Consider the following 102,799-nt stretch of genomic DNA (forward strand, 5'->3'; position numbering starts at 1 on the left):
GAATCCACCAGATGCTCTGCTGGAGAAGGAGGGACAATTTCCTCCTGTACCAGTCAGATCTGATTTGACGGTACATGCACAAAAAATAATAAAATAAAAAAAATTTTAAAGAATGTTAAATGGCTAGGTTTACTAATCTGATACAAATGGGTGGAACCCCTAAGAGATGGTTCTTAGTTATCCTTTAAGCCTGGACCAAAATTCCCTCTCGTGGACCAATCTTCAGTAAAACAATAAACAGACCTATAATGTGATCAGTAACACTGGAGGGGTACTCATGCCTTAAAAGAACCAACTGTATATAATACACAAGTCCTCATTTGCCCAAGGACAAGGCCCAAAAGGCAGAAAGGGTAGAAGGATTAGTGGAAACAAGAATCACAGGGTTGAAGTGGGTAGAGTGTGGTTACATTGTCGGTATTATCATTAATTTAATGAAACAAAACATGTATAAATTGTAAACCAATTCACTTCTAAACTTTCACTCAAATCACAATTTCTCAAGAGTCTCAGCTAATCCTTCTGCCAATTCATGTCCCACACTCAATGGACCAGTATTGGACAAAGACGTTGGGGAGATGGAGTAACACCTCTCTCAAGTGTGGATACACCTGTGAATTCAAACATAAGCTCTCTGCAGCTACAAAAATTGACTAGAAAAGAGCCCAGCACATCTAGTAGGTGCTGAACAAAGAAAGGTATCGACCACACAGAGGAGGACCTTGTTATATGTATGTTGCATAAACAAATGATCACAGATCAGATCATTTAAATTCACTCATAGGTCTACAGCTCAATCCTCTACCATAATTTCTGCCTCAGGGTCTTCAAACATTCTGTTCTCTATTCCTGGAATGTTTTTCCTCCCAGCTTTTCACTTGGCTAATTCCTACTAGTTATTCGAGGCTCAGTTCAAAAGATCCCTCCCAGACCAGTTTTGAACCTTGTCTTTTTTCTTGATGTCACACTCCATGCTTCCTACATAGTTCTTATTACTGCAATCAGTGATTATTTAGCCGGTGACATAAAGGGACCTGGGTGATGCAAATGCCTATAACCAAAAGGTTAGTTGTTCAAACCTACCCAGAAGTTCCATGGAAGACGGTTTAGAAATTGGCTTCCATAGAGATTACAATCATGACAATTTAAGGAACTCAATTCTACTCTCATACAGGCTCAGTATTATTCGGAAGAGACGAGATGACAAACAATTTGACTTTTTTGTTGTTTGTTTGTTTCGCTAAACTGTGAGATGCGAAGGCTGCCTCAAAACAAAATAAAACAAAAAACAAAACCCCTGTCATTGAATTGATTCCAACTCATCGGATTTGAACCATTGACCTTCTGGCCAGCAGCCCAACATAGAACGTGCCGCAGTACCAGAGCGCAGCCCCCGTGAACATGTTCACACGTGTCGGAATCAGAACAAGCACTCCCCAGAGAGCCGACAAGAATGCAGTCAATTCACGGGCGTTTCCTGGCGTCTACGCATGCGCAAACTACTTCAGCATTTGACTATTCCGCCCTTAAATTCACCGACGTGGGAAAATTATGTAGTAAAATCATTGTTTGCCATCCAAAGATGTTAACCTGCATCTGTTCATAGGATGAGAGTGGACCTTTTCCAATTCATGCAACTTGCTCTGAATATGGTTTGTTTGGGGGTTGTTTGTGAGTGTGTGTGTGTGTGTGTGTGTGTGTGTGTGTATGAACCGTCAAATCAGATCTGACTGGTACAGAAGGAGGTTGTGCCTCCTTCTCCAGCAGAGCATCTGGTGGATTCCAACCGTGTACCTCTGGGATTGCAGTGCAGCTTCTTGCCACTAGGCCACCAGAGCGTCATTCTGAATACGTTTTTTATCATTTCCCCAACCTAACCTTTAGGCCTGCGGTGGTTATTGTTGTTAGGTGCTGTTGAGTATGACTCACAGTGACCCTCTAAACAACAGGTCTGAACCCTGTCCTATCCTGTACGATCCTCATAATCTCCAACATATTTAAGCCCCCTGCTGCAATCACTGGCTCAATCCATCTCATGAGAATCTGAGTGTGGAGGAGTGGGTACCAATTTGGTATTTGGATGATGTTTTTATGAAATAAACAATACTAACAACTGTCTGTATAGGTGGGGTTCATGGGTTGAATTGTGTGTCCTCCAAAACAGGTGAAGGCACTGACCTCTCTAGAGTTCTAAAGAGCAATGATATTGGTCTAGAGACTAAGGTGCACCTGATCCAGGCTACAATATTTGCAACTGCTTGCTATGCAGCAGAAAGCTGGACAATGACTAAGAAGAAGATGATAACAGGAGAAGAATTGATGTCTTTGAGTTGTGGTGCTGAACAAGATTATTGAACATACCATGAGCTGCCAAGAGAACAAACAGGTTTTGAAGGTGAGATCAAGTTGCTCCTTGGAGGCAAGGATTTTGAAGCTCTGTCTGACATACTTTGGGCGTGGTGCCAGGAGGGATCAGTCCTTGGAGAAGGACATCATGCTTGGAAGGATGGAGGGACAGCGCAAGAAAGGAAGACCCTGGAAGAGATGGATTGACACAGTAAGTGGGGTAACAGGGACAGGTGTATCAAAGACTGGCTCAGAATAGGGCAAAGTCCAGAGCTATTGAGCATAGGGTCACTATGAGTCATATTCAACTCCATGGCACCTAACAGCAGCAATGATGTAGAATGTATACGCTCTATAATGATCCTTCATGATCTGATAAATGAAAATAGTTGTAGAAGGACTAAGGGTAGACTACAACACTCCTTAATTCCAACCCAGTCCTAATACAAACAAAGAAGAGTTTCCTTCAGGTGTAACCTGTCATAAATAACTCTCTCACTAAAGAGGGAAGGGGAGGAGAGGGGAGGGGAAGGAAAGGATGGGAAGCGAATGGAGAGGTGAGGACTCGTAGCCCTCTTGAGGAAGAATCAGCAAAAGTCTTGCTGGAATAACTTTGTAAATTATTACTGAACTTGGGAGCATTATGCTGAGTGAACTAACTCAGTCTCGTAAGGATAAATATTGTATAAAACCATTATTGGAGAATGAGTATAAGGATCCAGGAGGGGTGGGAGAGGCTGGAAGCAGAGGGATGTGGATGTGCAGGGGGAAGAGAGGATTAATTATTGGATTGTACAATTTGATGAGTTGGGGGAAGGGTGAGGGAAATGGAAAGAATTTGTTCAAATTTGTATTTGAATTTTGCAAATAAACTAGTAGAAAAAAAATTTTATTAAAGATACAAAAGAAAAAAAAAAAGTCTTGCCTGGAAGCCGGTTTCTGCTCAAGAATGCTTTCCAGACCCCATGGAAGGCCAGAACAATTGAGAATCTCTGCTGAATGCTTGCCCTGCAGGTGCTGAAGAAAACAAGAACTTTCCTCTGTAAGTGACACAGGATAAGCTGGCATTCCGCTAAGCTGCTTTCCTGAATCTGGACTTCTAGACACCTGATTGAGGTGGACAAGTGCTAAGGAGGAGTTGCGCTGCCAACCCAAAGGCTTGCAGTTCAAATCCACCAGCTGCTCCATCTCCTCTTGTGCAATTTACTGCCTCTGAAAACCCAGGTCAGCTGTGGGTTGGTTCCGATGGTACATGTTAACCCAATGGTACATGACAACAGTCTTCTAAAACTATAAGAGAATTCATCTGTTTTTGAAGTATCACTGTTATAGCTACACTAGCAAATTAAGACAGGTGGTAAGTTAATTCAGAAGGCAATTTCTTTAAAGGCTGTTTTTGAGTGTGATTCAACCCATAAGAACAAATGTGTATTTCGAGTACAGTCAGCCCTCGTTCAGTGAAACCTAATTCAGTCTCTCAGGGGACACAGAAAGACCACTGACCTAGTTTCTCCGTTGTTCTTGAAAGACGCGGCATTGTCATTTCTTTATAATTAATTCACTCACACAGGGATGTTCTTTGCCGAGGAAAAGTCCCAGGAGGATCTGATGAAATGAAGAATTTGTCCTCAATAAACCAACTGCTCCTGTTTCAAGGGAATAGGACGGAGCTGACGGCTCTTGAGCGCTTAAGGGTGTGAAAATCTAATCAATTTCCAGGGCTACTCCACACGTGTTATTGATGTCAGACTCTCAAATCTTAGGTTTGGGGGTTTTAAAGGAATATCTGGTTCACTGGTGATCCATCCCATCGCTTGCCTTGGGGGCCCTGAGACACTCGCTTCCAGCAGTCGATGCAGAGAAAGAGGCTCCTTGGAAAATCAGGAGGGAAGTGTTATAAACAACATGACCAGTACTATCTTTCCCATCAGTAGCAGCTCCTGATGCTTCCCCCCCCAACCCCTTTTCAAATGCCAACGGAATAACAATTAAAACAAATCACTTCTTTCTGGGGCACATAACCCACTGGGTAACTCTCTTCAGCTCTCTCGTGCCCAACTACAGTGGAGTCTAGACACTGCTGAGAGCAGTAGGAGGAAGCAAACAGGATGAAGAATTCATGGACCTCATCTCATTTTCTCCCTCGCCTGGTACCAGCTGCTGCCAAGTAGACGTCCACTTAGAGACCTCCTGTGCGTCAGAGGAGAACTGTGCAGCTCGGGGGTTTCAATGGCTAATTTTGCAGGAGTTCAGCAGGTCTTTCTTTCGCGGCATCCCGAGGTGCGCTGGACCCAGCACCCTTTTTGGTTCACAGCAGAATGCATTGAGTTTTGCACCCCCTCCCCCTGACTACCTGTCACAACAGCCCCGAGCCTTTCCTAGTCCTATGCCGTTCTCATTGGCTCTGCTATTACGTCTGACGTGACAGTCACTGTGTCTGTCCATCTCATTTTAAGCAGCCTCCTCTCAGTGACCCTCCACCTTGCCAAACAGGATGTCTTTTTTCCAAAGACTGACCACTTTCCCTGACCCCTTCCCTATTCGGTCAGTAGAAAGAAGGAAAAAGAAATGGGGAAAAGGTACCTTTTTAAGCACATGGTCTTTATTAGGCATTAATTGGCACACAAATATACGGAACGATTACTTACTTCTCACCCTCCCCACCCCACCCCCAGCAACAAACGAGGACAAAATCGCATACAAGACACTCACGTACAAACATGCATTCTCTCACATACTTGAACATACTCAGCCTCACATATTACCCTGTTCTCTTTATTAGGGTGAGTTTAAAATTAAAAAGGGGGGGGGAAACACCAAAAAAGCAAAGCACATTTGAAAGAGGGGAGGGGGGAGAAATGCAAACTGGGATTTGAGTATCAATAAAATTAAAAGCTCTTGGTCAGCCCCCTTGCTGGATCTCATCTCGTGTTATTACTTAATTAGAACTCCTATTTATAAATAAATAGTACCAGTAAAATATCACATCTGAAGAACCCTGCAATAACGTTTTACACTTTTTATTTATTTATTTATTTTTTAATACTGATTGCTGTTCTCAATCAGCACAGTTTTATGTCGCCATTTGGTGTCCATGTGATTTTTTTTTTCCGGAGAAAAGTTGTTGGTCAGCGCATCTCACCTCTTCCTTGTGGGCCACGGAGTTTGCCATCGCGTCCAGTTTTGGGTTGTCGGCGATGGGAAGCTTGGGGCTGGCTTTGTCTTTTATCAGGAAGCCTATTTATCTTGGCTTTGTCACAACTCTTGTCAGCGCGGCGTTTGCTCCCCAGCTTATCACAGTTCAGCCTGCGTGCAAACTGGGGAGGACTTGGTAAGGTTTTCAAAGCAAGCTTTCCGGTCGGTCGGGGAGCTGTAGGCCATGTTTTTTTTTTTCAGCGGCAGACAGGAGGGAAGACGCAGAGCTGGGAAGACGGTGATGTTAAATAAGATATGGTGCCAGATGGAGCCCAATGTTATCCTGGCTCCACCAGGGAGTTGAAGGCCAAACACAGAGTCGTGTGGATGATGAAGGCAGGACACAAACAAAGAGAAGCCAGGGCACAGGGGACCTTTACAGAAACATCCCACAAGCAGAGGTAGGTACTTACTTCTCTTAGTCAAGGGAAGACCAGTTGCCATCCAGTCAACGCCAACACGTTGACTCATGGCCACCCCACGTGTGCCAGAATAGAGCTGTGCTCCGCGTAGGGTTTTCAATGGCTGCGTTTGAGGAAGTAGATCACCAGGCCTTTCTTCCAAGGCACCTCTGGGTAAGACTCTAACCTCTAACCTTGCAATTAGCAGTTATGAGTGCTAAATATTAGCACCACCCAGACACTCTAACTCAAGGGGAAGGGGGCCAATTTAGGCTACGGAGATATAAGGTAGTGGGGAGGAGCAAACCCCACAAGTCCATACTGTAAAATACACTTGCCTCTCGGACTTCCACCAAAATAAAGGACTAGGTCCCACTAAAATAATTGAAGGGGGGGAATATATTATTATTATTTATTATATAACACTGTCAACAGTAACAATCAAAGATAGGCAAAAGAAGCCAATGATGCCTAAGGAGGCAGATCCTTAAGTGAGGCAAGACTTTCTGGAGACCCAAGGGTAGAACTGGGAAGAATAACACTGGAACACTGGACAGGGGGAATGTGGCTGGTTATGAGAGTGGTGTTGGTCATGGGGGTAGGAGATGGGGCCCTTCTCTCTTTTTTAAAAATTATGGGGGTTTTTAGATCTTGAAACAAAAATGGCAAGGTCACATTTTTTTTTGAGTCGTGGTTTCAAGAGACTGATTAGATCAGTGTCCCCGTGTGGGGGCCTCTTGAGTGCAGACAGACACAGGGTGAAGTGGAAAATCTTGTCCGTAGGGTTCTCTGTGCTACTGTCTCTGTCTCTCTCCAGCGAATGTCCGTGGCCACGCCAAGTCACACTCTAGCTATTGTCGCTCCACTCTGGCACCATGCCAACCCCATGCACAGAGTGGTACTGGTGTGGTGAGAGTGTCCTGGGCACGCCATGAGAGTAAAGGAACTCGGGGGGCTGGAGGCCACCAGGCGACTGGAGGCCAGTCTGTGGTCCACATTGTCTCACCACAGGCTGGTGGGCCACGGAGGTCTGGTGCTGGAACATGCCCTCTCCGAGCTGTGGGGAGCCATGGTTGGCCACTCCAGCCAGCCGGGGGACCAGGGGCCCGGAGGTGAAGTGAGCCGAGAAGTGCTGGTACGGCAGCCTGTCCATGGGCTGCACAGTGGTGACCGTGCAGCTGCTGTAGGAAGGCACGCCGGGCCATGTGTTACAGCTGATGTCCTCCAGGCTGGGCACCGGCTCGCTGGGCGGCGCCGAGCTGGCGTACATGCAGGCCTGTCGCTGGGCAGACTCAGTTCTGTAGGAGGCACTCAGACTCTGCTGCTGGGGGTAGCTGGGCCGGTAGAAGGGGTCTTCATCACTCGGTGATGTCTCCATGTAGGGCTTCTTGTAGGGGTGATCGGCAGTGGAGCACTCTTCATCTGCTAAGACAGGAAGAGAGAGACCAATGAGGTCAGGCTCAGCCACTAGACAATGGAGATGGCTGTTTGACCAGAGAACCAGAGAGGGAAGTCTGTAAAAACAGCTCGAATCAAGCCAAAAGGGGTGGACTGCCATGGTTACAGTGCTGCGCTATGAAGTTTTAGACAATCTGACCTTCTGAATTCTACCTCTTCATGCACGAAATGGAAAGTATATCAACATTCTAGGTTCTGGGAACACAAAAACATTCAGTAACTATTTTATTATTCTTATTCTTTATTATTATTATGCTGTATGCTAAGCAAATAACATGAGAAACTGGGCAATATGAAGAAGAATGTGGCATCAGTATTAGAAGCAGCCTCATCAATAGCCCGTGTTATAAAGCTGACACAACTGCGCTTGTAGAAAGCAAACAGGGCTTGAAATACTTACCGAATAAGATCAAAGACTACACCTTTCAATAGGGATTCTCAATATCAAGAAAACAAAAATTCTCACCATGAAACAAATAGCCAACATCATGACAGATGGAGGAAAGATTGGCGTTGTTAGTGATTTTATTTTGTTTGGATCCATGATCAATACTCATCATAACAGCAGTCAAGAAACCAAAAGCCATGTTGCACTGGGAAAATTGCTATCAAGGATCTCTCCAAAGTACTAAAGAGCAATGATATCCATTTAAAGATTAAGAGGTATCTGATTGAAGACAGAATATTTTCAATTGTTTCTTATGCATATGAAAGCTGGACATTGAATAAGGAAGACCGGAGAATTGATGCCTTTGAACTGTGGTGCCGGTAAGAACACCAAGTATCCTGTAGACTGTCAAAAGAATAAACAATTCTATCTTGGGAGCAAGTGCAACCAGGAGACAAGGACAGTAAAAATTCTGTTTCACATATTTGGGACATATTGCCCAAAGAGGTCAGTCATCAGAAAAAGACTTCTGACCAAGAATGGTAGAAGGTCAAAGAAAAAGAGGAAAAAGACCTTTGGCAAGATGGCTTGACCTTGTGACTATAACAGTAAACTTGAACAAGTTGAATAAACTTGGACATCATGACAGTGGCACAAGATCAGGAAAGCTAATCGGTTGTTCATAGGACCATCTTGAGTTGTAGCTGGCATGACAGCACATAACACCACCACCACCATTCTTTCTCCTCCTCAGAATGTAAATCCCATAAAGGCAGCTACTTTCCCCCCCAATTCCAGCTACAGCAGAGTTGACTATGATTCGTGTGGCTCCATCATGCTTTCAGCAACTGATTACTGACCATCGGTCACGTTTTTAATCTGAGACATCATTGGGTGGATTTGAACCTCCAGCCTTTCTGTTCGTGGGCAGCCAAAGACATTAACCCTGTATTGCACAAGGATTCCTTCTCTGTCTTATCCATCATTATATTTCCCAAACCCTGTGCACAGGAGTAGGGACAATAGCTACAATAATAACAGCAGGAACAGTATGAGCAAATCCTTACATGATGTTGACTCTGCCAAGCACTAACTCCTTTCATTCTCACAACAACCCTATGAAATACAATCAAGGCGCTCCTAAGAGGCTAGGATGATGACACTTAAGGGAAAAGCCTCAGCAAGCTGCATTAAGCCCAGAGCCTGCAACAACGAGCAAGGTAGCTGGTGCTGGAGAGGGCACGTAATCCATCTGATGTTCGCGGGGTCACTGTGAATTATAGTTGACTTGATGGCACCCAACAATAATAACACAACCCTATGTTGTTAATGTCATCTGCGACTCATAGCAACCCTATGATCAAGAACTCTGAACCTAGCCCTGTCCTGAGCCAACGTCTCCATCTCTGACACACCTGAAACCATTGCCAGAGTCACTGTCCATCCACCTCATTCAGGAGCTTCCTCTCCTGTGCTGACCTTATGCCTTTTCCAAGCACGATGTCCTTCTCTAAGGACTGGCCCCTCCTGACACTGTGCCCAAATACAGGACGCAGAGTTTCAAAATTCTTGCTTCTAAGGAGCAACCTGGTTTCACTCTTTCCAGGGAGACCTGTTTGTTCTCCTGGCAGTGCATGGACTGTTCAGTATGCTTCTCCAGTACCACAACTCAAAGGTATCTGTTCTTCTCTTGTCATCTTTAGTCATTGTCTGTCTCTCAGATGCGCAGCAAGCAATTGAGAAGGCCAAGGCCTGGATCAGGTGCACCTCAGTCTCTAGACTGACACTGTTGCTCTTTTGCACTCTGGAGAGGTCTTTGAAAGCAGATGTCCCCTATGCAACTCATATTTTGATTTTCTGACCGCTGGGGCCAAAGGTATTGATTGTGAGTGCGAGCAAGATAAAATTGTTAACAACATCAACCTTTTCTCCATCCATCATGACGTTGCCTATTGGTCCAGTGGTGGGATTTTTATTTTCTTGATGTTTGCAGGAAAAATCCTATGAAGAACCCTATAAGGTGGGGCCTATTATTACCCCCATTTCTTAGACGTAAGAAGCGAGGCATAGAAAGTTTAGAAAACTTGCCCAAGCCCTTTCTTTTACAGGGCTGATAAACCATTGAGCCAGGAGTAGAACATAAACGCCTGGCTCTAAAATCAGCTCCTCAGAGGAGACATTCTTCCTAGAAAGATAAGAAATGTAGTAAATATTTGTGGGATGGATAGATGAGTGCTTAAATGAATTCACAAAGCCCTTCTTAATGCCTTGTGTAAGCAAGTACCCAGTTAATGTTTTGTTGAGCTGGTACAAATTAATGTGTTGCAGCTTCATGGCTGAGTAAATGTCTTCTTTTTCCTATGCGAAGCACTAGTTAATCCCTGTCCAAACAGCACCATAGAACCTTGAAGACACGTCTATGTCTGAAAGCGGATCTTCTTAACCACTGTGGGGTCAGTGTCTGCCTTTTGAACCTATAAAAGTTCCAGGATTTCGCCTAGCGGAGAAAGAAAAGATTTTGGAACACAAATTTTTGAGAACCACATGTGCAAACAAAGCTTTGCACGAGACTCAAGGACCTTCATGAGCCCAGGGCCCAGGGGGAAACGCCTACCTACACACGTCTGAGTTTGGATATCATTATCCTATTTCTCATTTACAAGACACAAGTGAGCTATCTGGCCTCTCTGGGATTCACCTTCCTCATCGCTGCCTCAGTGTTGAAATGCTTCCCTCCACTGAGGGACTGAGAATGAAATAAGACTGGCAAGAAGCTGCAATTCAATCCCAAAGGCGTGCGGTTTGAGGCCACCCGCTGCTCTGCCAGAGAAGGGTGGAAAATCTCCTCCCCTGCCCTTACCTGCCCGTGAAAATCTGCCAGGGGGTCAGCTATGGCTTGGTTCTGACTTGATGGTACAGAACAACACAAGTCATGGCTGACTCAACAGCACTTAACAACAATAACAACAACATATGCATTGGGAGGAAGAGGAAAGGATGAAAGGAGGAGATAGTGAGGGTGAAAACAGTGTGACAACGTCTCCAAGATCCCCCAGACGTGGCCACCAATGACGACATCTCTTAAGACAAGAGTAACACCACCCAACATCTCCTAGCAAACTTCATCTACAATGATCCCACCTTCAGAAGAAGCAATACTTGGGAATCTTGGCCAAGATGTACTCATCAACATATTGATTATCCATTCCTTGGCTGGGTGTCTTTCTTCATCTTCCAATCTCCTTTCTAATCATTACGTGTTAAGAAAGGCTGTCTGTCATTGGACAGCATCTCTCCACCCCATCATGCTGAGCCATGGCCGTGAGGCCAGAATGCTGCACTAGATGAGGGAAGGGTATCATTGTTGGTATTTATTGAGCACCTACTAAGTGGCAAGTATCTTTTTTTTAGGTCAGCTTTCTTCTCCGTGGCAATTCCTTTTGAGAGAGCTGCTCTCATTCAGTTCCATTTCCCACAGGCGTGGCTTGCCCAAGGTTAGAGAGCTGGGAAGGAGCAGAGGCTGCAGAGAGAGCCAGGTCTGGCTGACGTTTGCACCTCGGTCTATAAACCCCTACTATCTCGCCCCACTCACCCCACCATCCAGCTGTTACTGACCATCGTGCTAGGTCCTGGTGGGAGGGGGCACTAAAGTGTTGAACAAGGAGGTCGTGCTCTTGACTTCAGTGGGTCCCTGTCTCACTCCATCACTGCAACTTGACTCATTCTGGCATTTAGGGGGGGTTGGGGTGGTGTTGTGGATTAAGCATTAGGAAGCGAGGCAAAAGGTCAACAGTTTTAATTCACCAGCTGCTCCTCAGAGGAAACACCAATGTGGTGCTCTGTTCCTGTAAAGACGTCCCCTGTGGGAACCTGACGGGGGCAGTTCGACTCTGGCCTGCAGAATCGCTGAGAGTGCGAGTCGACTCTATGGCATCGGGTTTGGTGTTGGTTCATCTGGCTTTTTTTAATGGCTTCTGAGGGCTAAGCAAGCAAAGATGCTGTTCTGCGACTACAGGAAGGTCCTGAGGCGTGTCATCTTCTTAAACAAGTACTATGTACATTATAGGTAATTACATCTGCTGTCCAGCACCCTCGGCACTACTTGCATAAGCACGCACATTATACGTGTGGATGCATGATGTTTTTTAAAAGAACGCAGCAGAGCTAAGAAGTCACGGTGAATCCTATAGCTTTGGGCTGGCTTGTAAAACAGAGCTCCTCAGCCCAATGCTGGAAGCCTGGGTTTGAAGGCCACTGGACCCCTCCACGTGCGTCGTTTAACCCGACACAGGTAAGTCAGAAATCTGCTCACACGAGACACGTAGCAGAAAGCAAATCTGTTTCCAGCTAGGCTCTTTCTGGGACACATCTGGGACCCATAGTATGCCCAAACATCTGAAAGGGGGGGGTGAGGCCAAAAAAAAAAATGCAGTCGCTCTTCCAAGTGTTTTATCTGCTTCATGCCAACCATCCAGATGTTTGAAAACAGCCAGATGAGTGAGTAGTCACATTTTCCACCTTTCGGGGTGGGGGGGTGGCATTCGGGGGATACTGGAGCCATTGCCACACTGGACTTGTTTTCCTCTGCTCCATCTCCTCCCTCGAGTCTCCTCCTCCCACTCAGCCTCTTACTCCTCAGATCAGATCCATAAATTTGACTTTTTCCATTGTTGCTGGAATCATAACCTTTGGGTTTGCTATTTAATCAGGGCGTTCCCCTTTTCAAGAACAGAAAATACAGCTGCAGGGTACCCTTAGCAAGAGGAAAGGGGGAAAAAAAGTTGGGGGGGAATGGAGGGGAGTACACTAATCATTCTGGAGTTTCTGATCCCTTTCCAGGTTTGTTATAAGAAAAGAAAAGAATAATATGAGAAAGGCCAGAGCACATTTTGGAAAATCGTAAAGTTATACATTCCAGTCTTTTAATACCCCAACAAACTGATGTAAGGCCCTGAGAGGAACTGGAGGCTGGCTCGTTGATGAAAGCAGATTCAGAACGTGGGCAAATTCCTCTTTGGGCCTCATCACACTGCAAAGAAATTCCAAAGCAAGGAGGCGGGCTCCAGGTTGGTCCAGACACAGGCGCTGGGCGTCCTTGATCTGTGTTGCCGGTGGCTGTGTTTGGGCTTCAATGGTGGGAGAACAGGTCAAGCACTAAGTCTTCTAATGATGGCGCTATCAATATATGAATGTTTGGAGATGTTAAAATGTCTAGGAAGAGCGTTTCAGTACATCCCAAGGATCCTGAACCCCATGACAGCCGAGCACGTCCCTATAGGGATAAATGGATGGGGCCAAACTTACACTGAAGTCACACCCATTGACCTTGAGTCCAATCGAATGTACAGTGACCCACTAATGTGGTTCTGAGGTTATACATCCCACACGCCTGTGTGTGTCATCCTAAGAGGTCAGTCTTGGGGGGGGGGGGAAGACATCATGCTTGGAAAGGGGGAGGGTCTTAGAAAGAGAGGAAAAACTTCAACAAGCCAGACAGACATAGTGATTAGACATAGTGATTGTAACAATGGGATCAAGTCAATCAGAAATGGTGAGCAGGGCGCAGAATAGGGTAAAGGTTCAGATCTGTTATTCATAGGGTTGCTACGAGTCAAGGTCAAGTCAATGGCACCCAGCAACAACACTCTCTGTCTTTCTCAGAGAGGATGATGGATTCGAACCTCTAACCTCTATATTAGCAATCCAATAGGTTACATGCTCCTTAAACCAAACACTAGTTGCCAACTAGTCAACTCTGACTAATGACAACCCCCGGTGTGTCAAAGATTTGTGCTCCAAAAGTGGATCTTTTCAGAAGCTGGCATTCAAGGCATCTCTGGGTGGACTTGAACCTCCAGCCTTTGTGTTAGCAGCTCAGCATGCTAACCATCTGCACCACCCAAAGATTCTGATGTTGCAAATAAAAACATCCGCTACCAACAAGTCAGTGCCAACCCATAGAGACCCTGTAGGAAGGGGTCCTGTGAAAACTGGTCCCTTGTATTTTATTTTTTTTTAAATTCTGGTTAAAATTACTTTGGTGATGCATTAAGAACAGCTTTTAGGGGACAGAGTAACAGCTTTGATGCCCACTGATGTTGGGTTAATCACTGGACCCTCTAACTGCAGTCAGTGTTCTTGGCTGTTAAATGGAGAGGATGCCTGAATATTTTTTAAGAATGAGGGACTTTGCAAAGACATTTGACCGGGTGGATCATAACAGATTACGGCTCACATTGAGAAGACTGGGAGTCTTGAAACACTTAATGGTGTTCACAGACCAGAAGCAGTTGTCCAAACACAACAAGGAAATACTGCATGATTTAAAATCAGAAAAGATGAGGAATTGGAAAGCATGGATGTGGCGACATAAATGAGGCTGGAGATAGAATGACAGAATTCTGTACAATCAATGACATATTCATTGAAAACACCTTTTATAAGAAACCTAAATGCCAGCTATACACATAAACTTGACCTGATGGTCTATATAGGAATCAGATTGACTACATCTGCAGAAGAATTCGTTGGAGACCGCAATATCAGCTGCGAAAACAAGGCCAGATGCTGATTGTGGAACAGACCATCAAAAGACATCAATACGTAAGTTCAAACTGAAGCTAAAGAAAATCCAATCCAATCCACAGGAACCAAAGTTTGACCTCAAATCTATCCCACCAGAATTTAAAGACCATCTCAGGAACAAGTTTGAGGTCTTAGACACTAATGAGTGAAGACCAGACGAGCTGTGGGAGGATATCAAGAATATATCATTCATGAAAAATACAAAAAGTCATTACAAAGACAGAAGAGGAAGGAAAAAAACCAGATGGATGTCAGAAGAGACTCTGAATATTGCACTAAAGCACCAAGAAGCCAAAGCAAAGAGAAGAAATCAAGAAGTGAAAGAGCTGAACAGAGATTTCAAAAGGCCGTTCAGGAAGACAAAGCAAAGTATTATAATGAAATGTGTAAAGAGCTGAAGTCAGATAATCCAAAGGGCCGAACTCACTCAGCATTTCTTATGCTGAAGGAACTGAAAAACAAGCTTAAGCCTCAAGTTTCCAATTACTGATCCTTCTTCCCTTTTCCTTACTTTTGCATTCCAGTCACCACAATTATCAAAGTATCTTGGTAGCATGTTCTATTGATTTCTGACTGCAAAAGAAGTCATCTCTTTCCTCCTCTTTGGCCCTGGTTGTTGGTGCACATATTTGAATGGTAGTGATATGAACAGGTCTTCCTTGTATGTGTATGAATATTATCCTGTCACTCACAACATTCCAAGTTGGATCTAGAAATGGTCTTTTTTTAAAAAAATTTTTTTTAATTATTATTTTATTTGTGTGTGTGTGTGTGTGCCGTCAAATCAGATCTGACTGGTACAGGAGGAGATTGTCCCTCCTTTCCCGGCAGAGCATCTGGTGGATTCGAACCGTGCGTTTATGGGATTGCAGTGCAGCTTCTTGCCACTAGGCCACAAGAGCTCCCCTAGAAATGGTCTTTTTTTTTTTAGAAATGGTCTTTTTAACTATCATCGTGACCCCATTTTCCTTCACCTTTTCATAGGGGGCCCAGCTATTGCACAGTAGAATATACCCCAAGGAAATTAGAACTGAGACACAAATGGAGATTGCCTATCCTTCTCCCCTAGAACAGCTGTTGGATTTGAACTGTGTGCCTTTGGGAGTGGAGTGCTGCTTTTTTACCACTAGGCCACTTAATAATAACACTTACCAGAGTTCATTTAATAATAGGCGTAGATCAATGGTAATTAATTATATAAAAGCAATGTGTTTGAATGGTTGTATGAAACATAATGTGAATGCAATAGTAAATAAAAGATAATAAAATATTATATTTTATTACATAAAATTATGTATTATATAAAATATTATGTGTAATATTATATAAATTATATATAAAATGAAACACAGTGTAAATGATTGTATGAGAACTAATAAAAATATTATAAAATAAAATCAGAAAAAATGTGTGTCAGGGTATTCTTTGTTCATAACAAATCAGTGTGTATGCTGAACAAATCATCCCAGAAGCTGGACTCCATGAAGAAGAACGTGGCAAAAGATTAGAAGGATACTCCTCAAAAACCTGCATTATGCAGATGACGGAAACTTGCTTGCAGAAAATGAAAATGATGTGAATCACTTACTGCAGAAGATCAAAGATTATGTTTGTTATAAGCAAACTAAAATGAAATTTAAAATCTTTTTAAGATTACGATTGTAATATGGATTACATCCCAAAAAATCAACAATTCTCACCACAGGAGCAATAGAAAACATGATATATGGAGAAAAGATTGATATTATCAAGGATTTTATTTTACTTACATCCACAATCAATATTCATGGTAGCACCTATCAAGAAACGAAAAGACATCTTGCACTAGAAAAATCTGCTATCAAGGACCTCTGTAAGATTCTAAAAGAACAACACTGCAGGTTTAAAGACAGATGTGCCTAATTCAAGCCACGGTGTTTTCAATTGCTTCCTAAACATCGGAAAGCTGGACATTGCATTAAGGTCACCAGTGAAGAATCAATGCCTTTGAGTTGTGGTGTTGGAGATGAGAACCCAGTACGCCACGGATTGCCAAAGGCACGTTCATTTTGGTGGAGATGCAGCCAGTCAGCTTGCACCTTAGAGTCAAGGATGGTGAAATTTGGGCTCGCATACTTTGGGCATGGTGTTAGGAGAGGCCAAGGTCTTGGAAAAACGGATGGGGAAGATAAAGGGTGAGAGGAAGACCTTTGACCAGATGGAGTGACAACACTCAAACAATGGGCTCGCACATGGGAGAGACTGTGAGGACAGCACAGGACAGAGCAAGGTACAGGCTCACACACATCACAGCCCACTCAGTAGCACCTAATACATTTCCTTCCCTCGCTCTTTCATATAGTGTGACTGTTCAAGTCTTCTGAAACCAAACAGCCAGCTCTCCTCTTCTCTCCCCTCCACTCCTCCTTTTTCCTCTCGGATGGCTTGACCAATTGCTCCGCAAAGCCTATCCAGGATGTGAGGGTATTTGGGCCGATTCCAGGACTGGAAGAACTAGGAACTGCTGTCAAATCACTCAGCCCATTGAGCAAGCATTTTCACAATTCCAGAATGGGTCACTTCCCTCGCTGGTTGAGTTCCTTCGGAACAGACACTCCTGTTCCGTGGAGAAAGAGAAGGCGGAGCCCAGGCTGGTGAGGGACCAATCCCAGTGACCCCCAGCCAGTCAGAATTCAGGTCTCCTGACTCTGAAATCAGTGCTAGGTCGGTCGGGAGGGGCAGGCCTGAGCTGATTGTCCAGAGGCTGCTCTGACCCTCCCTGCCGTGCAAAGCACAGAGGTGGTCACCCAGGGACAGCCACGGACCTGCCTGCTTCTCGAACTCTGCCCAGGAACTGCCTGTGTCCTTGTAACTCCCCTGTCTTCATTCAACCTCCCAGATCTGTTTGAAGCTGTGCACCCAGCACTTTTGTCCTCTTGGTATTCATGACAGGCAGGGGTTTGAGCTGATATATTTTAAACCACATTAAATAAAAAGTCTATTGCCTTAAAAAACAACAACAAACCAACAGTGCTCTTCCTATAGATGCCCCACCTTCAAGTCACCCATTGTGTTCAGGGAACATGAAAAGGTGGTGATCCTTGACATTTCTCATTCATTGACTGTGTGAATCTCCTTCTTAATTTATATGGACATGGGAAAGACCATGGTAGTACTGTAAAAAGACTCTTGGCTCGAACTCAAACAATATTGGCTCAAATCTTATTTACCACTCTCTGAAATCACTTCCCTTATTTATTTGCTTCTCATCTGTCTCTCTAGGTTCAAATACAGGTTTCAAAAGAACCTCTTCCATCCCAGCTGACACTGTATTCCAAGCACCCGTCACAGCATCCTGTGATAAGTACACCATCGTCGCTGCAGGTCACCACCAACTGCTGGCAGCGCACGTGTGTCGGAGGAGAACTGAGCTCCACAATGTTTTCACTGGCCAGGGTTTGGAGAGTAAGATTACCAGCCTTTTATTCCAAGGTCCCTTTGAGCGGACTCAAACTTGCAACCCTGCAGCTAGCAGCAGCTGAGCCTGGCAACCGTCATCCGTATCATGACTCCAGCACCAAGCCTGTACTCAACACACACTTCCTTGAGGAATGACTCCTGCACTGCAGGCCTGCCACTCAGCACCACAGCCCCTCAGGCATCTCCCTCAGTCCTTCAGTCCCCTATTTACTTCTTACAATAGGGTAGTGATGGCCACGCTCCCAGCACAAAGACTACAGAGAAGGTAACAGACGACCTCATTTTTCTCCTGCTGGTGGTGGGTTCAAAACGCTCATCTTTTGCTTCACAACTAAACACTTTAACCACTATGTCACCAAGACTCCAATAATCATAATGCACTCAAACCAAATCAAAGTCTCTGCCATTAAGTCGATTCCAGCTCACAGCAAACCCACAGGGTTTTCACAGCTGTCAATCTTTACAGGGGCAGACAGCTCCCCCTTTCTCCCACAGAGCACCCCAATGCTTAGTCCATGGCGTCATGGGCCCCTCCAAAGACACACAGCATGGAGACTATGCACCCTGCAAAATCCCTGACAATATCCAGTTCCCTTCTACCCTCCCTGTCTGTCTCTAACTTTTCCTTGGAATACCCAGCTCAGTAAGTGGCTTTGGCCCACTGCAATCCTGCCCCGGGCTGCCTTGGGTTTCAGCAGCCCACAGACTGTCTGGGAGGGCAGATAGACAGACAAGTATGCTCCCAGGACCCTGGGTCCGGCCTTGATTGAGTGGCATTGATAAAAGACCTTCCCAGCTTTGGGGGCTCCATCCATCGGCTGAGATAGTTGGGAGGCAGACAGCTGCAAACACAAAGCTCGCCGGGCCCTCTGACAATGCAGTGGGGCTGACTCCTAGACCCGCTGGACAGGAGACAGACAATGAGGGGAAGTCAGATAATGGGGTGGGCAGGGGCCCCGGGAAAGCCACCCAAGGAGTTATCACTTAGCGGGAATCCCAAACTGGAAGGAAACCTCTGCTGATTTCTTATCACTTTACAATGTGGAGGCTGATGATGAATTGCTTTTCCTTGTCTCCCTGGCAGGCGGCACAGACAGGACTTGGCTGGAATGTTCCCTGTCCCCTGCTCCCTATTTTTTTTGGGGGGTAGGGGGAGAGATGAGAAAGGCAGGGGCTTGAGGAAGGGTGGGATGAGTTCTGGTGGGTGCACTCTGGAGCTGATGAGTTGGGCACATGAAGCCATCTCTCCAAACTTGGTTTCTGCATCTGTGAAAATGATCTTCACCGCGTTATCTCCACTCAGACACAGAGTCCTGATTCCGTCCACACCCCTGTCTCCTCTCACACGCTGGTCTCCACCACCATCAGCTCACACCTCGGCCTCCCCAGCGGCCTGCCCAGCATCATCCAGGCTCTGGCTTGCATTCCCGGCTCCTCCAATCACAGCATAAAAACAGACACTGAGTCACATCACTCGTGCATTAGAAAACCACCAGTGGCCATATGTCTGTGTTTGGATATGTTCTGAAGTCCTCTGCTGTCCTATTCTGTACCATCTCCATGACTGGTTCAGATTGGACCACTGTGATCCACGGGGTTTACATTGGATTTTTTTTTAATTGATCACCAGGCCTTTCTTCCTGTTGTTGTTGTTCTGTGTCATTGAGTTGCTTGCGACTCATAGCGACCCTATGTACAACAGCCCTAAACCCTGCTCTGTCCTGTGCCAATCGCACTGCCTCTGACACAGCCATCCCAATTAACCCAGTTACTGAATCAATCCACCTCATAGAGGGCCTTCCCCTCCTGCGCTGTCCCTCCAACTTTCCAAGCATGATGTCCCCCTCCAAGGACCTGTCCCTCCTTACAACATGTCTAAAGTATGTCAGATAAAACCCCAGAATCCTTGCCTCCAAGGAGCAGGCTGGTTTAACCCTCTCCAGGATGAATCTGTTTGTTTTCCTAGCAGTCCATGGTACCCTCAATACTCTTCTCCAGCATCACAGCTCAAAAGCATCAATTCTCCTTCTATCCTCCCTAGTCATTATCCAACTCTGATGCATAATAAGTGATAGCAAAGACCATGGCCTGTATCAGACACACCTTTGTCTCCAGAGTGACATCATTGCTCTTCAGTACTTTGGAGAGGTCCCTAACAGCAGACTTTTCCCATGGCAATATGTTTTTTTTATTTCCTACTACTGGTGCCAAGAGTGTTGACTGTGGAGCCAAGCAGACTAAAGTTGTTAACAATCTCAATCTCTTCACCATCCATCCTGATGCTGCCAATTGGCCCAGTGGTGAGAATCTTTGTCATCTTGACATTGAGCCTCAATCCATATTGGAGTCTGCAGTCCTTTATCCTCTGCAGCACACGCTTCAGGTCCTCCTCAGTTTCAGCAAGCAGGGTTGTGTCATCTGCACAACGCAGATTGTTAATAGATCTTCCACCAATCCTGATGCCACATTTCTCCTCATAGAGCCCGGCCTCCCGGATAATCTGCTCTGCATACAGGTTGAAAAGATATGGAGATAGGACACATCCCTGGCGTATGCCCTTCCCAATTTTGAACCATGCAGTGTTTCCTTGCTTTGTTCTGACAACTGCCTCTTGGTCCAAGTATACATTTTGCATTAGCACGATCAAGTGTTCTGGGAATCCCATTCTTCTCAGAGTCAGCCACAGTTTGTTATGGTCCACACAGTCAAACTGAAAGCTTAAATGAAACTCATTCAGCATCACAGCCACATGCAAGCCTTCAATGACAGATGGATAATGACTAGGCCTGAGATATCTCCCTTTCCAGTATCTCTTCCAGCACTTACTTCGTTCCCCAAAGACAGAAAGTTCCCCTTCCCCCAGGGTGTGTAGGGGGGGTGCTTTCTTCCAGCACTTACTTCGTTCCCCAAAGACAGAAAGTTCCCCTTCCCCCAGGGTGTGTAGGGGGCGGTGCTTTCTTCTATCCCTGGAATCTCACTCACCTCCACTCCTTCCCATCCAGCTTCAACACTTTTCCACCTCAACTTAAACTCTCACCTGATCCCCAAGTGCCAATCTGAGGCTCATTAGGAATATTCATCAGCTCTTTGAACATCTCCTCTAAAATATTCAACCACAATTTTAATTCAATGATTGTATCACTAGGGTGCACTGGTGGCCTGGTTTGTAGGGTGTTACAATACTAATGTAAGGGGCAGCGAGTTCAAATCCACCTGCAGCTCCATCAGAGAAAGATGAACAATCTCTCAGGTGATTTACAGTCTCTGAAAAGCCACTGGAGGAGGGAGCTCTGATGGCCTAGTGGCAAGAAGCTGCACTGCAATCCTGGAGGTACACGGTTTGAATCCATCAGATGCTCTGCTGGAGAAGGAGGGACAATCTCCTCGTGTACCAGCCAGATCCGATTTGACTGTACACACACACACACACCACTGGAGGGTCCGCAATGAAGTGAGTTTATAGTTAGTTTAAGGAGCCTTGATGGCATAGTGTTAACCTAAAGTTCAGTGGTTCAAACCCACCAACTACTCCAAGTAGAAATGCAATGGAAGATGATCATGAATTGGAATTGACCCAATGGCAGTGGGATTTGTGTTTCTAGTAAGTTGAGAGGCAGTGGTAGTTAAGGCATAGGATTCCCACCTTCCACACTGGAGACCCAGGTTCGATTCCCAGCCAATACTTCCCATGTATAGATACCACTCATCTGTCAAGAAGCATTATGTGTCACTACATGTCATAAACAAGTTTCAGTGGTGCTTCCAGACTAAGACAGACTTGGAAGAAAGTCCTGGTGACCTGCTGTGTTTTTTAAAAGAAAAATCAATGCAAATCCTATTGATTACAATGGGCCGACCCACAACAGATCATGAGGCTGGTGCAGATCAATCAGTATTTGGCCCACTTTGTGTAGAGTTGCCATAACAACTCGCCAGCTAACAGCAACCGCCACAGCCTGTTGTGTCATACTTAACCTGCTCGCTACTGTGGACATGGCAGCAGCTGGCTAACGTCAGGCACCGTTCAAGGTTTTAACACAGGTGATCTCATGCTCCCTCTTAACAGCTTCATAGGTTTAGGTGTTACAGTTACGCCCATTTTGCAGCAAATAACACTGAGGCTCAGAAAGGCAAAGCAATGCATCCACAGTCACACAGCTGGAAAGGGTCCGCCGCTGGAATTATCACTGCACTAGACGCGTCCTCCTCTACGCCCAAGTCCAGCCTCCCTGGTGGCCAAGAGGCATCAGTGTTGGGTTCCCCTAGTGCCTCTGCTGAGAGATGCATGGGAGTCAACACCTCCAAGACACGAGAGTTCTCCAGCCTGGCACCCAAAGGGAAGGCTTCTTCCTGAAGAATCCTCAGGAAACCATCTTCAAACTGCCGCTACCACCACTGAACCGGAAAAGGGTCTTGATGCTCTTTAATGCCTGCTTTTCCCTGACACGGGTTTCGTGGGCAGAGGTCCCTAAGGGCAACCTCGTGCACCTTGGCCTGGCCTCCAAGGCAAACCCGCTGGGGTGGGGGGGGGGGAGACGTTAAGAAGGCAGCGAGCACACCGCAGCATATGGTGGCGATTAAGGGTTCAGGCTGTGGAGTCCACAGACCCAGCTCACATCTCACCGTCAAGGTCTACTACAAAAGCTTATTTCATCCTCCTCAGCTTCCCCACTGGTGGACTGGGTGAATGCAGTCTTAGAAGACATACAGTCAGAATGTTCCTTAGACGCAGAGATGGTGAAGTTTTATCCTGTTTGCTTCAGACACGGCATTGGGAAAGGTCACTGGCTAGAAAAGGACAGGGTGTGTGGGAGAGCAAGGTCCACAAAGTGAAGGAAATCTATGAGACGGATGGACAACGGCCTTAACAATAGACACTAAGGTACCAACATTCATAGCAATGGCACATGGCTGGGCAACACTTCACCCTGTTGGACCAAGAGCGCTCTAGCAGCCTAGCTGTTAAAAGAGCTCTGGGGGCCTCGTGGTGAGGCATTGCGATGCCAACTCAAAGGCTTTCTGAGTCTGCTGTGCTGTCTGTTCTGTGCAAGAAAGCAGGGCACACTGCTCCTGGGTGACTTACTGCCTTGGAAAAGCTGCTGGAGGGTTAGCTGTCAGTGGGTTCTGTCAGGGGCACATGGCAACAGACAAGGTCTCCACAAGCTCAAAGGACCTGGCAGCAGCGATAGGAGTGTTACAAACAATGTGGTTGCAAAGGTGCTTGTCTGGAACCTAGAAAGCATCCCTTAAATATAATCTAAAGCAGAATCTGCATGCAGACACCCACAGCCCCATCTTCACCACTGACCCGAGTCCAAAGAAGCAACCGTGTTTACAGATATTTGGTCCCCAGGTCAACCAGCAGCCAACAATATGTAAGTCAGATCACGAGGTTTGTTCAAGAGACCTTGTTCAGATCTCTTGAGGTCCAGGGAGTTTGGACAATAAGTCTGGAAATTTCCAAGTTCCCAGAACCATTCTGAGACCAATAACAGTGCTTCATTCCTCCCAAAGCACAAGATTGGTTAATGTCTGTTTGACAAGTGGGGGCTTTGCCTGAGGAATCCCGCCGCATCGGGACACAGCCACCAAGCAGCCTCTTTTCTTAGTTCTTGTTGGTGACTTGTGTTTGTGTGTCTAAGGATGGTCCAAATTCTGGACACTGGACTCCCAAAGATGTCATGGCTGCTAAGGCAACGAGATACAAGAATAAACCAAGAGTCAAACTTCCTACCACCAGCTTGATTCCAATTTACGCTGACCCTGCGCTGGGCTCCGAGGCTGCCGATCTTAATGAGGGCAAATAACATCACCTTTCTCCTGCCGAGCAGCTGGAGGCCTTGAACCTCCAACCTTTAGCTTCGGAGAAAAACACAGAATGGTTTTCTTCTCACGATGCTTCTAGAGCTCCTCACTTGACTGAGTCAGTCTCATGCTAAATGCACAAAAACCAGTTGTCACTGGTTGAATCCGACCCACGCTGACCTCACATGTATCAGAGCAGAAGTGTACTCCAGAGAGTCTGCAGTGGCTGAAGGTGGGTGATTTGCATCTGCGGCCCTCGCTCAGGTTCAAATTGTCTTCCTGTCAAACATTCTTCTAGGTGGTATAGCACTGGTCTGTGCGTTGCTGTACAGAGGTAACTCGTGGTTGCTGTGATGCTGAAGCCTGTGACAGTGATGTGCCAATCGTGGTAATGGGCACCCATGGTGGACAGTGTTGGCTGGAGCTTCCTGACTAAATCAAGCCTGGAAGCAGGAGCGGCATCCACTTCCGAAATGGCTTGCCTCCGGAGACTCTATGTAAGAACAGTGCTCAGGCCATTCATTCATAGGGTCGCTATGAGTTGTCTACGACTCGACAGCATCAAACGACAACAACAACAACATATTTTTGCCAGACCTTTCTTCCAAGGTGCTTGTGGATGGTCTTGAACCTTCTACTTTCTAGTTAGCTGTACCTCTCAAAGGTCCCACCCTGGACAGATGGCAAGAACAATTTCCTGGCACCTCACACCAAGACTATGAAGCAAACTCTTTCATAAGCCTAAATGCACGGATTGAAACAGACATGCACACACAAACGGAGGTTTGGTGACACTAAGTAACTTGCTCTTGGTCATAGAAATCTGCAAACAGTGAAGACAGGATTCAACCCGTCTGACTGTGGAGATCATGGATGGTGACCTCGGCTGCCCACTCCCCAGGTGTCTGTCTTGTCAAGCCTGAATGAGCAGCCTCCTCCTGTCCCCTGCAGGCATTTGCTTTCTGGATCCAGAGCTGTCATTTCCCCATCAGTCCACTGAGTCAACTGTAACCCAAAGCTGCCCGCGTGTGCCAAGCTAGAACTATGCTCCACTGGCCTACCAATGACTGACCTTTTGGAAACAGGTGGCCAGGCCTTTCTTCTAGGGCGCTTCAAGGAGGGCTCAGACCTCTAACTTCTCGGTTAGCAACCAAGCCCACCAATCATTTGCACCACCCCTTATCCAATCACAGCTCCTGCTTTCTGAGGGCTAATCAATATTAGGAGCTCTAGGAAACTCGTACCCATTTACAGAGGAGAAGATTGAGGCTTAGGGAAGCTAAGACCCTTTCCTGAGGTCATACAGGAGTCAGCAAGAGAGTCCAGATCATGCCCAGGTCTGCCTGGCCATCACTGTCCTCATTCTCCCCAGTGTGTCCATCTCCAGCTCTTGCCAAGTGACAGCTCTGCACGCTGAACTCAAGCGCACAACTCCACCAAGCACTTCCATTCCAGCTCACAGGACAGTCCTCCAGACATGGCCTTTCACACTCAAGGAGGGGCAAGGGAAGTCTTAGAAAATCCCAGAGACACCCAGAGTCTATTTAAAGAGAGGATGAGGAGGGATGATTCCAGTTGCAATTAATTTTGTGGGGGACGAGGGAAAGAAGAATTCAAACCACAAGATAAAGATAAATAATCCAATTGAAAATTGGGCACAGGATATGAACAGACACTTCACCAAAGAAGACATTCAGATGGCCAACAAGCACATGAAGAAATGTTCAAAATCCCTAGCTCTAAGAGAGATGCAAATCAAAACAACTATGAGATATCATCTCACCCCAGTAAGAATAGCAAAACTTAACAGAACAGCAAGCAAAAAATGCTAGTGAGGTTGCAGAGAGACTGGAATTCTTATTCACTGTTGGTGGGAGTGTAAAATGGTGCAACCACTGTGGAAGACGGTGTGGCGCTTTCTCAAAAAATTGCAAATAGAGATAGCATTTGACCCAGCAATTCCACTACTGGGAATATACCCTAAAGAGACCATAACTGCCATACAAGCACATACATGCACACTCATTTTTATCTCAGCTTTGTTCACAATAGCAAGGAGTTGGAAACAACCTAAGTGCCCATCAACAAACAAATGGATAGAGAAGCTGTGGTATCTTCACACAATGGAATACTACGCTGCATTGAAAAACAAATAAGTCATGAAATATTATATCAAAATGGGTGAGCCTGGAGGACATTATGCTGAGTGAAATATCTCAGTCACAAAAGGACAAATACTGCATAGTGCCACTATGGTAAAACAGGACTGACCTCGGGGTTGGGGGGAGACTGAGAAAGATGGGATAAATAATGTATACTGCAATGAAACAGATGAAGGAGAGAACTGTTTAAAAGGGATATGTGATTAGATATTTTTGTCATGACAGGAGTCCAGAATGAAGGCTGCATAGTGGAGCGGACCTGGGGGGAGGGACTGTAAAACAATGAAAGACTTTTTCTTTTACTTTTCAAACAGAAGAGTGAACTGGAGGCTGAAGGTTGGGCAGGGAGAAAAGCGCAACAATGAATTAATGGAAATCCAAAGTCTCTGTAAATGTTCATTAAAATTAATAATAATTTTCTTAAAAAGAACTCAAATTCACCCAGCAGAAACAACTGGGCACATGTGAAGGAAGGCTCCACCCTGGCACGACGGCTCCTCAACCTACGTCTCGGGAGAGTCTGATGCCACCTCCCTGCACGCTAGTGAACAAGGCAGCCCCATTGCAGCCTTCCCAGGCAACATCCATTCTTTTGCAGTTAAGAAGAATGAGATGAGGCTGGGTCCAATAAAAGATACCCAAGAACTATCCTCAAGTGGGGAGCTGGAGAAGATAAGTCACAAAGCACATACAGTATGCCAAGATGTTAAAGAAGAACAAAACTATTTGTGCCAGCGGGTGCATGCACACACGTGAGAACGCATCTGTAAGTGAGTAAGATGGGTCTGCACTTTCCAAATGCATTTCCTCTAAGGAAGATACTGCATTTAGGGGATTGCAAATCAGACACTGCAAATGACCCTGCACAGTTTGCATTTCTTATATGGTCTCTACGTATATTTGCATGGCTTTGATTTTTAAATAAATTAGGGTATTTTTGCATGCCTTTTTTTTTCTAAAAGGAAAAGAAGAAAAGAGATAGGAAGGAGGCGAAATTGGGGCTGTCGCACCCACCTTTCCTCTTGGTGCAATGGTAAATTTGGCTGTGCTCCTGGGACAGAGGGTACGGGTTGGGCGGGGGCAGAAGGTCCTGGGACGTGCCGGAGACTCCATTCTCACACTGATACTGGGTCCCCAAGTTGGACGAGGTGGAGAGAGCCCGGGTCTCGCTGCTGAAAGGACTATGGTTGGAGGCCACTTTTTGCCTCACTGTGCTCCTGGGAACCACTGGGTATTCTTTACTGAAAGAGAGAAGACGGGAAAGAAAGCTGATCAGTGCACAGACCCATCCACTCGGCAAACCTCGGAGACAAGAGTCCACTAGAAAAATCACAGACTAAAAAAACAAAGAGATAATTAGTGAGCAATTCAATTCTGCTATAGTCATGCACACAAAATGCCATGGGCATATATTGAGGCACTAATTTTTCATGTCTTATCCACTAGACAAGTAAGTTTATTAAATGTGTAAAAGTGACTGAGTGATCCCAGGTAAACATTTCTCTTACGTTGGAGAAACATATACAACATTTTGGATTAATATTTCAACTTGTTGTTGTCATTTGTCGTCAAGTTTGGAACCAACTCATAGCTGACCCTCCAGCGAGTTCTCAGAAGAAGTTAATTGCACAGAAGGAGACTGTCCACCCTTCTTGCACGAAACAGCTGGTGGGTTCAAACTGCATGCCTTTGGGACTGCAGCACAGCTTCTTACCACCAGGCCACCGGAGCTCCCTATTTCAACTTATTCCCTAGGTGCCTGGATCCCTTATAATTCTATAGAAGAAAAAGAAAAACCCAAATCTGTCAACAATTCATTCTACTTGCATCAGCAACAAATATTCCAAAAAGAAGTCAAGAAATCAATGAATGAGCCCCTGGTAGTTAAAATAATTCAGCTGAAAGACAGGAGAATGGACAATTTTATAATACTCAGTTTGTAATACCCAACAATTCGGACCCAGCAAAGCTGTTTACTATGAATTTGCCTCAGATGTTGTTCTAGACTGTACATAAAGAAATATATGTGAGGGCTTTTGCCATGACCCAGACTAACTATTCATTAACATGATATGCTTTGTTTTAATTTTTTTTTTCTTATTGTGTACTGTCAAGTCAGATCCGATTGGCACAGGAGGATATTGCCCCTCCTTCTCCAGCAGAACATCTGGTAAATTCAAACTGTACGCCTTTGGGATTGCAGCACAGCTTCCTGCTACTAGGCCAAAAGAGCTCCCATAATGTGTTTTTAAATTCAACTTTTTATCCACATATATTTAGTCTCATTCTATACAATAATATCTCTGCAATTCTGGACTTGTACTGTTAATTAAAGTGATTTCAATGTGGATGAGATAAATACTTACCTGGTAAAATTACAGAGCACACCTCAAACCATTTCAAAGGCAAAAAGCACTGCTTATCACTCACTGTGAAGGATCATTAATTAGCCTAGTTTGTCCTGCCAGTGGCCCTTTGAAACAGGTACTGTTACGTCTATTTTACAGGTTTGGAAACTGAGGCTCAAGGAACTTTCCCAAGGTCACAGAGGTGGCAAGAAGCACAACCAGAATTCTCATCCAACAATCTCATAACTGTTTCCATAATTTCCTAATTTAAGTTCATAAGTGGCCTCCTAGGATACAATTATTGATCTCTTTTTGTTCTAAAACGTAAGAGAAAGGAGAAAAATCCAAGAATCAGAAAAAGAACCAGACTGTAGAGTCAACAGTCTCCACAAACTGCTGTCTCCTCTGTCTTGAGACTAGAACTAGTCTGTACCCAGCTATTACTATAGAATGGGGCACAACAGATGCAGATGGATAGAAAGAGGGGGAAGGTGAAACAGGTTTTCAAATTCTTGAAGAATTCAGACCTACTTGATCTGCAGAGGCTGGAGGAATCCCTGAGAAATAAGTCCACACACTACTACTCCCTGTAGACACCTTTAAATGAAATAATGGTTTGACTCAAAAGAGTGAGGATCTATCATTGGTGACTAATGGGTTCTTTTTAAAAAATTTTTTTCTAACTTACAGCATTCTAGGAAGTACAGTGGTGATTTGTGTGCAAAGATCTGAAATTTTAACAGAAAAAGTACCAAGTTCCTGAAATTCAATAAAATATTTTTATTGATTTTTTTAAAAGTTTTTTCTATAACGTCTAAATGCAATTAATCATCAAGAAAACAAAATAGACATAGATAGATATAGATAGAAGATATAGATATGGAAGATAGATAGATAGAGATAGAGATGATATAGATAGATACAGATAGATGATATAGATATATAGCTATAGATATAGCTATAGATAGATCTAGATCTAGATAGATATAGAGATAGAGATATAGAGACAGATACAGATATAGATGATATAGATATATAGATATAGATAGATATAGAGATAGAGATAATCACTAAAAGGAAAACTAATTTGCTCTGTAAACCTTCTCCCAAATCACATTTTGAGAGAAAGTTTATCTGTCAAGTTGACAAAGATTTTAAAAGCAGATGACACTTTGCATTGCCAATCTATCCAGGAAGCAGGTAATCTTAGCTTTCGTGGGCACGAACATAAATTAGTACAAACTTTCTGAAGGGCAATTTGGCAATCCTTAGAAAAAGCTATGAAAGTTATACAGCTTTTGACTCAGTATATCCAAATATAAGAATTTCTTTTAAGTAAAAAAATAAACGTGTTCATAAAGATTTCACCTCAAAGACAGTTGCGGCTTTTTCATTACTAACAAGACAAAACGGCATATAGTTTAAAAACAAAATTAGGGTGGTTGTTGTTATGTGTTGATTGTGTTAGGGTACTTATAGGTAAAATAATGCTGGGCTGTCAGTAGACATGGTGTGGATGTTGGTTATTGATGTTACTAATAAGTATTAAAGGGAGCTCTGGTGGCTTACTGGTAAGGTGTTGCACTGCCAACCCAAAGGTGCGTGGTTCAAATCCACCAACTATACTACAGAAGGTAAGTGGGCAGTCTCCTCCAGTGTGATTTTCTGCCTCTGGAAACCTGCTGGAGGGTCAGCTCTGGATTGGTTTTGACTCAACATAACAAAAACAATAATAATAAATACTGAACGAAAGTCAAGCAGCATATATAAAATTATCAATATAGTTCCACTTTTGCTTAAAATCACATAAAGACAAAAACAGGTATTAAAATTCTAACAATTATCTGTAAGTATTCGAGTGTGATCAGCTTTTGCATTTTTAGACTCATTTTTATTCTTCCCTTTTTAATCAAAGTGGTGTTCGTGTATGCATTGACCTGTAATAAACGTTTAAAAATAAAAAAAGGCCTTCTACTTCATTACCATGCTATCTAAATGATAAGCCACCTTTCCCTTTAGAAGGCCCCCTGGTAGTACACTGGATAAAGCACTGGGCTGCGAACCCACAGGTCTTTGCATCTATAGCGCAGAGGAAAGGTGAAGGCCTTCACTCCTGCTTACGGTTTCCAGCCTTGTACACCCAACAGGAAGTTACTGTGAGTTGGAACTGACCCAACAGCCGTGGACTGGGGGGCTTCTCTCCTCGCCCTTACATAATTTCTATTTGAGGATTTTCATGTTTTTTCTTGCACCTTTGCTCCCCACGTCATGTGTCATGTGTTGCTATTGCTGTTGGTGTGTGTTGTACAGTCAGGACCGACCCATAGCTGACTCTGCAACGGGTTTTCAGAGACAGTTAATCACACAGGAGGAGCTCAACCTTCTCCCACAGAGCAGCTGGTGGCCTTGAACTGCGTGCCTTCGGGATTGCAGCCCAGGCATGCCATTGGAAACACTCTCTAGCACTTCCTCCTCCGACTTAATTTTAATTCTCCATTTTCATTCCTGAGTGTTGATGTTTGAACCTCGTCTTAATAAACATCTGCTGTTGAAGAAGTGATTTTGGACTTTGCACGTAGGATGTTTCACAAAACACCAGATGCTCCTACCAGCTTACGGAGACGGGAAAATTCAGGGAAAGATGATTAAAGGGACAAGAAGAAAACAAGTGCCGAATGCCATCTTGATTAATATCTTCAAGACACTAATATAGAAATAATTCAAGATAGAAATATCTTCAGATTAAGCGTGCTCTGGCGGCCTTGTGGCAAGAAGCTGCACTGCAATCCCAGAGGCACAAGGTTCGAATCCACCAGATGCTTTGCTGGAAAAGGAGGGACAATCTCCTCCTGTACCGGTCAGATCCAATTTTATGGTACACACACACCCACGCACAAACACACACACAGAAAAGCAAACAACAATTTTAAAAAAAAATATCTTCAAATTAATAATATGTTAGCACTTAGAAGAGTATGGAGAAATTATAAAGAAGGGCAATTTAAAAATTAACCTTCTTCCCAATATCTTTGATTGCTGGGGGCTCAGTAAGTTAGGTATTGAGCTACTAGCCTACAGGTCAGTGGTTCAAACCCACCAATCACATCATAGAGAAGACAAGGCAGTCTGTCCCCATAAAGATTTACAGCCTTGGTAGCCCATTGAGAAGGTTCTCCTCTAGTGTGAGTGAAATTAACTTGATGGCACCCAACAACAGTAAACTCAGAATTCACTGCCTTTAGCTGCCTCTGACTCATGGGCCACCCTCCAGCTGGTTTCCAAAAGTAGATACATAGTCATACAGATAAGAGATCTGTCTCCTGAGGAGCAGAAGGTGGGTTTGAACCTGCAGAGCCATGAGCCTGTGGCTTAGCAACGCAAACGGTCACCAGAGCTTCTCAACAGCGTTGTTGTTGTTGTTAGGTGCTGATGAGTCAAGGATGACTCATAGCAACATTATGAACAATGGATTTGAACCCCGTCCTCACCTGCACCATCCTCACACTTCCTGACACACTAGAGCCCACTGCAGCAGTCACCGTATCAATCCACCTGGTTGAGGGTCTTCCTCTCCTTTACTGGCCTTCCACTCTTCCCAGCAGCATGTCACTCTCCAAGGAACAGCCCCTCCTAGCAACATGCCCAAAGTATGTGAGCTGAAGCCTCATCATTCTTGCCTCCAGACAGCACTCTGGCTGCACCCTCTCCAGGATCTATCTGTTCATTCTCTTGGCCGTCCATGGGATATTCAGCGCTCTCCAACCCCACAGCTCAAAGGCATCAATTCTTCTTCTGTCATCCCTGTTAATTATCCCAACAACAATACTCGCCTGGAATTACTATTGAGAGGATAGGGACTCTGAAAGAGCAGATGGTGTAGAGTTCAAGGGAGCTCTGGCAGAATCCTCTGGAAGGAGTTGCACAGCGAATCCAAAAGCCACACGTCTCTGATTGTTTGAATTTATCAGCAGCTCAAAAACAAGATGATCTCCTCCCAGACCATTTACAGCCTCCAAGCCCACTGGAGGGCCAACTGTGAGTCAGTTCAGCAATGAGATTGAGTGAGAACGGCAGAGCTCAAGGGAACCCTGATGGTTCAGTGGCTAGACCATTTGGCTACTAACCTCAAGGTTAGCAGTTCAAGCCCACCAGTGTGCTGAAAAAAGTGAGGCTGTCTGCTGCAGCAACAGGCTTGAGTATATGATGATTATGGCACCGAAAAGACCAGGGCTCAGATCTGTCGTTCATAGGGTCACTATGAATAGTACTCAACTCGTCAGCACATAACAACAACAGTAACAACTTCTGTGATGATTTCGAGCCTCTGAGACGCAGGGGTCAGTCCTACTCTGTCCTATAGGGATATGACGATGCACAATTGCTTTGAGGGCAGTGGCTTCCAGTTTAATACGCTGGTGTTAGACACTGGACAATAGCTTCCTTCTATTGTACTTCAGATGACTATGAGCTGACTACAAGATGCTGAACAACTGACACTTACTTTAATTTTCAAATCCTCCTGGGAGCTGTTCGCTGCACTATACCTTCAAAGTCAACTGGGTGGTACATCCCCCTAGGCTGTGAAGCAGCTTCAATTGTGCCCTGGTGTTGGCAGTGAATTAAGAGGTTGAATGTTAACCGAAAGGTCACGGTTCGAACCTACCAGCCACTCTATGAAGGGGGAAAAAAAGATGAGGCCGTCAAATCCTGTAAAGATTTATCGCCTTGGACACCCTGTGGGACAGTTCTGCTCTGTCCTGCAGGTTTTCCAGGAGTCAGAATAGCAGGGGCTGGGTATTCTGTTATTAATTGATGTCTATCCTTCCACAGAAACCAATAACACAGTTATTACATTGTTCTTCAATGTGTATCAACAGAGGAACCACGCGAAGCTTTCAAGGATCTGAATTATCGGTCACTTCTTCCCAAATATCTTTAAACGTAGTGCAACTGTTTGCTGTTTAGTGCAACTGTTTGCTGTTTAGTGCAACTGTTTGCTGTTTAGGGGGTGGGGAGGAAAACAGCCAAGGAGCAATAGCTATTTTAAAAGCAAAGCCAAGAAGGCAGAAAGGCAGGGACTTTAAGTAGATTCAGGCAAGAGGACAGAAATAGGCAGGAGGGTGTCACAGGGTGAAGATTGTCATCAATGGCATTCATGACCGCATGGGGAAACTGCGAAGTGGGAGCGAGGCTTGCTGTGTATGTTTTCACCAAAAATACAAAGCTAATGAAAAAAAGTGACAATAACATGCTCTCAGGGAGGCAGGAGGAAGGGAATTAGGGTCTCCAAGGTCCCCTTCCCACCTGTCCTGCTCCCACCCCTAGAGTATAATGAGTTCCACTGCATCCCTGTCTTTGTGGGTCATGCAGAATCGCGTCACAGCGGTCAGGCAGGGGACATGGTGTCTGCCAAGTTTCCATGAGGCCACAGGCATTCTCACGACACCCAGAGGTCTCCTCGTGGAGTTCTCCCGTGGCATGTGGCACCCCAGGTCATAGAGCGGAGCCGCTCGGAGCAGCCACGCCGGTTAGCACATCCCCTGGGGCGAGGAGGCGAGCAGAGTGAAATTACCCTCACAGCTCCCACTCTGTGGCCCAGGCTGTGTAATGGAAAAGAACAAGGAACACCAAGAAACGCAATCATAACAACCGTAAAACGTCTCAGACGCTGTCAGATCACGCTGGCACTTCTGGTGAGGTCTGCTCCTTGTAAGGGCTGGGCTGTCAGAGAGCCAGAGGGAAGGGGAATCTCTTTTCGTTTTATAATTTCGATCAGGATGGTTTTTGGAGGATTTTTTTTTAATTAAAGAAAAATAAGCTCTGGGGGGAAAAATGTTGGCAGGAGGAATTTACAAGAGAATGTATCAATGGACTCTGTGGAATTCTCCGCTCCAGGGCTCTGAACTGCCAAATTGCAAAAGAACTCTCAAGCCAAGCCAAATGCTGCTTTTGATCACTGACACCCACAGAAAGGAGACCACGATCATGTCCCAGTAACCACATGCCCCATGGAGCTTGCCCTTCTCCAAGGAACCTAAACCATCAAAAGGCGTCAACATCTCTCACCAGAACTACCACAGTTCGATTCCAACTCGCAGCCTCGCTGTAGACCCCAGCAGAGCTAAACACCCACAGAATTTCCAAGGCTGACACAATTACGATGGGAGCTCTAGTGACCAAGCCACAGGAGTTGCACCACCAACCCAAAGGCAGGCAGTTCGAGCCCACTGGTGGCTCTATGGGAGAAAGACAGGCAATTTCCTCCCGTGATTTACACCCTCCAAAAACCCACTGGAGGGTCAGCTATGAGTCAGGTCTGATTTCATGCCATACCACAAAAACAACAACAATCTTTATGGGAGCAGATTTCCTGATCTTCCTCCCATGAAGGGGCTAAGGGATCTGAACCACTGACCTTCGGGTTAGCAGCCAATTGTTTAACCCCTGCACCACAGGTACTGTGGGGTTGTTTTGTTTTGTTTTTTACTTTTTACTATAGTTTGGGTGAAAACATGCAGAGTGAGTTCATTTTCCATTAAATAATTTATACACACTCTGCTTCGTGACATTAGTTACAAATCCTTCATTGTGACAGCACACCTCCCACTCCCTCCATGTGTTACCTGTTTCCATTCTTCCACCACTGCTGCCCCTTCCTACCTCCTGAGCTTTGTTTTTGGAACAAACGCTGCCCCTTGTGGTCTGTCTGACTGTACTCAGGAATGCATTCCTCCAGGATGTTATTATCCACTTCATAGGCCTGTCTGTAGCTTGACTGAAAGTTGCTGGCTGAGGGTGGGTGCATTTCCAGGCCTGAGGAGTGTCTTCTAAAGGCTTTTTTTAAACATCTCTCTTAGGAATTGAAATCTCATGCCGATGAGCCCATTTGAAAGGTATGAGAACAGAGGCACCGGGAGCCTGATGTCGGCTGGCGTGGAATTACAGAAGCAAAAGGAAGGAATGCGAAAAGCCAAGCAAACAGTGGGGACGTTTCCACTGATGTCATCAAAGGTGCAACAGCGCTGCCTGAACGCGGCACACATCACTAGAGGCTTTGGGATGAGAAGATAAAAGACGCAACTCCGCAGCTTTAAATGCGCCAGTGAGGAAGGCTGGGCACGAGAGAATGGAAGTGGATGGAAAGTCCTTGTGAGTCTGAGGGCCTGCAACAGAGGAGTGTTGGATCTTCCTTTTCATCATCCCCACCCCCAGCGTCCACCACCATCGTCCATATTTCCTTTCACTATCTCCTGATGCTCCAGTCAAGAAGCCCTGGTGGCACAATCATTAAGCGTGCTGATGCCAGCCTGAAAGGTTTGCGGTTTAAACCTACCAAGAAGCTCCACACAGCAAAGACGTGACTGTCTGTGCCCATAAAGACAGCGGCCTAGGCAACCCAAGGGGACGGCTCTGCTCTGTCACATGAGGTCACTATAGGTTGAAATCAGCTCCAAGGCATTGTTGTTGTGTACCTTAGACTCAGAACTGACCCACAGCTGACCCTCCAGTGGGTCAGAGGCAGTTAACTGCGAAGGAGATTCCCCATCTTTCTCCTGCAGAGCAACTGGTGGCCTCGAACCACATGCCTTTGGGATTGCAGTGCAGCTTCTTGCCACTAAGCCACCAGAGCTCCAAGGCACTGTACTCCTTATAATCTTCTCTTCATTCTAGCCTTCCAAGAGCCACATTGTACTGGGATGATTAAACTTAGATGGGAGGAAATTGAGGCTCAGAGAGGTTCATTAACATGCACTACATCACACAGACAAGAAGAAGTAAAACTGAGCTTGAAATTCTGTCAACACCGCCCTAAAGCTCCTTGCCTGCTCACTTCTCTTTGTCAACAGACAACTATCGCCACCAACTGTTTGGGCAACTCAACGGACCTGTTTCATAGAAAACACCCAGGTGACAAGAGTTTGGAACATTTCCCGGGCAATGTCAAGATCAACCCATCAGCAGAGTGTGTACATGGAATTCAATTGCTTTCTGTAGAACCAATCAGGCTTCCCAGTTCCCAGCTATTGTTGTTCGGGATGGTTGAACCAGGTCCAACCAATACCGACCCTGTGCCCTAGAGAGCAAAACTCTGCCTGCTCCTAGCCACCCTCACATCCTCACTGCTGCACTGCGCCCACCAGTATAATCACTATACTAATCCATCTTATCAAGGGTCTCCCTCTCTTTCACTGACCCTCTATTTACCAAGCATAGCACCCTTCTCCAGGCACAGACTCCTTTTGACCACGCGTGCGAAGGAGGTGGGACCAAGTCTCACCATCCTTGTTCCTATAGCTGCACTCTGGCTCTTGAAAAGCCCCCAGTGGGCATGCTCAATTGTGAGGACAGCCTCTCCCCCCAGACCCAAGTGGGGTTCCCTGCTCCTTCTAGATGTGGGACCCCTTAAACAGCTTCTCTTCGGCTGAATGCCCACCCCTAACTCACATTCCCATCCACGTGAGCTAATGCAATGAATGACACCATTGTCCCGGGGCTAGTTGTAAAACATTATAAGGGAAGATTAAGGACCATAGCCAGCCTGCACCGTCAGCCGTTAACGAACACCCCCGAGGATACACAGCCTGAATCGGCCTTTTCACGGGAGCAGGTGGCAGAGGTGCTGGTGGGCTGGGGATTTTGTTTTGTTTCCCCCAATACCTGGCCATCTTTCTCAGACAACGAAGGCGGCTTATAGGGCAAGTCTAGTCACCGTAAATGCCCTATTCTCCAGGCACAAATGTCTTCTCCCACCAGCATTTTGATCTCTGTGATTAAAATTTGAAAAGCAGCACTTTCAAAGACCCTCAGGCACGACATTCTGATTGGATGCGTGGGGACTGCACGGCGCATGCGCCAGGGGGCTCCGGTATTCGGCCCAGTGCAAAGACTAACTAACCGTTTCCTCTTTCTTGTCTGCAAAGAGCTTTAACACCATTAAAAGCTGACAGCATGCTGGCCAGCTGGGCAGGGCGTGGTGGACACTGTCCCTCCCATCTGAGAACACAGGGGCACAGTGAGGTTATGTAAATTTCCCACCATTGATTCTGCCACATCTGTCGGATTGGAAGGACCCAGAAGCATCCCCCTCTCTGGCCATCCAGTACTTATGATAAACATCTCCCTCTCTGAGCTTCCAGTACTTGTGATAAACTGGTTTGACACGGGGGGATTCTTTGATGAACCACGTGTTATTAGTAGCTATGAAAAACATACTGGATGAAGGCATCTCTGGTCCCGTGCCATCCCCGAGATCCGCTGTGGATTGGACCGTTGTGATGCAAGGCTTTTCACTAACTGGTTCTTTCGGAAGTAAATCACCAGCCCTTGCTTCCTAGTCTCTCTTGGTCTGGAAAGCTTCATTGAAACTTCTTCAGCATCACAGAGACACAAACTTCCACAGACAGATGGGTGGTGGCTGAGCAAAGAGGTGTGTTAGCCAGGAATTGAACCCAGGTTTCCAGCAGGCAAGGCAAGAATTCTACCCCTCAGCCACTGTTGAGTAGGTCTCAAATTGCCTATATCTAAGGAACTTTAATGGAACTCTGGTAACATAGTACATACTGCATCAGACTGCTCACCCAAAGGTCAGTGGTTCAAATTCACCAGCACTTCCCTGGGGGGAATAAACAGGTCATCTCCCCTTATTACCTTGGAAACCCAATGGAAAGTCAATATACCACAGGATTCTATTTCTATAAAATTCTATAATGGATAAAATAAACCTATAGTGAAAAATATCAAAACACTGGTCACTGCAGATGGGAAGGAAGAGGCAGGGATTAACTAAGCAAAGGTATTTTCACAGTGGAAATGTTCTGTATTTCCACAGAGGTTTGATTTTGATGATGGTGTTCTCGTGGCTGAGTCCACAGGGAGTGTCACTGTTTACCCAAAGGTGGTGCTACTCTGGCAGTTCGAATCCCCAGTGGCTCCTTCTGAGAAAGAGGGACAATTCCCCCCTATACAGTTCACAGCCTCAGAAACATACGAGTCGGTTCTGACTTGATGGCAATGACTTTTGAGTTGAGTGGAGCATATGAGTTTATGCATTTGTCAGAAAGAGGATGGAACATTTGATAGTTGTATGCTATACTGTGCATAAATTTTACCTAAAATACCCCTTCACTCAACTTGCAACCAAATACCCTATCAGGATGATAAAGCGAGCGTGAGAACCATGGAGACAGCCACTCCTCAGAATATTAGCCATAGAAGATGAAAAGGACAGCATGTGCCCAGGGATGAAACTCAGAAGGCAGGAAGGAGTAGAATGGAAGGAGGAATGAAAACGAGTCACAGGGAGGAAGCAGGAAGAGTGAGGTTACCTGAGGGGTGTTGACATTAATGTCATAAAACAAAATAAACATGAACGGGTAAATGGAATACCCATTTGATTCACTCAATCAAATTACACACAAAAATCTTTTACAAAACTGAAATCATCATAACAAAAAAATGGAATTAAGTTCATTATATGTTTGTTAGGGTGTTTAGCTAGTGAAGTATTCATGTCTGCAACTTACTTTAAAATAGATTTTTTAAAGTTGGATGGATAGATAGAAGGTATGAAGGGTGGATGGATGAATGGATATAGATGGATGGGTGAATAGATGGATAGAAGGTATAATGGATGGATGGATGGATGGGCACAAGGGTGGTTATATATATGATGAAGAAATACGTAACAAAAAAAATTTTTTTTCCTGTTGTGCACCATCAAATTGGATCCGACTGGCACAGGAAGAAAGTGTCCCTCCTTCTCCAGTGGAGTATCTGGTGGATTCGAACCATGTGCTTTCAGGATTGCAGCCCAGCTTCTTGCCACTAGGCCACCAGGGCTCCCTACATAACAAAATAGTAATTGTAGATTTTAAGCAATAATTATATGCATTTCACTTTATAATTCTTCCAAGTTTTCTATGTTTAACATTTCATAAAATAATATTGAAAAACATTTTTCCAGATAATTCTAATATTCAGCCAAAGTGGGTATTAATCAAACAGCTGCCGTTTTACTCAAACAGCTCAGAAGAGGAGCTGTATTTGCACAGATTAAGGCCATGGGCTGGCATGCATATCTTTGCTCCCTCTCTCGGGCCTCCCAGGACTATCTAATTGTGACCAGGAGACACCTCTAAAAAATCATCTAAAACCAGTTCTGATTCTAACCCACAGTGACCCTATAAAACAGAGTAGAACTGCTATAGGATTTCCAAGTCCGTAAATATTTAAGGAAGTAAAATACCACCTCTTCTCCTATGCAGATGGATTCGAACTGCCAGCTTTCCAGTTAGAAGCCAAATTCTCTAGCCAATGCTCCGTTAGGGCTCCAGAATCACCAAAAAGGACTTGTAAACACACAGCTCCTGATACCTCCCTAGAGCCACTGACTTTGACACACACACACACACCCCACCTCTCTCAAATCTGCCTTTTAAACAGCTCCTCCCGGTAATTGTGAGGTCTACTCACTCAAAGACTGAGACTTGTGTCCAAACCTGATGAAAGAGTTGTTGGCTTGCAGGCAAGTCCCGTCAGAGCAGGTGTCCAGGGAACAGTGAAGGGAGGAAAGGAATAAGGAGGTGTTGTGGGTGAGTGGAAAAGAGGGGGGACAGTGCTAAACACTGTCTTTGTAGACATCCATGATCCAGGTTGGAAGGGAGAGGCATCCCTTTTATTCTACACCTGTGTGAACCCCATCAACTATATGGGATCTCCCCCGACCCCAAGACTGTTGTTTTAGAAATCATTCATTGGACTTTCCTACTTCCTGCAACCAAGCCCACCTTACTAACAAACCTTCGACTTAAGAAAACAAAACGGTCCCATGCCATTCTGAGCCAAAAATCATTTTAAAGTCAAGAAGGAATGGATAGAGAAAGAGAAGAGACTCGAGCTGAAGGATTTCAACCTCTTAAGGCACCACAAGAAGGAAGCCCTGATGGTGCATAGGTTAAGCACATGGCTGTTACTCCAAATGTTGGTGGTTTGAACCCATCAGTAACTCTATGGGAGTGATCTGTTCCTACCTGTAATATTTTCATTTGCGTTTAACAGGAAATGTATTAATGTGGTGGTGGTGGTGGTGGTGTTACTGTTGTGTGTCATACAGTCGGAACTGACCCATAGCTGACCTTCAGAGGGTTTCAGAGGCAGTAAATCTCATGGGAAGAGACTGCCCTTCCTTCTCGCTCAAAGCAGCTGATGGATTTGAACCACATGCATTTGGGATTGCAAAGCAGCTTCTTACCACTAGGTCACCAGGGCTCCCTATTCATGTATTGTTTATATAATTTTTTTTAAAAAGATAATTCCTTATTTTTGCTATTTTGTTCTACAGCATTCCATTTCCCCCCCCAAAATGCAGAATCCAAATCCATCTTCTCAACATGTACCTACAATGAGCTTTAGAGAACATTAGCTCAAAGGTAGTTATCCAGTTACTGTGTGAGTCATTAGTCATGCCCCTTCATGTGAAGGTGTGTGTTATGTGTAGGAAATAAAAGAAATCAAAAGATGTAATAAGAAGATATGCTGTTAAGGACTTTTTAAAAAGTACTTCAGAACAAAGGCGTCCATTTAAAGACTAAGGTGCACCTGACCCCAGCCATGGCATTTGGCAATTGCTTCCTGTGTATGTGTGAAAGTTGGACAATAAATAGGAAAGACTGAAGATTGATGACTTTCTTTGAATTGTGATGTGGAGAGTATCAAGTATACTGATTGCCAAATGAGCAAACAGATCTGTACTGAAGGATGTGCAGCAGAATGCCTCTTGGAAGCAGAGAGGAGCAAAACTTTATTTTATATGTTTTGTATTTGTCTATCATTTGGAGTTGAAGAACAATGGTGTCACTCTGAAGACTAAGGTGCACCTGGTAGAGGCCACAGTCTTTGCAATCATTTGCTATGCGTCAGAGAGCTGGACAATGACTTCGGAGGATAGAAGGAGAATTGATGCCTTTGAGCTGTGGTGCTGGAGAAGAGTATTGACTATACCACGGACTGCTAAGAAAACAAACAGATTCAACCTGGAGAGGGTGAAGCCAGGCTGCTCCTTGGAGGCAAGGATTCTGAAGCTTTGTCTGACATACTTTGGACATGGTGCAAGGAGGGACCAGTCCTTGGACTGGACATCATGCTTGGGAGGGTGGAGGGTCAGGGTAGGAGAAGACGACCCTCTATGAGGTAGATTGATTCAATGACTGGGGCAATGGGGGTAGGTGTGTCGGAGACAGTGAGATTGGCACAGGACAGACAGAGCAAGGTTTAGGGCTGTTGTACATAGGGTTACTATGAGTCACAGGAGGCTTAACAGCACATTAACAACTTCATTAGGAGAGGTCAGTTGTTGTTTTTGTTATGTGCAGTCAAGTTGCTTGCAGTCCAATGTGCAACAGATGTCCTTTGTTACATTATGAGTATTACATTTTCATATCTGAATTCTTGTATTTGTAAACTGCACATAAATATGTTGTTGTTGTTGATTGCTGTCGAGTCGAGCACGACTCATAGCGACTCTATGAACCCAAGACCTAAAGGCTTTCCATAACTATCATCATTTCTTCAAGTTCATAGAGTTTCCAGAGGCATGTGGTTTCCAAACCTGTTTTACAACTTGGAGCTCCACCAAACACTGTTAACACTGGATACTGGGTATTTGATACGCCAATGGCACAAGGTTCAGCATCACAGCAACCCAGGTTAGTACATACTGCATATTGACAAAGAGTGATGTACAAAGTGGAAGAATGTTCCTCCAGATAAAACAACACTAGTCTCATTTAGCAGTGGTTAAGTGTTATCAAGTCGAATACGACTGAGAGTAAGTTATGCACAAATGACCTGAACTCTGTTCTATAACTAACATCATTTCTGTCTATTTAGAGTGTTTGTAGAGTTTCCAGAGGCTAGTTTAGGAAGTGGATGTCACTCCTGCTTCCCAGTATAAATTAATCTGGAAGCTCATCCAGACGTTGTACATAATGGGTAACCATTATGGTATCTGACAAGATATGAACCGTCGTTAAATAGATTACTCATCTGAAAAAAGATCACTTTAGGAAACCCTATGAGGAGTTGTACTCTTTCCTCTAGGGTCACCATGGGTTGGAGTCAAGTAGGAGACAGTGGGTTTGGGCTTTTGACCTTTCCAGAGGATAGGGCCTTGTCGCTTCCCTCTGAACCCGGGCATCTAGTTAAAAATCAGCCAGTGAAAGCCTCGTGGATGACAACCACCTGGTCCATCACCCATCATGGCGATGGTGAAAGAACCAGAAGCACTTCTCCCATTGTGCATGGAGCTGTCCTGAGGCTGGGGCTGACAACACCAATGTGTTCTCTGTGACAGACACAGGTCGACCAGCCTTTCTCCCGTGGAGCTTCAGGGTGGTCGGAACAGCAGCCTTCAGTCAAGTACAAACAGTTCACACTACAAGACAGAACTTTTACAAACCATTTCCTCTGTGTTTGTTTCTAGCTCCCTCTATTTTAGGACACACCGTTCTCTGCTTTTCTGTCATTGGTATTGTTAGGTGTCATGGAGTCATAGCGACCCTAAGAACAAAAGATTGAAACCTTGTCATGCCCTGCCACGTTCAAGGCCATCACTGCAGTCACTGGGTCAATCCACCTCTTGCTTTTCTAACGCAAGTCATCGTTGTCTGTTCAGAAGTGAGTCAGAGCTGATACTTCAGTGGGTTTCCAAAGCTGTAAATCACATGGGAGGAGACTGCCCATCTTTCGCTCTCAGCATCACTGGAGGATTCAAACCTAGAGAGACATCACCTTTGGGCCAGCAGTACAACTGACTCCCAACTAGGTGAGCAGAACTTCCACTGTTGTAACCAGAAAGCAGAAACAAATGGTCCTAAGTCACTAATGCATCATCGACCTTTTCCAGACACTGAGACCTGGGTGCACTGAGATTTCGGGAGAACACCAGACATTCACCAAGCAAATGCATGAGTTCCTTATGTGGCTTGACGGGGAGTTAAAGCCCTGTGTGACCCCCTCACCCCCTCTCCTTCCAATTGTTGGAATCACAGGAAACCTCACCCCCTCACTCTTCTCCCCAAGTCGGCAGCCACAGGATATGTGCAGGACAGGAAATGGGACCACAAGATTGACAGTGACGCTGTCACTGCTGTGTCAGGCTGGCTGTTGGTACAGCAGCTTCCAAGAGCTGTGGTCCCCACTTGCCACTACCTACTACATCCAAGGGTCTGGGGACCTAAGCAAAGGCAGCTTCTGGGAATAACAGAGAGTTTCCCCCCAAATCGAGCCCATTTTATCACCTCTGGTGGCCTAGTGGTAAGAAGTTGCAGGGTAATCCCAAAGGCACACGGGTTGAATCCACCAGCACGAGATGTTCCACAGGAGAATGATGGGCAATCTGCTCCCGTGTGATTTACTGCCTCTGAAAACCTGCTGGAGGGTCAGACTCCACCGCTCACAAGAGCATGTACTCGGAACCACGCCCTCTGCAGATACTTGTTCAAGCAATACTCGCGAGAACCCTAGGAAGTGAAGTCGACCTCTGCACCCATTCTACAGATGAGCAGACTGAGTATCCAAGCGAGTTAGCCGCTTGCCCATGATCATACAGTGGTCAGCGACAGGAAGAGGATGGAAACCTGGGTTTCTCGGATTCCAGAGCCTTCAAGCTGAGTCACTCAGCTTCATTTCCACTATTGCTCAGATGTCACTTCTAAAATATTTGGCTTGACGATCTTGTCCACTTGCCCAACCTGACCAGTCCTGACAGTGCAACCTCCAGTTATGTCAGAGGCACAAGGAGCTCATCAGATGAGTGTTTCGACCCAATAAATGGATTCCTGAGCCATTACTGATTGCGCTCCCTGAGGGATAGCAGAAATAGTTAAGTACTTAAGTATTAGCCTAAAGGTTGGTGGTTCGAATCCACTCAGAGGGATCTCAGAAGACAGGCCTGGTGATCCATTTCCAAAAGATCATCACCTTAAAAACCTTATGGGCAACAGTTCTTGGCACACCTGGGGGGAAAGCAGACTGCCATGAGTTAGAATGAACTCAAGGACGACAAACACCCCTGATTATCCGCTGAGCCTTCCTTGCTTTCACGCAGTTCCCAGCCGGGAATGGAATCTGGTGGTGTGCTCAGATCATCTATAACTGGGGTGGTGGGTAAGCCCACAGCCATCAAGTCAACTGCCCACGTGGCGAGGCTATAAGATAGAGCAGAACTAACTGGCCCGCAGGGTCAGGGTATCCAAGGCTATAATGTGGTAAGAAGCTGCACTGAGATCCTGAAGGCATATGGTTCGAATCCACCAGCAGGTCCGCGAGAGAAGGATGAGCAGTCTCCTCCTGTGTGATTAACTGCCTCTGAAAGATCACTGGAGGATCAGCTATGGGTCGGTTCCGACTCGATGTTACTCAACATCAACAATCTTGATGGAAGCAGACCACCACATCTTCCTCCCGTGGTGGAACTGATGGATCCGAACCTCCAAACTTCTAGTTAGCAGTCAAGCACTTAACCACTGTGTCAGGACTCCTGGAGGGGAGATGGTTAGAGCTTCCAACTCAGAGCAAAGCAGAGGCATCTTCCTGGAGCACAAGGCAGCTGTGCTGTGTCGGAGGACCTGGGAGGGGCTTCTCACATCACTAACACACGAGCTCACCAACATCTGCACCTCCCCACCTTCCTCTCCCCTGATGTCTACCATCTGTCCAACTGCCTTCCCAAGCACAGGCTCACGGCAGTGAATGGGAAGGGGGTGGGGCTGGCGTCTTCACACACACCCCAACCACTGCTCCTGCACATTTTGCTGTGTGCACATTGCTGGGTGACTGGAAGATGGGGTGCTTGGTGCCAATCTGAGGCCAGGAGATGCTTCCTGGAGGGAGGAACATCACCAAGCAGTCTTCGATAATGGCCGAGAGAAGACGGGATCCTTCCAAAGCAGACTGAAGGCCAAATGCAAAGTATCAAGAGGAATGGGAAGAAATAGGAGATTTGGAACACAGCATCTCCTCTGAAACATAGAAGGGGGTCACTGGCGAGGGATAAAGCTAGAGGGCATGGTCAATAATGCCAAACACTGACATCACACTGGGGACAGCCAGAAGAAGCAGGGAGGTGCTTTAGCTGTGGAGTCACCTTGTCGGAGGAGCATTCTGTAAAGACCTCTTTGGAAATGTACCAGAGAATGCCCTGGAAGAGAACAGGACTGAAGCCAAGGGTTAGACAAGCTGGTGGCAGGCCAGTATGGCAGAAGCTGGACACGCGGTCCAGAGGAGAAAGGGGGGAGCTTCTGACATAGGTTAGGAAACAGAATCAATAAGGCATGGAGGTTACGTTTAAGAAAGTGAGAGATACAAGACACTTGAACACCATTATCTCACCTGCCCTTGACCTTGTGAAGGAGAAGCAGGGCACAAATAGACTCCTGGGCAACAGGTTGTGGAGGGCACAGTTTGTATCCTGCTCTTGTTATCTCTGAAAAGACCAGACTGCCTACAAACGCCCATGACCTTGGTTAGCAATGACCTGGCTGCTGCCCAGCCAAAGAGCAAACACGTCTCTCTTGGAGGAAGGGAAGCCAGAGTGGACCTTCAAAGCAAGGATGGAGAGACTTCGCCTCACCTACTGTGGGCTTGTTCTCAAAAGGGGCCAGTCCCTGGAGAAGGAGGTCAGACTTGGTTCTGAAAGAAAGGCAGTGACAAAGACGGCCCTCAGCAAGGTGGGGTGACACAGTGACCACCACAAGGAACTTCATGAAACACAACAAGGCTGATGAGACTGGCGCAGGATCTGGCGGTGTTTTGTCGTATTGTACATGGGGTTGCGATGAGCTCTGACTTATCTGCCCCTACCAGCAAGAAGAGGTTATAAGCAATTGTTATGTGAATGGGATGGAGCTTTCACCATTACAGGAAGAAAACCTGGCCCCCTGCGCCTTGGGCCACAAATAATGTTACCCCTTTTGGCTCCCGGCTGATATTTGCTGTAAGCTCTCCCACTGACTATAGGCTGAAATCAAATTTCAATTTCAATAACCTTAAAAAGTCAATTTATTTTATTGTATTTTATTATTTTTGTGTGTACTGTCAAATCGGATCTGACAGGTACAGGAGGAGATTGTCCCTCCTTCTCCAGGAGAACATCTGGTGGATTCGAACCATGTACATCTATGATTGCGGTGCAGCTTCTTGCCACTAGGCCACTAGAGCTTCCTAAAAGCCAAAATTTTTAAAATAATTTAAGAGCCTATATATTTCAGCCACAAAAGCACCTTAATAACTATTATTAATTGAATTGTGTGCTCCCAAAATCGGTGTTGGAATCCTTATTTGTATATTGTTGTTGTGCTATCAAGGTGACTATGACCCATAGTGACCCTTGTGAATGATGACTAAACCTTGTGCTATCCTGAGTCAACCCCACTGTCTCTGATATAGGTGACCACAATGCCAATCACCATGTCAATTCATCTCATCCAGGTTGTCGTCCTCTTCTATACTGACCCTCTACCCTTCCAAACATGATGTCCTTCTCCAAGGACTGGTCCCTCCTGGTGACATGCCCACAGCATGTGAGGCAGAGTTTCAAAATCCTTGCCTCCAAACAGCTACCTGGTTTCACCCTCTCTGGGGCAGACTTGTTTATTCTCTTGGCAGTTAACAGTATGTTCAATATTTTTCTCCAGCACGACAATTCAAAGGCATCAATTCTTCTGTCATCTTTATTCACTGTCTAGCTCTCAGAAGCATAACAAGCAAGTGAGGCGGCCATGGCCTGAATCGGGCACACCTTAGTCTCTAGAGTGACACTGTTGCTCTTTAGTAATTCTGGAGAGATCCTTGACAGCAGATTTTCCTATACCCCTTATACCTGTGAGTATATCCTAATCCAATGAGCTATATAATCGCTTTCCATAATGTAATGTGATTAGTCAGTCGAGATCATAAAAGTTTAGGGTGGATCCTAAAGCCAATCATTTCTGTAATATAAAAGGAACAGCAAAGACAGAGAGATGCACATCAAGACAGGGTAGACAGATCCGATCTGAGGACACACTGTTGCTCTTATATTTTGCAACTGACCCTACAGTAGGTTTTCAGGAGAAAAGTCACGGGAAGCGACTGTGTATCCTTCTCCCAGAGAGCAACTGGTGGATTCAAACCACATGCTTTGGAGACAGCAGCAAAACTCCTTACCATGAGGCCACCAGAATTCCCTTCCGAGGGCAGGGAACAACTAAATCTACAAGTTTAGGAACATCAAGGATTGCTGGCAGCTAGTCAGTCCTAGAAAAACAATATCATGATATGTGGCAAAAGGATTTAAATTGTCAAGGATTTTCATTTTACATGAATCCATAATAAAGCCTTTGAAAACAATAGTCTAAAAATCAAAGGGTATGGTACAAGGGGCATCTTTAATGTGCTCAAGAGCAAAAACATCACTTAGAAGACTAAGGTGTGCCTGACTTAAACCATGGCGTTTTCAATCATCTCATATGCATGTGTGGACTTTTTTTTTTGTTTTATTGATGTTGAGATGTAATCCATATTGCAGACTGTAGTCTTTGATCTTCTTTGGGAAATGCTTTACGTCTTCTTAACTTTCTGCAAGCAAGGTTTTGCTTAAAACTCTTATTGAAGAAGATCAAAGACTACAGCCTTCAAATATGGATTACATCTCAACAGCAATAAAAACCCTAACAACTGGACCTGTAGGCAACATCAGAATCGATGGAGAAAAGATTGAAGTTGTCGATGAGTTCATTTGAATCCACAATCGACACTCCTGGTACCAGCAACCAAGAAATCAAAGGAAGAGTTGCAGGGGGGAAATCAGATGTCAAGGACCGCTTTCCTTGACATTCTATTTATGCAAAAGAGTAATGATGTTGGTTTAAAAGACCAAGGTGTAACTGACTCAGCCATGATGTATTTAAATTGCTTCATATTCCTATGAGAGTTGCACAATGACTAAGGAAGCCCAAAGAAGAGGTGATTTATTTGAATTGGGGTGTTGGGAGAGAGTGTTGAATATATCATGGACTAACACAGACATATCTGTCTTGGAGGAAATGCAAACAGGGTGCTTCTGAGAGATAAAGATAGTAAAAGTGTATCTCAAATACTTTGGGCATGTTGTCGAGAGAGGTTATTCCTTAGAATTTCTGGGAAAAGAAGTGATGCTAGGAGAACCGGAAGATCAGAGGATGAAAGACCTTCCATGAGATGGACTGACAGCATACCTGCAATAATAGGCCAGAACATGGTCATACGAGATGATGAGAAATAGCACAAGGTTTTGATCTGTTATTCACAAGGTTGCTATGAATTCACAGCAGCAAACAACACATGTATGTGAAAGCTGGACACTGAGTGAGGAAGAATAGATGCCTTTGAAATGTGAAGAATATTGAACTGTCAAAAGGTCAACTAGACCTGCCTTGGTACAAGCCCAGGCAGAAGGGAACACTGGTAGCCTAGTGGTCAGAAGCTGCACTGCAATCCCAAAGGGACAGGCAGAGTGCTCTCTGGGGGCGCTGGGAGTACAGGCAGCAAGAGTTTTGGCCATCTCCCCCCACTGTGACCATGTCATCAGGATAGATCAGCCCCTGGAGGAAGAAACCACATCACGCTTGGTGAAGTAGCCAGTGGACAAGAGGAAGACTCTCAACAACGAATGACAACAGTGGCTGCCCCGCTGGGCTTAAGCACAGCAGTTATTTTGAGCGTTTGCAACACTGAGCAGGGTCTTGTTCAGGTGTCCACAGACAGGGTCGCCCTGTAAATCAGAATTGATTCACGGCATCTCCCAACAACAGCACATCAACTAGACGCTGAACCTGGAGGACGCCCAGCCGGAGCCACACTCTGAACTGGGGCTTTTGGCCTTCTGGACCATGAGGAAATAGCCTCTGCTCTTCAAAGCCACCCACTCGTGGCATCTCTGGACAGCACCCAGAGGTAAGTCGGGCAGCCAGGATGGCGAAGGGACGCAATTACAAACCCTTAGTTACCCAGCACAGGTATGGTGGTGCTTGTGCGCATGCGCACACAGCTGCAGCCAACTTCATGATTCTTGGTTGGTTGGTTGTTTTGCGGTTTGTTTTTTTAATTCTTCGTTCTTTGCCAGCGTGCAAACTCGGGTCTGGAAAACCGGTGTTTTGCCAACAGCTTCCACCACATGTGTTCCTGAGCCCATTTGCATTCAAACCCCACGTGGCTGCCTTCCTCGCTTCCTTTCCCCCATCACTTGTCGTTCTTAGCATGAGTATGTCCAGCTGCCTGATCCTCCTTTTCATGTCTTCCAGAAAGGATAATGGGAAACATCCTAAATGACTTAGCTTTTGATTGAAACACTAAATTTATGCAGCGCAGGTCAGCACGGCAGAGCCGGAGGGTGGGGTGGGGTGGGACCAGGAAGATACTGTGGTGGTATTATTGTACCATGGTGTCGGAACTGACTCCGCAGTGCTTGAAGACAGTCGTTGTGTACAGTCGAGTTGCTGACCCTCCAGTGGATTTTCAGAGGCAATAAACTGCAGAAGAGGAGACACCCCATCTTCCTCCTGCAGAGCAGCTGGTGGATTTGAACAGAGTATCTTTGACCTGGTATCGCAATTCCTTATGACTAAGCCACCAGACACTCTTAGTACCAGCATCCAGGAAATTAAAAGACGAATTGCACTGGGGAAAGTCTGCTGTCAGAAACCTCTCCAAAGTACTGAAGAGCAACGACGTCAGTGTGGAGACTAAGGTGTGCCTGATACAGGTCATGGTCTCTGCAATCAATTGCTGTGCATCAGAGAGCTGGGTAATGACTAGGGAGGAGAGAAGGAGAATCGATGCCTTTGAGCTGTGGTGCTAGAGAAGAGTATTGAATATACCATGGACTGTTAGGAGAACAAACAAATTTGCCCTGGAGAGGGTGAAGCCAGGCTTCTCCTTAGAGGCAAGGATTCGTCTGACATACTTTGGACAAGTTGCAAGGAGGGGTCGGTCCTTGGAGAGGGACGTCATGCTTGGGAGAGTGGAGGAACAGCGCAGGAGAGGAAGACCCTCGAAGAGATGGACTGATTCAGTGACTGGGGTAATGGGGGTAGGTGTGTAGGAGACAGTTAAGATTGGCAAGGGCTAGAGCAGGGTTTAGGGCTGTTGTACATAGGGTTGCTATGAGTCGCAGGCAACTCAATGACACATAACAACAACAACAAGCCACCAGAGCTCCCTGGCAACAACTGCACCCACCACATGGAGCCCTAGTAGCACAGTGGTTAAATGTTCAGCTGCTAACAGAAAGATCTGAAGTTCAAACCCACCAGCCATTCCTCTAAAGAACAATGTGACAGTTAGCTTCTGTAAAGAATGGCACCTTTGAACATCCCGCAGAAGCTCGACTCTGCCTTAGAAGATCACTATGAGCTGGGATCGACTCAGTGGAAACGACGTGGGTTTTGTTTTTCTGGTTTAAACTCATCAAAAGAGGAGGGGAGGAATCAAGATGTATTTCGAATTCTCCTGCCATCTGCTAAGTCGTTCTGGAAGCCTATCAAGAGGCAGAGACAAAATTGGCAATGCTCGTTCAACCCTTTCCAATCAGACGCAACTCCCACTACGTGCACTTGATATTGTTAGTCCCGTCCGATCCATCATCTCAGCGACTCTGACCACAGGATATGTAAAAATACCGAGCGGTTTTTAGCACCCACTTCCAACCTCCCCGTGCCCCCGACGACACATGGTGTCAAGTCTGTCTGTATTTCACCCCCAGGAAATCAAGTCATCAACTTCGCTTTCATTTACCAAGAGTGGTTGCCAAATAGAAAACCATTCATCGGTTGTGACGGATGGGAAGAGAGAAGGGGAGGGGCCGGGGAAGCCAGAGGAACTAACAGGAGGCTTTCTGGAGGCAAAGGAGGGGAGAGAGGCCAAGAAGGGGGCAAAGAAGACAGGAAGCCAAACAGAGAAGGAGAAGGGGAGCTTTTGTTCCTTGGACAGGTGGGAATGGCCAGACTCCTTGTTCATTCTCTTTTCTTAAAGACATGCTCTCTGGCTTTCTGCTTAGGACAAAGCTCCGCTGAAGACGATCAGAAAGTGGCATTGGAGCATAAGGCCCTCTTGAGCGGCAGAACCCCAGACTCTGGTGCCTGGCACTCTACAGACAGGAAGCTCTGGCAAAAGGTAGTCAATTGCTACCTCTCCACCTGGCCTCTTTGGACAGAGGTAGGGGGATGAGAAGGACCCTTGGTGGTGAACCAGTTGACTTGGTGGTGAAACTCTGACTGCTAACTAAAAGGCTGGCAGTTCAAAGTCACCCAATTGCTCTGTTGGGGGGGTGTGGATAATTGAGGATCTGTTTCTGTAAAGATTACCTGAGGGACAGTTAGCCTCTGCCCCAAGGAGTCATCATGAGTCAGAAATCGACTCAATGCCACCTAAAACAAGCATGCTCCAGGCATGAGGCGCTGTCTATGGGTTCTCTCACTTAATCCAGGTAAGAGGCCCCTGCTGCATTGGAACGATGCCATTTAAAAGGGAAGAAATTGAGGCTCAGAGAGGTGAATCAACTTACCCACATCACACAGCCAAGAGGAAGTCAGACTGAGCTTGAAACTCAGGGCAGTCCTGCCCTAAAGTGCTTGCCAGCTAACCTGAAGAAGTGATATCAAGGGGGCCAGGGGACCCCAATCTCCTACCTCTGCATCCGTGACATCCTGTGCAGCTCCATGTCATCACTCCCCCGGAAACCTTTGGCGAAGGGATTATTCTCGATCTTTAACTGAGTGATCTGAAGGAAGAGAGAACACTGCTTTCACAATTGATTGCTACAAGGCAACACGGGATGTGGGTCACAGTGCTCCTAAATGTCACAGAAACCCAGCCTCGGGCAACTTGAGAAGCAAATTAAGCCAGTCACGTCAAGGGGACCCACCACGTGAGGGGAGTGGAGGCTTTGAAAAATGCCCTTCATCAGTCCGCTTGTAAAAGGGGGGAAAACCTGGATTTGCTTTGCCCATTAATTGGATGCATGCACTTGACCTCATTCCAGCTGTTTTAGTTGGGGTGGTTTCCCCCTCCCTTTCTTCTCCCCTAATCCTGGAATTCTCTGTTTCAAGGATAGCCAAAGCCTCAACACTTGGGCCCCCTTCTCCTCTGGAAAGTTGTGCATGGTGGCGAGGTGGCCCCAGGTCGAGAGTGTGGCAATTGCCATGTGAAAGTGGTCAGTCCAGCCATGTGTTTCTGGCAAAAACAAGCAGCAGTGACTGTTTCTAACACCTCCCCCGGGGCCTCGTGGTTCAGACCCGCAGGATTGCTGGTCAGCTCAGGTGGACAGTCCCGATTCTGACTCAGAGCAACTGCGTGGAACAGAGTGGAACTGCCTTGTAAGGTCGCTAAGGATGTAATCTTTGGTTAGTGGTTCAAAACCACCAGCTGCTCCTCAGAAGGACAGTTTCCTTCTACAAAGATTTATACCCTTGAAATCTGATGGAGGGCTGCTGTTATGGGATATGACTCAATGACGGTGGGTTTTATTGTTGTTGTTCTAGTTGTTAAGTGTCATCAAGTTGTACGTAGACGACTCACAGCGACTCTATGAACAAAAGACCTAAACACTTGTATAACTTTCATCGTTTCTCCAAGTTCATAGGGTTTCTGGAGGCAAGTCATTTTGAAAGTGGATGCCACTTCTGCTTCCAAGCTTGTTTTAATTGGGGAGCTTCACCAAACACTGTCCACCATGGGTAACCATTATTTCATTTGACATATCAGTGTCATAGTGTTTAGCATCATAGCAACCATGAGTTCAAATCCACCACCAGCTCCTCAGAAACCCATTGGATTGTCAGCTAGGAGTCAGTTTCAACTCAATGGCCGTGACTATTTGACATATATATTACATATATGCATCTATGTATAGCTATATTATTCCTAAACCCATATTTAAAAGCAAGGCATCACAGAGGGAAAAAAATTATAGTACTAATTTAAGGACGGCATTATTTTAACTTCAAAAGGGCCTTCCTGCAGATCATATGCTGAGCGAAATATCTCAGTCAGAAAGGACAAATACTGCATAGTGCCACTGTTGTAAAGCAGGACTGACATTGGGGTTGGGGGGGAATCTAAGAGGAGATAAATAATGTATACTGCATTGAAACAGATGAGGGAGAGAACTGTTGAGGAATATATGATTAGGTATTACTGTCATGACAGGAGTTCAGAATGAAAGCTGCATAGTGGAGTGGATGGGGGCAGTGCGATTGTATAAAATGAAAGAATTTTTATTTTTTTTTATTTTTTTACCTTTCAAAGAGAAAAGCAAACTGGGGGTTGGGGTGGGCAGGGAGAAAAGTATGCCACAATGAATGAATGGAAGTCCAAGTTCTCTGTAAACTTCCATCAAAATAAATAAAATAAAATAAAAAGCCGCTTCCTAGCTCGCTGTTCCAGACTTGATTGTGTCTGCAGAGGTGCAGCAGTTAAGAGTTTGGCTCCTGAGGGAAAGGCTGATAGTTCAAACTCACCCACTGCTTCATGAAAGACTTTGTAATCTGTACCCATAAAGATTATCACCTAGAAAAAACCCTATGGGTCAGTTTTCCTCTCAACATGGGATGTCTATAAAAGAAACATTCACTCGACGGCACCTAACAACTACATACACACACACACACACTGGCGCCAAGTGGATTCTCCACGTGGCAAACTAAAACTGCTTGCTATTCAGGAGAAAGAAAGCAATCCCAAGTTTTCAAACCTGGACGTTGTTGACATTTCAAATTGACTGCATTTTCTCTACCGTTACCTGGAGACATCTCTACGCCCCAAGTCTATTTCTGTGGCAAAAGGAAATGAGAAATGTCTTGAAAGGTCCAGTCCACCCAGAGGCACCCTGGAAGACAGGCTTGTGGACCTAGTGCCAAAAGGTGAGCCCTCAGAACACAGCTCTACACCAACACACACGAGGTTCCCATACTGGAACTGACTTGATGACAACTGCTTTTAGAACTTAGCCTTTCTCCTGATGGAGAGTGCCGATGGCCTCGAGGTAAGACGCTGGGCTGCAATCCCAAAGGCATGTGGTTCAAATCCACCAGATACTGCTTGGAAGAAAAAGGAGCAATCTCCTCCTATGTGACTTACTGCCTCTGAAACCCCACTGGAGGGTCAGCTATGAGTCGGTTCTGTTTCGACAGCACACAACAACCACAACTCTCCTACCAGAATAACAAAAAGGATAATACAAAGGGAAATAACTTTCTGTGTGTGATTAAACCATAAACTCAAAACTCACGAACCCACTGCCATCAAGGCGAGGCTGACTCACAGCGACCCACCATAGATTTCCCAGGCTGTGTGTGGATCCTAACGGGAAGAAATTGCCCATCTTTCTCCCACGGAGCCGCTGGTGGATTTGAACTGCTGGAGACATGAGGCCCAAGGGTAAGCAGTGCAACTCGCTACAGCCCACACCACCAGAACTGCCACAATCATCGCCTATCCCACCAGCAGTTACAGTTCTAAACTTGGGGGAGGTTAAATGCGTACACCCTATAAACTTGTCTTTCTGTGAGGGAGCCAATCTGATAAAGTATTCTGTTTTCTGGAAGCAATTAGCAATAAGATTTCCTTATAAAAGTATTATATGCATGCACATGTGTATGTATTCACAATAAAAATATATGCATAATTAACTTTCTTAAAATAGGAGTGTGGGAATGTGTGTGTGTATCTACCCCACTTGTCAATTCATTTGACTTTACTGTACTTTTTCCTGAATATCGAGGTTGTAGTAGACTTCTCAGAAGGATCCCTGAAGGCATAGTGTTAGGTGTTTCCTTGCTAACCAAAAGATGAGTGGTTCAAATCCCCTAGCTGCCCCTGGGGAGAGAGATGGGCAATTTCTTCCCATAAAGACACAATACCTGATAGCCTGATAGAATTGATTCCACAGAAGTGGAATTCTCATAGTGAACAGAAAATTCTTTCAAGTTCTTTTGGGAAACAATCTTATGACTAACATGTACTCGAATCCAGTTCTGTTTTGAGATTGAAAAGCCAGTATCGCCTGCTTTCTCCATTCAAATTTGTCACAATAAAATACAACCCAAGTAACCATAAGTCTCTTACTCCTTCCTAAATCAGAAGGGTCCTCCAGCCATAATAATGGTGGGGGGGTGGCTCTTGGAAACATAATGCTAATTGAAATTGGTCAGGCATAAAAGGGCAGACATTATATGATTCCACTTCCACAAAATATCTAGAATGGTCGAGTGTATAATTAACGTCCCCAAACTGGATGCATAAAAAGGGTTGGAATGGCAAACAGTTTCTTATATCTATTTCACTGACAAAAAGGATGGGTTCAAGGAGTTCTCAAAAGCTTCAGTAAAATAACAACAATCTGGAACAAGGGGTGCATTGCACAGAGGGCTGAGGGAGGGGGAAGGAGAGCGTAGGAAGGAAATACGCAACAATCGGGGGGGGAATAAAAAATAATAAAATATGTAAACATTTAAAAAAGATTCAGTAAAAACTGGATCATTTGCAAAGGAGTGGATGTTCCTCAGTCACAAAGAGAAATGACTTTCTGACACGTGCAACTAGGTGGATGAAACTTGGAAATGTTCGATGTTGACGGAATAAAATATGTCAGGCCCAAAGAGACAAATATTGGCAATGCCACTTACATGAAGCAGACGACTGTAGAGAGACTGTTCAGTTTCCATCATGTGTGGAAAAGCAGACGGTCAGTGAAAGGGAGGAAGGCCCTTAACAAGAAGTGCATGAAAAACTGAGCTTACACACAGCAAAAAATCACGGGCATGGCCCAGGGTCAGAGGGGGTTTCCTTCTAGAAGGCAACTGGACATCACCTAGCAACAGCCACTGAGTTCCTGAGCGAATCATCATGGCTCCCAAAAATGGGAGTGCGAAGATAAGCACCTGACCCCACAAAACCACAGCCGTCTAATTCATTCCAGCTAATAGGGACCCTCCACTGTAATTCCAAGACTGTAAATCTTAACAGAAGAAGACTGCCTATGCTGCTTCTCCCTTGGAGGACATGGAAAATTGGAACCACCAACTTTTCAGTTGTTGTTGTTATGTGCTGTTCTTGAGTCTCCTGTGACTCACAGCGACTCTATGTACAAGAGCCCTGAACCCTGCTCTATCTTGAGCCAACCTCATTGTCTCTGACACATCTACCTCCATTACCCCCGTCACCGGCTCAATCCATCTCATCCTTTCTTGCACTGCCCTCCAGCTTTTCAAGCATGATGTCCCTTCTCCAAGGACTGGTCCCTCCTTGCAACATGCCCAAAGTCTGTCAGACAGAGCTTCAAAATTTTTCACCTCCAAGGAGCAACCTGGTTTCACCCTCTCTAGGACAAAGCTGTTTGTTCTCCTAGTTGTCCGTGGTATTTAACAACACGTTTCAGTTAGTAACTGACAAGCACCATTTCATATAGACATACTTTTGCTGTGTTGGTCTTCCATATGAGTTTATATTATGATACATGATTCTTATATAAATCTCTATATTGTGTAGACTCAGCATATATGTCTATGCCCAAAACCCACTACTTGTCATGGAGTTAACACACCTTGGGGCAACTTCAGGTGCATCACAGTGCAGTTGTGCCCCAAGGGGTTTCCAGTGGCAGATTCGTTCAGAAGCTGATCATTAAGCTTGTCTTCCAAAATTGTCTCTGGGTAGACTTGAACTGCCAACCTTTGGTTTAGCAGCCCAACATATACCATATAGACTCCATTTATGTCTTTAGGGTGTAAGAATCACCCTTGAATGTACACCCATGTTCATTGCGGCTTTGTTCACAATAGCAAAGAGTTGGAAACAACCTAAGTGCCCATCAACAAATGGATGGATAGAGAAGCTCTGTATATTCACACAATGGAATACTACGCTGCACTGAAAAACAAGGAACTCATGAAATATTACTCAGAATGGATGACCCTGGAGGACATTATGCTGAGGGAAAAATCTCAGTCACAAAAGGACAAATATTGCACAGTGCCAGTGTTGTAAAACAGGACTGACATTGGGGTTGAGGGAAGACTGAGTAAGAGGGGATAAATAATGTATACTGCATTGAAACAGATGAGAGAGAGAGAACTGTTTAAAAGCGATATATGATTAGGTATTATTGTCATGGCAGGAGTCCAGAATGAAGGCTGCATAGTGGAGTGGGGGAGGAATTGTATAACAGTGAAAGAATTTTTCTTTTACTTTTCAAAGAGAAGAGCAGATTGGGGGTGGGGGCAGGGAGAAAAATGCAATAATGAAAGAATGGAGGGGGGAAGAATCACCCTTGAGAAACAGTATGGTAGGAGCTTATCTGCAGGTAAAAAACGCTGCTCTAATTTTACAACAACCCTGCCTATGAAATTCTCTTCCTAACATGCTGAGGGGTGGGTCACAGGTAGACGGACACATCAAGGTGTCAAATTCCAACCGATGAGAAGTCACTTCTACTCACCCTGCAAACATCTTACCGTTCTCAAGGCACCAGCTCATAGGCACCCCCACAAAAAAAAAAAAAAAAGAAATCATATTCATTGCCCAAGTCAAACTACAACTCACAGACACCTGGTCCAGGTGTGTGAGTTCCAAGCTGTAATCTTTACAGAAGCCAAATACCACATTCTCCTCTCACGGACGGGCCCGGCAGGTTTGAACTGCTCACCTCTTGGTTGGTAGCCCAGCACTTAACCGCTGGTCCACCAGAACTTAACCGCTGGTCCACCAGAACTCCTTCACGCAAATACACTCATCCCCCTCCCCAGTCAGCACAAAACCGGATATCCTGAAGTGGGAGGGGGAGAGGTAAGGGTGGGAGGAGGGGAAAAAAATACCAGTTCCAACTGGTGAGACAGAGGTTGTAAAAATTAATGAGAATAATTGTTGTGAATTCTTGCTTTTTTTGGGGGGTGGGGAGAGAGGAGGAAAGTTCTCTCACGAGAGCCAAAAATCTTAATTATTTCTCTCTATTAAGGTTCATTTCCTGATCCCAACCAGAAAGCTCATACCTCATAAATACAGGCCCCCTTCCACAATGATTTAAGCAGAAGAAAACTGTCTTTTAATGGCAAAGTCAGCTCGTACCAGTGGGAACAGGCGTCCCTGCATACACAGCCATTGTTGCCAGTGCCAGGGAATGCAGCGTCCACGTGACCTGTTTTTTAACACCTAAATATTTCTAGGGATTTCTCAGGGAGCTGCTGACAAGCGTCTCGAAAACCTCACAAAAACGTGTTTCACAGAGAGGGTCGTCGCCGGGGAAGATTCGAGCGGTTAAATATCTTTTTCAAGCTGTCAGCCATCTGGGGAAATAAGTCCCAAATCCAACTCCGGCTCGCAGCTGGGCTGAGGAAATAGGCCGAGTGTTAGGAGCCCCGAGGTCTGAGGGCTTGGGGCTGACTGCGAGGGAAGCAGGGAAGCGGTAAATCCTGCAGTTACCTGATTCCACCTGGCATCTACAGCCCCTTCCAGGAAAGATAACCCTGAAGGCATGAGCCCTTTCCACTCCAAAACGTTCATTTGCATTTTCCCAAACTGCCCTGGCCAGTTTACCCTATCAACTGCTTTTTTTTCTCCCTAGTCTCCTATGTGTCCACAGACGCATAGGAACCTTCTAGAATTGGCAAATTGAGCAGAGAGCAGAGCGAGCTAGCTAAACCACTACAACCGGCATTTGCAGCTGTGTTTCAACCACGGGTAAGGAGAGTTTCTTTAAAATTCATCCTTCATCCTTCTCCCACAGAGCTGCAGCTGGATTCAAACTGCATGCCTTTGGGGTTACAGTGCAGCTTCTTGCCACTAGGCCACCAGAGTTCCCTGCTAAAAATCCATCTTTCAGATTCTAAAATAGTCAGGGAGTTCCGTTTAATAGGCAAAGAGGTTGTGGTTATCTGGGTTTGCTTTCTTAAGGAGTTTTCCTATTAACAATCTTAATAGGTTAAGTAGTTAATAATTTACCAACAGGCTCCACTCAGGCTTATGTATGCTAGGGGATAGCACATTTTCCATAAACTTTCTCATTGGGTCCTTAGAGTGACCTCTTCCAACACGCCCTGATGCTGTTATTGCCTGGGAAGTGATGCCAACTCATAGCAAGCCCACATCCAACAAATTGCACCTGCCTGGTCCTGCCCCATCCTTGCAACCTCTGCCGGTGCTCAAGCTCACTGCCGCAAGTCCTGTGTCAGCCCACCTGTCTGAGAGTCTTCCTCTTTCTCGCTGACTCTCTGCTTTACCCAGCATGCTTTCTTTCTCTGGAGACTACCCACACACACCGAGAACATGGCCAAAGCAGGTGAGACGAAGCCTCAGCCTCTAAGGAGCGTGCTGGCCGCATTCGATGCCAGAATTGTTGGGTCCCCTGGCAGTCCACATTCCTCACCAGCACCACAATCCAGAGGCTCCCATTCTTCTTCCGTCTGCCCCAGGAAGATGCCCCTCTAGGCTGTAGTTTCTAGAACAGTAAATGGTTTCTGATTTGAAAGATGAGGAAACAAAATCATTCGCCCCAGATCAAATGGGTTTGAACCCAGACACTTCTGCCTCCAGTGTCTGGGAGCTCCTAACCCCACGCTGGGGTGCGAAAGAGCTTGGCTGACTTCCCCACATGAAGTCATGCGTCGAAACATCAGACCAGGTGTGACAATAAAATGAGGAAAATGACTCCACAAATCACATACAACCGCGGCCACTGGGTTCAGTCACACGTCATATATCCACCCGGGGAACATTTGCAGGGACCTTGCTGCGCTTAACTGCTCCGTGCTTTCTCTTGACAAAGAAGAAAAGGTGCTTTTTGCCACACCCGCCTCGCTGTCCTCTCTGGCCACGACGCCTGTGTGACAAAATGGGTCGTCCGAGCCTGTACGGGGTCTCTGACCTCAAGGATAGCATAAGAGGGAACCTTGCAAGCCCTGTGCTTGTGAGTGGGCTGATGCCTGGATATTTGTTACAGATGGGTCTTCGTAATCCTGGGAAACCTCTGGAAATTAAGTTGCTTCTAGGATAAGAATGGGAGTTTCTGGGGAATAATCAGGGGAACTTCACCAGAACTGGGATAAAGATTTAATTAAAGTTTTTAATCAGGAACCATTTGATGTTCCTGGAAATGATAACAAACAAGATGAAAATATAAAAGAAATTGAGATTGTTCTTAAAAGTATAATTTTGAATATGATCTTTGAGTATGTATCTAATTCTTCTTTTGTGATACTTGCAACTCATATTCAGCAATGTAATTGTATATTAGGAGAAAGTTTAGACTAGTTTTAACAGCAGAAAGTCATAGTTAATGAGAATAAAACAGAGAGGTTTAAGAAAAGACTCAAAAGACAAACTTCTCTAAAAGTAAAGGTCTCTTTAAGAAATAGGAAACATTACCAGATAATAACAGGTGGTGGGAAGAAAGTACTTATAAAGGACCATATGTCCTGCCAACTCCAACACCAGTACCTCTTCCTTATACAGACGTTTTGTATTCCAAGGAAAAAGAATTGAATATTACAAATTAACTTGGTAAAAACAAGTTAAAGGAAGTCATCCACCTTAGTGCACATTGCCAAACAAAAAACAAATTAAAATCTTATGATAAGTTGCAAAAGCTATTGTTAAACATAGGAATGGTCCAGAGTGTAAGAAAATAGATGTTAAGATTCGTTAGGTACAGTACAAATATGAGTACAAAGGCAAAAACAAAGGTGGCTAAAATACAGTGACACAAAGTAAGAGAGGAAAGGAAGTGAAATGTAAACCATTAACCATTGTCGAGCAGATGACCAACATAAGGTCATTGTGTTTCTTGTTTAAAGAATGTTTAATAGCCGATGCTATTATTTAGTAATAGAAAATACTTTTTTTTTGTTAAAATCTTATGTGAGTTTTGTAATCACAAAATGTTGGCTATAAGTCAAGTTTAAACAAGTTTAAATGTATAAAAAGCAAGCTTTTAGCATAATAAATCAGAGCTCTCTACATCATCCTGGTGTGCAGACTCTCATTTTCGCCGACTTCGTCCCTCACCTGCTCTTCACCAAGAAACCCCTTGAGTTTCTTGTCACGACCGTAGTCGGGTGGTCGGTGACAGCTTTTTGGTTCTTTACACATAAGAGGTGGAGTCAACCACACATTGGGCGGTGGTGACAGATGGCTGTCTCTTCTTTCTATCTCTTGTAGCTTTCAAGGATGCTGTTAGGATGGCTGGAAAGACCTTTTCGGACAGACCAGCTGGAGCCAACTGAGGAAAATAAACCAGTTTCTGTGTGTAGACCAGTTAAGGGCTCCCACATACACCCAAATGCAGATTTGGAGACTCACATTTTTAGCCCAAGGAACATGTGACTATATAATTCCCATGATGTTCTCAACACTTCCACAAAGACCATATGAAACAGTCATTCTTGTACAATTATCATGAAACAGACTAAGTAGGGGAGTTTGGGGGTGTTTGGGTTTTTTTAAAAATAGCAATCTGAAGGCAGCCCAGACCCTCAACAACTAAGATACCAGAAAACAAAGACAACAGATACGGATGATAATCCTGAGTTTCAAAGGAAAGGATAAAGAGATAGTTCAAACATCAGCTGAAGGAAGAAACCGAATGAAAATATCAGATAAGGGGACCGATGGAGCAGTGACTTGGGACCAAGAACCAACATTTACAGACAACGCTACAGATTAACACACCTGAGAGGACTGGATAAGATCCTAAGGAGTTCAAGAGTTTGGCTTCCAACCAAAAGGTCAGCAGTTCAAACCCACCAGCTGCTCCTTTGGGAGAAAGATGTAGAAGCCTGCCTCTGGCAACATTTACAGACTTGGAAATATAGTGCTTCCTACAGAGTCAATGAAAGGTGTCAGAACAGCCTCCACGGCAGTGAGTGGGGCCGGATTTGGGTGGGGATATGATCGTAAGTGACTGTGATGATAGTTGTACAGGTTTATAACATGCGCGAGGCTTATATGCTTCAAATATGTTTTCTGTTGTCTTGTGTTGTGTTGTTAGATGCCATCAAAACTATTACAACTCCTACAACCCTAAACGACAGAGAATAACTGCCTCACAGGGTTCCTGAGGCTGTTGTGTACCATCGAGTCACAGCTCACCCAGAGCCGACCCTCCAGGGAGCTTTTCAGAGGGAGTTTCCCCTGTGGAGCTCCTGGTGGATTTGAACCACATGTCTCTGAGTTGACAGTCCAACTCCTTACCACGAGGGCATGAGAGCTCCCTTGGTTAGCAGCCAAGCGCTTATCCATTGTAGCCCCAGGACTCCTTCAAACATGTGCAGTGTGTTTTATTATCAATTATGCCTCAGTAAAGCTATGCAGCAGGGGTGGGAGAAGAAAGAGGGAGAGGTGGGGAGAGAGAAATAGAAAGGAAGACAGGGAGGAGAGGAGAAAAAACAGAAGAGGAGAGTTCAAGATAAAAAGAGAGAGAAGGGATGGGAGAGAGAAAGGAGAGAAAGGAAAGAGGGAATGGTAGCAAAAGAGAAGAAAAAAGAGGGGGAAAGACAGCATCTCAGAGTGTGCTCCTCAAAATCTTGTTGTTACTGTTGTATGAGCTGACCCTCCAACTGGCCCTCAGCGGCAATAAATCACATGAAAAGAGATTTTCCATCCTTTTCTAACAGAGCTGTTGGTGGATTTGAACTGTGTGCCTTTGGGGTTGTAGTGCAACTTCTTACTCCTAGGCCACTGGAGCTCATCAATGGTCCCTGCCTAAGACGATGGCTTTCCAGAGCTCAGGGTTCCCTCATCCTAAGGTTCTAAGCACCCAAAAATTTCTTGGGAGCACACAATCACATTTCGAGCCCTTCTTGTCCTTCTTGGATAAACCTGGGCCTCCCTGAGGGGAAGAAGGAAAGAAGTTGCTGTATTTTGGGCCCCTCTATCAGGTCTGAGAGAGTCTAAACTTATATATATGAAGCCCTGAGCTTCCTTATGGCTATTTTTTCCTTTTTCTCCTCCTCCCGCTCCATGGCTGTCACCACAAAGTTAAACATAGGTTTCCAGCAGACACAGGGGAAGCAGGTTTCCAGCAGCCAGACTCAAATTGGTCTGGAATATTTTTGCAACTTGCAAGGCATTTGACCTTAGCTGCTCAACAAGTGAGGGGGAACTCAGAAAATTCCTCCTTGCCCTTTTAAAAAAGGAATTGTGCAGGTCAGTAAGGAAACAAGAGGACCTGATTGACAATATAAGTCAAGGAGACTGTGCAGATATACGTGGGACACACCACCCCAAAACAGCACAGCATACATTCTATTCCATGTACCGGACAGACCATATTGCATATCACAAAACAAATCCCGATGGAGTGTAAAACATTGAAATCCTACAAAGAATTTTCTCTGACTATAGACACATAAAGTCAGAAACCAATAAAAGCTGGGCGGTGTGCAGATTCTAAAAAAAAAAAATACACAAGCATATGGAAATTAAATAAAACATTATTAAACCACCAAAGGGTCAAAACATAAAATTTTTAGAGTTAAATTAAAATGAAAGCACAACATACCAAAACGTATGGGACGCAGCAAAGGCAGTACAAAAAAGACTTATGCAGGTAATAAATACCTACATAAAAAAGAAGAAAGGTCTTAAGTTAACAGGCTAACTTGGCATCTCTACACACCAGGGGAAAAAAAGGAAATGGCAAAGGTCAGGATAGAAAGAAATAAAACAGGAAAACAGTAAAAGGATTGATAAACCCAGAAGTTGGTTCTTGGAAAAAACCAGTAAATTAAACTTTTAGCTAGATGGACAACGAAAAGATGCAAATAATCAAAATAAATAATGAAAGGGAGACATTACGGCTGTCTTGATAGAAACAATGAGAATTATTACAGAAGATAATAGCAACAAACCAGATAACCTAAATGTGATGGACAAATTCTTGGAAGCTCACAATTTACCCAAACTGACTCAAGAAGAGATAGAAAGTCTCAATACACCTTTTGACAAGTGAAGAGATAAAATCAGTGACCAAAAATCTCCCAATGAGGTAAAAAAAGAAACCTCCTGGACTAGATGGAGTCATTGAAAAAAGTCTACCCAACATTTAGAGAAGAATTGACACCAGTATTTTTTAAAGAAAGGAAGAAAACGCCTTACTTCATCCTATGAAGTTACTATGAAGGTATCCATAACCTTAGTACTCAAACCAGACAAAGACAACACCAGGGGAATAAAACCACTCCGGGTCAATAATCTCATATGAATACAGATGCCAAAATCATCAACAAAATGCTGGTGAAGAGAATTCGACAACTTGTTAAGAGTTATACACCAGACCAAGTGAGGTTTATTCCAGGAATGTAGGGACAGCCCAATGTCAGAAAATCAATCCAGTTTAAACAGTGTATTGTTAAAAAAAAAGGAAACGAACTACATTACAGAAAAAGCATTCATAAAATCAACATCTTTCTTGTTAAGAGCTCTAAAAAAGATAAATTCTTCAATTATGATTCCGAACATACAGGGATCGTCAACAGCCAACATAATTAATGGAAAAAGACTATAAACACTTTGCCCTTGAAATTTATAGCAAAGCAAGGGTGCCTACCCTCACTACTGCTACTCAAGATTATAAAAAAGAATTGTAATAAAAATCATAATTTAATTATACTATTTTAAAATTATATTGTAAATCACAGCTGGAACAACAAGATAATAAATAAAAAGTACACAGGTTGAAAGCAAAGAAGTAAAATCTCTACTCACAGATGATACACAATCTTGCATACGCAGAAAACTTGTTTTCTTGCCTCTAAAGAGTCAACAAGACCACTTCCGGAGCTAATAAAGGAATTTAGTAAACTTGCAGAGTACAAGGTTCAGTAAACAAAATGCAGCTCGGTATCTGCACACAAACAATAGGCAATATAAAAGAGAAATTACAGAAATCATTCTCTCATTTCCAATAGCATCAAAGAAAAGAAAATGCTTAAGAATATATCTAAACAGGGACGTGAAAAACTTACCCAGTGAAAACTATAAAACATAGCTGAAAAAGATTATATAGAGAACTTAAGTGTAAAAATATTCCACATTTATGGATAGGAAGACTTAATATTGTTATCAATAAGACCCAAAGCAATCGATAGGTGCAACTCAATTGTGCTCAAAATTTCAGGAGTCCTCGTTACAAAAGTAGAAAAAAACATTCACCAACTTCTATGGATCAGCTAAAGGACTGAGTTCATTGTAAGAAATAAGAAAAGTCTACTTAGGGAGCTCTGGTGGCCTAATGGCAACACGCTGCACTGCAATCCCAGAGGTACACGGTTCAAATCCACAAGATGCTCTGCTGGAGAAGGAGGGGGCGATCTCCTCCGGTACCAGTCAGATCTGATTTGACGGTATACATAAAATAATACAATAAAAATTTAAAAAAAAAAAGTCTTCTTAATAAATGGTGCTGAGGAAATGGGATTTCCACATGGAAAAATTGAAACAGGATCCATGCCTCCCACCATACACCAAAACAAATTTGAAATGGATTAGGGACCTAAATGTGCAATCTAAAAGCATAGAATTCTTACAATAGTGTAATATTATAATCCTAGCTTTCATCAATCTGATACATTAGTTGCTGTGCCCCATTGAGTTGGAACCGATCCATAGCTGACCCTCCAGCGAGTTTTCCAAGGCAATACATCACACAGGAGGAGATTGCCCATCTTTCTCCCAGGAAGCAGCTGGTGGATTTGAACTGTGTGCCTTGGGAATGCAGCACAGCTTCCTACCACTAGGCCACCAGAGCTCCCTTATGTTAGATGTATATCTAATATAGCAACAGAAGCACAAACAGCAAATGATAAATAAGCAGAGCCTCATAAAAATTAAAAGCCTAGGAAGCTCTGGTGACCTAGTGGCAAGAAGCTGCACTGCAATCCCAGAGGGCCGAGGTTCAAATCCACCAGATGCACTGCTGGAGAAGGAGGGACAATCTCCTCCTGTACCAGTCAGATCTAATTTGATGGTACATTCACAAAAAATAATAAAATAAAATAAAATATTCTTCTAAAAAACCTGTTCATCAAAAGACTTTAACAAGAAAAGTAAAATGCTACACTACCACCTGGGGAAGCATCTTACCAAAATTTATAAATATTTGACAAGAGGGCAAATAACTCAACCATAAAAATGGGGCAAAGGTCTGGAAGTGACATTATAACTACAAATATATTATAACAAACACATTCAAATGAACAAAACACATTCTCCCAGGTTGTGCCCAACAGATTTGAACCATTGACCTTTAAGTTAGCAGTCAGGTACTTTAACCACTATGCCAGTAAGGCTACTTCATCAGACATCAAAAAGATGAGACTCAAAACCACTGTGACTCTCACAAGAATCATTAAAATTTTTTTTCTTTAGAAATTATTTTTCATAAAGGTAATTCATGCTTATTGTAGATTATTTAGCCCTATGGAGCATTAGAAAGAACAGGTGGGAAAACCTCTTATGGAACCAAATGAATCACTTGTCTTAGAAATTCTGAACATAATCAGCCTCACTTACATCCCTTATTTCTAATGTAGCTACACTGGTCACTACCTTTTATAAGAGAGAGAAAAAAAAACAAAACACAGCAAATAAACCCCAAACCTATTCTATAAAGGTCTTGTATAGTGTCAGATTTAAAGGAAGATTTCCATTTTGCCAAGTTTTCTTCCACATCTCTTAAGTTTTTAGTTACAGAGAAGCAGAATAAACTATCTTCAGAGAGGCATGAAAGAAACAGAGACATTTAAAAGTCTTGGTTTTGAGTCACTATCAGAGAAATTATTCAAGCTATGGCCTTTTCTTTCTTTTTTTTCATTAATTCCACATTTTATTTTTAAGTGAAAATTAAAATTTCATTTTAATGCATTTTGTAATTGCATTAATTATGTTTTCATTTTTAAAACATACTGCTGTCTAGCCTGCTCTGAAAATGAAATTAATGATAGGATACTAATATTTCCATGACATTTTCCTACTTTACAGCATTCTCTTTTTTTTAATGAAAGTTTACAGAGACTTTGGATTCCCATTCACACGTGGTTGCACACTCCTCCCTACCCACCACTCCCCCCAGTCCGCTTTTCTCTTTGAAGGAAAAAAAATTCTTTCACTGTTATACAAGCTTCCTCCCCCAAGTCCGCTTTACTATGCATCTCTTATTCTGTACTCTTGTCATGAAAATAATACCTAATCATACATAAACCAAACCCATAGAGAATAACAAAAGTTGGCAAGGATGTAAGAAAACTGGAACTCTAATCCAGAGATGGTGAGAATGCAAAAGGGTACTGTTGTTGTGGAAAACAGAATAATAGTTCCTCAAAAAGCTAAAACTAGATCTACCGTGTTGTTGTTGAATAAGCATCAAGTAGGAACCGACCCATAGCTGTCCCTCCCGCGGGTTTTCAGAGGCAGTTAATTGCTTGGGAGGCAAATGCCCATCCTTCTCCCACAGAGCAGCTGTGAACTCAAACCACATGCTTTTGGGATTGCAGAGCAGCATCTTATCAGTAGACCACCAGAGCTCCCTAGAGCTACCGTATGACCTAGCAATTCCACTCACCGAGACTCAAAAAGACTTGAGAGCAGAGCTTAAAAGCGACTTGTGTGCCATTTGTTCATTGCAGCACTATTTACAATGGCCCAAAGGTGGAAACAACCTTAGTGTCCATCAACAGAGAAGCAGATTAACAAAAAACAACAGTACATAGAGACAGTACAATACTACTTAAGCAGTAGGTTACATGAAGTCTTGACACATGCCATCGTATGGAGAGAACTTGAAGATACTACGCTGAGTGCAATAAACGAATTAATCACAAACAAAATATAAATGTCGTTAAATCCTCACTTATATAAAAAGACAACAAAAGGCAAACGTATAGAGACCAAAGCTCATTCTTGGTTATAAGGAACAAGAGGGGGGAAATGGGGTGGAAAATCTATTGATTAAGACTAGAGTTGCAAAGCCAATTATTATAATTGCTAACCCCAAAATTGTACATCTATATGATCTGGCAAAAAATTGTGTGATAGATACAACAAAGAATAGCTGTTGAGCCTGTACAACCAAACATTTCAGGGGATTTAATCTCTTGGTTTGGAGGTTCCAGGTCCTGATTTCATGAGACCTAACATTGAATTGACCTAACAACGTGTTTAATGCTTCTGTTCTACCTCATTCATTGGGTAGTAGGTGGGGTCTTAAATGCTTGCAAGCAACCAGCCATCCAAGTTCTAGCAACTGCAGTCTGTTACTTAGAGCAACAAAGGAAGAAGACAAGTCGTGATAAGAGGAGGAATGGAAGATATGGCCAGTTTCCTCCGTGACCCACAACGTCCTTTGCTAGAAGACCAGAAGAGCCAGATGATGTCTGGCTGCCGCTGCTGGACATTTTTATCAAAGAGTTTATGGAAGAATCCTGGCCAAAGGAGAAGAAGTACTGAACAGAATTTCAAAATCTCACAGACTCTAAACTTACTGGAGACATAGAAGTTGAATAATTGCTAAAAACTTCTGATGTGAGATAATCTCTCAACTTTAAACTCAAAATATTCCACAAAGTCGTATTAAAACCAATCAACAGTTTTGTTTAACCGATCAAAAAAGGGTTAGGGGGCTCTGGTGGCCTGGTGTTAAGGCGGTTGCACTGTCAACAGAAAGGCAGGTGGTTAGAATCCACCACCTGGTCCATCAGAGAAAGATAGTCCATTTCCTGCCATGCTCTTTACAACCTCTGAAAAAACTCAATGGAGGGTCACCCGTGAGTGAGTCAATCCCCGCCTCAATTCCAACCAGCTTGAGGGGCATTTTACTGATGTGTTGAGCATTATGTTCTTTTAAGAATCATCTCTATGGGATCAAAACAACAACAGCAACCCAAAAGTGAGACAGGCACATCAGGGGATAATGGATTTGCGTTAATAAGGAAGACACAACTCAAAAAAAGAGGCTGAGAATGGTTGCACCAGAGGAGGACTGTACCCAGTGTCACTAAATGGGGCCTGTAGAAGCTGTTCAATGGGCACGTGGTTTGCCATATAAATGCTTAAAAACAACAAAACAAAACATTGGTGGGGGGAAGAATTGTGTTTGGGGAGTGGAGTTTTTTTCCTGGAAGGAAGTAGTTTCAAGACTTTGGGTTCCTAGGCTGGCTGATGGGCTTGGGAAGCTCCATCCATCATGATTTGATCTGGTCATTGACATTGACATTGACATTGAGAATACCAACAACATTGGTGAACAGCCCACACACAGCAGGAGGCTTGTCTGCCACTCAGCCTGTACTGTGACGACCCCTCCACGGGGGACTGTGGCTTTGGGGTGCTAAGCCTACCTCTCCCCCTTCTCTGGTCTCTGGTCTCCCCTAACTGGCTCCTCAGACCCTGCAGTTCCCCTGCCCTTACCTTGCAAATGGAGACAGGTGCCATGGAAGAAGAGGGGCACTCACATCCCGCACTCATCTCTGTAAATTGCCCACGTGACCTGCCCTCACTGACCCCATTGTGGTTTCTTCCTGTCCCCCCTCACTGCTCTAACCCTAAGTCACAACTTTTTACTCCCGAATAGTCTACAACTCCACAGGCCATGGTCCCTGCCCAGTTCAGACGTTCTGCCTTTCTCCATCCCAGTTAAGATCTTAACAAGGTTGATGAATCACCCACAGCATGTGTTTCTAAAGGACAGAAGAGGGCGGGGACCAAGCCCAGGTAAGCCCTTTCCAGATTAGAGTGGCCCCCAATCAACCTCCAATTTGGGGGCACCCCTGAGGCCAAGCCATTGTCTTTCAAATGTCCAAACTGGAGCCTGAGTTTTTGGCAACATGAGGTCTGATGTTACCAGGATCCATTCAGGGCCACCACCTCTGCTCTTTCCTCTCCCAAAGAGTACAGTGTTCCTTACAAGATTCCACCTCAACTCCTGCCATCTGCCTCTGCCAAGATTACATACAGCCAAGAAAACTGTGACACGGAGTCTGTGAATTAGAAGAGACTTCAACAACAACGACAGCTACAGGTGAAGCATCTGAACACGCCAGGGTTCCAGCACCTTTGTCACCTGCCCTGTGGAGCTGAGAGAAGGGAGTGGGGGAGGGAGGAGACTGAGCCCCAGTGCCCACAGTGGGGCCACCAGATCCAATCCCCCCCCCAGCCACCACCCAAGGACACAGTGATAAAGTGACCTTTGTTCTCATTGGCCATTGATGAGTGCAATGAAATTCCCTGCATCTGGCCATGTGAACATCTGTGGCTGGACCAGGTAGAAGGGGTGCATGCCCGAATCAGCAGGACAGTTGCATCAAGCGCAGGAATATGGTACAAAGGACTGCAGTTCGGTTCCTGTCCAAGTGCCCTGCATGCCTGCTGGGCCTCAGGAGAGAAGCTTTGTTAAAAACTCAAGCCTCGGGCCAGTGGCATAAACACGACCAGCCCTAGGTGCGGCTCTTACCTTGTGATTCTGGTAGGAAGTCACGGCGATAAACGCCGTCTCAGGAAAGACGTGGGTACAGAAAGCTGTGTTTTTAGAACCGAATCCATTATTTTCATCCGCTTTCACGATATGCAGCCGGGGCTGGTATTTGTGCATGGAGTTTAGAATAATCTAGAAAGAATCCCATAAAAGAAAATGAGATTGTCGAAATGTAAAACCTCACTCCCCGGTCCCAAAATTAGCTTAGGAGCTTTCAAAAGTAGCCAGCTTTCTCCCCACCCCTTCCCTCTCCTGTTTTGAAAAGAGGCCAATGATTTCATTAAAAAGAAACATTTCAAAAATGACAATTTCCAACCCAAAAAGCCAGGGTAATATTCCAGGAATCTACCCAAAGCACACAAGGCAGTAAATCAGGATCCTTAATAAAGTTTGCTTAATAAATTAACTCCCTGCATTACGGCACTTCCCGGCCTGATGGGCGGAACCGAGTCATTTAGAGGAATTCGAGACCCCAGGAAACCTGGCCCAACAATTTGGGCATGGAAAGAAGGAAGCAAATAAATAAACATGCAAACAACCCTCCAGACCCCTCAAGGCTAGGAGGAAAGAGGTCTGGTGTATGCAGAACCCGCCTTTAAAACAAAAACAAAACCAAACCTAAGTGGGATCTCTGCACAGTGGTTTCCTGGAGCAGCGGGTGACGCAATAAACCCCAAAGTGTGGCCCTTTGTTTAGGGAAGACACAGAGAGAAGTCCCCAGGAAAAGAAGAAGAAGAAAAAAACACAGTTTCCGGAAGGGGGCAGAAGGCTTAGCAAAGCCCCCTCTAAAGATGGGGGAGAGGTGGAGAGGACACCCCATGGCCAAAGGTACTGGTCACCCCGTGAATACTTCCCCTCACTATCTTCATCTGCACTGAGGACGCCTCGCTGGGGCTATCTCTGAGCTGGCCCCAGCCAGACTGGCTGCATCCGGCTTGTGGGGTATTTTGTCTTCCTCCTTCCTTCGGAACCCAGGACCCATCCAGAGCTGACCCCTCCAGCAGGTTTTCAGAAGCAGTTGATTAATCACCCGAGAGGAGATTGCCCATCTTTTGTTGTTCTTGCTGGCAGATTCGAACAGCATGCCTTTGGGCTGGCAGCGCAATTCCTTACCCAAAGTGGCCTCTTAACTGCTTTTATTGTGAGGTGGTTATTGCAATTATCATAAATATTTTTAAGGGGTGTCTGGGGTGGGGGAGTACAGAGGTTCAAGCAATGACCTATTAGCCCTGACTACGAAATAGCCCTGGCTGCTAGTTGAAAATGACAGCGGTTCAAATCCACTCAGAGGTGTCTCAGAAGCCAGTCCCTGGCAATCTGATTCCGAAAGGTCCCCTTGGAACTCTAAAAGGCTGGTTCTGTCCTGAACACAGGGACTCCCTGTGAATCCAACCCCCTAGACAGCAACTAACAATAACGACTATTATTATTATTACTACAAACTCCAGACTCCACACCATTGCCGAGTGGGACGATTCACAGATCAACAGCTTTACAAATAAAACTAGGCTTGCTGTTCTAATGACTCCCGGGTTTTGATAGCCCCAGCTGGCCCTTAACGTTAATATTTATCCAAGCACGCTGACGCACACCCATCACCGAATAGACATACAACCACACAACCATGCTGGGCGGGCCTGAAGGGCTTGCTTTTACCCCAGGACCCCTGGGCCTCTTTGATTATTTGCATTGATGACCTTGGGGCGGGAGGAGGGGGAGGGGAGGCTAGCCCTGGCCCCCTGGCTCTGGGACCCGGGGCTGCGCGCTCTAATCTCCGGCCGCCCGGGCCCGGCCGCCTCCCTGGCCGATAGTGACGCCGGCTTGGGCGGCGTGGCGACAGAGAGACGCAGCAGGGCCCCGCCGGCCGCCGCAGCCCCCGGCCCGCGCGGCCATCGCCCGGGCTTAGCCAAATTGCTTTGACGGCCGGGAACGACTGGAGACATCAGCGCGAGAGTAATCTAATGGCTCTTAATTCCGCGAGGGCGGCTCCCGGGGCGCGGCAGTTGGGGAGTCCGGTCAGCCTTGGCTCCAAAGCCCCATACTCTTGCCTGACCAGGTCTGAAGTGGCGGGGGCAGGGGCTCCCCAAATAGAACTGGACTGTGGGTGGGAGTGAGTGACTTCCCTGCGCATCCCAGCCGGGTGCAACCCCAAAATCACACCCAAGCAGCAGGCCCAGAGACAGCTGGGGGCCGGCAAGGGGCTGCAACGTAGCCCCACTTCCCTACATCCAGGTTCCCCAGGTCCCCAGAGCATGGCCGGCCTGTCTCACCTAACTTAGACCTAATACAGAGGGTGGGACATTGTCAGGTACCCTGAGCGCGCCACCCCACGCAAGCCGGTCATTCGTCACCCAGATGCCTGGCACCGGGCGCTACTGACACTGGTGGCCGGGACCAGAAGGACACACTGGGTTTTCCCACATCAGCTGTGGCACAGACGCGGAATGGCTCGTACCTCTCTCCCCAGCAGGCAGCCGGCTGTACCCCAGCCATTGCGTAAAGTGCCACTGAAGGAGCGTGCACCCGCTTCACCGCAGAGGCCCCGATTTCACAAACTCTTAACTCCTTCGCAAACCATCCTGCCTAGAAGGCGAATCCATTGTCATCCAGCCCTTTCTGTTCCCCAGTTTGGGAACCTGAAAGACAGCTCTTAAGACCAGAAAAGAAAACTCCCTGATTTGGAGTTGATGCCAGGTTCCAGCGACCCTGCAGCACAGTTTCCCACCGCCTGGTGAGGTTCCCAAGGCAGAACAGAAGGACTCATCTTCCCTCCTGGGTGCAGCTGCTGCCTTCAAACCACTGACCATTCCATTAGCACTCGAGTGCTTAACTACTGTGCCACCAAGGCTCCTTTCTTAGCTAAGCAGGAGGCCACCTTGTGAGATTTCTCCCCAGCCCCTTGTTTCCAGGGATGCGCTGTGTCCTTGACCACATCCCCTTCTCATCCCAGCTTCCTTTTCCCAAGGGCTGCAGGCTACTGTCCCATCCCTCGATACAGTGGGGGCGAAGGAAGCTTATTCAGTAAATGAGTCCTCATCTCTACCCCCCCCAGATCATCAAGCAAGCTAAGAGGGGTTTAGACAGGGATGTCAATGAACCACCTTCCAAAAGGGATTTTTTCCCCCCCCAGAAATCTGACCAGCTAATTTCTATGGAGAAGGTAGTGGAACAAACTTTTTTTTCTTCTCTTTAGAGATGGAGGAGCGTGAGGGAGGTAGGAGAGAGGGAACATCTTCTCTCCCCTGGAGTGTAGGGACCCATGTGTGTGTATGCTTGTTCCCACGAGTGCCGGTGTGTACACAGCTCCTGGGAACATCTGTCTTGGGGCCACCTCAGACTCCAGCCTCAGGGACCTCGGCCAGGTTTGCCTACTCCACGTGGCCGTGGATGGGAGAGGCTGCAGTCGGAAACAACGGCTCTGTGCTAAACAGAGTACCAGGAACAGAACTCTCTGCTCTTGGCAGGTGTGAAAGAACAGGTGGGTGACCTGGGGTGTCCCTCAGAGTTGAAGCACCCCAGTACTAAGACAGTTTGGAGAAAGGTAGGGAAGGCAAATGGTTCTCTGCTAGCTCAGCCTCTGTGTGAGGTCACTGCTGAGCCCCCACTGCGCTAGAGGGTCTGTGCATGTCATCCATGGGGACTGAAATCAATCCTCCACCTCTCTAGCCCCAGGTGGGGCTGGAGCGCAGACCGTGTGCACAGCCCCAGAGTCCGGCCTGCAGTGGAAGGCCCAAGTCACTCCATCTGCCTCCTCTCTTGGCAAAGGGTCGCTCTGGGTGCTTGGTGGTAAGGACGCTTGGTGGTATGGACACAGGCTACACTCCAGGCCCAGAGAACCGAGCCCTCCAGCGCCAGCCTCCAGAGAGGCTGAGTGAGGGGTAGAGGCTCACCAGCGGCGGTCCAATAAAAAAAGAAGTGGAGATGGAGGAGAAAGAAAAAGAAAGTGGGATCTGAAGGTGAAAGAAATAAGGAAAAAAGAAAGGCAGATGCAAATAGAAATAAATTAACAGAACAAAAGAGGAGATTAAGGATGAGGGAAGAGAGAATGAGGCCCGGACAGCCAAAGAAGGGAAATGAGCAGTAAGAGAGCAGAAGGGGCTGGGGCTCGAGGCTGAGCTCGGCCGCAGCGGAACGCGCGCCACACTTACATGCCCAAACGGGTCCAGGTGGTTGTTGGTGAGCTTCAGTTTCTGGAAGGAGACAAGCTGCCGCATCCAGTGGGCTCCGGTGGCCGGCGAGTCCGGGTGCACGTAGAGGCGGCCGGGCATGGCGGGCTCGGCTTTCCCGGTCACCGACCTACATCAGGAAGAGGTGTGACTGGCCAGCCGGCGCTACCCAGAATCAACGCCACCACGTAGGGCCTCTGAGCCTGCCAGGTACTGACCAGAGTGAGCTGAAAATGACCTGACCATTGAGTCTCAGTTGAGCGTGTGTCTTGAGCACCAGATTCAGGTGCTCAGGTCACCTGGACCTTGCACTTTCCTTCCCACCAAACTCATTTTCTTAGGAACAATTAGGGGGTCCTGAGAGGCTGGCTTTTGGAAGCAGGAGTGGCAACCACTTCCTAAGCCACATGTCTCCGGAAAAACTCTATGAACTTTGATAAATGTCAATAGTTGTAGAGGGGCTTCAGGCCTTTTGTTCATAGGGTCGCTGTGAGTCATGCTCGACTCAACAACAAGACTGGCCAAGAGGGATTGGAGACTCTCCTGCCTGTTGAATTCAAGTTTCACGGACGCTTTTTGCCATTTCATAAAAAGGCATCTCGAAAGCAAACAACTCATTAAAAAAATAACTATAAAGGCGTTTATGCCCCTAGAAATACCGCCGGTACTTGGTGACACTATTCTTTGGGAAAACAAACAAAAACGAACCTATAGATGCCAACAATATGTGTAAACAAGTCTCTAGTTGAGTCTCAGTTTTCTCATCTGGAAAATGGAAGGGAATGGCTGCCCTTCCACCAGCCTGGGGTTACAGGCTAGTAAAAGGTTCTCCCAGGCCCTCAAGCCACTGTCTACTGGTTCCGTACAAATGGGGTAATTTGGTTTCCGCTTTGCTTTCTACCCTTCGCGCCTGTCACTGGGGGCCTACCATTTGTTGTCGGCGAACTTGTATCGGTGGTCGTCAGCAGGAACAATATCCATGAGAAGAATGTACTTGGTTTTGGGGTTCAGGCCAGTCACCTTGACTTTGTAACTGGGAAACATCCGCCTAGGAAAGAGGAAGAGGAAGAAGAAGAAGAAGAGAGGTGTTCGTGCCAATAGTCTAACATGTCCACAGATTTTCTTTAAACAGCAACAGAAGACAAACTGGTCCCCACTCCGCTCTCTCGCCCGGATCCATCCCGGGTTTCTCTTGATGTCCCGGGGAGGAAGAAGGCGAAGGGATGAGAAAGAACGAGGCGAGCAGGCGCGTGTGTATCTGGCAGGAAAATGGAAACCAGGAGGCGAGCCCTTGGAGAGAACGGGTTTTGATGAGGGCCTGAAACTCACGTCATTCTTGCTCTTTTCAGAGTCAGGCACCTACTTTTAGGGGGAAGAAAGGTCTATTGGGTACAAGCAGTCTCCTTCAGGTCCAGCCAGGTGTTTTGGTCCTTCCAGGGCGAAGGTCATTTGGACACTAAGGGGCTTACGTTCTGGGAACGCACGCGCGTCCACTCGTCAGTGGGCGCTCACCTGCCTCCTGCCCTAGCTTTGTTCCCCCTTCTCCAGAGCTGGGGCCCCCGTGCTTCCCTGTACAGATGGGATAGGAGGAATTAGCTGTGCCCCAAGTGTCAGACAGGGATTTCATTTTAAATGCCCCAACTTCTACAAGGAGCTTGAGACCCTTCCTTGAAGAGTTAAAAAAAACCCTTGGCCTTCAGCAAAGATATCTCCCACCCATTCGGATTTATTTCCCGAAAGAGCTGGCCCTTGAATTAGAATCCGGTGGTTGAGGACCCAAGACCGCGCGCGCGCCAAGGAACTGCGTTAAAACCGCTCCCTGCGCGCGCACCAGCCCCTTCCAAGTTTCCAGCCCCCCTCGAAGCTCACGCCCCAGAATACAAGGCTCTGCAAGGGTCCCTGGGTTCCACCTGGGTCACCCGGGGCTGGATACACTCCGGGATGGCGGGAAGGGGTGCGCGCAGGCCTCTCCCCTAAACCACTGAGCCCAGGCCTCGCACTGTTTATGTGCCGGGCGCACCCGGAGGCGGAGGCACAAGCGACTTCGCAAGCCTTTTATAGTGAAATCCTTCAGCACAGACTGGGGCGGGGGAAGGAGGCCCCAAGTCCCTCTTTTCATCGGCGAAAAGGGAAGAAATCCTCGATTCGTCGGTGTAAACAGACGCGCCTCCTCGTTCATCAGGCCATGGAGCGGGGTGGTGGGGGTGTCTGGGTGCAGACATTGTTTAATTTAGAATAATAATAAATGTCACTGTTGCCAGTTTACTGCGAGAGGCTGCGCCTGGAGATGGCTGCACCCTCTGCCTTCACGCGCCTGGTGGCTGGGGCCTACAGGGCTCTCTCGCTGCGGACGCCTGCTCCAGCCAACTCCGTCTGCCTTGGGGATGCAGAGGACCACGGAGGACGAGGACGGGGTGCGGCGAGGCTGTCCCCAGGCCTGGGTGCATAGGCACGCGCCCCACCCCCACCCTGAGCAGGGTCACCCCGCCCCCAGCAGCCTCGCCGAAGACTTGAGCTTTTAAAAGGAACTCCCGCGCGTGAGCGTCTTGGCCAAGCCGCCCTGTTTATCGGTGTCTGTATATGGAACGCGGCCGAGCACTGGTTCAGTTTCAAAGGCTTTGCCTGCTTTCTATAAACAATGGAAGAGGTAGCGAATACATTCAACGATTCCGATTCCGAGTGGGGCCTTCGGATGGGGCCCTGTAACCACTCCAAGGTCTTGGGGATAGGGGCTGGGGGGCGGGGTGCGTGGAAGAAAAAGTCCCAGGGAAACTCAAAGCCTCTGCTATCTCCAGGCCTTCTCTCTGCCTCTCTAATTTCCCTTTCGCTTATTACTAATGAGCCCAGATAGCTCGGCCTCCCACACTCTTTAATCTTCCTATATAAAATGTGGAAGAAATGCTCAAATTGAGAGCTGAGACTTTCTGCCTGTCTCCCCACCTGCTTCAGATCAAAGGAAGAATTTTCCTCGAGCCGTTCTAACAAGAGCTGGGTCTAACAAAATAAAGCGCCAAACTCCACCTCCTTCTCCATCGCGTTGTCTTCTCTCTTCCCTTGTATTCCATGCCCCCTCTCCTCCTCTCTGTTCCCTCTCCTTCCTCCCTTCTGCCTCTCTCCTCATCCTCCTTTGACGGTCCTTATCTCTCTCTCCCACAGTCCTCCCCTCCTTCTCCACGCCGTGGCCTCTCACCTTCCAGCCTTGGTTATAATCATCTCCGTGCCCACTTCGTGGAATTTCAGCCACAGCTCCCGTTCATGGAGGAACACCTTGATCCCTTCCATACCCTGCAGGAAGGAGGGGAAAGTCAGATCCCGACAAAGAGGGGCGGCCTGGAGCCTTCACACCCCATACCCCCGGTCCCTAAGACAGCCTGCTTCTTCCTCCCTCCTAAACCAATGCCCTATCTGCGGTCCAGGAGGAGCTTTGCAAAAACTCCTTGATTCCTGAGTGTGCCCTCCTTCTAAGGCCCCAACAAAATACAAGGGAAACAATTCTAGAACAATTCCGTGTGTTCTAGAATGCATGTGGAGTGGAAAGGGCTGAGACACACACTGGGCCAATTTCAATTCATTTTAACAGAGGCGAGTGGGGGCCTTCAGGGAATCTCAGTGTAAGGAGAGAAACTCCATTTGGGCTAATTTCATGTAGGTGCTCAGAGCCCTGGGTGGAAATACATCACAGTTTATCCTCCATCACTGTGGGTGTAAATATGAGCCTCTATTGAATTTTTAAAACATTTTAAAAATGTGTGTGTGTGTGTGTGTGTGTGTGTGTGTGTGTGTGTGTGTTTGTATTCTGGTATGATCTCAAACCAGAACAAAATTAAATAATACACCAAAAAGCTGCCAGCTCGCCTTCACGCCTGCGCTATGTCGCTTGGATGACGTGGCCGCCACGCAAAGAAGCCATTTCAACTTTTCCCGCTTTCAACTAAACGTTCTTTTACAAAACCTTCACAAAACAAAAATTTTTGCACAAAAGCCTCCGTTTTAAAGTGGTGTCGCACCGCCCTAAAATGGGAATCTGCTTTTTTCCTCTTTAAAAAATAACACAAAACAAAACAAAAAAACACACACCAATCTGTGGGGCTTCCCAGTCTGTGCCCACACCGTCTCAGCTTGATGCATAGTGCACATATTTTCCTGAGGTTGAAAAGCAAAGGGCACAGGCAGCAGAGGCTTCGAATTGTCACCACCGTATCCAGGGTACCTCCAGATCTCTCCACACAGTCACAGCTGACACCCTATTATAAAATCCTCAGGTCTCCAAGAGCCAAGGGCTTGGGAGTCAATGGAAGGATGTGCAGAGAGGCTCCACTCCACGCTCCGCCTGAGGGCCCAGCACCCACCAGGCGAGCCCGCACGCAGCTCCTCCATCCTCCCCACGCAGGCCAGGCCCACTGCGCACAGCCGGGCAGGACGCGCCAGGCCAGGCCAGGCCCAACCACAAGACAAATGGTGCAGCCGCACTGGCTAAGCCAGGGCCAGAGGAGGCGAGTGCTGGCCAGGGCTGCAAAAGATCTGAAGAAGGGTCAAACCATCGCTCACACCGACCTGAGAGGCCGCTGACCTGGCCCTTAATGAGCCGCCCAGGGCCCAGTCTACACCTCGTGCCACCGGAAGGGAATTATTGGGGGGGGGGGATTGTTAGCTAGGCCAAATAGCCTGGTGGTAATTGAGGCCTCTCTAAAAAACTAAATATAATTCCTTAACCCCCTGACCATCAGAATCCTTGACACAATGAGATGGAGTTGCTATTGGCATGGAGAAGGGAAGGCCAAAAACATAGCGGGTTTGAGTGGGAATCAAAGGAAAAGGAGAAAATAACAGGCCTTGATTTACACACACGCACGCAGATCCACAGACTTGAGTCTCCCCCAAGGTCCCCAGGCGTGAAGCGTTTTTTACCTGCTGGGTGAAGGCGGCCTGTGGGGACGAGGGGGACTTGGTGGGAGCTCCTAGTGCGCTCTCGGGCTTGGAGTCACAGGACAACTCCTTGGAATCTGGATCCAGTGGGGTGTGCGCCAGGCCAAAGCCCTCGTCCGCGTCGGCCATAGTGCGCCCAGGGCGCTGTGCCCGCGACCGGTTCCGCTCTGAAGACAAGGGGAGAGAGGAGGTTGAAGGGCGCCTTTCTAAGTACCCAAGGGAGCACTTTGGCCTCGTCTTCCAGCCAGCAGCACCTCCGCCCTCCACTGAAGGAGGCGGCTGGAAGCGCCTGCTACTATTATCATTACTATTATTTTTACGATCACGCACCACCTCTCGCAAAAAAGAACCCCCTCGTTAGATCCGGAGGAGGCCAGGCCCGCATGGCCCCTGCGCAGCCTCCCCGCGATAAGCGAGCTGCCCGTCAAATTTGTCTGGACTTCTGCAAGAGCCAATGGAGATAAGGCGTCGGTATTTTTGGAAGCCCTTGGGTACCAACCAAAACCAAAACAAAACAAAACCCTGGTGTCTTCTGGGGGGTGGTGTTTTTTGGTTTGGGTCTTTTGTTTTTGTTTTGTTTTTTTCCCGCCCCTTCTTGTCGAATTACTAGAGACTGCCGGAACTCTTTATTAAACCAGGCTAGACGAATCCCACCCACCCAGGACGCCAAATGCCTTAAAAGAGCCCTAACCCGCCTCTTGCAAAACCGAAAACAGGAGAGGAGAAGGAGACGCAGTTCAAATGCGACTGACTGGGCGTTCATTCTTTATCAGTCATAAACTCGAAAGTTAAATCCTTTCTAATGGAAAGCTCTCTTTCCCCCAAGAACTGTTAAAAATTAAAATTAGTCAAACAAAAGGCTTGGCCAGGAAAACAACCTCGTTGCAGATGGGAAGGACACGCGCGCCTGGCCAGCGCGCTGCAGAATCAGCCCTGCAGGCAGCCGGGGACGCCTTCTCCCCGCTGCTAGCTCTATCCTTCTGTCCAGCAGCCAGACCGCGCAGAGCACGGCCAGGTTCAGTGGGGCAGGGGGTGGGCAGGACAAAATTGGGTCTCAGGTCAATGCCTGGCTACAAATGCTCAAAATCTCCAATGCAACAGCGAAAAATCCGCCCGGGTTTGTAAGCGTCTGGAATTGTAACACGCAAAGCAACAGCCGCAGAAATGTTTTAAGCCTCCATGAGCCTGCCTCTCTCTTTCTGATCTTTCAATCTCCTACACTTTCTCAAATATGCATCCCTCCTCCCAAGCCTGGAAGACTGTGAAGGTGCAAGGAAGGGGTGGCTCCTCGACACTTAGTCTCGGAAGAGAAAGCTCTCTCCTGCCCAGATCTACACCAGGGCCGAAATGGAGGCCTCTGTCTGCGGCCTCTTCTCCAAGCAGCTTGCCTTAAACCAGCTTGGAGCTTGGAGAGAAGGTAACCAGAGCCAAGCAGTTTGCTCGTTACAAGAAAACTGGGGTTTCTCGCCCCCACAAAGACTCACTCACTGCTGGCCCGGGATAGAGTCCCACCCTGAGCCCTCACAGGATTCCGGGAAGCTGGAAACAGGCTGCAGCCAGCAAGATGTGAGTGACAGAACCAGGCCGTGTGTCCTCAAACCTCAGCGCTGCTCGCCCAGCCGCTGATGCCTCCAGGCTCCACGCGCCCCGGGAACCCACGGCCAGGCTGAGGTTCCCCCGCAGGCGCCTCCAGGAGCCAATTCGGCAGCGGCCTCCCTCCCTAGCCAGCTGCGGGCCGGGTTACCTCGCTGGGTGAAGCCGGCGCATCCACCGCATCCGCGCTTGTTCCTAGCAGGAAAGCCGGCGGCGAGGCGGGGGCGCGGGCATGGTGGCTCCGGGGTTACGCGAGGGGCTGCGGGCCCAGGGTAGTGGCTACTGCCGCCTACAAAGCAACAGCCTCGCGGCAGCCTCGGCCGTACTGCCCGGCGCCGGCACACCTCCGCGGCGCGCGCGCGCTCCCCGACACTTCCCAGTGACCAGGCTCCAGAAGGGCTCCAACAGACACGAAAATATAGCCTGGGGGGCTCGCGCAGCGCCAGACCCCTGCCTCCTCGCTCCCTGCACACCCGGGGAGGGGAACTGGGAGACCCGAGGAAGCAGGGGAAATGATCCAAGGCGGTTCTGAAGGAAGCTTTCCGGGTTAAAGCTCCGGAATCCGCCCGGGCTAAGAGGCCAGCGCTCTCGCCGTCTCTCCCCGCTCTTCCTTCCCTCTCCCCTCTTGCTCGTCTCTCTTCCCAGGCCCACTCAGCCGAGCTCAGTGACGTTAGGTCTCTGTTTGCAAAGCCCTGAAATAGACTGTACTGGGGCGCGCTCTCTCTCGGTCTCTTTCTCTCCCCTCCTTCACTCCCTCTCCCCCCCTCCCCTGCCACCTTCTCCTCCAGATTTCCCGAACCCTCAAACCGCAACGCGACTCGCAAACCCAGACCTCGGGCTCACGCCCTCCTCCCCACCCCCTTCCCCACCTCCAGCCATCTCCGCTGCTGTTCCGTGCGCGCCGCAGCTGCAGAAAACCCTGCACAGTTCATTGCACACCCGGCCGGTTTCTGCCCGGGAAGGGAGCTGGGCGACGCGGGCCGGGCCGGGAAAGCGGAGTTTGAACGCACTTGCGCGTGCACGCGCACCACACACACACACACACACACACACACACACACACACACACACACACACCCGCGCCCCTCGCCAGCCTCGCCTTGCAGCTCTGACCTCCCGAATGCAGCGTGACCCTGCCTGGCTGATCCGCGCCACCCTCGCGCCCTGCTGGTCGCCCAGTCGTGCCCCTCCGCCCCACTCATCACCCCGACTCCCAGTGACTCTGGGGTGAAGGCAGGGTGAGGGTGCATAGGGCTGGAGCCTTAAGATCAAAGATGCCAAGATATCGCCGGGCACCCTCCCTCTCCAGCCCATCCCACCCCCGCGCCCGGCCCCCCAGACCTCCCAGGTTCCTCGTCGTACACAAGGCAGTTCCCGGGGTGTATGGGAAGAACCCGCGGTCACTGAGGGTTGCGCGGGGTTTTCATCCCCACTCGGCTTTGCTCTCCGCCCTCCCCCTCTCTGAAGCGGATTTCGAGGGTCGAGTTGAAGAGGTCAGTAGAAGCGTAAACACACGAGCTTGCAGCGTCACCGTCACCGCCCGAGCGGAGCCAGACTGGAGCGCCGCGCATCGGGAATGGGGCTGGAAGAAACGTCAGGGGGTCCCATTCAATGGGTTCCTGCACCCCAGTCTCTCACTCCCTTTCCAGCCACCCTTTGGGGACTCCACCTAGTGATCAACATCCAGGAAGAAGGATGCCCCTTAGATTAACAGCCGGCTCCCCGCAACCTCTTGGCTGGAAAATTGCACTAGGCCAGGCCTGGCGCATCAGACGCAGGATTTCCAAATGGATTGTTCAACCCCGTAAGAAGACAGCAGGGGGAGAAGCCCAGTTAGGCGTGAGGCTGCGATTGCCTCCCCCACCCCACCTTCTAGTTTTCTTTTCCAACAGACTTTTGCCAAAGCGGTTAATTTGTAGGGAATCTCCCCACCTTCCAATGTCAGTGCAGCCTTTGGGCCTTTGGGCCGGATCTCAGAGGCCTCTTCCGGCCTGCGACAAAATCCAAACGCGGCTTCGGGACCTTGGTCCTCGGCCTGCCTGGCGGGAGGGGAAATCTGGGAAGATCACTCCAATCCCTTTAAATTCTCGGAGATTTGCGGATGAAACCAAGTCCCATAAATAATCTCCAGGCCCCTCCCGAGAGAGGCAAGCGAGGCTCCACCGAGAAGCCGCCCGGGCAGATTCGTGTAGTTGTTGGAGCGCCCACGATGAGGACCCGCCACCGCTGGCCGCGAAGCGCGATCGTATTTTTAAAACAAATACCTCGCGAGGGAATCCATTCTGGCCAGCTGACGCGCAGAGGGGAAAGGCAAGAGAATAAATAACATTATCTCGATCCTGAAAAGCAGCAGCGAGTGCTGGGAAAATTCAGGCGAGCCGGGCAGGCCAAGTGCAGAGAGAGACCTACTGGCCTCCCACGTTCCTAGTGCATCCGAGGATACTCACCTCCAAAAATCCCACCTCTTCCTTCCAGGGCAGAGAGCAGGGGTGGCACCTCGCTGGGGAAGAGGGTGTCCAGGCGAAGAGTTTGCAAAGGGCACCTCGGGAGGAGGAGATGTCTTCGGAGGCAGGCCTCTGTAGGCTCTGTCCCCACACGGCGGTATCTCCCAGCTCCAAGGTGGTTTGTGGTCTCCGACAAATTAAATATTACCCTTTATTACCAAGCATACCCCAATAAAATAAAGAGGCAACCAGGCGATACCCACTATCTCACCAGCCGCTGCACCTATAGGACTTGGAGACGTCACGACTCACGCAACTTGCCCGCGCGCGTTGTCACGCTCGACTGGGGGGCGGCGGCGGGAGGTTCTTGTCTTGGCGTCTTCGCCTCTCGGTCCTGGGTCGGCCCAGGTCCCCGGACGACTAGGTCGGGGAGTAAATAAAGAAATAAACAAACCCTGAGTTCTCTGGGGAGATGGGGGTGGCCACCATCAGACACCAATGGAGCCAAGATCAATTTTAAGAGAGGGAGAGGGGAGGGGGCTTGAGGGGGAAGGGCCCACCTCAAACCCCCCATTGGAAAGAAATCAAGGTTTGGGATTGTTTTGTTTTTCCTGGAGAAACGAGGTATTTTGCAAGAAGCTAAAGATTATGCGAAGTTTTAAAAGTTTGGGGGTATTTTTCTTGAGAAAGCGCTATTGTAAAATAAGAAATTGGGTGCCCCCTTCCCCTCCCTACCTGATTCCTTGGCTGGCAGGCCTGTGTGGGATTGCTGGGCAATGATTTAAAGAGGAGAAAGAGAGTTTCTTTAAAAGTTTCTTGCTAAGAGAAAATCCATCCTTCAGATTAGATGGGCCGCGCCGGGGCAGCTCTGGTCTCAGCGTAGCCCCCGGAGGCGAGATGTGAATGGGTGGTAGTGGGAGAGGTGGAGAGGGGTTATTTCTACAGGGAACTATTTCAGGGCTTACGGAGGGACAAGGCACTCTATTTGGGTTTTTCATATCAATGACAGTGACTTGTGATCTGATCAGTGGACGTTAAGTTTCCAAGCAGCTCCGTGGCGGATGCGCTCAGGGTTTCATGCGCAGGTTTTTGCGCGCAGCTGGCAACCAGCTAGGTTCAGTTGCAAAACATGCAGCGTAGACGCCCCGGGCGGCGCCGAGAGAGGAGCTGGGCCGGCCCAGCACAGAGAGTGAGCGCCGGGCCCTGCGGAAGGGTAAGTTTCCCGCCAAGGGACCCCGGAGAGCCAGTCGCTCCGGCCCGATCTTGCCCTCAGCCGTGGGGTTCGATCCCTGGGGTAGCGCACGCCCAGCCTCTAGGGCTCTTGGAAGCCCGGCCTGGCTCAGGGCCCGATCCGCCCGAGGCTACAGCGGCGGCGAACTCGGCAGCAAAGCGGACAGCCCAGCAGCTTCCGGAGCCAAGGTCAGGCCCGCGGGGAGAGCGGGAGGTGCCTTCCAGCTCCAGCCACGGGCGCAGGGGGCAAGACGGCCTACACCTAGCGGAACCCGGGTCCGTCCTCTCGTCCAGGCCTCAGCGGCTTCCTCGAGCTTTGCTTTCGTTTCTTAAGTAATTAATAATGATCTTTCTTCCTGATCTAAGGCTCGTTGGCTTTCCGATGGCAAGAACGCGAGACCTGCTGTCTTTCGTCCCAAACCTGGGGAGGTGCTCGGATTAACCTCTGGGCCGGAGGTGACCACAAACCCGAGGCTACAAAGGGGAGATGAGACTCGAGAGACGCCGTTGGCTGGGGGATTCCTCTCGCCGGGGCTGCGCCACACCAGGGTTCAGCTTCCTGGGGAGCGCTCACAGCCGAGGAAATGAACCTAAGACTTGGTTGAGCTGGGTTTCAGTATCCGGTCCTTTCCGCAGACTTTTGGTGATCAATCCAGAACCCACCACCGATACACCGCTGCCCTGCATTTTGGGAGGCACTGTTTCACCCCCATCCAGCTCCCAGCTTGACTTTTCTCCCCAGAGGTAGGATTTTCCTCCCTCTCCTATTTGGAAACGTCCTGCCCGAGTTTGAGTTTTGATACCACACTGAATCGGGGGAATAGAGACAGGAGGAAGCGTTTAAAGGCCAGGGACAGAAGCCAAAACAATTGCTGTTGGTGCTATTCATTTTATTTCTCCCTCTGTTTTTAAAGACGGTCACACTCAAAACAATTCTTTCCACCCCCACCCTTTCCTCTGAAAAAAAGAAGTGGCTTCGAAAACCTGCCCTCTTTGCATTTATATTCATGGATCCCCGCCTGACCTGGGTCTTTAAAGGGAGCGGAAAGTAGAGGCAAGTTCGAAGGGGACTGGGAAAAGGAATAAGAATTATAAACAATGCCAATGGCAACAAGAAAAAAAATGAACTTTGACCAAATCATTTTGCAAAAGCATCAGTTTGAGGGTAGGAAGTTCCCTGGTTTCTCAGGGGAGGGGGGGGATGAGTGGCCCTCTACCCTAGTAAAATCTGGCCTTTGCTTTTTTCCTTCCCAAGTCCACATTGCCCTTCCCCTTTGTTTTGTTCAGCTCTTCATTTCCCCCCTCTTGACCGAAAGTCTTTCAAAGAGTGTCAGCCCTTAATGCCAAGATTATTTCCATAGCTGCTATCCATAGTCACCATTCCCACCAAGAATGACCTCTACCCGCTTATGGATGGTGGTGGTGTTTGGTGAGTTTTGGAAATAATCCGCTTCTCTCCTCGCTTTTGGTGGATGAGAAGGGTGTGGGTTTTTTGGGGTTTTTTTTCCCCCCTTCCAAGTGATCATGTAGTGACAACTTCAAGCAGAACCCCCCCTGGGGAGGCTCATCTCGTTATCAATGCTGGGATTTCGGCAAACGCCACAAAAACAAAGAGAAGGGCGCAAAGGGGACGTTGTGTGTATCCCTTCGCATTTCAGGGGAAAAGCAGAGACTTTAGGCACGGGAGATCCTGGCGCTGCCTCTGGGGCTGCCAGCTTGCGCGCGCGCTCACCAGATCTGCAGCCCAGAACTCGCGCTGAAAGGCCTGGGGTAGGCTCACGTCTACACTGTCAGGTTTTGCCCCGCAGCCACCAAAGATGAGAGGGAAAATAACCCAGCACCCAGCCCTGTGAGACAGAGACTTAAGGCTCAGGCCCCTAGTCTGGGGTGCAGGTGGGGGGACCTGTCTGGACACCCCCTCCCTGGATTCGAGGGGGTGATGTAAACTTGGGAACCCGCCGGGCTCCGGGGCTCTGGAAAGACAAATTTTCTTTGGCAAACGGAACGGTGTCGCGCTGTCGACACTGGCTGACTATTTTTCTTGCTCCCTCACATGAGGAGGGAGGAGGGAAGAGAAAAAGAAAAGAAAGAAAGAAGGGGAAAAAGGCAGGGAAATTAAATCCACACGTGTTAAGTTCGCTCAAAGGACCAGATTCAGAATCAGAGACATGAAACCGTGACTCCAGTTTGGGCGGCTTCGGGGGGGGCCCCTTTCCAGCCGGCCCAAAGTCCCCCAGGAAAAAGGCCGCTGCAGCGAATTCGATCTGATGTTTCTTAAAGGATTTATTTGAGGGATGGGGGCGGGGGCGCTGGTTTCGGAGGGTTTCCCCAGGAATCTGAGCGGAGAGAGTCAGGCGGCCTAGCCGCAAAGCAAAAACAAAAGGTACCTAGAGTAAAACGCTGAGTGGTGTCTTCAAAATCGGCCCAGTGAGACTGGCCGCTCGCATCCTGGGGCCAAGTCCCTCCGGCCAGGCCAGGCTTTGGGATTCTGGCCTAACCGAGTCAAGGGGACTTCTGAATGGGCTTTCTTGACGCGGCCTGGCAAACCTATGGTCTATTGAGACCCCTTACTCCGGAGTCCTGAGCCTCCATCTACAGGCGGGGTCACACTCAGTACGACGGATGGGGTGACAGAGGCCACCCAGCCCAAGTTCCTAATGACCTTGAGGAGAGGCAGCGAGGCTGGTGGGGATGCGTGCTACCGGCGGTCACCAAGCCCCTAAGTGGAAGGGTCCGTCACAGGAACGATGACTTGGGCGAGACCCATCACTGTTCTTCCCCTTCGGCCGGGCCCCTCCGGGGTCTTGAGGCGCAGGGTTTCTGGCCCTTTGAAAGGGGGACAACCGCGACGGAAGGGCCTGGGGCGAGGGCTCTATGCGCCTGACTTCCACGCCACAGTCCCACCTGGGAGAACATGGACCTAACCGACAGGGATCGCGATGGGAAGGACGTGGTGGTGCTTTGCGCGTGGGCCTGCTTTTGCCTACTTACCATGGCAACTCGTCGGATGCGCTCTGCATGCGCGTGCCCCTTTGCGCCCTTTCCCAAGCCAGAACTTGGCTGACTGTTGCTCGGCTTTCCCGAACCTTCACTTTGGATGCGGCCTAGCGAGCACTTTATTGCTCCAATTTAAATGCAGAAGAAAACAGAACTTTAGTAGAGGATCAATCAGCAGGATAGATTGGGTTGTGTGTAAAAGCTCGCTTTTGCGCCTCTTCCGCACGCTTGCCAGTTCTCAGCGTCTCAGCCACCGACCTGGAATTTCGGAGAGGCCCAGTCTCTTCACCTCTACTCCCCAGCCCCATCTGAGCCTCCCAGCACTCCATTTCTCCTGCCTGGAGTCCCTTCCCCTGAGTGGAAGGAGGCAAGTGTACCGACCCCTCACTGGGAATTCCAGCCAGGCCGCCAGCAAGGTCTCTACCAGGCAAAGAGAAATCACAGGTTTTTCCCTTCTAGAAGAAGAGTTTTCCCATGGTGAATGTAATAACAAGAATCCTCCAACCATGCTAGCGTTTCCTGGATGCATGGCTTTCTTGTTGAACTTGTAGTGGACAGTGGGTAGTGGACACACAGGCACTTTACTATTTGCTGTTTGGAGGTGGCAAACTCACCCCAGGCTATTGTGAAGGGAAATAGCCCAGCCTGGTGGGTGCTACCCCGCTCAGTGTGCCTGGCTCAGCAGGCTTAGAGGAAGCAGGAGCTGAGCTTTATTCAAGAGGGCCATGACTCTTCTCGGGTCCCCCAAGACCAGAGATCAGTGGCCCCATCTCCTTCCTGGCTGGTCACACTTTGCTTCTCCCACCACCACATTGGTGTGTTAGATGCCACTGCTGTATGAATGCTGTATATGAATACATGTATATGAATGCTGTACATGAACGCATGTATATGAATGCTGTTCACCCTGTGACCAACAAAGCTGAATCTTGTCCTATCCTGTGCCATCTTCACAGTCTCTGATACACTGGAGTCCACTGCTGCAGCCACCGCAGTCACAGCCAATGTCTCTTGAAATCCACAGCTGGCTATGCCCCATTCTAGCCACTTCTGTTCTGTCCAGAAAGAGCCTGGAGATGTCCCCTTTCCCCTTTACCCAAGCTTCCCTGCCTGATCCCCTTGCTAGCATTTTGCATAAATATTTTCCAGAGTCTTGCTAGTCTCTCCATAGCCAAACAGAGAACAAGGTGGACGCTCCGCTGGAGATTCAGAATCTGCTGGCTTTGCAGCGCAAATTTGGCTAATGTTTACCACGTTCCAGAAAATGCTGGATTATTGTTTAACTTCCTCGTGTGCACCATCCCCCCCCACCATGGGCTCAGTCATACACACACACACACACACACACACACACACACACACACACACACACTTTATGGACAAGGCTTCTCAGCATCAGGATCACAAACAGGGTGGGAACCCCAGGCAGCCTGACCCCAGAACTTGGAGCAGAAAAGTCTGGACACCGAACAAGGGGCAAGGCAGGGCACTGGGCAAGAGGTCTATTGAGCTGAGTGAGAGCAAACAGCACATTTTAAACCTCCCAAAGCTCATTCGGTCAAATGCAGGAGGGCACATCTCTCTCTTCTAGCATCTCTGTCTTCTCCCTCCTCCTACCTAGGAGACCAGGGACCGGAAGCCTGACCAGGATACCAGCAGGAAGGAGGACTGGGGGTATCCCTCCTTTCCAAACGACCCTGTTCTGTGCTTACATTGTTAACACCCGGTCAACTGGGCATTAACTCACAGTGACTCCCTGCAAGAGAGAAGGAAGCCTGGCCACGTCCTACACCATCCATCCATCCATCCATCCATCCATCCATCCATCCATCCATCACCTTCCAGGTCTTCCTTTTCTCCCATGACCTTGAACTTTCCTGAGTATGATGTCCTTCTCCAGGAGCTGGCCCCTCCTAACAACCCTGCCCAATGCACGTGAGATAAATCTCGCCATCTTTGCTTCTAAGGAGCACTTTGACTGCTCTGTCCCATCTTTTTCAAGCCTCAAGCTATTGTCCCCCAGCGAGGAGGAAAGGAGGTGGGGACAGATGGAGGGGAGAGAGTAATAGAGAGAGAAATCAACTCTAGTTTGTTGTTTGTTTGTTTTTTAACGAATGATTTGGTTCAGACAGGGTGAAGACTTGTCTGGGGCCACACAGCCCCTTCTGGGAAGACTCCTGGCTCCTCACAGCCCCCCTGGACTCTGGTGCTTTCTGGTTGAGCCTGAGCAGGGGAACCTCAGCAGTCTTTCTGAGACCGCAGGGAGGTTGAGGTCCACAGCGAAGGCAGCTATGAGGATTTCTGTCTGCTCGGAGCTGTGGGTGTGGTCCAGCCGGTAGAGTGCCAGCCCTGCTCTTCTGTCTTTGTTCTCAGTGGAGATGGAATGAGGATGGCATGCGATTTCTGGGGCCATGAAGCTCACGTGCACCCACACTCACACCCAGCCAGCATTTCACAGGCTGACAGATCTCTTAAAGGCTGCAGGTTCCAGACTCATGCTAGCACAGATCCCATAGCCCAGCTCAGCCCAGCCCTCACTTTCCTCTCTTCTAGATCCTTCTGTCTGCTGCCTGCTCAGGGCTCAGCTAGCTCCCACAGTGAACTGGCAGCCACGGGTCAAAGTTAGGGAGGAAAATTTGTCTTTAGAGGAAGGGGGATTCTGGGAGGGACATTCCCAAGGGAAGCACAAAGCTTCCCACTCCCCAGCATCTTTATCAATTCCCAACACCAGGTTTCAGCCAGCTCTGGGGGTTCTGAGGAAGTGTTTGAAGCACATGCCCCCTGCAGCTACATTTCCAAGACACTGTACTTTCTTCCCCCCCCCCCCCCGAACTGGTGGACAGGCACAGTGGTTTAGGATTGCTCAACTCTTCATCAATAACGGCTCCCCAAATCCCCCAGCTTCTTGTTCCTAACCAAGGAATCTCAGGGAGTGCTCAGGACCCAGGAGGGGTCGCCTAGCCCCCCAATACCTGTGTCCTAGACTGAGGAGGCCCAAGCCCAGCGCCTTTGCAAAGAATGATAAATAAAGCCACGTTTGCCGATGCAGCATTTTTCTCTTGGACGATTCAGTGACATCAGTCCTGTTGTGCAACCATCCCAGACACCCATCGCCAAGTTCTCCGTCCTCATAAACAAAGGCTCACTGATCTCTGAACAATGGCTCCCTCCCAGCCTCCCTCTCACTCCCAGCTACCAGGATTGAACCCTGATCTCTGTGCGTCTGTCTGGGGCTGTCGCTGTTGCTGTCATTGTTAAATGCCACCGTGTGAGCACTGACTCCTAGCAACCCCATGTATACAGCATAGCGAAACCATGCCCAGCCTGTGCCATTCTCACAAACGCACTGTGCTTGAACCAAGAGTCACAGCCACTGGGTCATCCTGTGGTGTGAAGGCTTTCGTCTTTCCCTCTGTTTTACCAGGTGTGATGTCCTTCTCCAGGGACTGGCCCCTCGGGATAACTCATCCAAAGAACAGGAGCCAGCATCCCAATCGTCCTTGCTCCCAGAGAGCATCCTGGTTGGCTCTAGATGGTTTGTGTTTACAGAGCTAGCTCTCCTTGCGAGATTGGCTTATTTGACTCAGCGTAACATGTTCAGATTTCACCATGTTGTCACCTGCAGCAGGACCTCACTTCTTCTCATGGTTGAACGTCCCCTTGTGTGGCTGGGCCACAGCACGTCTGTTTATCCCTCTGTGGCTAGATCTTTGAGCTGCTTCCATCTTTGGGGTTGATATTGGGGACCAGTGTTGTCAGGAGCCTGAGTGCATGTGTGTCCGGCTGTGTTCCTTAACAGTCTCACAACCCACCACAAGGCCCACCTGCCCCCGAGCTGTGCTGTGTCTGCTCCCTGTATGGCCACATAAGAAATCACTGCAGTTAAAAGCAGCAGTTGCTAATCCAAAGGTTAATGGTTCAAATCCACCCGCCCTCCTTGGGATAAAGCTGGGGCAGTGTGCTCCCAGACACACGGACAGCTTCAGAATCCCTATGGATCGGCTCTGTTCTGACTTAAGAGTCACTGAGAGTCAGAAACCATTCAGGGACAATGGATTTTCCTGTGGCATTGTGTCATTTGGGGAAGGGGACTTTGTGTGTCTCTGCTGCACGGTGTTAAGAGTGTGTGTTCATTTTGTGTACTTCCTCGAGAAGGTGTATCTTTAATACACACACACACACACACACACACACACACACGTCTTTGTTGTGTTTTTTTGTTGTTGTTGTTACGTGATGCTGAGTTAGAACCGACTCATAGCTGACCCTCCACTGGGTTTTCAGAGCCTGTAAATCACATAGGAGGAGATTGTCCATCTTTCTCACTTGTATCAACCATCACCATTATCTGTTGCGATCGGTGGATTTGAACCACTTGCCTTTGGCTTGGTAATACAACTCCTTACCCACTAGACCACCAGAGTTTTCAGATAGATAGATAGGTAGATAAGTAGATAGATAGATGATAGATAGATAGATAGATAGATAGATAGATAGATAGATAGATAGATATAGATGTGTGTGTGCATTTTTTCCCCCTGTGTACTACCTCACAGGAAAACACCTAGGAGCTTCTAGTAAATGAATCCTGTGTGTGTGCAACCTTGTGTGCACTCAGCGGGCACTCAGGGGGTCAGTATGCATCTTGGATGGTCTTGTAAGTATATGTAGAGGGAATCTTTCCCACCCAAGTCCAAATGGGGTCCTAGGCTCATAACCCACTGTTCACCCCTTGCCTCTTAATTGGCGCCTTTTATGATTATTCTTTTTACTACCCGCTCCAGCAGCTCGGGCCCCCTGGAAGAAAGCCATGGAGGCCAGCGGGGCCATCAGCGGGAGGCCTGGCCCATCACGGTCTATATTTGGAAACAAATTCCACAACTACTTCCTGGGAACTGGGCAAGAGGTGCCTGGGTGTGGAAGGGCCTATGTCATCAATACAAGCTCCCCACGCCCAAAGGGAGACCCTGCACCCGCTGCCCTCAGCACCCGCTGCCCTCAGCACCCGCTGCCCTCAGCACCCGCCTGGCAGGATGGGCGTTGACCCTGCGCACAACCCCCTCACTTCATAAAACCCAGGAAAACAGGGCATCCACTCCAACACCAATCCTGCTTAGTGCTTAACATCCCAGAAGGACAGAGTTTACTTCCTAGAAGATTTCACGCATGGATGCCCAGCCTGGCTGCTCCCAGAAAGCCCTTGACTGTGGTCCCAAGGCCCCAGTCCCGGTGGACTCTGTGGGTGTCTTCAGTGCCAGGTCCAAGGCTGTGTCACAGCACGTGAAGACTTCGACTCTTGGGATGGCCAGTCCAACCTGGGGTCCCCTAGGCCATTCCAGGGTAGGTGGAGGGCACGGCACCAAGAGATACTTGGGAGACCCCGGTAGGTCCCCCCAGACCTGCACTTGGAGTGGTCTGGCCGAGGCCACCAGTGCCCCACGGAGGAAGATGACTGGTCTGTGCCTGGTGGCTCAGTCCCCTGCTCAGGCTACTGTCCTGGTTCTCTTTCCTCAAGGGGTCAAGCAGCAAGGTGCCCCTGGCAGGCCCTGCCACTTGGGGGTCACCGGTAGCACACAGTCATGGACCACCACTGATTGCAATTCCAGGCATGGCATTCTGCCCTGATCCCGTGTGCACACACACAGAGTCACCATCGGGGATGGCCAGCTCTGCCTGTGTAAGTCAACAATGCTCACACACGCGCACACATTCCTCACACTTTCACACACACGCCCCCACAGTTACTGTCAACACAGCCACACGCAGCCTGCATCCACATCTACACAACGCACTGCCATTGCCATGGCCGCACACAGACAACACACAGCTTACGAAAGCCCATGGGCGGCAGACTGAAACCCTGCCCCGTCTTGAGCCATCCTCGCTGACAGCTGTGCTCATCAAGCTCACTGCTGCGGTCACCGTGTCTGTCAGTCCATCTCGCTGAGGGCCTTCCACCTTTCCGCACAGCCCCCCCCCCCAAAGTCACTCACATGCATAGGGAGTGCATCAGCACATTGATGTCTGCAGGAGAAAGATGGGCAATCTCCTCCTGGGAGATTAAAATGGCCTCTGAAAACAACATGGGTGTATTACATACATTGTCTGTCTATAGAATATTTAATATGTTTTGTGTATATTCAGCTTTATTGTTAGATGCTGTTTGGTCTATTACAATTCACGCACACACTCACTCTTGCACACCCCCAGCGCAGGCTCCCTTTCTGAGGAAGATGCCTACTGCACAATCAAGGCCATGTGCACGCTCACACTCAGTGGCTCTCTCTCTCTCTCTCACACACACACACACACACACACAGCCGCTCAGTGTCACTCAGGTGTCTGCTCGGCCAGCACACTCTTACACACTCACCATCCCAAGTCAGCCACACCCACAATTACCACACTCACTGTTAACACACTCACACCCACAATTATAGCCATTCACTCATTGACTATTACATACACCCACAGTCACAGGCACTCATTCACTGTTACACACTCACACCCTCAATTACAGCCATTCACTCATTGACTGTTACATACACCCATAGTCACAGTCATTCACTGTTACACACTCCCACCCACAGACACTCATTGACTGTTACACACTCACACCCACAGTCACAGCCACTCATTCACTGCTACACAATCACACCCTCAATTACAGCCATTCACTCATTGACTGTTACATACACCCACAGCCACAGCCACAGTCATTCACTGTTACACACTCCCACCCACAGTCACAGCCACTCATTCACTGTTACACAATCACACCCTCAATTACAGCCATTCACTCATTGACTGTTACATACACCCACAGTCACAGCACTTCACTGTTACACACTCACGCCCACAGTCACAGCCATTCACTTATTGACTGCCATACACTCACATACACAAATACAGCCATTCACCCAATCACTGTTGTACACTCACATACACATTTACAACCATTTCCTCATGCCCTCTTACACACTCACAGACACAAACAATCACAGCCATTGGCCCGTGCACTCTGGCTGACACTCTGATCCTCTGTCTCCAGTGGCCACCACACTGCATTGACCTCTTCAAGGGACCTGGCCATCAACCCCTGCCTTCCAGTCTCAAGGACGCCTGAGCCCTTGGTCACTTAGCAGCCGAAGATGCTCTGTCCTTGCTCACAACTCTCCGATAGTTTCTCCAAGCTCCTAGAAGACTCACCACTCCTAGATGCCTCTCAAGCTTCCCATCTGCATTCTTGGTCTCATCCCACCCCATGGTCACCCACCCCGTCACTGTCTCCTGTAGAGTACTGACCACTGCCTGAAATTATTTTGTTCATGCATTTGCTTGTTTCTTCCTCTGTGAGACAGGATGACCACGGCCCCCACCACAGATGGATTTAGTGCAGAATCCTGGTGGCACAGCAGTTCATCACCCAGCTGTTATGCGAAGGCTGGTGGTTGGAACTCTACAAGCACTCTGAGGGAGAAACGTGTAGCATTCTGCAGCTGTACAGATGTCCAGTCTTTGAAAGCATAGGGGCAGCCCTGCTCTGTCCTAGAGGGTCATCATGAGTCAGAATTAACTCAGGGGAAGTGGGCTCACTTGGGGAAATGTATTACTAGACCAGAAGCTCTTAGGAAAGTTGCTGGAGGCCAATAAGAGTGGTGCACGAGCCCTCTGCTTTGCTCTTTGCCTGTTGATAATTCATTGTAGAACATAATGTGCTGGGCTGCTGGCCAAAAGGTCAGTGGAGGGTTTATGTATATTGTGTCCTTTCGTTTCCCTTCAGAACTCCTGCCTGAGGCTGGCATTCTTAGGAGACCCATTGTACAGATTGAGAAACTGAGGCTGAGAAGTGAAGAGGCCTGTTCCGCTCATATGTTGGAAAGGCAGGATTAGCCTACACTGGGGGAGCTTAGCCACCATCCCTCACTTCTTTTCCAAACATCTCCTGCCTGTTAAGGGCTCATATCGTGCTGCCCACTGAAAGGTGAGTACACGCTGTTGCATGGGAGAAAGAGGAACAACCTCCTCTCACTGAGATTTACAGTCTTGGAAACACAATTAAGGGTTCCTTTACACTGAAACCAACTTGACAGCAGTGAGCTTAAATATACAAACACATTATTAAATATTATCATTCACATGGTTGGTGGGAACTGTGGTAGACTTGACAGCGTCCAACAACAATGCTGAATATACACAACATATTAAATACTCTATAGATGACAACGCATGTATAGTCAGTCTACATACGTACGTTATTTTCAGAACCAGTTTTAATCCTACGGGAGGAGATTGCCCATCTTTCTCCTGTGGAGCTGCTGGTGGATTTGAACTGTGTGCCTTCAGGATTGCAGGGCAGCTCTTTACCATTAGGCCACCAGAGCTCACGCTCTATTCGTAGATTTTATTTAAATTATCTAGCTATGTGTCTAAATACATATATTAAATACATCCATTTAGCATATATTTTATACAAATGTATACGTACAGACATCTATACACATATACACGATATACACACATATATATATATATATACACACTATATATGTATACACACACTATATACCTATACTTATATCTTACCTATCTATATCTATATCATCTATATCACCTATATATCATCTATACCTACATCTATATCTATATCCACTCAATATTTTATATATGTAAAATCAAAGCCAAGCCTCGTGCTACAGGAGTCAATTCCCTAGTGCCCGCTAGGACACAGGAGCACAGCCCAATGGGCTGCCAAAGCTGTACTTTTCAGAGAGGCTTCATCTTTCTCCTGCCAAGGTGGATTCAAGCTGTTCATCTTTTCTCTAGTAGCTGAGCACTTAACTTAACCACTGCACCACCAGGACTCCCTTTTTCCCCACAGATACAATATAGATTCTGCATACTTCATATCACAGATATGCCATCATGTTGATGTGGAGTACCGTTGAGTCAGAACCGATCCATAGCTGACCCTCCAGCAGGTTTTCAGAGGCTGTAAACCACACAGGAGGAGAATGCCCATCTTTCTTCCACAGAGCAGCTGGTGAATTTGAACCGCACACCTTACAAATGCCATATATGTATTATATATTCATTATAGGGTATATTGTGAATGCAAGGCTCTGCTGGCATTGTCCATAGGGAGTTGCACTGCTAACCCCAAGGCCTCCTCTCTCTGGCAGTTCAAATCCATCAGGGACTCCTTGGGAGGAAGACAGGCAAACTCTTCCTGGATGATTTACAGCCTCAGAAATCCACTGGAGAGTCAGTTGTGAGCTGGTTCCAACTCAACAGTGAAGAGTTTGCGGCTGGGCCTTTTTTGAACACGATATGTATTTTATATGCTGTGTTATCTAATATCTATTCAATATATGCCATATATTTTATGTATTTATTTTCTAATATCTCTTCAATATATACCACATATTTTATGCATTTATTTTCTGATATCTCTTCAATATATTCCATATATTTTATGTATTTATTTTCTGATATCTCTTCAATATATTCCATACATTTTACGTATTTATTATCTAACATCTCTTCAATATATACCATACATTATTATCTGATATCTCTTCAATATATTCCATACATTTTATGTATTTATTATCTCATATCTCTTCAATATATACCATATATCTTATGTGTTTATTTTCTGATATCTCTTCAATATATACCATATATTTTATGTATTTATTATCTGATATCTCTTCAATATATGTTGTTTGTCGTTGATTGCCTTCGAGTCAAGCACAACTCATAATGACACTGTGAACAAAAGGCTTTGAAGCCCCTCTACAAGTATCCACATTTATAAAAATATATCACACACACACACACACACACACACACCAGAGCTCATTGTCACCCAGCTGTAACTGACTCATAGCTGATCTTCCAATGGGTGTTCAGAGGCTATAAATCACACAGCAGAAATATCCCATCTTTCTCCCTCAATCTACTAGAAAACTCAACAAAACCAAAATATGCCTACATTGAATAAAGCAGGGAGAATTAAAAATGTCATTTTATACATATTATATCATTAATATCTTAAACATGCACTGCATCCTACAAAGGCTGCTCTCCACATGTTAGCAAGAAGACAAGACTCTACTGCGAGTCTGGATAAAGCAGAAGCCCCTGCCTTGTGTTTCTGGTGGCCCCCACCCGGGCCTCCCCGCCGTGTCCTCTGGCCTTTTCTTCTGTCCACCCTTACCCTTCCCAGGAGCCAGCAGATAAGTGAACGTGGTATTTTTGCAGGCTGATAATGAGCTTGCTTATCTGGGAGGCTTGGTCCCATCTCCCGAGTGACCCAAACTGGCTGGGTGCCCAATGTCCTCCCCACCAGGGCTGCAGACACCCTGGGATGATGACTGGTGACTTGAGCCGCCCTCCCAGCCTTCCTGCCTCTGATGATCTCCCCTCCCCCACCCCCACTGTGCCTGTTGTCCCAACGGAAAAATCCAGTAGGATTTGAGGGTTCAGGAGGGAGGTGAGAGGAGCTGAAAGGGGGCCAGGGACGGCTGGGGGGAGAGAATGGTCCGGACGACCCCAAGTGGGTTTGCTATGCCACGATTTAATGATGCCAACTATATTAAATTCTATACTCTTGCAGCCTCTTAAATCCGTTTATGGCCCGTGGTAGGCCCTGAGCTGTAATAATAATAAAAATAAAATAAAGGATTTATGCACCCAGGGTGTGGACCCCGGCGCTGCAGAAGAGAAGGAGCTGTCGCTGGCGGATCCTGCTGGCTTGGCGCCCACCCTCAACCTCCAACTCCCCCCCCCCACCTCCACCCAGGGGGAAGCTCCTGGGAGCCTGAGGGGGACATGGGCTGCTTGTGGGAAAGGGGACTTAGGAAAAGTCAAATCAAAAGGAATTCTTGCGGGCCTTTCTCAAACCATTCTATCTGAGCCAAGTATTCCTACCTCTCTCTCTTGGGCTCAGGAAAGACTTGCTTAGATTTAAGTATGCCTAGACACAGAGCTATAGTGGCGTAGTGGTAAGGTATTGCCCTGTCATCACAAAGCTACACGGTTCAAATCCACCAGCTGCCCTGCGGAAGGCAGATGAGCAATCTGCTCCCTTGTGATTAACTGCCTCTAAAAAACCTCCTGGAGGCTCAGCTCTGAGTCTGCTCTGCACATGCAACACCACGCATGAAACTAGGGAGCTCTGGTGGCCTCGTCCACAGGGAGCTGCCCCAGCAGCCCCTCGAGAAAGAGGAGTCATCTCCTCCTGTGCCATCTACAGCCTCAGAAGCCCAGTGGAGGGTCAGATGTGCTGTGGCTGGATCCAACTCCATGCCAACTTAATAACAATGAATTTTTGTTGTTTTGGGTTTCCCCATCCCCCTGTTGTTGGTTTTTGTTTGTTTATTTGTTTGTTTTTCCTCCAAGATCCAAAATTGAAATGTGACAAAGAATTCTAGAGGGAGCAAATTTAATTTTTTTTTAAAGTAAAGTCATAGCCGTTGAGTCTGTTCCCACTCAGCCTCTGAAGGACGCCTGGCACTGCCCCATGGGGTTCCTGGGCCTGAAGGTCTTTACACAAGCAGATTGCATTGTCTTTCTCCGATGGGTTCCACCAGCAACTGGGAACTTTAACCACTGTGCCTGCCACCAGAGCTCCTGAGAGAGCCAGTGGAGGGTGGGAGATGAGAAGGAAGGACGTAGACATGGTGGCTGAGCTCCCAGGTGGTGGTCTAGCCTCTCTATTAACCTGTTGCGTGATAACTGGACAGGTCACTTCTCAGCCTCAGTTTCTCAATCTGCCCAATGGGTCTCCTCAGAGTGCCAGCCTCAGGTGGTTGTTCGAGGGAAAATGAGAGGGCATGATTAGTGTAAGCCCACTGATGTTGGTGTGGAGAGGCACTGGGTGGGTGGAGCACTATCCATTCTCTCAGGGTGAGTAGATGAAGGCTCAGCTTGTGATGGGATGAGTTGGAGGAGAAGGACAAGGGTGGGAACTGGATGCAGTAGCCTTGTATGTGACTGGGGCTTCGAGAAGGTTTGAGCCTGGCCGATTTGTATCTGGAAGGAGGAGCTGGGCCACCTCTGACCAAGGTTTCAGGGCTGAGGCATCAGGTGAGGACAGAGAATGAGGACTGAGAAAGACCTGAAGTTGCAGTGCATTCACTGTATAGCTTCACTATGGCGGACCAGCCACTAACTGAAAGTTAAGTGGTTGAAACCCTCTATCCAGGGTTAGATTAAGGCACAAGAAGGTCCTAAACACTGATAATCTGCGGGGCTCTGCTTACTTGAATGAGAAATGGGAATTTTATATACATACAGCATGCTTGGCGTATTAGCAAAAAGGAGGAAGACCCTCAATGAGATGGATTGACACAGTGATGTCAAGAGTGGGTTCAAATACAGCAAGGACTGTGAACGTGGCATGTTGACTGGGCAGGGCTTTGCTCTGTTACACACAAGGTTGTTGTTAGCTGCAGTCAACTCGACAGCACCTAACAACAACCACCACAACCATGACGTACGTTTGTGTGTCACTATAACACACCTATACAACCTCCTGAACCATACCAAGCCGTTTCTAACAACAAAGTCAGTCTGAAGGGAAATGGGAAAGAAAATACATTTAGATCATTTCTGTTAGCTAAGTAGCAACTGAATTTAGTCCCTTGAGGAATTGTTCCATTCCCTTGCACGCGGATATATAAATATTCTGATAAAATAGAAATGTAATGTTCTGATAAGGTACTCTGTTGCTTTCTGGGAAAATGGATTTACAAATACAATGAGTTTTGCAAAACAAACATATTGAGCACAACAAATACTGAATTTGCATCCTCTAATGTATCTAGTGCTTCTTTTATTTATAGTGTAATATCAAGCATTGTCTCTCTTGCAACAGACAATAAAAGAGGAAACTAACTTAAGACATAAATCAAAACTTTTCATGTAAAAGAAATATTAATATTCCCAGTATTTTTGGATGTTTGCTATATTTGTATTATATCCAAGTATTATTACATTTGAATTATATCCAAGTATTATCCATGCTTGTATTATATTAAATATAGTAATATAGTAAAGATATGTTAGATTGCATTCTAATGTGGACCAAACATATTTTATATTATGTTATAAATCCTATATTAAAATTTAGGGAGATCTGGTCGCCTAATGGCAAGAAACTATAATGCAATCCCAGAGGTTATGTGGTTTGAATCCACCAGTTGTTCTGCTGGAGAAGGAGGGGCAATCTCCTCCTGTACCAGTCAGATGTGATTTGATGGTACACACACAAAAATTAAAAAAAATTTACAAAATTCTATATTAAAATGTATCACTATTATGTCTCACAAAACTTAGATTATAACGTTGAACACAAATGTTCTATAGTTAACAAGAAACTTGATTGAATTCATTGCCACGGTCAATTTATTCGAGTCCCTTCACTTTCCCCAGTCATCTGGGACTGGAGTTCCCACTGACTGTTTGCCACACTACATGGAAGAGCATGCCAGGGTGTCTCCACCATGGCACAGCGCATCGCAGGCCCTCCTGGCTGGCATTGCTGGATCATCGTCCTTGGTGAATGGACCAGGTGGTCCTCTCAAAATGGATCAGAGATCTATCATCGATAAACGTCATCCATCCTTGCCCACTAACTACTTAGGTGGCATTCGGGGGCATGCTGGGTAGATATAGCAACAGCTTGACTTTCAGCCACTCCCACTTCTTGTTTACTAGGAAGAAACACAATGCTCCCAAAGAGATCCACCAAGATACAGAGTTTCTGTTAGATGAGAAGAGGCCGTAGGAGATAGATATCAAGGAAGGTGTTGAGGTGGAAGACGTCTCATAGCTTAAGCCACCTGGGGGTCTCTTCATGGACTTTATTTCTGGCAGCACCTCCTCCCTTCCTGGAGCTGGTATCAGTTCCCTTCAGGATCCATGGTGGTACTTGCTCTTCTTTGTGTCTTATCTGCTTGGCATCTGCGGGTCTTTGCTCTGGACAACTGCTGCCCTTGTTCTCTTCAAGCCTTAACAAGCACACATGTTCCTCGTCTACTGGATAACCCAGCTCTGTCACCAGCTGTTTCAGGGTAGAAGAGATCTAGCAATCTGCTTCAGTGAAGAGTTCAGTCTTGGAAACCCTATGAGGCCATTCTACTCTGGACAAGAGGGTCACTACGAATGGGAATCAGCAATATCAACAATGTGATGGGACAGGGGATGCCCTGGGTGGCTTACAGCCCGTTGTTCAGATCTCTGCTCAGTCTGTGTTGTTGTTAGAGGTCATGGAGAAAAATGCAAGTCGTGGTGGCCATGGGTACCACAGAATGAGACATTGCCCAGCTCTGAGTCATCCTGATGGCTGGCACGTTCAACTCCGTCCTTACAGCTACTGTGACAATCCTTCTCAACAAAGGTCTCCTCGTCCTTGGTGTTCCTCTCCTCCTCCAGTAAACGAGCTCTCCTGGTGGTATGTTCACAGCAAGAGAGTTGAATCGTGTTCTGTTGTGAAGCACAAGGTTTTCATTGGCTATTTATTGAAAACTGATCACCCATAAAAAAATCAGCCACCCAAAGGTAATAAAGGAGGTCAGAATTGCTTCCACGGTGGAAAGTTGGGCCACTTCAGTAGACAGTGTCACAGATGAGAGCCACAGATAGGCAAGGGAATAGAGAGGAAGCTCCCACTCACTTGCTTTAAGTATGGCTCTGAAGGACACCTGGCCAAGGTGGCCCATATCAGGTCCTTGTGGCAGACAGGACTGACAGGCCCCAG

General features: G+C 47.0%; 1 protein-coding gene across 1 annotated transcript; it reads right to left on the reverse strand.

Annotated features, from left to right (window-relative positions):
- Positions 1-6,679: 6,679 nt before the first annotated feature.
- Positions 6,680-81,604, reverse strand: TBX5 (T-box 5). The gene is made up of 9 exons (XM_006890393.1): positions 81,513-81,604; positions 79,751-79,935; positions 78,033-78,127; positions 75,771-75,890; positions 74,825-74,972; positions 70,656-70,808; positions 51,850-51,941; positions 26,814-27,040; positions 6,680-7,364 (listed from the first exon to the last, which is right to left on the reverse strand). The coding sequence occupies exons 2-9, from the start codon at positions 79,895-79,897 to the stop codon at positions 6,790-6,792; spliced, it is 1,557 nt and encodes a 518-aa protein (XP_006890455.1). The 5' UTR covers positions 79,898-79,935; positions 81,513-81,604; the 3' UTR covers positions 6,680-6,789.
- Between the last annotated feature and the right edge of the window lie 21,195 nt (positions 81,605-102,799).

This window comes from Elephantulus edwardii, unplaced genomic scaffold, assembly GCF_000299155.1.
Source record: "Elephantulus edwardii isolate Elephantulus edwardi_28Jun2011 unplaced genomic scaffold, EleEdw1.0 scaffold00089, whole genome shotgun sequence".
Taxonomy (NCBI): Eukaryota; Metazoa; Chordata; class Mammalia; order Macroscelidea; family Macroscelididae; genus Elephantulus; species Elephantulus edwardii.

Excerpts from the sequence above, each read along its gene's own strand:
- TBX5 (XM_006890393.1), bottom strand. The coding sequence starts at position 79,897 with ATGGCCGACGCGGACGAGGGCTTTGGCCTGGCGCACACCCCACTGGAT. Across the intron at positions 78,128-79,750 it reads AGGCCGCCTTCACCCAGCAG|GGTATGGAAGGGATCAAGGT; the intron begins GTAAAAAACGCT and ends TCCTTCCTGCAG. Across the intron at positions 27,041-51,849 it reads AGGATGTCACGGATGCAGAG|TAAAGAATACCCAGTGGTTC; the intron begins GTAGGAGATTGG and ends TCTCTCTTTCAG.